Source organism: Myotis daubentonii, chromosome 3 (assembly GCF_963259705.1).
Source record: "Myotis daubentonii chromosome 3, mMyoDau2.1, whole genome shotgun sequence".
In the NCBI taxonomy this organism is placed as follows: domain Eukaryota; kingdom Metazoa; phylum Chordata; class Mammalia; order Chiroptera; family Vespertilionidae; genus Myotis; species Myotis daubentonii.
Genome location: NC_081842.1, coordinates 134,795,402 through 134,939,580, shown reverse-complemented (window position 1 = coordinate 134,939,580; position 144,179 = coordinate 134,795,402).

The following is a 144,179-nucleotide window of genomic DNA, read 5'->3' as shown; positions in this document are numbered from 1 at the left end:
CACCCCCCGCCCAAGCCTGATGCCTCTGACCCAGGCTTCAGGCCTGGGCAAGGGGACCATCATATCCCTCCAATCCCTGGCTCCGCCCCCCACCCAGGCCTGATGCCTCTGGCCCAGAGGAGTTGACCCTCATCACCCTCCGATCACCAATCACCGGATCGGCCCCTTGACCAGGCCTGAGGCCTCCGGCAGAGGTGTCAGGCCTGGGCAGGGGATCCCCAGCTCCCCGCGGTTGCAGGCTCTGCCCCTGCCCAGGCCTAACGTCTCTGGCCAAGGCATTAGGCCTGGGCAGGGAACCCCCAGCTCCCCACGATCTCCTGCTCTGCCCCTGCCCAGGCCTAACGCCTCTGGCCTAGGCGTCTGGCCTGGGCAGCGGGGACCCGCAGTGGCAGCGGGGGGCGCCGTGATCGCACGGGCTCCGCCCCTGCCCCTGCAGGACGCCTAGGGCTGAGGTGTCTGGCTCGGGCAGCGGGGACCCGCAGCTGCAGTGGCCCCACGATTGTGGGCTCCGCTTTAGGCCCAGGCAAGGGACCCCTAGCTCCCAGGACTGCCAGCTTTGACCGTGCCCAGCGCCCATCGCTGGCTCCACCCCTACTTCCTGCTATCACTGGCCAGGGCGGCAAAGGCGCCTGATTCTCTGATCATGGCTGGGGGGCAGGGCAAAGGCGACCCCAGGGCCGCCTTTGCCCTGCCCCCCAACTCTTAGCTCCCCCCTGGGTTTCCGATCACTCTCAGTGGCAGGGGGCTTCTTCCTGCTTTCCCTTTCGCCTCCCTGCATTGTGCCTACATGTGCAAATTAGCCGCCATCTTTGTTGGCAGTTAACTGCCATTTTAGTTGGCAGTTAATTTGCATATAGCCCTGATTAGCCAATGAAATGGGTAGCGCTGTACGCCAATTACCATTTTTCTCTTTTATTAGTGTAGATTGAACCGCTTTCTTACACCTTACACCAAACAGCTGTTGCCCTTAAAACCCCTTCTTAGCCTCCACTTTAGCTTCTGCCTTTGCAGTTCACCCAGATTAGGTTCTGATTGGTTGGTTTCTATGCTAGTTAGTGTCAAAACTCCACCTCCTAGGCAGCCATTGGCTTCTCGCAGTTCTCCCAGATTTGGTTCTGATTAGTCAGTTTCTATGCCAGTCGGCGTCAAAAGCTCTACCTCCTAGGCAGCCATTGGCTCTTCTGGGAAATCCAGCATGGCCCACTGACAGCTGTCTCTCTCTCCAGGCCTACCTGTGGGCCTGTTCCACAGCCTCTGCAGCAGCTGTTGATCAGGCCCTCCCCATCTCTCTCTCTGGGCCTCACCATCAGCTGCTGTGGCTGCTGGCAGATCAGGCCTTGCCTCTCTCTCTAGGCCTCTCTCTGGTCCTGATCCGCAGCCACCGCCGCCGCAGCAGCAGAGAGGTTGTTAGGCCTCTGGCCTGGGGCTAATGACCTCGCTGTGTCCGCCTCACTCCACGCCCCCCAACCCCGCCTCCCCACCGCCAGCTTTGCTGTGATAGGAGCCTGTGGGCTACAGGGGAGGGACTGAGAGGTGCTCCATGCACTTCCTGGTGACCAGTCATCTGTCTGGTCATTTAGGTTGTGATGGCCCTAGGCTATTATTAGTATAGATAGCTTTTTTTGAAGTATAACATACATAAAAAAGTAAATAGATAATAAATGCACAGTTCAATAAATTATCACCAAGCGAACTCATCTGTGTATCCATCACCTGGGTAAAAAATACAATATTAAAAGCATCTCAGAACCCTCCCTCAGTCTTTTCTTAATCTACTAACACTTTCAATATATTGTGTTAAACAAGTTGCCACTAAGTAAAAATTAAATCCCAAATAAAAACAAACAGCAACAAAAAGAATTCCTACTAGGTGTGATAAATTAGATTATTGGTCAGCAAACATTCACTCCCCCATCTCACATATGCATAAGACTATCCCAACCCATTAAAGTCCGGCTTGGTCATCGGACATTATCTGGCCAATAGAATGTGGACAGAAAGGTACCGTGCCAACTCTGAGCCTAGGCTTTAAAATAAAATACATACTTCTAACCCCTGGAGTAATGAGTACATGCCTACTGAGCCTTCATTCTGCACCCTTGAAGGAGACACATGGGACAGATCAGAATTGACCTGCAACAGAGTTGCCTCAGTTGACCTATACACATGCCAAGGAGAGAAATAACAGCTTTTTGTTATATGCCACTGAGATTTTGTTGGTAATGGAGCAAGGCTGACTATTATAATAATTACTAAGTAGGTCTCAATAAAGCCCAAGTGAAGAACTCCAGTGACTATTCTTTGCTTTCAACAAAATTGAAGAGTGAATCAGAATTGTAGGAAAATAGGTTATTAAAAGTAATTTCATCAGTGAGTGACTTTTTGGCATATGATATAGAAGTGGTTAAACAAATTGAGCACCATTGCTATAACAATTGCTACCTATTTATATAAACAAAGTTTCTCAAGGCTTACCTCAGGAAACATAAAATAGATGAGAATTTATGTAGGCCCTGTCTCATTCAAGCCACAAGCAGTATTTATCCATGGATAGACAAAAAGAACCCAACCTCATTCATATCATTAAGAGTTTTTTTTTTTCCAAATGATTAAAAATTTAATGGTTATTTATAGAAATGTGTAACATGGTTAAGTTGTTTGACCAATTATGTACTACTAATAATTTTAATAATATCTCTACCCAAGAGGCAATTAACACTTGGAGCCTTATGTTCACAGGTAATTACAAAATTAAACTTTAAATTACATGCACATTTTTATTATAGTAAATAATGGTGATTAGTATAGAGTTTCAAAAATAAACATATATTTAAAAAATGCTCTGGGGGAGGGGGTTTTAGAAGAACTAGAAATCCAAAGAAAAAAAGAATGAAGTACAATTTTCAATTGTTAAGTAAGCTTTGATTCACATATTTTTAAAAATGGATGGTAGTGGGTATCAAATAATTATGAGATTGGGATACCATTGGATAAGGTGTGATTTAAGTTTTATTTTATTTTTTTATTCCTTATAAGGACAAACAATTTAAACCACATCCAGGGCCTTAACTTACAGACACAAAACAAAGTAGGCATTTAAAGCATTAAGGTTTTGGTGGTTTTTTTTGTTGTTTTTTGGAGCTGGGAGTGGCTTTATTTTTGTTTCTTTTGTATTTGCATGTAGTTTGCTGAATTCTTTTTTTAAATTTAATTTAATTTTAATTTTCCCATCACCATTTATCCCCTTTATGAGCTCTTCTACCTCCAGCCCTCTCCCCCAATCACCATACTGCTGTCCATGTCCAGTTCTCTCTCCCTTTTTTATTCTTTTATGCTTAGTCCCTCCACATCTGCACCACCTCCCCGCCCCCACACCAGAGCTGTCTGCCTAATCTTTATGAGTCTGTCTCTATTTTGCTTGGTAGTTCAGTTTGTTCATTAAATTCCACATATGAGTGAAATCATATGGCACTTGTCTTTCTCTGACTGGCTTATTTCACTTAGCATAATGTTCTCCAAATCCATTTTCTTTCTTTTTTATGACAACATAGTATTCTATTGTGTAAATGTACTACAGTTTTGTATCCACTCATCTACTGATGGATACTTGGGCTGCTTCCAAATCTTGGCTATTGTAAATAATGCAACAATGAACATAGAGGTGCATATATTCTTTCAAAATAGTGTTTCAGGCACCGTCAGAATAGATATCATCAACAAATAAACAAACAAGTGTTGGCGAGAATGTGGAGGAAGCATAACATTGTGCACTGTTGGTAGGGATGCAGATTGGTGCAGCCACTGTGCAAAGCAGTATGGAGTTACCTCAGAAAATTAAAAATGGAACTGCCTTATGACCCAGCAATCCCACTTCTGAGAATTTATCTGAAGGAATCAAAACACTAATTTGAAAGAACATATAATGAACAACATAAACTGGTGAACAAAAATAGAACCGGAGACATAGAAGCATTGAACAGACTGTCCAACCTATGAGGGAAGGCAGGGAGTGAGGGGGTAAGAGATCAACCAAAGGACTTGTATGCATGCATATGAGCATAACCAATGGACACAGATAGTAGGGTGGTGAGGGCATGCACTGGGGGGTGGGAGGATCTGATATATATCATGGTGATTATAGATAATAGTAGTATATTATATATTTAAAAGTTCCAAAGTGAGTAGATTTGAAATGCTCTCACCACAAAAAGAAATGGTAATTATATGATGTGATGGAAGTATTAGCTAATCATTTTGCATATATAAATGTGTCAAATCAACACATTATATGCCTTACACTTACACAATGTTATATGTCAATTTTCAATAAAGCTGGTAACAAAGAGACAACTTTAGAAAAGCAAAATGATTTTTTATTCTATTATGGACTTAAAAAAACAAAAATATTTTAAAATAGTTTATTTCCTTTCTATCTTATCTTTCATATTTTCCATTGCTGAGTTTGTTTTATAATATTTGTAATCCATGAGTACAGTAGTAAATATATACAAATATTAAATAAGTAAATCGGGGTGCTTACTCAAACATTTTTAATTGACAAAATGCAGGGACAAAACATTAGAAGGCACTTCTCTATAAAACTTTAAGTTAGAATACTATGATGAAATTGTCAGCATGAAATATGTAAATAACCACATTTGGCTCAATATTTAGAATATGCACCAAGAACAACTTTGAAAAAGTTGATTATTACCTCCCCCCAAATTTGCCAAAACTAGGTGATTTTATCGATGTTATTTTAGTCTCTGAAATTATAGAATTCTTTTACAATTTAAAATATACCAGAGAATAAAGATGGAAATCTTCCCAGTTTATTTTAACCTTATACCAAAATCTGATAAAATTATCACAATGAAAAAACACTACACCTAAATTTTACTTATGATTGCAGAGGATAAACTACTCCTACATAAAATAACACCCCTCAGGATAAATCTAAGAAGGCAGCAGAGTAGATGGAAGCTATACTCACCTCCTCCCAGGACCAAACTGGAATTACAACTAAATTATAGAAAATCATCCTGAATAACCAATTGAAAACTAGGTGAAGAGCAGTCTTAGAAATAAGGATTTAGAGAAGAAGCCACGTTGAAACTGGTAGGAAGGAAACTGGAGTGTCTTGGTGTTGGGGGTCAATTCCCACACTTTCCTGTGAACCTGACTGGTGCTTCCTCATCATGGGAAATTGGCTAGATTTAGAACCAACTTCTGGGATTCTGGCAGACCCACCCTCCAGCTCTAGAGACCCTGCCCACCAGATTCCTAGTGTCTCTGCCCTGCTGAGGTCAAGGCAAAAATCCAGAACAAACAGAATTTTGTGGTGCTGGGTCAGGAGCCATGCCCCTACCTTTCACTAATCCTGCATAGCACTTGTCCCTCATGAGATATCCATTAGCTCTGTCCTCCTGACTCCAAGCAGGCCCACCCTGCTGAGCTTCATCTTCTCCTGGCAGAATCTGGGACAAACTGAACTGTGTGGCTCTATGGCAGAGGCCATTTTTTCCTTGCATGCCCAACTGTAGTAGAGCCCTCCCTCCACAAGGCCAAATCTTGGTCTGTTTGGGCCTGATAAACTCTGCTTGCTTCACCCTGATGACTCCTTGAGACCCTGCCCCAACACAAAGGTGTGTGGATACCCAGCGGGTGGCAGCTAGACTTGGTATATCGAGAGATATTTGATGAGTGGCCTTATACCCAATACCTGCATTGAGTTTGAATCTGTATCCATCTGGTGAACACCACTCAGCCCTACCTAGTGACTCACTGTCAACCTACCTCAGTGGTCAGCAAACTGCAGCTCATGAGCCATATGCGGCTCTTTATCCCCTTGAGTGTGGCTCTTCCACAAAATACCATGTGTGGGTGCGCATGTACAGTGCAATTGAAACTTCGTGGATCATGTGCAGAAGTCGGTTTTCGGAAAGGAGGTAGACAAAACAAGTATACAAGACGAGTGTGGATGGGAGAGTTGGAAGGGGTTGACCTCAGCGAATGTACCTCAATCAGATTGAGGACGTTTTTAGCAAAGGCCAGCTTAGGAGTACCCTAATTAAGTTAATAACAATGTACCTACCTATATAGTTTAAGTTTAAAAAATGTGGCTCTCAAAAGAAATTTCAATCGTTGCACTGTTGATATTTGACTCTGTTGACTAATGAGTTTGCTGACCACTGACCTACCTCCTACAACTCTAGTACCACCAGAGGCTCTTTCAGTGACTGAGCCTAATAGGCAACCAGCAGTGAAGGCAGGTGGAGGAAAATCTTGGGGTGTCTTGGGACTTTTGATGACTTGTTCCTGGGCCTGGTGCTGGTAAAGGCTGGCCTTGGTGCACAGCTTGGTTCTTCCCAAATGCACCTAGGCCTTGCAGAGGCAGCCACAAAATGTGGATTGCTTGAGGTTCAAAAGAGGTTGCCTAGAGCCAGTCACAGATAGTGCACCAGAGTCCTTTCAAGAGGCCCAGAAACAACACATTCAGTGGCCAGCTTCAGACAACATCAGAGCAAGATTCAATAACCTTCACAAGCGGCATATTCAAAGGGAAATCTTGGTAGGCACCAAATCCTCTGAGGTGAATTCCACTGTGTGTAGTCAGCATCTGCATAGCAGCTCACATACTGTGGTCAGGGTTGAGGCTTACAGTCAGCTAGTCTGAGGGTTGATCCCATGCATGAATGGTCCAATAGCAATCAAGACTAAATTACAAACCCACATAAGAAACATTTCTGGAACAAGGAATGACTGCAACACTGGACCTCACTAGACACCTACTCCATAAGGACACCCTGCCAAGACTGGGAGTTATAGCAGATCTATCTAATGCATGGAAACAAAAACAAAAAGGCAGCCAAAATGGGGAGAGAAAGAAACATGCTCCAAATGAAAAAACAGGAAAAATATTCAGAAAAATAGTTCAATGTAATGAGGCAAGCAATTTATCAGATACTAGAGGCCCAGTGCACAAAAATTTGTGCACTCAGGGGGCCCCTCAGCCTGACCTGTGCCCTCTCGCAGTCTGGGACCACTCGGGAGATGTCCACCTGCTGGCTTAGGCTCGCTCCCTGGGGGGTTGGGCCTAAGCTGGCAGTCAGACATCCCTCTGGCAGCCTGGGAGCCATCGGGGATTGTCCACTTGCCAGTCGAGAGCAGGCCTAAGCTGCAGTTGGACATCCTTAGCTCTGCTGAGGAGGCAGGAGTGGCTTCCACCACCACCGCTGTACTGGCAGCCATCAGCCTGACTTGTGGCTGAGCAGAACTCCCCCTGTGGGAGCGTACTGACCACCAGAGGGCATCTCCTGCATTGAGCATCTGCCCCCTGGTGGTCAGTGTGTGTCATAGTGACCAGTTACTCCCAGTTGTTCTGCTGTTAGAGTCAATTTGCATATTACCCTTTTACTATATAGGATAGAGGCCTGGTGCATGGGTAGGGTCCAGCTGGTTTGCCGTGAAGGGTGTCCTGGATCAGGGTAGGGGTCCCCGCTGGGGTACTTGGCCAGTCTGGGTGAGTGGCTGATGGCTGTTGGCAGGCTGGCCATAGCCCCTTCAGGGTGGGGGTCCCTGCTGGGGTGCCTGGCCAGCCTGGGTGAGGGGCTGATGGCTGTTTGCAGGCTGGCAACAGCCCCTTCAGGGTGGTAGTCTCCACTGGGGTGCCTGGCTAGCCTGGGTGAGGGGCTGAGGGCCATTTTCAGGCTGGCCACACCCCCTTCAGGGTGGGGGGTCCTGCTGGGGTGCCTGGCCAGTCTGGGTGAGGGGCTGATGGCTATTTGCTGGCTGGCCACAGCCCACAGCCACCCAAGCTCCCAGTGGAGGCAGGCTGGAAGCAGGTATTTGGGATTTGTTTATCTTCTATAATTGAAAATTTGTTGCCTTCAGCAGAGGCCCCAGCTGGCCAGGGCAGGCAGGAAGCTTGGCTTCTTCCATCACTGGGGCAACCAAGCCTCCTGCTTGCTCCAGCTCCCTGGCTTCCGTCCGCCATCTTGGTTGGGTTAATTTGCATATAGTCATTCTGATTGGCTTGTGGGCATGGCTTGCAGGCGTGGCTTGTGAGTGTAGCAGAGGTATGGTCAATGTGCATGTTTCTCTTTTATTAGATAAGATAGAATTCAAAGTAATGCTAATAAAGATGCTCAACAGCATGAGAAAGGATATAGAAACCACAAAAAAGGACCAATCAAAAATCAAGAATATCTAAAATGTAGAATACACTGAAAAGAATAAACAATAGGTTAGATGAAGCAGAGGATAAAATAAGTGATTTTAAAGACAAGGTAGAGAAAAACACCCAATCAAGAGTACCAAATCTATATATATACTAGTATTAGTATATAAAAGCCTAAGTGACTGTCCAACCATTCAACCTTTTGACCATTCGACTGGTAGCTCTGATGCACACTGACCATCAGGGCATCAGGCCAAAACCAGTACTCCAATATCCCCTGAGGGATCCCAGATTGTGAGAGGGTGCAGGCCAGGCCAAAGGACCCACGTAGTGCACGAATCCATGCACTAGGCCTCTAGAAATTAAATAAATATTAAAAAGTTAGGATAGTTTAAGGGAAATTTTGGACAACATGAAGTATACCAACAACCACATTATAGAGGTATCAGAAAAAGAAGAGAGAGAGAGCAAGGGATTGAGAGCTTATTTGAAGGAATAAAAACAGAAAACTTCCCAAACCTGATGAAGAAAAAAGAGACACAAGTCCAGGAAGCACAGAGGCCCAAACAAGATGAACTCAAAGAGGCCCACACCAAGACACATTATAATTAAAATGGTAAAGGCCCCCAGACCCCTTTCTGCCATCAGCCCCACAAATAATTGATATCATTATTGAATATAGATAATTCAGAAGATAACTACTTCATATAGGTTTTTCAAAGCATCATACTTGTTCTGCAGTTTGATCATTTGATCATATCTATCTATCAACTCTCTCTCTCTCTCTCTCTCTCTCTCTCTCTCTCTCTCTCATCTATCTATCTATTGTCTATTTATTTATCTAAACTAATGACAAACATGAGATTTTAAAAAGAAATTCTGGTACCATAATGGATTATAATAATTTACATCTATTTATTGAAAAAATACAGAGGTGCTAAGGTATGATACCTTTAAAATTTAGAATTAATTGAGAGATTGATTTACTAGTTACTAATTTGTGTTATTCCTCCTGCCAGCTTTACCGAAGTAAAATTGTAGAGTACTTAAAAATGTGCAATATAATGATTTAATATATGTATATATTGTGGAAGGATTCCCCCATCAAGTTAATTAACACATTGTCACCTCACATATTTACCTTTTTGTGTGAGGGCACTATTTCTTAAGCAATGTGTATAAAGTAATTAATAAATCCTGTATAATGATGTTTTAACTCATTATTCAAAAATGATGTACAGAAAATGCTGTTCCAACTAGCCAATCTGAAATAAAGAAAGCCAATTATCATATAGAAAACAACACATGAAAGAAGAGGAAATTGACAAAGTGATAGAGAGTGAGTGACAGAAAATGCACGACAGGAACATGCACAAAAAGAGCACCAGAGACAGAATGAAAGGAAGAGGAACAGGTGTGTGCCAACCAGACGAATCACCGTGCTGTGCAGGCATGGCCAAGAGAGGTGTGTCTGACAGTAGAGGGAGGGACAGGTCTAACTATGATTTATTCTGTGAAATATATGAGGAAAAAACCTCATACAAACTCTAAAGAGCAAATTTGAAAAAAGATAGGTCCTAATCTGGGGTAAATGGAAGCATGAAGATAATTCTTTACTTTTTCCTTTCATTGATATTAAAGTTATTCCTTCTTTAGATATTTACTATGTATCAATCATTGACCATCACTGGTCTGATGATGCTGATAATATCACTTTACCCTACGGAGTGTTGACATGTTTGAAGAAAAAGAATGCCAACCAAGTTATCTTTATTTAATTCAGTTAGTTCCAACCCATTCCATAAATGCGTATGGAGTCTAAGAAGTGCCAGGGTCCTTGGATTAGTTTCTGTGGATGCATAGAGCAGATCTCCCTGTTCATGTGATGATCACATACAAGAACCACAGTACTGTAAGATAGGAACTATAATGGAGATACCTAATCAATGGTATGATGACTCAGATGAGGGAAGTGAGAATGTTTTCCAAAAAGCCATTCTTGAATTGAGTGGTAAAATAATAAAAGGTCACATGTCACATATGGGAAATGGAAAAATTGGGAAAACAAAAAAAGTGGATGATCATAGCACACCCAGGGAATGTTCTGGTGTGGGAGAAATGAAAAACAAGCAATGTGGAGCTAGTCTCACTATGTCTGGAGTTGTTACCCAGGTGATTCCTACAGAAACTAAAGGGACCCTGAAGCCACTTAGATAGAAACAATGGAGACAGAGCATAATGCTTCCTTCTGAGAATTCTGGCTTCTTTTATCTTGTGGGAGGAGTGGCAAGAGAAAAAGCAAGGCTCTGCCATTCTCTACCCCAAACCTTCTAGGGCTTTTCTTTGCCTTCAGAACATAGTCAGCCTTCTGAATATGACATACAAGTCGCTTCAAAATATGATATTAGTGTAGTATCTACTTATTATTTTTCAGATTTATTATGAAAACTTCAGATTTCTGAAGTGATTGAAATTTGGAATGGCCAGGACAAAACCCACAGTCCATCTCTCTGGAGGGAAGAAGGGAATGGTTGAGTGCTCACAACTCACAACTCTCAACTCACTGAGACAGGATGAGAGCCCTTTGCTGGGATAGGTCTTTTGGAACACTGTGGTTGATGGTGACATTGAGAAAAGGTCAATTTGTATTAATTTGTGTGTTAGCTTGCAGGCCAAGAAACATTAAAGCCTTTGCAAGAAATAGGTCAAGAAAGAAAATAACTTAATAGAGAGCTGAAGAGAGAAGTGGTTACGTTAGCTCTGGCAGAAAGTTAAATGTGGTCGGAGGAGCAGTTAATAGGTGGCACTGTGACCGCAGAAGAGATGACAGCCCTTGATGAGGACATGGAAGTTAGAACAGCTGCTTCGTACTCAAGGGGGACAATCAGACACCTGCACTGAACTACAGATAAAATGTCCTTTGGGCATGAGTAATATGTAACATGAGTGTGTCTGTGTCTGTCTGTGTGCATGTGTTTGTGTATGTGGCATATGAAAGATTTCATTTCATTTTATAACAATAAGCAAAATACCCAAGATGCATTCTAACATCAATGACTTTTAATATGTCAACTTTAGGACCGCTGCATCATCATCAATAGCAACTCACAGGTGAGCTCATCCTTATCCCCTTAATCCCTGTTCCTTATGGGCTACCCCCTTTTCATCTCAGCAAATGGCTCTCCACAATCTACAGGGAAACTTAGACCAGAAACCCAGGAGAGTTATTCTAGGTCTCTCTTTTACACCTCCAAATTATTGTTAACTTTTCTATATATCTTTATCTACTACTTTTTATTAAAAAAATTTGATATGTCTTCTCCATTAAAGTATAAGCTCACTAGGAAAAAGCCTAATTTCCATTTTTATGTATCCAATGATTCGTGCATTATTTTAAACATAAAATATTGTTTTGTGAGCTTAAGTAATATTTATATACACTTAAATAGTTTATGATGTTCCAAATAATCTAAGTATTCAAGTATTCACATTATGTTTTTAATAAAGGCCAAGGGTTAAAATGTTAAAACTCAGAGATCAACAGAACTGACTGTGTATATAATGGCTTGTTCCCTAATGGCTGTGCGGAGTAAAGTTCTGTCAGACTCCTTTTGGTGCTATAACAAGCCTTCCCCTGCTGAGCGGCAGGCCAGTGTCCACGTTCCCTGGCAGGTAGCACCTCACAATGCCATTCTAGCTGCTGATGGTGCCCCCTCACATTGGGGTGTGTTCAGACCACCCATGTCCTTAACCACATTCATGCCAATAATTTCGCAGCAGTGTATATAAGAGGGTGAAAATTCGTGAATAACTTCTTAGATTTGCATGCAAAGAGAATTGTTTCTAGATTTATACACCAAGTTCATTGAGTTACATATAAGTAATCCTTAGGCTCAAGAATCTTCTATTCTAAAAATAGATGAGATGACACACCTAGAGCGAGATAAGAATGTAGACAAAGTGAGTACTTCTGACTTCATTCCAATGGAAACATTCCAAACTAAATTAAGAAACTCTTAACTCTATTCTCTAAGCTTTCATTTTTTGTTGTTGTTGCTGTTTGTTTATTTATCTGTTTTCAATGAAGGAAATAAAATCATTTATTTTTCCTTTTGATTAACTCCATTTTTCTTCCATTATTTTCTTTCTTCCATTGTTGTCATGGCAGGAGGAGGTTAAGGGTTATTTCTCAGAACAAATGATGGCGTGGTAATTTTCCATCTATTTTTGACTCTTTAAACTTTTGTTATCACTTGGAACCATCCTTTATTTAAAATTTCTTGTCTTTGTTCCATTGTTCATATTTCCCCTTTGAAACCAACTTATTTTGAGGACACAAAAGCACTAAATTTCATTCTGGAATCACTTTACTGTATTTAGTTTGAGTTGTTGAATATTCACTTGAAGTTTCTTAAGCCCAACTTCATGTGTTTAGTGTAGTTTATATACAGGATTCCTGAAACATGAAAGCAGCATTGCTCTCTCCCAGTGTAAAGTTTTGATGCTGTTTCTGTAGGGTGAACTGCACATGACTACTTTTGAAAGGTAAATGTTCAACAGGGTATTTGTTTGTTTGTTCATGATTGATTAACTTCTAATTAATCATTTAGACTAGAACCAGCTGCTTAGGACTATGAAAAAAATGATGTTTTCATTATTTTCTAATGCGTTCAATGTGGTTATTTCTCTTTTGATGAAGTTAAGTGTTTTCTAAATAGAATTTATAACATGTATTTACTATTTTATTTTCCCTGACTGCTTGGTTAGCTCAGTAGCAGCATACATGGAGACCCATTGAATAACCACGTATGGTGCTCTGAGTAGCAATGTGCAGAGACCCACAGGCGGCCTTCTCAGAAAGAGAGAAAATCATTTGGTTTCTACATTTGCTCAGCTTGCATTTCATTTATTTTGTAAAGAACCAACAATGACACATAAACTTCAGTTCTAATTTAATTTATGCTGCTGGTTGTTTAAAATGACACCGTTTCTGTTCTGTTAACCAGACGCTGTTCCAAAGGCTGGTCAGGTCCTTGTGAATTAGCCTCGAGTCATGTATGCCCAATGTCTGATGGTCAAGGCTGTGCATCCCTTGACAATGTGTGACATTGGGCCAGTTACCTAACCTCTCTAATCCTGTTTCCTCATCTGAAACACAGAGCTAGTCATAGTATCCACCTCTAGGAACTGTTGTGAAGACCAACTGAGATCCCCACTGTGAAGCTCTTAGCACACTAACCAACGCACTGAGTACATGTTAACTTTATCATGACGAGAAAATCAAGTCCTCTGCTGCTTCTCTATGGAAGGAATAGTCCAGGGGTCCTCAAACTATGGCCTGTGGGCCACATGCAAATACAAATACTGTATTTGTTCCCGTTTTGTTTTTTTACTTCAAAATAAGATATGTGCAGTGTGCATAGAAATTTGTTCATAGTTTTTTTTTAAACTATAGTCCGGCCCTCCAATGGTCTGAGGGACAGTGAACTGGCCCCCTGTTTAAAAAGTTTGAGGACCCCTGGAATAGATGGTTGAGAACCTTGTGTTAGGAACTGGTGTTACTATCAAAACCATATTGTCAGCCTGTTACAAAAAGACAAAGTCTGTAAGATTTCACTTGCACAAGGTATCTAAAGTAGTCAATTTCATAGATGCATAAAGTAGAATGGAGGTTGCCAGGGGCTGGGGAGGGGGAATGAGAACAGAGTTTCAATGGAAACAGAGCTTCAGATTTGCAAGATGAAAAAGTTCTGGAGATCATTTGCACAAAAAATGTGAATATATTTAACACCACTGAACTGTACACTTTAAAAAAATGGTTAAGATGGTAAACTTTGTGTTGTGTTTTGTTTTTTTTTTACCATAGTAAAAATAGAATATTAAAAAAAACATACTGTTTGTAAGCTCCATCAGTCATTGCTTAGCTATTATATCTGTGAAGTAGAACCCACAGTCTGCGGTAAACCTTGCTCTTATGTTATAGTCATTTATTTCTACATTGAAATGTGGAAGACATTTCAGATCACCCTTCTATTTAGAGTCAATGTTCCCCAAAATGTCACTTAAATAATTGATTTTGAGCACCCAAGAGAGGACCCCAAGAGAGATATCAAAGCAGCAGTTGTTTTTAATATAAACATGGCCTTTACATAGCAGGCTTCGAATAGGGCCAGGAGGACACAAGAAAACATAATTCAGAGGTTTTCCAGATCAACACATATAATAGCTCTGCCTTCAGCTGAATAAGGGTAGACTCAATTTTCTTTTTTTTTTTCTTTTTTTTTTAAATTAAATCTTTATTGTTCAGATTATTACATTTGTTCCTTTTTTTCCCCCCCATAACTCCCCTCCTCCCAGTTCCCGCCCCACCCTCCGCCCTCACTCCCCACCCACTGTCCTCATCCATAGGTGCACGATTTTTGTCCAGTCTCTTCCCACATCTCCCACACCCCTTTCCCCCCCAAGAATAGTCAGTCCATTCCCTTTCTATGTCCCTGATTCTATTATAATCAACAGTTCATTCTGTTCATCAGATTATTTATTCACTTGATTCTTAGATTCACTTGTTGATAGATGCATATTTGTTGTTCATAATTTGTATCTTTACCTTTTTCTTCCTCTTCCTCTTCTTAAAGGATACCTTTCAGCATTTCATATAATACTGGTTTGGTGGTGATGAACTCCTTTAGCTTTTCCTTATCTGTGAAGCTCTTTATCTGACCTTCAATTCTGAATGATAGCTTTGCTGGATAAAGTAATCTTGGTTGTAGGTTCTTGGTATTCATCACTTTGAATATTTCTTGCCACTCCCTTCTGGCCTGCAAAGTTTCTGTTGAGAAATCAGCTGACAGTCATATGGGTATTCCCTTGTAGGTAACTGAGTTTCTTTCCCTTGCTGTTTTTAAGATTCTCTCTTTATCTTTTGCTCTTGGCATTTTAATTATGATGTGTCTTGGTGTGGTCCTCTTTGGATTCCTTTTGTTTGGGGTTCTCCGAGCTTCTTGGACCTGTAAGTCCATTTCTTTCACCAGGTGGGGGAAGTTTTCTGTCATTATTTCTTCAAATAGGTTTTCAATATCTTGGTCTCTCTCATCTTCTGGCACCCCTATAATTCTGATGTTGGTACGCTTGAAGCTGTCCCAGAGGCTCCTTACACTATCCTCGCATTTTTGGATTCTTTTTTCATTTTGCTTTTCCGGTTGGATGTTTTTTGCTTCCTCGCATTTCAAATCATTGACTTGATTCTTGCGCTCCTCTGGTCTGCTGTCGGGCGTCTGTGTAATATTCGTTATTTCAGTCTGTGTGTGCTTAATTTCTAGTTGGTTCCCCAATATAAGATCGAGGGTCTTATTAGTTTTCGTGTAGATCTCATTAAGTTTATCGGCAGCTTCTAAACAGTTCTTGAGAGACCTTAAAAGTGTGGTTCTGAACTCTATTTCTTCCATTGACAATTTTTTCCTGTTTCTTTGTCTCCGCATTTTGTTATGCTTCCTTGGTGCACCCCCTAGTGGTCTTTGTTCACAGTCTTATAGATAAATCTTGATTGTTGTAGCTAATTCCAGGGAGGGTTTGACCTCCAGGCCAAGTGGCTATGAGAATCAGCTGGGTCAGCAGTGAGAGAACTTCTGTCCTCTAGGGAGGCGCCAATCTAGCCTTTGCCTGAGGCTATCCGGCAAATGCCTCTGTGCAGGGCTTGGGCGGGGCGGGGCGGGTCGCACAGGATCAACAGGGTGGGCCGGAGAGAGCAGTTATGGCGGCTCTCAGTCCTGTCCCAAGGGGCTCTGCCTCTCTGAGTCCCAGCACCCGCTGCAAAGCTGGGAGAGAAAGCTGCACTCGCTCTGACTGAAGCCAGACAGTCCCGCTTCTCCCGTTTGAGTCTGGGTCCCCAAAGACTCGCCCGGATCTGGTGCTCAGAGTCTGCGACTCCCTCCCGATTGAAAACAACAACCGCGCCCTCCGCCGCCAGCCCGCTCCGCGCACTCCGCACCTCAGAATTTGACTTCAGCACTGCGCCTCCTCTGAGTGTCCGTATGCATTTCTCTTTACTCCTAGTTGTAGGACTTCCACTCAGCCAGCGTTCCTGTGGTTCTGGGTGATGTCCCTTCCGTTTTTTGGTTTCACTTTTGAAGTAGTTGTTCAAAGCAGCAAACTCCGGCGTTAACCTATGCCGCCATCTTGGTTCTCCTCAGATTCAATTTTCTAATTGTAAATTCAAGGATGTGGAAAACCAATTCTTTAAGAAAATATGTCCTTAGAAAAAAGATGTCATACAAATCAATAGCATTAAGTCCAGGAGTTGCACTCTACCTATAGGTTCTATGGCGAGAAGCCTCGTGATACTCTAGAACAGTGCAGTGGCTAAGAAGGAGGTAAATTTTAGTCTATGGCCTACCATTCACTAGTAACCACTTTCAAAAAATTTTCTTTTAGGGATTTTTGCAATTACAAAGTCACAAAAATATCATAGAAATGGGGCCAAACGATCTCTCAAAGTGTCCCGGAGGTAATAATACTAGGCCCTGCCTCTCTTTCTGAGGATTTATCTGGTCTTCAGCCTCAAAATCTAGTTTCTTTATCATGCAGTTCTTTTAAATTTAAGGATCAAACCCTGGGAAATGACCATGTCTAGATATTTCCATCTTTTTTTTTTTAAAGATTTCAGAGAGGAAGGGAGAGACATAAAAACATTAATGATGAGAGAGAAGCATTAATCAGCTGCCTCCTGTACACCCCACCCTGGGGATTGAGCCCACAACCTGGGCATGTGCCCTGAGTGAGAATAGAACCATGACTTCCTGGTTCATAGGTTGATGTTCAACTACTGAGTTACACTGGCTGGGCTAGAAATTACTATCTTCTATGATCTTTCCTAAATTGGTCATTCAGCTTCTTTGAGATCAACTTATTTTAATCAAATTTAGAAATGACAGATGTATAAATAAGACTTCCAATTTAATAACTTATCTGGAATCCAGATCTCCACTTCTGATAGCCAAATCAAAATATTAATGAGAAGATTTCCTATGTACATGGAATTAGAAATAAAGAGAGTGAGATAATTTTAAGATGACCTCATATGAACCAGGGAAAAAAAAGATCATCTTTGTCTCCTAGAGGCTTGTATCTCTGTAAGGGACTTGAATCTCCGCTTCAGTTGGCAATATTAGATTAACACTAACAAATTCCTAATCTATATTATAATATCCTGCATTAAACTCTAGTCAGACCATCTTCTCTGCTAACACTTTTGCCCAGATGGGACTTATTGATAGAGCTCCATTTTCATAGTTAAAATCACATTCTTTCCCTGCCTTCTTTAGATGACTCTGATAGAGACGTTTTGGGTTTGGAGCTTACCCAAGCTCTGTCGTCACATATTTACTGGAAATCTCTTGGCTTATTTCTGCTGATCCCATCCAGGCCAATTGGTCTACTTTCATTTTTATAGGGGAACAAGTCCTTCATAGTACTCCCTTGAAGATTTTAAGACCTTTATGAAGTTGCTAAGACATTCCTCTAGAGCAGCGGTTCTCAACCTGTGGGTCACGACCCCTTTGGCAGTCTAACGACCCTTTCACAGGGGTCGCCTAAGACCATCCTACATATTAGATATTTACATTATGATTCATAACAGTAGCAACATTACAGTTATGAAGTGGCAACTAAAATAATTTTATGGTTGAGTCACAACATGAGGAACTGTATTTAAAGGACCAGAAGGTTGAAAACCACTGCTCTAGAGCAAGAACAGCAAGGAAATTGGCACAGTCATGAAATAAAAGGAGTGTTTTGCTGCCTATGGCATTTCTGGCATTGATCATAGCGCCTGAAGCACAGTAGGCATTCAGTAAGCCTGATGTGTCTTTTGTGCTGCTACCATATTCATAGAGTTCACAAAAATCCCTGTTTCCCATTAACGCAACTTTGTGAGTTATCACTAGACCATGGGTGACAGAGGAAAGAGAGGCAGACCCCGGTATATGGTAGGTGCTCAAGAAATTTTCATTGAATAGAATTACTATAATTGTCATGGGTTCAGTAATGTCTCTGTTGAACAAAAGAGGAGTCAACAGGAAATGCCATGGCAAGGTGATGTCAACTGAAATCACTTGAGTTCTAATCCTAATTCTGTCACTTTACTAGGTATGCAATCAAAGATAAGTCATTTATTCACTCTGAGTTGTCTCCATTGCTGCATTTCTAAAATGAAGACAATAGTACCTGATCTCATAAGGTAGTTGAGAAGAAAATGCAAATGCAAAGCACTTGTGATGGTACTCAGTAGGATGCAGAAACTCAGTAATTATAAGTTAGTGTTTTTGTTTTCTAGGGATATATTCCTAGAAGTGGTATTACTGGGTCAAATGGCAGTTCCATTTTTAATTTTTTGAGGAAACACCATACTGTTTTCCACAGTGGCTGCACCAGTCTGCATTCCTACCAGCAGTGCACGAAGGTTCCTTGTTCTCTGCATCCTTGCCAGCACTTATCATTTGTTGATTTGTTGATGATAGCCATTCTGAAAAGTGTGAGGTGGTACCTCATTGTTGTTTTGATGTGCATCTATCGGATGATTAGTGACTTTGAGCATGTTTTCATATGTCTCTTGGCTTTCTGAATGTCCTCTTTTGAAAAGTGTCTATTTAGGTCCTTTGCCCATTTTTTTATTGGATTGTTTATCTTCCTTTTGTTAAGTTGTATGAGTTCCCTGTAGATTTGGAGGTTAAACCTTTATTGGATAACATTGGCAAATATGTTTTCCCACGCAGTGGGCTTTCTTGTTCTTTAATATATTTTATTGATTTTTTACAGAGAGGAAGGGAGAGAGATAGAGAGTCAGAAACATCGATGAGAGAGAAACACTGATCAGCTGCCTCCTGCATATCTCCTACTGGGGATATGCCCGCAACCCAGGTACATGCCCTTGACCGGAATCGAACCTGGGACCTTTCAGTCCGCAGGCCAACGCTCTATCCACTGAGCCAAACCGGTTTCGGCCTTTCTTGTTCTTTTGTTATGGTTTCTTTTGCTGTGCAAAAGCTTTTTATTTTGGTGTAGTCCCATTTGTTTATTTTATCTTTAATTTCCATTGCCCTACGAGCTGTTATCTATCAGTAAAGATATTTCTACGACAAATGTCTGCTATTTTGGTGTTTATGGCTTCTTCTAAGATTTTTATGGTTTCCCATCTTAAGTCCTTTATCCATTTTGAGTTTATTTTTGTGTATGGTGTAAGTTGGTGGTCTAGTTTCATTTTTTGCAAGTATCTGTCCAATTTTCCCAACACCATTTATTGAAGAGACTGTCTTGACTCCACTGTATGCTCTTGCCTCCTTTGTCAAATATTAATTGAGCATAATGACTTGTGTCAATTTCTGGGTTCTCTGTTCTGTTCCACTGGTCTATATGTTTGTTCTTGTGCCAGTACCAGGCAGTTTTGAGAACAGTGGCTTTGAGGTATAGCTTGATATCTGGTATTGGGATCCCACCTACTTTATTCTTCTTTCTGAAGATTGCTGCTGCTATTTGGGGTCTTTTTTAAATTCCAGATGAATTTTTGAGAGTTTGTTCTAGGTCTTTGAGGTATGCCGTTGATATTTTAATGCAGATAGCATTGAATTTATAGATTGTTTTGGGTAGTATGGACATTTTAATGATGTTGATTCTACCAATCCATGAACATGGTATATTATTCCATTTGTTCATGTCTTCTTCTATCTCTTTTCTCAGGGTCCTCAAATTTTCTCAGTACAGGTCCTTTAAATCCTTGGTTAAATTTATTCCTAGATATCTTAATTTTTTTTGGTGTTGCAATGGTAAATGGGATTGCTTTTTTCTTATCTCTTTCTGTGAGTTCATTATTGGTGCATAGAAAAGCCATAGACTTCTGGATGTTAATTTTGTATCTTGCTACATTGCCGAATTCATTTATTAACCCTAGTAGTTTTTTGATGGAGCCTTTGGGATTTTCAACGTACAGTATCATGTAATCTGCGAAAAAAGGACAGTTTGACTTCTTCTTTTCCAATTTGGATGCCTTTTATTTCTTCTTCTTGTCTGATCACTATGGCTAGTACTTCCAGCACTATGTCAAACAGGAGTGGTGAGAGTGGGCATCCCTGTCTTGTTCCTGTTCTTAGGGGAAATGGTTTTAGTTTTAGCCCATTGAGTATAATGTTGGCTGTGGGTTTGTCATATATGGCTTTTATTATGTTGAGGTATGATCCTTCTATTCCCACTTTGCTGAGAGTTTTTATCAAGAAAGGGTGTTGGATTTTGTCAAATGCTTTTTCTTCATCAATGGATATGATTATGTGGTTTTTATCTCTCAGTTCATTTATGTGGTGTATCACATTTATTGATTTGTGGATATTGTGCCATCCTTGCATCCCCGGAATAAATCCCACTTAGTCATGGTGTATGATCTTTAGTCATGGTGTATGATCTTTCTAATGTAATGCTGGATTCGCTAGAATTTTGTTGAGAATTTTGGCATCTACATTCATGAGGGATATTGGCCTACAGTTCTCTTTCTTTGTATTGTCTTTATCTGGCTTTGGGATTAGGGTAATGCTGGCTTCATAGAAAGAGCTTGGAAGTGCTCCTTTTTCTTGAATTTTTTGGAATAGTCTGAGGAAGATAGGATTTATTTCTTCTTTGAATGTTTGATAAAACTTCTCTGTGAAGCTGTCTGGTTCAGGGCTTTTGTTTGTTGGAAGTTTTTTGATCACTTCTTTAATTTCCTCCATAGATATCGGCCTATTCCGATTTTTTGATTCTTCCTGGTTGAGTTTTGGAAGGTCATATTTTTCTAGGAACATGTCTATTTCTTCTAGGTTGACCAGTTTGTTGGAATAGAGTTGCTCATAGTATTTTTTAAAGATTCTTCATATTTCTCTGGGGTCTGTTGTTATTTTGACTCTTTTGTTTCTGATTTTGTTTATTTGGGTCCTCTCTGTTTGCTTTTTGGTGAGCCTGGCTAGAGGTTCATCAATCTTGTTTATCCTTTCAAAGAACCAGCTCTTGGTTTCATTGATCTTTTGTATTGTTTTTGGTTTCTATGTCATTTATTTACACTCTGATCTTTATTATTTTCTTCCTTCTGCTCACTCTGGGCTTTTCATGTTGCTCTCTTTCTATTTCTTCAAGTTGCAGAGTTAGAGGGTTTATTACTAGTTTTTCTAGGTAGGCCTGTAATGCTATGAACTTCCCTCTCAGGACTGCTTTCACTGTGTCACAAAGATTTTGGATTGTTGTGTTTTCATTGTCGTTTGTTTCCAGAATGTTTTTAATTTCTTCTTTGATCTCTTTGATAACCCAAATCATTGTTTAATAGTATGCTATTCAGCCTCCAAGTGTTTGAATTTTTGTGATTGTTTTTATTGTAGTTGATTTTTAATTTTATGCCATTGTGATCTGAGAAGATGCTTGATATGATTTCAATCTTCTTGAATTTAGAGAGACTTTACCTGTGTCCCAATATGTGGTCTATCTTTGAAAATGTCCCATGTGTGCTTGAGAATAATGTATATTCTGTAGTTTTGAGGTTGAATATTCTAAAGATGTCGATTAAGTTCATCTGATCTAGTGAGATGTTTAGGATTGCTGCTTCTTTGCTAATTTTTTGTCTAGAGCAGTGGTTCTCAACCTTTCTAATGCCATGACCCTTTAATACAGTTCCTCATGTTTGGTGACCCCCAACCATAAAATTATTTTTGTTGCTTCTTCATAACTGTAATTTTGCTGCTGTTATGAATCATAATGTAAATATCTGATATGCAGGATGTATTTTCATTGTTACAAATTGAACATAATTAAAGCATAGTGATTAATCACAAAACAATATGTAATTATATATGTGTTTTCTGATGGTCTTAGGTGACCCCTGTGAAAGGGTCGTTCAACCCCCAAAGGGTTGAGAACCAATGGTCTAGAGGATTTATCTAGTGTTCTCAATGGGGTATTAAAGTCTCCTACTATTATTGTATTGCTGTCAATCTCTCCCCTGATATCTTCTGGAAGCTTTTTTAATGTATTTGGGTGCTTCTGCAATGGGCGCATATATGTTTACCAGAGTAATATCCTCTTGCATTGCTGGCTTGGTAGTGATAAACTCCTTTAGCATTTTTAGTATTTTTTTTGTCTGCGAAGCTCCTGATTTCCCCTTCAATTTTGATTGATAGTCTTGCTGGATAGAGTATTCTTGGATTCAGTCCTTTGCTTTACATCACTTTGTATACTTCATTCCATCCCCTTCTAGCTTGGTGTGTTTCTGTTGAGAAATCATTTGATAATCTGATGGTGGATCCTTTGTAGGTAACTCTCTGTCTCTCTCTTGCAGCCTTTAAGATTCTCTCTGTCATTAACATTTGCCATTGTAATTACGATGTGTCTTGGTGTGGGTCTTTTTGGGTTCATCTTGCTTGGGACTCTCTACTTGTGTGACATTTTCTTCCCCATATCAGGGAAGTTTTCTGTCATTTTTTCTTCAAATAGATTCTCTAATCCTTGCTGCTTTTCTTGTCCTCTGGCACCCCTATTATACCTATGTTACTTCGTTTTGTGTTGTCCCAAAGCTCCCTTAGGCTCTCTTCCTGCTTTTTAATTTTTTTTCTCCAGTTGGTGTTCAGATTGGGCTTGTTTCTCTACCTTATCTTCTAACTCACCAATTTGGTCCTCCGCTTCTTCTAGTCTACTGTTGAAACCTTCCATAGCATTTTTGATTGTAGCTATATCACTTTTGATTTCTTCCTGATTTTTGCATAAGTTGTAAATTTTCTCTTCCATCTGGTTTATGAACTGTATGACCATTATTCTGAATTCTTTTTGTCATATTGCATGCCTCAGTTTCAGTTATTTAGTTTCTTGGCAATTTCTCTTTTTCTTTCCTCTGGGGATTGTTTCGTTGTCTCCCCATTCTGTCACCAGAAGGTCCAAACGCCGAGTTGCGGGGGCCTGAGCTGTGTGCAGTGGGAGCATCGCGCCACCCAAGTGTCACTGAAGAGCTCCAACACCGAGACCTGAGACGTGTGGCTGCTGTGGGTTGGTGGGAGCCACGCGCATGCTGAGAATCGGAGTCACCAGCGCTCAGTGTAGCCTTGTGCGTGCACCTAGAATCAGGAACCCTGCATGCGCCATGCTGAAAAAAAGTCCTTCCTGGCATATGCTGAAAATCAGAGTCCTCTAGCAAGTGCCAAGAGTCAGAGACCCCATGTGCTCACGCTGAGAATCGAGTATTGGAGTCTCTGCTGCTTGGTGCAGCCTCACACCATGAATAAGAGTCCCTTTGTGTGCTTGCGCTGAGAACTGGAGTCACAGAGATCCTATGCACGCAAGATGAGAAACAGAGTCCTCCCCGTGTGAGAGCCGAGAGTCAAGTCACTGGTGCTCAGTTCTGCCTCTTGCATGGAGAATCAGGGTCTCTGGTCTGCTTCAGGAGGCTGGGTTGCACAGCTGCCCTGTGTTGGTGAGAGGCCCACTCTTGTGCCAGGGGAAACAGACACCTTTGTGCACGTGCCCAGAGTCAAAGTTAAGTCACACAACCGCCCTGTATTGGCAGGAAGCCTGCTCGTGTGGAGTGGGTCTGGCAGGTCCTATGCCACCGAAGTGGGCCGGTGGGGAGGGGGATGGACTCCGTGACTCACAGTAATCTGCAGCCGGGATGTCTGGAGTCTTGGTGTCTGTGGGTCTGCAGGTCTTTGTCCCAAGTGGTTATAGAGTCCTGGCTTGCGTCTGAAACTAGATTGGGTGGTGGTGAGCTAGGGTCCTAGTCATAAGCAGTCCTGTAGTTCAAGATGGCGTGGTCTTTGTGCCCGCGCTGGCCGCCCTGGAGTGTTCGCGGTGGCAGCGGGGTTTTGTAGTTCAAGACTGCCCAGCCTGGCAGCCCTCCCCCTGCAAGACCCGCAGGATCTAACTGTCCCTAGCTCGCTCACACACACACACACCCCACACATCTACACACTCCTCTATCGCTCCCTCACTGTCTCACACATTCTCCCTCCCTGCCTTCTTGTTGGTGCCATCTTCTCTCTCTATTTCTGACTTTTTTCAACTTCTGCTTTTAAAGGGCTCCTGTGACTAGGTCAGTACTACCTGGATAATCTTCCTTTGTAAAGTCAATTGTGCCATAAAAAATAACTCATCACAGCAGTAAAATCCATCATTTTCACAATTCCAGGAATTACATGGAATGCACACATTGGGGAGGGACTGAGAAATTTGGGGAACCATTTTAGAATTCTGTCTGCCACAGCACCCCATGTGATGTGATTTGTTTCATCCATAGGATACTTTCAGCTGTTGTTTATTTATTAGCCTGGTCTGCATTATACTAAATGATTATGTTAGTGTATGTGTATGTATTATTGTTATACACATTATATATATACTAGAGGCCCAGTGCATGAATTCATGCACTGGTGGGGTCCAGTTGGCCTGCCCTGATGGGAGCCGATTGGGGGCAGGGCCGGCTAGAGTGAGGGGGTGCAGTTGTTCCGGTCATTCCAGTCATTCTGCCATTTGGTTGCTGGGCTTTTATTATATAGGATATAAAATCAGTAGGTCAGTAGTAACTCACTTTGGCATTTTGAATTTGTGTTTCACCCCTGAATCCCAGCTGTCACAGAATGTATCTGCTCCTTTTTCTGGGGTGGTGGAGGTGATCTAGGCCAGGGCATTAGCCAAATAAGCCAAAGTCAGGGCCTGGGTTTTGAGAGCTGGAAATGGAGAAGGACATACAGCATAAGGCAGCCAGGAGTTAAAGAGATGAATCCAACCAGGAAACCAGACTCCAAGTGCCAATTTCAAAATTACAGAAAAGGACCAAATTTGAGATACAAACAAAGGGCAGGAGCTTGGTGGCATGGGAAGAAAAATAGTTTAGAAGCTAAACACAGACAGGGCCATAGATGATTACTTCAAATGTCACTGAGGTGTCTATCTGGGGGAGTCAGAGTGGCAACATATGTGCCCTTTGTCTTCTCTTGGAATAAAAGGTCACCTGTGGAACATTCAATGAATACATTAGCAAAGAAACATTTGAAGTTACCAAGGGACAAGTTCCACAACATTTACTTCTGTCTGCTCTGGCCCTGTGAAGGCAGCCATCCCTTTGTAGTGCCACAGGGAGCATGTCAAGGTACAGACGGCCCATTTCTGCATGCTGTTACTGCCCTTCACCACAGCTGAACTAGCCAAAACCCTATGTAAAAACAGCCTTTCTTCTGCACTCAGTTTCATCTGCTATGATCTACTCTGGCAAGTCTCTCCTCTCTTTCATCATCATTTCCCTTTCTTCTGTTATTCCTCTTGTCTAGTAAAAGCCTTCTCTTGGCCTCCCCTCCTATGTACACCTCCATTTGTTTGTTCCCCTTTGCAGCAAAACTCTCTGAGTTATTTTTAGTCACTGTCTTCTACTCCTCTCCTCCATTTCCTTCTCTAACTCATCCAACCCACACTTCCTCTGAAATTCCTCTTGTCAAGGTCACCAAGAGTCTCCACATTGATAAATATAATGGGCAGTTCTTGGACCCCATTTGTCTTGATGTCTGAGCAGTATTTGACACTGTGGTTCATTGCATCTTCATATACTTCCCCCTCCAGGACGCCACACTCTTGTTTCTAATCTCTACACTCCTGATTGTTCCCTTTTCTTTTCCATTGCTGGTTCCCTCTCTTCTCCAGACCTCTTCTTGTTAGGGTGACCCAGAGCTCAGCCCTTGGCTGTGTTCTCTAGTCATACTCACACCCTTGTTGATCTCATCGGGCTTCATGGCTTCACTCTCTACATGCTGATGGCTCCCACAGGCATATTTCCAGAGATTTGTTATGACAAATGCCTACGTGACATCACTACTTGGATGTCTAATAAAGACTTTGAAATCAACATGTCCAAGAATGAACTGATCTTTGCCATAAAACCTGCTTTCCCTCAGTCTTCCCTATTTTAGTTGATGATATATTTCATTTCTTCTTTCACTCCTCACATCTGGTTGTTCAGAAAATATTTTTGGCTCTTTCAAAATGACCAAAATCCAAAACACTGACAACACCAAATGCTGGCAAGGATGTGAAGCAACAGGAACTGTCATTTATTGCTGGTGGGAATGCAAAATGGTACAGCCATTTTGAAAGACAGTTTGGCAGTTTCTTATAAAACTAAATAAATTACTACCATATGATCCAGCAATCATGTTCCTTGGTATTTACATAAGGGGGTTGAAAACTTATGTCTACACAATAGCCTGAATATGGGAATTTTTAGCAGTTTTATTCATAATTGTCTAAACTTCATAGTAACCAAGGTGTCTTTCAGTAGGTGAATGGGTAAACTGTGATTTAGCCAGACAATGGAATATTATTCAATGTGAAAAAAATGAGATATTAAGCCATTAAAAGATATGGTGGAATAGTAACTGCTTATTACCAAGTAAAAGAAGCCAATCTGAAAAGGCTACATACTGTATGATTCCAACTATATGACATTCTGAAAAAGGCAAAATTTTGAAAAAAGTAAAATGTTCAGTGGTGCCAGGATTATAGGGAGGAAATAATAAATATGTGGAACATAGAAGACTTTTAGGGCAGTGAAACTATTTTGTATGATACTATAGTGGTAGATATATGTCATTATACATTTGTACAAACTGACAGAATGTACAACAATCAGAGTGAACCCTAATGTAAACTATGAACTTTGGGTGATAATGATGTATAAATGTAGTTTCATCGTTTATAAAAAATGTATCTCTGGTAGGGGATGGTGATACTGGATGGGAGAGGTTTTGTGCATATGGGGCAGCACTGGATATGTGGGAAATCTCTCAGCTTTCTGGTCAATTTTGTTATGAACTTAAAACTCTTCTTAAAGAAACACTCCATTAAATAAATATGGTATATTAAAAAAAAATGTTTCCTGGGATTCGACAAGATGGCGGCAATATAGGCAGACGCTTCCCAGGTCTTGTCCCGGAGCAGATGGAGTAAGCAGCTGAAACTAATAACACCCACCCGGAATTGGCAAAATTACTCAGCTAGTGAGCCGGTTTGCAGCCGGGAAGGGCAGAGCTCCCCTGGAAAGCAGATCCAAGCAACAGCAGCCTCCTGATCACCACACCTTCTGAGGATCAGCAGCTGTACGTGAAGCCTCCCCCCACCAGCCAGAAGAGCCACCAAAGCTGTGAACAGCACCCACCAGAGGAGCTGCTGCCAACTGAGGAGCAGCTGCTACCACAACTGCCAGAGGAGCAACCACAGCCCAAGGAGCCACTGCCACCCAGGGAGCAGCCACTGAACAACTCAATGTCTAGATATGTCAGTGAGATCAAACATGGGTAGACACAGAAACCCCCAAAGGAAAGAAAAGGAGGCCTCACCAGAAAAGCAGCTAAGTGAAACCGAGGCATGCAGCATGACAGAAAAAGAATTCAGAATAAGGGTCCTAGAGTGCATAAACCGGATGGAGGAAAAAATAAACAACATATACAAGAAGCAAGAAGAAACAGATGAAAAAATCAACTACTTATGCAAGAAGCAAGAAGAAACAGATGAAAAAGTCAACAACTTAAGTAAGACCCAAGAAGAAATGAAAAGTGATATAGCTGCAATAAAAAACACCATTGAAAGTATCAACAGTAGACTAGGAGAAGCGGAGGACAGAATTAGTGAATTAGAAGACAAGGAAGCAAAACACACCCAAACTGTACTGCACTTGGAGAAAAAAATTAAAAGACAGGAGGAGAGCCTAAGGGAGCTTTGGGACAACATGAAACGAAACAACATACGAATAATAGGGTTGCCAGAACAACAGAAAGAGGAACAAGGATTAGAAAACCTATTCGAAGAAATAATATCAGAAAACTTCCCTGAGGTGGGGAAGAAAAAAGTCACACAAGCACAGAGAGTCCCAAACAAGGCAAACCCGAAAAGACCCACACCAAGACACATCATAATTACCATGGCAAATGTTCAGGACAAAGAGAGAATCTTACAGGCTGCAAGAGAGAGACAGAAAGTTACATACAAGGGATCTCCCATTACATTATCAAATGATTTCTCAACAGAAACACATCAGGCCAGAAAAGAATGGATGGAAATTTACAAAGTGATGCAAAGCAAAGGACTGAATCCAAGAATACTCTATCCAGCCAGGCTATCATTCAAAATTGAAGGGGAAATAAGAAGCTTAACAGACAAAAAAAGGCTAAGGGAGTTTATCACCATCAAGCCAGCAATGCAAGAAATGCTAAACGGACTGGTGTAAAAAGAAGAAAAAAAGCTCAGAAAGAAAACAGCCACACACACAAAAAGAAATGGCTACAAACAAATACCTTTCAATAATAATTTTAAACATAAACGGACTAAATGCTCCAACCAAAAGACATCGAGTGGCTGAATGGATAAAAAAACATGACCCATACATTTGCTGTCTACAAGAGACCCACATCATTAGAAAGGACTCACACAGACTGAAAGTGAAGGGATGGAAAAATATCTTTCAGGCAAATGGAAAGGAAAAGAAAGCTGGGGTAGCAATACTTATATCAGACAAAATAGACTTCAAAGTGAAGGCCATAACAAGAGATAAGGAAGGCCACTTCATAATACTAAAGGGATAAATACAACAAGAAGATATAACCCTGGTAAATATATATGCACCCAATGCAGGAGCACACCCAAATACATAAAAAAAACTCCTGGAAGATATCAAAGGAGAGATTGACAACAATACAATCATAGTAGGGGACTTTAATACACCACTGACATCACTGGATAAATCCTCTAGACAAACACTCAGCAAAGAAATAGCAATTCGAAATGACTCACTAGATCAGATGGACTTAATTGACATCTTCAGAACGCTTCACCCCAAAGCCACGGAATATACATTCTACTCAAGTGCTCATAAGACACATTCAAAAATAGACCACATATTGGGTCACAAACAAAGTCTCCCCAAATTCAAGAAGATTGAAATCATACCAAGCATCATCTCAGACCACAATAGCATAATATTAGAAATAAACTACAATAAAAACAACCCAAAATACTCAAACACTTGGAAGCTGAATAGCATGTTATTAAATATTGATTGCGTTACCAATGAGATCAAAGAAGAAATTAAAAACATCCTGGAAACTAATGACAATGAAAACACAACAATCCAAAACCTATGGGACACATTGAAAGCAGTCTTGAGAGGGAAGTTTATAGCTCTACAGGCCTATCTCAAAAAACAAGAAAAAAATGGTAGTAAATCATCTAACTCTACAACTCAAAGAATTAGAAAGAGAGCAACAAGAAAACCTCAAAGTGAGCAGAAGGAAGGAGATAATAAAGATTAGAGCAGAAATAAATGACATAGAGACCCAAAAAACAATACAGAAAATCAAAGAAACCAAGAGCTGGTTCTTTGAAAGGATAAACAAGATTGACAAACCTCTAGCCAGGCTCACCAAGAAGCAAAGAGAGAGGACCCAAATAAACAAAATCAGAAACGATAGAGGCGAAATAACAACAGACCCCACAGAAATACAAATGATTGTTAAAAAATACTATGGACAGCTCTACTCCAACAAACTAGACAACCTGGAGGAAATGGACAAATTCCTAGAAAAATACAACATTCCAACACTCAATCAGGAAGAATCTAAAAATCTCAATAGGCCAATAACTATGGAAGAAATTGAAACAGTAATCAAAAAGCTTCCAGCAAACAAAAGCCCAGAACCAGACGGCTTCACAGGGGAGTTTTACCAAACATTCAAGGAAGAACTAAAACCTATCCTCCTCAGACTACTACAAAAAATTCAAGAGGAAGGAACACTTCCAAGCTCATTCTATGAAGCCAGCATCACCCTAATACCAAAACCAGGTAAAGACAACACAATGAAAGAGAATTATAGGCCAATATCCCTCATGAACATAGATGCCAAAATCCTCAACAAAATCTTAGCAAATCGGATCCAGCAGTACATCAGAAAGATCATACACCATGACCAAGTAGCATTTATCCCAGGGATGCAAGGATGGTACAATATCCGCAAATCAATAGACGTGATACATCACATAAACAAACTGAAAGAAAAAAACCACATGGTCATATCAATTGATGCAGAAAAAGCATTTGACAAAATCCAACACCCATTTTTGATAAAAACTCTCAGCAAGGTGGGAATTGAAGGATCATACCTCAACATAATAAAAGCCATATATGACAAACCCACAGCCAACATCATACTCAATGGACAAATCTAACACCACTTCCCCTAAGAACAGGAGCAAGACAGGGATGCCCACTCTCACCACTCCTGTTTGACATAGTACTGGAAGTATTAGCCATTGCAATTAGACAAGAAGAAGAAATAAAAGGCATCCAAATTGGAAAAGAGGAAGTAAAACTGTCCTTATTTGCAGACGACATGATATTATACATACAAAACCCTAGAGACTCCATCAAAAAACTACTAGACTTAATACATGAATTTGGCAATGTAGCAGGATACAAAATTAACCCCAAGAAATCTGAGGCATTTCTACACACCAATTGTGAACTTTCAGAAAGAGAAACTAAAAAAAAAAAATCCCATTTACCATCGCACCAAAAAATTAAGCTACCTAGGAATAAACTTAACTAAAGAGGTAAAAGAGGTAAAAGAGGTAAACTTACACCATACACAAAAATAAACTCAAAATGGATAAAGGACTTAAATATACGATGGGAAACCATACAAATACTGGAAGAATCCAAAGGCAACAAAATCTCAGACATATGCCGAAGGAATTTCTTCACCGATACAGCTCCTAGGGCACTTGAAACTAAAGAGAAAATGAACAAATGGGACTACATCAAAATAAAAAGCTTCTGCAAAGCAAAAGAAACCATCAACAAAACAACAAGAAAACCCACTGCGTGGGCAAACATATTTGCCAATGTCATATCTGATAAGGGCCTAATCTCCAAAATTTATAGGGAACTCATACAACTTAACAAAAGGAAGATAAACAATCCAATCAAAAAATGGGCAAAGGATCTAAATAGACACCTTTCAAAAGAGGGCATTCAGAAAGCCAAGAGACATATGAAAACATGCTCAAAGTCACTAATCATCCGAGAGATGCAAATCAAAACAGCAATGACGTACCATCTCACACCTGTCAGACTGGCTATTATCAACAAATCAACAAACGACAAGTGCTGGAGAGGATGTGGAGAAAAAGGAACACTCGTGCACTGCTGGTGGGAATGCAGACTGGTGCAGCCACTATGGAAGACAGTATGGAGTTTCCTCAAAAAACTAAAAATGGAACTCCCATTTGACCCTGTGATCCCTCTTCTAGGAATATATCCCAAGAAACCAGAAACACCAATTAGAAAGGATATATGCACCCCTATGTTCATAGCAGCACAATTCACCATAGCTAAGATCTGGAAACAGCCTAAGTGCCCATCAGTAGATGAATGGATTAGAAAACTGTGGTACATCTACACGATGGAATACTATGCTGCTGTAAAAAAGAAGGAACTCTTACCATTTGCAATGGCATGGATGGAACAGGAGAGCATTATGCTAAGTGAAATAAGCCAGTCAATGAAGGAAAAAATACCACATGACCTCACTCATTCATGGATAATAAAGACCATTATAAACTTAGGAACAATAATAGATATAGAGGCAGAGCTGCCTCAACAGATTGTCAAACTGCAGCGGGAAGGCCGGAAAGGGTTGGGGGGCAAGAGGGAGTGGGGTAAGAGATCAACCGAAGGACTTGTATGCATGCATATAAGCATAACCAATGGACATAAGACACTGGGGGGTAGGGGAGGTCGGGGGATTGTCAAGGGCGGGGAGAAAAAAAAGGACACATGTGTAATACCATTTGTAATACTTTAAGCAATAAAACTTAAAAAAAATAAAAACAAAAACAAAAACAAAACAAAACAAAAAACCAAAAAAAATGTTTCCTGACATTGCCAAGTGTTCCCTTGTGGGGCACGCATTCCCTTAGTGGAGAATCACTGATTTAGTTATAGACAAGTTGGTAGAGTGATTACAAATTGTGAGGGGGTGTTGAAGGAGACAAGCTCTGGATGTGACTGAAAGTGAAAGGGAGCCAATTTATGTAGGATGGTCAAAGAGAGCTTCTCCGAGGAGAGAACATATAAGCTGAGACTTGAATTCTAGACTAAGTTAGCAATAGAAAGGTCTAGAGAGAAGACAGTCCAGGCGAATGGAAGAACACTTGCAAGGGCTTTGAGACAGGAGAGAGGTTCATATAACTTAGGTGTGAAAGAGGACAGAGTGTAAAATAGTAACAAACAGGGTGGCAGGAGACACGGCCAGAGAGGTATCAGGCTGGGCTTTCACTCACTGTAGAGAACTAGGAATTGAAGCCGAGAGTTATAGCAAGCCCCAGACAGTTTTAAGTAAAATAATGTTTTACTTTAAAAAATGAGGAATATTCAAAGTGATGAATACCAAGAACCTACAACCAAGATTACTTTATCCAGCTTCATTCTCTTGGGGGGTAAAAGGTAGAAAATAAGTAAACTGGAAAGATAAAATGATTGGAAGTTGTGGTAAGTGCTGTAAGGGAACTGAAAAAGAGGCTGAAATGGGTGTGTTTATACAGAGTGGTCAGGGAGGATGTCTTTAATACATTAGAAGAAATCTAGAAAACAGGAAGAGGTTGTCCATGTGAAGGGTTGAGGACACATTCCAGGCAGCAGAATTAGAAAGTCTCCAAGGGAGGAAACAGCTTGTCCCACTGATGGGCCTTGTGGAAATTAAAAACAACCAAAAGAGAATAAGCAAAGACCATTTAGTCATGGGAATCAGCTGCCGTCACTATGTTTCGGCAGGTCCTCAAAGGCTATCAGTTATTAAGAAATCCTGACCCTTTTGATCTGATTATTGAGGGACTATTGCCTGGTTTCCTGGATCAGTTGTTAGATATAGTGGTCTGCTTTATACAAGTATGACTTATATATAGCAGATTGGCTTCCTAGGCTGGTTACTGTACATAATGGGGTGGTTTCCTGGGCTGGTTGCTGCAGGCTGTGGGTCAGAGTTCTATTTTTACATATGGTCTGGCCATTGTCCATACATATATTTAGTCTCTCAATTCAAAAGCACACAAGTATATTGGGGCTCTAAAGTGTCAGGGAGAGGGGCCCCTGATAAGATTGGAAAGGTGGCAGGGCTCAGATCACACAGAGCCTTGTGAACCATGAGTATGGGACTGGTTTCCTTCTGATGGAATGAAGAAGTATTGAAGTAGAGAAGTGAGATGGTTAAATGTATGTTTTGAAAGGAACAATTTTGCTGCTGTATGCTTAATAGATTTGAGAGGGGAACTTCAGAGACCAGTCAGGAAGCTGCTGTAAGAATCCAGGCATAAGATAATGGTGGCTTATTCTAAAGTGAGAGTACCTCTAAGGCATAAGTAATTTGTGGCCAGGAATCATTTCTGAGCTGAAGTTATTGTTTGGATATAACTTATCTATTTGTCTGTCTCCTATAGGGAGTGTTTGAGCTAAACAAAGATTGAAGATTAGATTGACTTGATAGTTATATATTTTATTGTAAATTAATGAGTTGGAATTGTTATGTAGACATAAACCTGTCATGGGCTTATTCAGCATGAGTCAGTTGTTAATTACCATGGGTACATTGGTAAAATTATTTCCAGGCCCAATAAGTGAGGAGCAGACATGGCAGCAACATTGAGTTCCTAATACATCTGGGTAGCCATCTGACTTCCCTAAAGGGCCCTGCATTTATCCTTGTATCATCAATTCTATTTTTAAATCGCACAAATAATAGCTATTCCAATTAATCTTTATTTTAGTAAGTATTTACATCTTTTAAAATATTTCTGGACCTAGTTATGCTGGTTTATTTATCTATTCATTTATTGAACACCTACTGTATGCCAGACAGTAAGCTATGAACTGGGAATATAGAGATGAACAAGATAGATATAGTTCCTGTGCTCTTTGAATTTATATGGTAGGAGGGATATATATACATTAAACAGACATACACTCAAATAAATACATAATTGCACATTCCTGTAAACACCATGAAGAAAAAGATCAGAGACCTATGGTTTCTTCTAGGATTTTTATGGTTTCAAGACTTAAATTTAATTTTTTAATCAATTTTAAATTTTTTCTTGTGTATGGTGTAAGTTGGTGGTCTAGTTTCATTTTTTTGCAAGTATCTGTCCAATTTTCCCAACACCATTTATTGAAGAGACCCTTTTGACTCCATTGTATGCTCTTGCCTCCTTTGTCAAATATTAATTTAGCGCAATGGGTTGGGTTGATTTCTGGGTTCTCTGTTCTATTCCACTAATCTATATACCTAATTTTGTACCAGTACCAGGCTGTTTTGATTATGATGGCTTTGTAGTATAACTTGAAATCTACTATTGTGATTCCTCCAACTTTTTTTTCTTCTTAAAATTGCTTCAGCTATTCAGGGTCTTTTTTGATTCCATATAAGTTTTTGGAGCATTTGTTCTAGGTCTGTGAAATATGCCATTGCTATTTTAATAGGGATTGCATTGAATCTGTAGATTGCTTTGGGTAATATGGACATTTTAATGATGTTGATTCTACCAACCCATGAACACGGTATATTCTTCTACTTGTTTATGTCTTCTTCTATCTCTTTTTTCAAGGTCCTGTAGTTTTATGAGTACAGGTCTTTTGCCTCATTGGGTAAGTTTATTCCTAAGTATTTTAGTTTTTTGTTGCAATGGTAAATGAGATTGTTTGTTTAGTTTCTCTTTCTGAGAATTCATTATTTTTGTATAAAAAAGCTATAGATTTTGGGATGTTGATTTTGTTTCCTACTACATTGCCAAATTCATTTATTTAGTGTTTTTGGTGGAGTCTTTAGGGTTTTCTATGTACAATATGGTGTCCTCTGTGAATAATGAGAGTTTTACTCCTCTGCCGGGAGCCGGTCCATCCTTGCTGTTTCAAGGGACCTGGCATATATGGCATACGGCTCTTAATATGTTTGCTCACCTTCTTGGCGCTGTGTTTTAACCAAAGTCACCTCTCCGAGAAAGGTTGAATCCCCAGGTAGGGATTTTCCCCTGAAGTTAGGGAGGGAATAAAACCCCTCAACTAAGTGCCAGGCGGGTAATTAATCCCTTTAACTACGAACAATCATGCTTAAACTACATAATCTTTTCTCCCTGGAATGGAGATAAGAAACGCCCTAACCTTTGTAATAGAGATTGATAGGATTGAATCAACTGGTATAAATACAGTTGTAACAAGACAGAAACACTCAGAACTTAGAACAGAATCAAGAAGACAGAGCCTACACGGAGCCTAGAGACAGAAGAACTTCGCTGGAGAGAGCATGCCGGAGGATCCTGGAGAGGGACTGGCCTCGGAGCCTAGAGACAGGGCCTAGCGGGAGAACATGGCAAGGGATCCTGGACTGAACCTGACTACAGAGATTGGCAGGAGAACCTGACTGGAACCTGGACACTGAACCTGACTGGAGAGCCTGGACAGAACCTGGCTGGAGAACCTAGCGAGGGAACATGGCTACAGAACCTCGCTGGAGATCCGAAGCAGAACCTCTCTGGAGATCCGGGCTAGAGATCCTGGCTAGGTTGCTGATCAACTGAACACTGTCCCCGTGTCATTCCTTCTTCGCCGACTCCGTCCACACCTTTGGGGACCCCTGGACCCGCTGGGGTTGGACCCCGGCACTCCTCCTTTCCAACTTGAATGCCTTTTATTTTTTTCTTCTTGTCTGATCGCTGTGGCTAGGACTTCCAGTCTTATGTTAAATAGGAGTGGTGAAAGTGGACATCCCTATCTTGTTCCTATTCATAGGGGAAATGCTTTTAGTTTTTGCCCATTGAGTATGATGTTGGCTGTAGATTTGTCATATATAGCCTTTTTCATGTTAAGATATGCTCCCTCTATTCCCACTTTGCTGAGAGTTTTTATCAAAAATGCGTGTTGGATTTTGTCAAATGCTTTTTCAGCATTTATCGATATGATTATGTGATTTTTGTCTTTCAATTGGTTCATCCCTGGAATAAATTTCACTTGCTCATAGTATATGATCTTTTTAATATATATCTGGAGGCGATTTGCTAATATTGTTGAGGATTTTAGCATCCATGCTCATCAGGGATATTGGCTTGTAATTCTCTTTTTTTGTGTGTGTGTATCGTCTTCATCTGGTTTTGGAATTACGATAATGCTGGCCTCATAAAAAGAGTTGGGAAGTGTTCCTTTTTCTTGGATTTTCTGAAATAGTTTGAGGAATATAGGTGTTAGTTCTTCTTTGAATGTTTGGAAACTCCCCTGTAAAGCTGTCTGGATCTGCACTTTAGTTTGGTGGGAGTTTTTTGATTACTGCTTCTATTTTATCAGTTGTTATTGGCCTATACAAGTTTTCTGATTCAGTTTTTGGATATTATATTTTTTCTAGGAATTTGTTTATTTCATCAACATTGTCCAGCTTGTTGGCATATAGTTGTTGATAGTATTTTCTTATAATCCTTTGTATTTCTATGGTGTCAGTGGTTATTTCTCTACTTTCATTTCTGATTTTATTTATTTGGGTTTTCTGTCTTTGTTTCTTGATGATTCTGTCTAATGGTTTATTAATTTTGTTTGTCCTTTAAAAGAACCAGCTCTTGGTTTCATTGATTATTTTTTATTGTTTCTTTAGTCTCTATGCTATTTATTTCTGCTCTAACTTTTATTATTTCCTTCCTTCTACTTACTCTGGGCTTTTCTTGTTGTGCTCTTTCTATTTCTATAAGTTGTATGGTTAAATAGTTTATTGCTGGTTTTTCTTGTTTTTTGAGGTATGCCTGTAGTGCTATGAACTTCCCTTTCAGGACTGCTTTTGCTATGTCCTAGAGATTTGGGTTGTTGTGTGTTCATTTTCATTTGTTTCCAGAAAGTTTTTATTTCTTTCTTGATCTCGTTGGTAACCCATTTTTTGTTTAATAACATGCTATTTAGCTTCCATGTGTTTGAATGTTTTGGGGTGTTTTTACTGTAGTTGATTTCTAATTTTATTCCACTGTGATCGGAGAAGATGCCTGATATGATTTCAATCTTCTTGAACTTGTAGAGACTTGTTTTGTGTCCTAACATGTGGTCTATCTTTGTGAATGATCCATGTGCACTTGAGAAGAATGTATATTCTGCTGCATTGGGGTGAAAGGTTCTATAAATGCCAATTAAATCCATCTGATCCAGTGTGTCCTTTAGAGTTTCTGTTGCCTTGTTAAGTTTTTATCTGGAAGATCTATCCAGTGAAGTTAGAGGGGTGTTAAAGTCCCCTACTGTGACTGTATTGGTGTCGATCTCTCCATTAAAGTCCTCTAGAAGTTGTTTGTTTGTTTGTTTTTTATATTTAGATGCTCCTATATTGGGTGCATATATGTTTACCAAGGTTATATCCTCCTGTTGGATCGATCCCTTTAGTATTATATAGTGACTTTTGTTGTCTCTTGTGATGGCCTTCATTTTAAAGTCTATTTTGTTGGATATGAGTATTGTTACTCCAGCTTTTTTTTTTCTTTTCCATTTGCATGGAAAAATTTTTTCCATCCTTTCAGTCTCATCCTGTATGTGTCTTTTGTTCTGAGATGTGTCTCTTGTAGACAGCATATAGTTGGGTCATGTTTTTGTATCCATTCAGCTACCCTATGCCTTTTGATTGGAGCATTTAATCCATTTACATTCAGGATTATTATTGAGAAGGACTTATTTATATCCATTTTAATTCTGTATGGCTAGGTTTTTCTCTCTGTTTCTCCTTCTCATTACAGCAGTCCCTTTAGCATTTCTTGAAATGCTGGCTTGGTGGTGATGTTCTCCTTTAGCCATTTTTTTTGTCTGGGCAGCTCTTTATTTGACCATCTATTTTGAATGCTAGCTTTGCTGGATATAGTAATCTTGGTCTCAGATCCTCGCTTTCCATTACCTTGAGTACTTCATGTCATTCCCTTCTGGCCTGCAGAGTTTCTGATGAGAAATCAGGTGTCAGCCTTATGGGAGCTCCTTTGTAGGTGACAGTTTTCTTTTCTCTTACTGCCTTTAAGGTTCTCTCTTTGTCTTCAATTTTTGGCATTTTGATTATAATGTGTCTGGGTGTGGGCCTGTTTAGGTTCTTGCTTGGGGTTCTTTGTGTCTCCTGAACTTGTGTGACTTTTTCCTTTATGAGGTTAGGGAAGTTTTCTGCCATTATTTCTTCAAACACCTTCTTTATTCATTTCTCCCTTTCTGCCTCTTCTGGCACACTTGCTATTCTAATATTGTTATGTTTCACGTTGTCCCATAGCTCCCTTAAGCTGTCCTCCCACTTTTAAGTAGTTTTTTTTTTCTTTTTATTTCTCTAATTGAGTGATAGTTTCAACCCTGTCTTCTAATTCAGCAGTTGCCAACCTTTCAGACCTCACGGACCACCGGTTGGTGACCACTGTTTTAATTCACTGATTCAATCCTCAGCTTTCCCTAATCTGCTGTGTATTCCTTCCAATGTGTTCTTTATTTGGGTTATGTCACTCTTTATCTCAGACTGCTCTTTTTTCATAGTTACTTTATCTTTTTTCATGCTGTTGAGCATTTTTACCATCTGTTTCAGATAAATTTCTTATCTTTGCTGCATTTATCTCTTCTACTGGAGAAGTCCCGTGGGCAAACTATGGCCTGCGGGCCGGATCCAACCCGTTTGAAATGAATAAAACTAAAAAAAAAAAAAGACCGTACCCTTTTATGTAATGATGTTTACTTTGAATTTATATTAGTTCACACAAACACTCCATCCATGCTTTTGTTCCGGCCCTCCGGTCTAGTTTAAGAACCCATTGTGGCCCTTGAGTCAAAAAGTTTGCCCATCCCTGCCCTAGTTCTTTCATTTGGGGGTTTTTTCTTTGTCTCCTCATTTTGGCTGTCTGTTTGGGTTTGTGACTTTGTATTAGGTAGATCATCTATACCTCTGAAACTCTAGTGCAGGACAGTGTTAAGGGCTGATTCTGACTAACTGAATCAGGCACAGACTCTAAGCCTCCAGAGACCGCCTCTGCCTACAGACTGATAGGGTTCTGACTTGAATTGCTCCCCAGGTGTGGCTACAGTTTTTTTCAACAGGGTGGGGCAGTTGCTTCTGCCTGGAGACTAATTGTTATTTTTAGTCTCTCAAGTGTTTAATCTCTTAAGGCAATATGTTTTTCAATAGGGTGGGTCAACTGTCTTGCCCCCAGGCAAGGCAAAGGTCTATGTGGGAAAGATGTCCTCTACTATGAGAGGGAATGACAGCCCAGGAAATTTGGGGTGTCTGCCTTCTGAGTTCTAACCCCAGAGTCCCTAGTTCTGGCTTCTGCTCAAACAGCTCCAGTCTACTTCACTTTCCCTCTGTTGGAGCACAAGGTCGGAGGCTCCATAGCGAATTTTGTGGGTTGGCCCTTTAAAAGGGTGCCTGAATTTTCAGCTGTCACTCCCTAGCAGACAGAACCCTGCTGATTTTCACAGGCAAAGTTATATGAATACCCTTCTCAGTTTTGATGCTCTCTGCTGGGGGACCCAGCTTTGGGATTAGATCCCAGAGTTCTCAGTGGCAACCCCCAACAGCTGAGATATCTCCCTGGGACTTCAGTTGCTGTCTGTGGGTGTCAGGCCAGCCCTTTCACTCCTCCTACCAGTCTCTATGTGGTCTCCACTTTCGGTCTTCAGGTATCAGGGTTTGATCCTGCAAGTTTTCCATTGCTTATTCAGGAAGTTTTTCTGTATTTTAGTGGTGATTCCAGTTTGTTCCTGGGAGCATGTCTATGCAGCATCCCGTTACTCTGCAACCATTTTTAATCTTCAGCAGAATTATTTATAATACTCCAAACTGTTCTGGATGCTGCAACCTGGGCTGCAGGACCTGAGAGGTGCCCACACCCAAGGCTGGAGGGTTAAATGGGGTCATGCTGAGTGAACACTGTGAGCAGAGTGGAGTCTGGAAGGCACGGAGGCTCCATTCCTGGCCTGCTGGAGCTCAATAAGCCTCAAACACACCACTGCACAGCAGAGACACTGCCTCCCAGACCTCCTCCTACTCACAGCCAGTGGGCTAAAGCCTGTGAGTCCATGAAGAGACTGAAGAGATCAAAATGACCCCTAAATCATCTTTTATATACATTTATATGTTATCAGCCTGTCCCAATCTTTTAGCTTGTTTATGGTATCTTCTGTCATATAAAATGTTTTAATTTTATGAAATTAAATCTTTCAATTCTTCCTTTTATGGCATATAGATTTTTTATCCTGTTTAAAAGGTCTTTCCCAATCTGAGATTGTAAAAACTCCTCTCCTGTATTTATCTTAATATATTTATAGATTTAAAAATATTTAGCTCTTATAACATTAGGAATCTATTTTTTTGTTCATACAGTTGATTAGAGACTTAATTTTTATTTCTAAAACATGTGAGCATTTAAATATTTATGCAATTAATAATGAACTTAATTTTCCCCCTAAATACATTCTAATAATCTCAAAGCTATTTATTGACCAGTTAACCTTTGCTTCAGTAGATTAAAATACTGTCAATAGCCTACACTAAATTCTCATAGATAAATGGCTCTGGTCCTTTATCACATTCCACACATCTCTTCTTATGCTTTTATCACATCACTTGAATCACTAGAGTTTTAAAGTTTATTTTTGTTAGAGTAAATTATTAAAATTTCTGTAGAGATTCTTGCATATTTTACCTTCTAGAGTAACTTTAAAATGAGCTTATGAATTCCCATAAGATTCTGTTGGAATTTTTTTTATTGGAAATACATATAATTTACAGAGTAATTTGAAATATGTTCATTCTTTATTACTCATTTTGTCATTATACTATCATTATAACTAGAGATAATTGGTTCCAATTTCTGAAAAAAATAATAATTATTGTCTTAATATTTAGTGATTAAGGATTACATAAAATAACCAAAAATGTGTGTTGTATTTTTTGAAATAAATGTTATTATCACCTAAAATATGTAAACTGTTATAACTATATTGTTTTCTAGCTTTTTAAATTGGAATAATTTTAGACTTACAAAAAAGTTGCAGAGTCCCTGTATACCTTCACCCAGCTTCTACAAACATCTTGCATAACCACAGTACAAAGACTGAAAGGAGGAAAACAACACTGATATAACACAGTGTTCTGCTTCACAAACTCCCTCAAATTTCACTAGTTTTTCCATTTGTGTCTGTTTTGGTCCAGGATTCAATCCTGAAACTAACATGAGATTTAATTGTCATATCTCCTTAACGTCTTTTAATCTGTGACGGTTTCTTACTTTCTTTTTCATGAACTTGACACTTTTTTTGCCTGAGTCTACACACATTTTATAATAATTTTTTATTGTTGAAAGTATTGCATATGTCCCCTTTTCCCCTCCATTGTCCCCGTCTTACCCCCCCTCCCCCACCCTGCCCTAGGCCTTCAGCACTCTATTGTCTATGTCCATGGGTTATACATATATGCATACAAGGTCTTTGGTTGATTACCTCCCACCCACCCACACACCCTCCCCCACCTTCTCTCTGAGATTCTGCACTCTGTTCCATGCTTCCATGTCTCTGGATCCACTGATGAACTTGACACTTTTGAAGGGTACTGGCCAGTCATTTTTAAAATACCCCTCAATTTACATTTATCTGATATTTTCTCGGGATTAGTTGGGATTGTGCATTTTTGGTGAGAATGCAGAGATGATGTTGTACCCTTCTCAGTGTCTCATATTAGGTGGTAAAGTATGTCCCTATATTTTATTATAGATGGCATTAACATTGACCACTTGGTTATGGTAGTTTTTCTTGATTTCTCCACTATGAAATTAGAATTTTTTTCTTTTTAATTCATAATTATTTTGTTGGGAGATACTTTAAGAATATAAAAATATTCAGCTTAGTTTCTCATCATGGTTTTGACCACTAATTTTAGCATTCTTCCATGATTCTTGTTGTTTACCTAAAATGGTCATTTTCTATTTACCTCGTTTCATTCTTAAGTATTTATTAACTGGAATTCTATTGTAAAAAAAGAGTAGTTTCTTCTTACTTACTGATTGAATGCTATAAGTATAGACTTGTGGATATTTATTTTATTTTATTTTATGGGTTATAATCTGATATTTTGTCACTCAAATTATTCCAGCTTTAGCCATTGGGAGCATTTCTAAATTGGCTCCTGTGTCCTTCTGACATGGCCCCATCATTTTTCAAACATGCCTTTACTTTGTTGCACTCAAATATGTTCTGAGCTTGTCTTGTATGTTCCCTGTCACAGTCCTGGAAACAATCCTTCCTTTAAGAAGCCTTGGTTCTTTTTATTAGAAAATAGTACTTAGAATCAATATCTGGGTTCTAGGTGGGCTAGTTACTACTGGGTTGTCATTATTTCTAGGTCCTCTCATCAGACAGAGCTAGGGAATATATGTGTGTATACTAACCATGCATATACACATATCTTTATCTCTTTGTTCGTCTGTTTATATATTAAAAACCATGAGTTTATGCAAACATCTATAGTTTCAATCCAACAGCACAGTGTTTATTCTATTCTCTCTCTCTCTCTCTTTCTCTCTCTCTCTCTTTCCTTACAACATTTTCTCCTCTAAAATTGAAAAACCTAGCTCCCATTATCCACAATATGTATTTTTTTTTCAATGCTTGTATAGACATAAGCAATACTGTGGACTTTCACAGTTAGAAAGACTCTTGGATATTATTTGGTATAATTCCTTCATTTTACAAATGAGAAAATCCAGGCCAATAGTGATTAAATTGCCAAAAAGAAGAAGTAAAGTACTAGAAAAAATAATGATAAATGTCAGGATTTTAAATTTTAATATTGTGTATACTTCACAGGAGGATTTAGAAAGGACAGGAAATATAATGTCAGGGAACTGCAAAGAAGCATTAATTCACCCCCATCCCCACTATTGCTATAAAATGAGACCATTCTGGCTAAAAAAGTCAGGCATTTGGTTAGCATGGCTTATGTATATAATATGGCCAAAGGCCAAAATAATTTAACACACTACTCATGTGGTGTTAAGACAACCTCTGGAAAATGGAAGAACTGAGTATTCTGTTACCATGTCTAATTTGTATAATTATGGATACAGCAAAATCCTCAGAGGTCATTAAAGTTTATAGATCATGTTACATGAAGTAAATATAAAGGCAGAATTTTATTTCTTTTTTTTCCTTATAAATATCATTAACATCTTGTCTTTTGTAACTATATATTAGTCACAGAGATTTAAATTTCTAAAGATGAGAAGAGCAGAATATTAAGTCTCCTGGAAAATCACTTATTTTGTGAGCATGAAAATTGACAATTATATACTGCTAATGTGACAACTCACTCATTAAATTCTTCGTGTTTTGTCTACTCTCTGCGATGAAAAGTTTGGATCTCTGGTTTAATGATGCCCCAGAATTTTGATTTTTTTTGAGTGACCCAGTGCTAGACTGGATTAAAGGAGGTGTTTGCCCCCCACTGTCAAGATGGCAATGGGAAAGATGGGAATTGAAAAATGGAGCTCTCTCTCTTTTTTTTTTTTTGTAAAACAATGTCACATGTGATAGTCAGGGTCTAAGGTTGTTTGGTAATACAACATATGTATGTTGTGGGTTAAAAGCTAAATTCCACATATATTGTTAATTCTCTAGGAAACAATTTCCAAACAATCAACCTGGAACACAAATCATAGGTTGGTGACACTGTTGGTGACTCATAGGTTGAGTTCTTGAGTCCCCATTAGGATAGAATCCTGAGAATTATAATTTGTGAATTCTTAAATCTTTATTCAGACCCTCAGTAGATTTCATCCATGCCTTGGCTTGAACAAGCTGTAGGAAATGGCAAATTGGATCATTGCCTTGGCCTTTGATGAGCTTGCAAAGCTGGTGAGTAAGCCCTGATTCTCCTTGGGTGTGAAGAGCATAGGAGCACAAGTGAAGTTAAAGACTTCATACATCTACAATCATCTTACAAATTGTCCTGGTCATCTTCAAAAGGACTACTTCTTCCCAGTTTCAGACTTCCATAGTTCTGAAAATTATCTTCTGAATTTCTCTTCTTCTAAGTATACTTGATACATATTTTGACTTTATGTCATTGGTAATTGAATATTTAAATGGAGATGAGTATATAGAGTGATTATAACCAAGAGCACACTCTGGGGATATGAATTAGTCATAAGTCTTTATCCTAATTCAAGATATTTATGAACATTAAATTGAAGATGTGGAAACAGTCATTTGCCTTGTTTGATTTAAGGAATTGGACATTATTTTTTTTGTTTATCTTTATTGTTGAAAGAATTACAGAGGTCTCCTTTGGTGTTTTGTTGTTGTTGTTTTCCCCATTGATCCCTCTCCACCCCACACCCACCCCTCCCAAGGCTTCACCTCTCTATGGTCTGTGTCCATGGGCTATGCATATCTACTGGTATCCTATCTAATAAAAGAGAAACATGGTAATTGGCGTACGACCGATACCCTTTTCATTGGCTAATCAGCGAGATATGCAAATTAACTGTCAGCCAAGATGGCAGCCGGCAGCCAGGCAGCTTGAAACTAACATGAGGCTTGGTTGCCTCAGTGACGGAGGAAACCAACGTTCCCCGACTGCCTGCCGCTGCCTCTGAGCTTGCAGTTTAAGAAACTCTGTAACAAATATGCCCAACTTCAGCCAGCAGATTCGCAACATTGTAAGCAAAGGCCAGAAACCTACTTTCAGCCGGAGGCCTAAGAGCTGGAGCCAAGCCTCAAGCTAAAGCTGGCCCAGAATTAAAAAAAAAAAAAAAAAAAAAAAAGGAAAAAAGGAGCGTTTGGGAGTTCAGTCACCCCCAGCCTGAAAACAGCCCTCAGCCCCTCACCCAGACTGGCCAGGCACCCCAGTGGGGACCCCCACCCTGATCCAGGACACCCTTCAGGGCAAACCAGCCAGCACCCACCCGTGCACCAGGCCTCAATCCTATATAGTAAAAGGGTAATATGCCTCCCGGCACCGGGATCAGCGTGACGGGGGCAGCACCCAAACCCCCTGATCGCCCTGCGGCTCTGTGTGTGACAGGGGGCGGGGCCCCAACCTCCCTATCCACCCTGCTCTGTGCCTGATAGGGGGGAGCTCCCCCCCCCCCCCACGGGCCCTGCTCTGTGTGTGACGGGGTAGAGCCATAACCTCCCCTCCCCATCAGCCCTGCCCTGAGTGTGAGAGTGGCGGCGCCCCAACCCCCTGATCCTCCCTGCTCTGTGGGTGATAGAGGGCAGCACCCCAACCCCCCTGATGGGCCCTGCTCTGTGTGTGACAGGGGGTTGCTCCACAACCTCCCCATCGACCCTGCCTTGAGTGTGACAGGGGGCGGCGCCCCAACTCCCCAATCAGCCCTGCTCTGAGCCCGACCAGGGGCTGCACCTAGGGATTGGGCCTGCCCTCTGCCACCCGGGAGCAGGCCTAAGCCAGCAGGTCGTTATCTCCTGAGGGGTCCCAGACTGCTAGAGGGCACAGGCCGGGCTGAGGGACCCCCCCTCCCCCCCCGAGTGCACAAATTTTTGTGCACCGGGCCTCTAGTATATATATAAAATCCTAATATGCAAATAGACTGAATGGTGGAACAACCGAACAACCAAACAACCAGTTGCTACGATGTGTGCTGACCACCAGGGGGTGTGCACAGAACATGGAGGGTATTGGCAGCAGGCAGCAGAGCACAGAATATGGTGGGCATTGGCCGCAGCAGGATGGTGGAGAAAATGAGCAGGGGTGCCAGACCAAGGTGGGGAGCTGGTCGCTGTCATGGGGAGAGCCTCTGGTGGTTACTGAAAATTCTTTGTTCCTGCATGCTGCAGTCCCTCCCAGTGCTTGCACTTGCTGCCAGCGTTAGCCCCACTCGCACCCGCTGCCAGTGCCTAGCGCCGGTCCCGATCACTTGGTGCTGTGGGCCCCCAATCACTCCTTAGGGCTTCTCCACCTCCCCCTGCTCCTGAGTGGTGATCAGGGCAGCAGCGGCTGCATGTACCCGCTGATGGTGCTGGCCTTGCTCCCATCCACTACTGGCACCAGCCCCAATCACTCTGTGCAGTCAGCACATGGGAGCAATGGCAGTGGCGGAAGTGGGGCTGCCAGCAGACAGGGGACTGGGGACCACGGTGAGAGGGGCTGGGAAGGGGCATGGAGGATGAGCCGTGACCTGCCTCTGTGCCCATGGAAGCCTTGAGACCCACAGTTCCTTTCAAGGTGCACAAATTCGTGCACTGGGCCCCTAGTATGAATATAAGTTCCCCTGTTAATCTCGCCTTCTAACCCCAGCCCCACTCCTGTCTTCCCTCTGAAATTCCTCAGTTTGTTCCATGGTTCTATGTCTCTGGATCTATTTTGTTCATCACTTTATTTTGTTCATTAGATTCCACATATGAGTGAGATCATGTGATACTTATCTTTTTCTGACTTGCTTATTTCTCTTAGCATAATACTTTCCAGTTCCATCCATACTGTTACAAATAATAAGAGTTCTTTCAAAAAAAACAAAAATAAGAGGAAGAAGAAAAAAGATGGACATTATTTTTAATTGTCCAATTAAAAACAAGATTTATAAATTTTCCATCTTACTAAACATAGAAGGGTTTATTGCTTAAATAATTATGAAATCAAAATTCTTACCACTGAATAAGTAGTAGCTTTATTAAAGAGAAATTTTATATTGTAGAAGATATTAAATCTTTTTTAGAAACTATAATAATTTTTTATGTTTGGAATTTTACTGAGCCCCTTTCATATTTTTCAAGGGCAAAAATATTTCTCAGAGGATGTCTTTTCTTCCTTTCAATCCAATAAAGTCAAAATGTTTATAACAAAGATATAAGCTTCAGACAAAAAAAAAACAACCCAAAAAACAGAGACAGTTATTTTGAGGAATAAACCAAGAAAAGTATATTCAAACACATATGCCTGTACAGTATTTGCAATAATAATATAATGAACAGCAGCAAGTTTTCTTCCAAACAGATTGCATTTTATGTGTTTTTCTCTTTTCATATCTGTCAACATGAGAATGTTTCTCTTTAAATTTACAGGGATCCTGACTGCTCAAATTGTTCCCATAACTACCATAAACATCAATGGGACTCAGGGTGAGAGAAGAATAGTCCCCAGAGTACATCTATGTGACATTCTAAAACTGGTCCTATGAATGTTATTGCATTACTAATCTCATTTTTGAAAAGTTTCATATCTGAAACAAAAAATCAACTTATAGTAAAAACATTTGTAAAAGCAGAGGTCTCCTTTGGTGTTTTGTTGATAGTAAGTATAAACTCTTAAAAGAGCTGGAGCTGATATACAACATTAATTGAAAATATTCAGGAGGAAAATATGGATACTATTTCAAATCTTACCAAAAAAATGATTTTGATCTAAGAATTAGAATTTGGAGGATGAGAAGTAAAGTGAATGTTCTACTTCCCCCCCGCCATATGCTCTTGTTTAGAATGATTCTTAGACAATTATTTATCGTCAATAGATCTAAGTGACTAAACCTTTATATTTTTACAAATGCCAAGATTCTAGCATGTTTTAAATAAAATCTAAGTCACTATTATAATCATTTCCATATTTTAAAATGGAGCTTTTTACAAATACGAATAAATATACAGGGTTAAAACGACTTATGAGAAGTCTCTCCTAACTGCAAATATATCTTTGAGGGTTCAAGAGATTTTTTAAATGAGCATTTTTATGTGTGTTTATTTTAATGATAGCCTAAAAAGTGACTATATAACATTTGTATGACTTTTTTATACTAGTAAGCAAACATCCTATATTAACCTAATGCTTCTATTTATATACTAGAGACCCGATGCATGAAATTCATGCAAGAATAGGCCTTCCTTTCCCCAACTGCCGGCACTGGCTTCCCTCTAGCACCTGGGACCCGGGCTTCCCTTGCAGCCCTGGCTTCGTCTGGAAGGATGTCTGGAAGGACAGGGCATCTGGTCTAATTACCATATTATGCTTTTATTATTATAGATGGGATCACATTAAAGCCAAGAAGTTCTGCTCTGATGGCTAAGAACAACTGAACAGAAGCAGCAGATAAATCCAGAGCAGGTGAAATCCAAGTCGTACATGGGAAGGTTTCTTGAGAGGTGGGCTAGGACTGAGTCATCACCGATCCGTATGTGTACAGGCTTGTGAAACTCAAAAGAGTTTCTGGTGCAAGATGATGAACAGAGCACACCTGAGAGAGCCCATTAAAGTAGCAGTATTAGAATTTAGATAAAACACAACCTTCAATAATAAAGAGAACAAAGGGGTAACATTGAAGTTAAGAGATTTCAACAAAATATGGAAAATTGTATGAAGAGTGTTGACTGATGATGGAAAGCAAAAGAAGCTACAGCCTAAAACACATGCAGATTTAGGTATGAAGAAGGCAAGAAACAAGATATAAGGCTGAAAGTTTGAGACCGCCCTGGTTTTAGGCTGAAAGTCCCACATCCCAGGAAATCCCTCTGGGACAGTTGTCACCTTAGCTGAAAGCAAGGGCATTGTGTAAAAGTTCGTATATAGATTGACCTACTTCCCCATTTCTTCCTTCCACAATCATCCTATATAATATAAGGCTAATATGCAAATCGACCGAACTGCGGAACGACCGGTCACTATGATGTGCACTGAGCACCAGAGGGCAGACGCTCAATGCAGGAGCTGCCGCCTGGTAGTCCGTGTGCTCCCATAGGGGGAGTGCGGCTCAGCCAGAAGCCAGGCTCATGGCTGGCAAGTGCAGCAGCGGTGGCGGGAGCCTCTCCCACCTCCGTGGCAGCACTCAGGATGTCCAACTGCTGGCTAGGCCTGTTCCCCAAGGGTTCCCAGACTGCGAGAGGGTACAGGCTGGGCTGAGGGACTCCCCCCACCCCAGTGCACAAATTTCGTGCACTGGGCTTCTAGTGCATTTATAAAGAGAGAAAAGAAATGCAATAAACTGGCTGAACTCTTAGTATTGGATGTTTTGATAATTTTAATTGGTTTTATGCCCTTTGGTAGTTTATAATTTCTTTAAGATGTAATTATAAAATATAAACTATTAAATTATACTGTACTTAAGTATCTAGTAATCTTGAAGCATAATGTCATTTACATAAAGTAGTAATTTTATTGTAACTGATAGAATACTAACTTATATTCAGGAATATGTAATCTTTATGGTGTGTTATGCAGGTAGCATAGTCTTGTACCATAAATTTAAATATCTATATGGATAAAACTCTTAATATATTTTATATATCACAGTACCTGATACATAGTAGATCTTATTAATTATTTATTAATTTGAGTGAAGTTGTAGGCAATCATGCAGAAATCTTCAACAGTGGAATTTTGGTATCAATGAACTAATCATTTACTCCCTTACAACCCTAAACAAAATCACTTGGAAAACATTTACATTAGAATAGACACATTTTCCAGTAAGATTTTTATTTTTTGTGTTTTTCTTGTCTGTAGATATACAGTGGGGCCTTGACTTACGAGTGTCCCGACTAACAAGTTTTTCAAGATACGAGCCGTCTCTTGGCCAATTTTTTGCTTTGAGTTGTGAGCTAAAATTCGGGTTATGAGCCAGCTTCAGATACCCCACCGCTAGTTAGCGCAGCGAACGTCACAGTGAACGCCACAACCTCAGCCCAGCATCACTTGTCTCACTCGTTCACAATTGATTTGACATACAAGTAATTTGAGTTACAAGCTCCGTCATGGAATGAATTAAACTCGTAAGTCAAGGCCCCACTGTATTTTTAAAGGATAAAGCCTGATGATCAACCTAAAATAGAAGTTTATTTTTATTATCTTCAATAGTGATCCAAAGAGGGTGGAGGTTTTAAAAATATTCACCTGCATATTTTTTGCAGTGTGAGTAATATTTGTTGGATGTATTATAGCCAAATAAAACACAAAATGTAATAACTCAGAAATATGAAATACAGGTTTAAAAAATGACTGTATCAATAAATGTAACAGATAAGTGGTTAATATTCTTAATGGCACAGAAAAGACTTTGAACATCAATAAAAATTTACCAAATCCCCAAAATTAGACAAAACTGAGCATTGTCCATAAAGACACTAAGTGCTGTTTAATATTATAAATAATCAAAGAAAGGTAAATTAAATTACAAAGCCATTGTTATCTGTTAAATAGGAAAAAATAAGATATTGATAATCCTTAATATTTTGAAGCAAGACCTCTCATTCACAGGCACACCTTTTTTGGAAAGCAACTTTACAATATGAATTAAAAGTCATAAGAAATGTTCAGATCTTTTCCCTCAACATTTCATCTTTAGCAATTTGCCTTAAACTGTTAATTGGAGATATGTACAAGCATGTTCATGCGAAGATGAAAGATTAGAACCAACATAACTTCCAATACAGGGATGGTTATTTATTTGATAAGGCAATTTTGTGCAGCTCTTGCAAGCCATGTTTTGAAGACAAATTACTGATCTGATACACCATTTGCTCTCCAGTATTATATAGAAAAAATAAAATATAGGTAAGTCCAAATACAATAAGGTCTCAATTTTGTTAAATATAGAATGGGACAAAAGTAGGTTTACAGTTGTTTATATGGAAAATAATAATTAATAAATAATAATGCAGGAATAAACTCTGTGCTTCACTACTTTAAACCTACTTTTGCACCACCCTGTATATTTAAAGAAAGAGACAGATAGATAGATAGATAGATAGACAGATAGGGTAAGGAACTGGGAGGATATATACCAAGATGTAATCAGTTCTTAATTATAAGAAATAGGATTAAAATTATTTAACTTTTCTTCTTTTCATTTTTCTATATCCCCAAACATTTCATCAGTAGACCTTTATTTTTAAAAAATCAAGCAAAAGTTATTTACCAAAGATAATTTATAAAATATCTATTTGCTTTATTTTAAAATTTAGCAAAGATTATTTATAAAAGCAAATAATTTGTACTATTGATAAACCTATAAAGCAACAGAGATTAGTTTATACTGTTACTGAAGCTCGGGAGGAAGAAGTAAATTAGCAGTATTTTATGGGTATAAATCTAGAAATGTGTAAAAATTTGTTCCAATAAAGTTTATTTTTTTTTCACCTAGCAATTCAATTCATTGGTCTTTATCTTAAGGGCATTAAACATGCACTGAAAGATTTATATACATGAATGTTAATTGCAAACATTTCAAACAATTTAACACTAACAGTAAATGAATGGTTAAATAAAAAATAATAGATTCATTTGTTGGTCATTAATTAGAAATCATATTGTCAAAAATTATTCAATGACACAAAAATAATTACAGAATTATATTAAGTTAAAAAGGTAGACTACAAAATAGAAGTAGGAAAATATTTTTATTTTTTTATTTTTATTTTTCTTTAATATATTTTATTGATTTTTTTACAGAGAGGAAGGAGAGGGATAGAGAGTTAGAAACATCGATGAGAGAGAAACATCGATCAGCTGCCTCCTGCACTCCTCCCACCGGGGATGTGCCCGCAACCAAGGTACATGCCCTTAACCGGAATCGAACCCAGGACCCCTCAGTCCACAGGCCGACGCTCTATCCACTAAGCCAAACCGGCCAGGGCGGAAAATATTTTTAAATAAATTTTTAAATACTGGAAGAAAATACTTCAGAATATATTTAGTAGTGCTTTCTGGATAGTGAAATTATAGGTAATTTACAAAAATCTTATTATAATTTTTGTCTTTAAAAGCACACATATAAACATAAAAGCAAAACCAAAATCTTTTAACCACTTTAAATGATATCTCTGAATTCCTTAGCATGTCACCTAGGCCTAATGCTAATCTAGACTCTGAGTAATCTCCAGACACACTCCCCACCATCACCCAATGGTACTTTGTGCTACAACCAAGCTGATGAATTTGCAGTTCTCTGAGCCAGTTGGGTTCTCCTGTTGCAGGCCTTTGTGTTAAGTTGTTTTGCTTCCAAGAATAATTGCCAATCTTTTTCAACCCATTCTAGTTACTGATTAAATAAACACACCAAATATTAGATTATGTATCACCTTCTAGGGAAACTTTCCAGATCCTTTCAGATAGTTAACATGCCCTTTCACTCTACTACAATATTACAGTCTATGTTATTCTCTTAGAGCACTTATCATATTGTTTTTTAGATTATTTTTTTGTCGGATTCTTTTGCTAGTTTTTGAAGCCTTGAAAAAGTAGGGTGAGGGTCTTCTGTGTATCCTATAGAAGCTTGTAGGTATGTAGGTACTCAATTATAGGAATTCAAATAGTTTTGAATTAAAGGTACACAGTTTAAATTCCTAAATGCATAATCACCCATCAAACCAATTACTAGCAAAGCCAAGTCACAGGGATTCATTATTCTACTAGAATTTTTTGCAATATGAATTACTTTACCAGCCTATGCCATATTTATTAGTGTCACAGCGTTCTTTATCTGTACCAGCTTATTGAAGCAGATGGGCTACTAGTAAACAGAGTGCAAGTAAAAAGAAACGACTTTTCCTCCCTCCTGCTTCTACAAAGCCTGCTCAGCGGACCCTTGTCTTCTTGCGCCTGGGAAAAGTACTGACATGTCCTAGAGCTTTCACCTTCTCTCTCAGATAATAACAAGGCATCTTTCAGAAGGTAGGAAGTCCAGCCAGCGTGATGTCAAAATGCCAAGTTCTCAACCTACTGGAAACTTTTCCTTCCTCCTAATTCAGGTCTGATTACTCAACCGATTTGAAACCTCTTCCCGAGATGGGGTCTAATTTAGTCAGAGACCTGCGGTGCGGAGGAAGGGTGATGTCAGTTTCCTTTCATTTTCTTTTTTGTCTTCTCTCTCCGTGCTGCTGTTTGGGGGCCCTCAAGGGTCAGCGCTGGAGAGGGAGGCGCGTGAAAGTTGTCCTTGCTGAGGACTGTTAGGGTCTGTGATCCTGGTTCCCAGGGCTCATAGGTTCCAAGTGCTGGTTCTTTCTCTTAGGGGCTGTTCTTGGGATTTATTGCAGACCCTCTTCCAACTTCCCCATCTATCTCAGGGGTTTACTCTCCAGTCCCTAGCCTGGTGATGGCTTCTCTAACTGGCTATTTGTGTCCAGCTTCTGCTCTCAGCTTCTGCATCTGGCGATTCGCCTCCAGCCTCTTACTTGCTAAGATTATTTCCCTTGGCAAGACATGCTCTTAGGCAAACTCATTTTAGAGCTAACCTATGGCTTAACCTTCTGCAAGTGACATCTGTCTATGGGACACACACACACACACACACACACACACACACACACACACACACTTCTCTCCTTACACAAACGCTTCCTATGGCAGTCCTTTATGCTCTGACCGCCCAGTGCTTCTTTCTTTAGCCATAACCTCTTTCCTTTAGATCAGTGGTTCTCAACCTTCTGGCCCTTTAAATACAGTTCCTCATGTTGTGACCAACCATAAAATTATTTTCGTTGCTACTTCATAACTGTAATGTTGCTACTGTTATGAATCGTAATGTAAATATCTGATATGCAGGATGGTCTTAGGCGACCCCTGTGAAAGGGTCGTTCGACCGTCAAAGGGGTCGCGACCCACAGGTTGAGAACTGCTGCTTTAGATACTTCAGGGTGCGAGTCAAATGTTATTCTCTTATTTTACAAACTCATGCTCTTCATGCAGTTCTCTCTAAGGTCCTTTACTTGGCTTGAGATAAAGGGACGCTTCCTCTCCTTCCCTGTTTGAAACACATCGACAACTCTCTCCAAAGAAATCCTCACTATTGGCCTCTTCAACCATGGAATACATTCTTGGCCTCCCCCAATGGCCTGGAGGTGGTTGATGGGCGAATGCTAGAAGAACCAGTTTCACAACCCCTTAATATGCCTGCACATGTGATCTAGCACCTTATTTTAGTACATGAATGTTGGCAACTAGTGGATTACTCTCTGCCTTTGGGGTCTTTGTCTAAACTCTAGATAGGAAAAGTTACATTTAGCATCCTGCTACATAGACATGTCTTCCCAATTACATGTTGGTATTTTTAGTGACAGCTACCCTTATGAATAATTACTCAATCAGGAGTGCTATGAAAGCAGAAGTGACAAATACATATTATAGCTAAAACCCACATAACCAATGTGGGCAGCAAGGAAAAATAATTAGTGAATTTTAACATTCTGCCTTTGTCTATATCTCTATTGTTCAGGATGATTGTGAAAGTAAAGCCCTTTGTCATGGTTGTGGTTGAGAATATATGAGCATTTCCTGATTGTTATTTGTGAAAGCATGTGGAAATAAATAAATTCACTTTATCAAAGGAAAAATCAGAACAGAAACTCATGGAAAATAGTTTATTTTTGAAATGATGGGGAGAATAATAATGCAGTAGAGATGGTAATGCTTATCATATGTTACATGGGCTTCTCCACCTTTTCCAACCTTTCTTTGCAATTGGGTTGTGGGAACGTGACTAATTTTGGTGAATGGGTGAGATGCAGTTAAGAGTTGTCCATGCTCTTTCTTCTCTTGTGAGGGTCCATCATGAGGCGGCAGCATCTCAAGATGGCAAAATGCCCATTCTCCATGATACCTGAATGAGTCTGTGGAGCAGAGCCCCCTATCAATAAGCACTGGCAGTGTAGGATGAACAAGAAATAAATCTTTCTTGTGCTAAGCTAGTAAGATATGGGCTTTATTTGTAACCATGGATATCATATCCTATAGAAATTAGTTAAAATTGACCTGTGTGTCTTCCTTGTGTTTATACCTGACTCTTCCCTCTTTTCCCTTACTCTTGACAATGCATTGGTTTATCTCTTTCTCATTTATGGTTTTTGCTCTCTCAGACTTTAATCATCAAGTCCTGTCAAATTTCTCTTGAACCATTCTCGGTTATCTAACTTTACCCCACCTCCCTGCCACGCTGTTTACCACTTCTTTTTTTTTTAATGCCTAGACTGCTGTGATAATTCCTCACCCATCCATCGCCTCATTTATCTTGTGTGCTGTACCTCAATGCTTTATTTGCTCAGAACCCATTTGCTCCAAAAACTACTGCTCATGAATGTCATCTGAACTCGTAGGCTGACAGTTAAGGTCCTTTGCATTAGTTTTGGCCAGTCTTTGCCATTACAGGTCTTATTTCTGTAAATATCCCTGCTGCCTCAAAGCAGACTGATTCTCCACCCTTTTATGCCTTTGCTCATATCAGGTGCTCTCTGGTCAGTCTGCCCAAATCCTGACCACCCTTTGAGCCCAGCTCCGGGGATCACCCTCCTGGAGGCCACCCTGTCCTAGGCCCGAGTGACCTTCAATCTGCTGAACTCCTGCAATGTACTTCCAAAAGCACTTGTTTTTCCCCTCATTTTAGATTTTTAAAACCTGTCAAGGAAATTATGGTTTTTGTCTTTAATCCATTCAAACTCTAAGGAATAATCATTTCATCAATGTTGTGATTTTACTATCGGCCTCAAGAAATAAAGTATCTAAATAAAATCTAATTTTTTTCATCTTAAACATCAATCAATGATTTGGAAAAGGTAGGAGCCTGCACAATAATATGGAGTTGTAAATGCTCACTACAAAGTTCTATCTATTAATTATGAGCATAGTTTTTCTTTAGTTGCTCTATTAGATAACTTAAGTTTCAATCTTGTCAAGGGAGTTCATGAATTGACCTAAGTAAAGCTGAGGCCTATGAGCTTATTTAAAATTAATTTGTATCACCCTGGCCAGTGTGGCTCAGTTGGTTGGGCAATGTCCCATGCCGGTTCCATTCCAGGCTGGGGCATGTGCCTGGATTGTGGGCTGTATCTCTGGTGGAGGGCATACAGGAGGCAGCTGATTGATGTTTCACTCTCACATTAATGTTTCTCTCTCTGTCCCTGTCCCTTTTTCTCTCTCTAGAAAAATCAATAAAAATATTAAAAACAATTCATTCGTATCAATATACTAAGTGAGACATGTTCTTTAAGTAAGCAGATGTAACAGGTTGAATTATGTATCCACAAAAGATTTGTTGAAATCCCAACACTCAGTACCTCAGAATGTGACTGTATTTGGAAATAGAATTGTTGTAGATGTAATTAGTTAAGATACAGTTATGTTGGAGTAGCGTGCCCCTTTAATCCAGTATGAGTGGTTTCCTTATAAGACAGAGACATACAGGGTAATGTGAAAATAGAGGCAGAGATTGAAGTAATGCATCTATAAGCCAAGGAATGCTGAAGGTTGTTAGCAAGAATCCACACCTAGGAGAGAAGCATGGAACAGATCATCACTCAGAACTCTTGAAGGAACCAACCCTACCAAAAACTTGATTGTGGCTTCTGCTGTCCAGAACATGAGAGAATAAATACATGTTGTTTTAAGCCACCCAGTTTGTGGTATTCTGTTAAGATAGCTCTAGAAAGCTCATATACCAAATAGTCTACTACATAACTACATTTAATAGTAAATACTATATCACAGAAGGCAGCAAACTATGACCAATACACCAAATCCTACTCATTATCTGTTTTTTTATAAATAAAAGATTATTAAAACACACTCATACACATTATCATACACATTGTCATGGCTGCTTGTGTACTCCAATGGCAGAGCTGAGTAGTTGTGAAGAGATCATTTGGTCTGCAAAGCCTAAAATATTTACTGTCTGGCCCTTTACAGAAAAAAAAATTGCCAATTCTTGCTATATCCTACTAACCCTTTAATTAAAAGACTGAACATGTGTAACAGTATAATTGTAGATTTTTATTTAGCTCTCTGAAATCCATTTTCATTATTTATGTTAGTCAGAATAGGCTATGGTACAGTAAAAACATCTCCAAAATCTCACTGATTTACATGGTAAATGTTTATCTTTCATTCATATAATGTCCACTATGATCTGGAGAGTCTGCTCAATGCAGTGATTGCAGTATAGGCTAGTTCAATCTCAACTTTTATTATCTCATACTCTTCTGTCAAACTTTCAGATTTAGAAAGACTGGGGAATTGCTCATGGTCTCTTTACAACTCTGGCTAAAAGTGACACACTTCATTTCTTCTCATGTCCTTTATGTGATCCTGTTTAACTGGAAAAAGTGGGAGAATAAGTAGAATATTTATAATAGAATGGAGATAGTAGACTATCTCCATTATACTAGTACTTTAATAGTATTAGTCTCATAAAATTATCACTTTAGTGACTCCTGGAACCAAAATATATACATCAAAAGAGAAATTATGTGTTTAGGTTTTTCCACATAGGTGTGTAGATTTTTTGCTGGACACAAGCAAGTAGATTAAAGAAAAGGAAATCACACACACACACACACACACACACACACACACACACACACACACACACACACTATCTTTGTAATTGCAGCATTATTTCCTAGCTGGAAGAGAACCAAGGAGTGAACTAACGGTTCAGTGGGGTGTTGATCCATCTATCCTTTACTTTATAGAGGGAGTCAAGAAAAGAGGTCAATGGGTGCTTGGGAGGAAAAGAACCTTAGGCAGGGTTTACAGCCTATGGTGTCCAGATACCACGGCTGGTGTGCTTTTCTCCATGTGGTGGCAGGGCCTGTTTGGATATTCTGAGGATGAGGCAATTCCTCAGCCCCCTGCTTTACTGCCCCGGGGCATTCTCAAGTCCTTCCTGCCCTGTCCCAGTCAACACCTCAACCACATTGGCAACACGTCCGGTGTTCTTTCTCGGTGCCAGCATGGCAGATGTGAAAGGAAAGTGTGGTTCCTCATGAAGTATTTTTCCCACTCTCACTAACATTCCTTTGCAGTGTAGCCCAAGGGAATGGATGAGCTGCTCTGCAAGCTTTGCCTTGTTTTTGTATGCTCACTGAGGCTGCTTATTTCCTTCCACTCACCTTGGTGACATCGCGGTCTTGACACTCATCTGAAACGTGAATGTTGCTGATTGACTGCTTCCAGATAAGCTTATGTAGTTACGTAAAATGTTAGTGAGTCAAGGTTTTGTTTTGTTTTGTTTTGAGGATGTTCAAATCAGTTCAATTAAAAATGTATATTCCAATTTTCCTCATAAAACCTCAAACGTGTGGTGATTACTTGAACTGTTAAACTACATAAATATACTGATCCAGACAAAGTATAAATAAAGCCAAGAAAAGAGTATTCTAGAAAAAAGAAGTAGAACTTCATCACACACAAAAATATCCTGTGTGATGATAACACATAAATATGTATTAAATTTATAGATATGCATTGTGAATTTGTCTCACAGAAAGAGAGCTTTTAAAATATAAAATCAAGTTCTGTAGCAAGTATTGCAATACAGATTTATTTGAGTAACTGAACTCAACAGATTTTTAAAATTTATAGACATTTGTGAAGCCAAAAAAATTAAGTGGATTTCAGCAGTAGATGAAATTAGGTCCCCTTAAATGAATTTGACTAATAACATATGCATTGTTATAAAAAAAACCCACTTCCCAACTCAGATATTAACTGATGTCAGTGCTGGAATGTATAGGATCAAAATAGTTTGTAAAGTTTGTCCACATACGTAATGTCATCTATTTGCATTGACCCCCTGTAATAATCTCATGAGCTTGGTATTAAGATCCTCGTTTTGCAGGTTAAGAAACTGAGGCTTAGTAAGGTTAGTAACCTCTCCCTAGGATCCCAGGACAGTAAGTGATCTTGGAGCTCAGGCCTCTGCTTCCACGTAGATGTTCAAGAGACTAAAAAAATAGGAAACAACATGACTGACAGCTCTTAATTAGCTACCCGTGCTCTTAGTTCATTAAATTGTTTAGTTATTTTCATTTGAGTGTTCATAAATGGCTCTATTTATTCAGGAAAGACCCTACAGTACTGTTTGCTGAAAAGTTCTCATACATAATGCCCATGCTTACTCTAGGGATCAGTCCACGTGACTGCTCCAGGTATTTTGATCTTTCTTAAGTGAAGGAGTGGGGTAGGTTTTTGGTTTACTTTAGGTACATTTTATTTGTAAGGTTTACAATACCAAACACAATGAAAGAAATAATGTGATCATTTCTAAATGAAAAAGGCAAAGGAAGTTTTATTTTGGAAAAGATTAACTTTTATTTTGTCATAAGATTATTTGATGTTTCCAATTTTCTACAAGTACCCAGTGTATGTAAAAACAAAAAGTGGAATCAGTATTAATTATCTCAAGAAAAACATCTATAGTAGTCACCTTTATCCACAGGGACAGAGTCCAAGACCTCCAGTAGATGCCTGAAACAGCAAATAGTGCTGAACCCTATCTATAATGTGTTTTCCCCATACATGTGTAAAAGCTAATAATGTATATGAAGCCACTTTAAAATGGGGTCAGAGCTGCTTTCCCAGAGAAAATGCCTTACACATCTTATTCCTCAAACCTTTGGAATGTTAAAACAGGGCAAATTGACCTCTGAACTAGGCCTAAAGCAACATCTCAAAAAACTATTTGTGAAGATAACAAGAAAGCAGATTACTATGATTTCAGGACTGATGACTATCTGACTGAAAATCAAAAAAATTCTTTAGTATTAGCATCACTATGTTACCTTAGTTGCACTTATAGAAATTCTTTCCTTTTATTGATGTAATTGTTCCCCTTCCCATTCTCATATATACCCCTTGTCTTCATCTCCTATTTGGAACCATATTTCTGCCTACATCAGTGCTTCCTGAATAGATATTCTTTTGGATATCAAATAAGTGCTTGTTGCCTCTTTCTTGGCCTTTTATTTTTAGGTTAACACATAATTTTTCACTTAAAGGAGCACTTTATGGCTTTTCTTTGGTATACTCCAATTGCCGCCATCATTACTTTTATACTTTGTGGCCGTTATTAAGTAAAATAAAGATTACTTGAACACAAACACCATGATACCATGACAATTGATCTAATGATAGAGATGGCAGCATGGAGACACTTAACAAAGGGGTGATTCACGTCCTGGGAGGGACAGTGTGAGGCAGAGCGAGATTTCATCATGCTACTCAGAACAGTGTGCAATTTAAAACTTATGTATTGTTTATTTCTGGAACTTCCCATTTAATATTTTTGGACCGCAGGTGACCCAGGGTAACTAAAACCGTGGAAAGCAAAACTATGGGTAAATAGCAATTACTGTAATTATGATTGGAAAATTCCTGAATTGTAATAAAATAAAAAAATACATCTTAGTTGCTAAAATGATTAAAATCCAGGGCCCAACGTGTCTGAATCAACCTATAATCCTTATTTCTGATGTACCTTGGCAATTTTTTTCTTTTACCTTCAGTATCAGGAAGCTGAGTGTAATGTACAGCCCAATTTGCATTAGCTATATCTTAATGCTTTCTATTTATTTTGCAATATTTCTCCTAATACTTTGAATTTCATATTGATGTGGTATATGTTTTTTATGGTTATGGACATTAATATTTAATTTTTAATTTTATTTTGCAATTATAGTTGACATTCAGTATTATTTTATATTAGTTTCAGGTATATTTTTTAATTATAATTTGCCTAAATTCCATTATGGAAGTGAACACAATTTGTTTAACATTTCAGTGTAGATCTGCAGATACAAAGATAAGTAAAACATAGCCTCTGCTCTCAATCAAATTATGAACTCACAAATAGAGAAATAAGTAAATATGCAAACTTAAAGCAAAGTAGGTGAATTTATTAAAAATACACTTGACATAAAGCACAAGTGGGCAACTCAGCTAATCTGAGTGTCCTGCCTAGTGGGGGGTTCAAAGGTTTTATGTTTTTCCCCTTATAGGTTTCAAGGTTTCCCTGCTGGACAGACCACATTTCAAGATCCCCTTTTTATACTGTTGCAGCTTTTCCCAGAATTTATGAGAATATCTGGCAGTTTTATCTTGTCAAATCCCAAGATTGCAGACTTCTTTGTTGAGTGGGTGAGATAAACTCCCCTACGCCTCCCCCCTCCTTCTGCCCTAGTAGCTATCTATTCTGCTGAGCAAAAACAGAATAGTTAGATACTCAATAGATATTTGTTGAGTAAATGAATAAGTCAAAGCCTGGCTAGAAAAATAATAAGTCTAATATATAAATAAATAATTAAAAATAAATACAATTTTAGGAAAAACACTATTAAATGTTAGAACTCTGGGAAAAGCCATAACTAACTCTGGAGTGATCTCAAGAGAGACAGAACATGTAGTTCTCATGTCCTGCCTGTCCCGCAGGGTCTACAGGGCTGAGCAGTTGTGGAGTGCAGACTACTTCATGGCATACAGCCTCACCTGCCTTGAGCATGTGATGTGAAATCTAGAGAAAGCTCTCTGAACAACCCAAAGATTTCACCCTCAGGTCACATTCAACTACATTACTATATCAGACATTGGCACACATTCCTTCATCTGCTATTTCATGAAAACCTACCATGTGAAAGATCCAATAAGATGGGGGGCGGGGGGGGGAGATAAAAAAGGATAAAAAGTAATTCAGGCTGAAGTGATGGTTCTAACCAACTGGGTTACTGTTGTTGCATACTTTTACAAAAACTAGTCATTTCTTAGAAATATGTGAAGCATGCTAAGAATTGATTTGGGGAAAAAGTATTTATGGGAGATGACTCAGAACGCTTACAAATTAGCTACTGCTGAAAGCACAGGAAAGGTTATTTACTAAATAGGTGGGATAGTCAAAAATATCCTACATCTTCTAAAAACAAACAATGGAGTTCCTCCTTAGCTGTAAGACAGTGAAAAAGGAATTATACATTAGGTATTCCACAGTTGTGCAGCTCATCTTCTGAAAGATCTCCTGTACAAAGTACATAGCTTTGTCTTTTCCTATCTTATCTGGAGAATGGGCAATGTTAAGGCAAAGAAAGCAAGGAGCTTTGCAAAGTTACTGCAAATTGGGCTAAGTTGAGTTCCGCCATCCTTTGCTTGTTGTTAAAACTGTCCATGGTACAAAGAGTGCTCTTTATGACACTAATTTCAACTTGTAAATGTGTTGCAAAACTTGGCTAAGTCTTGTTAGAGCAGTACAATCATATTTGTGCAATAAAAATAAATGAGGATTGAAAGTATTCAGGCAACCCAAAATCATCCTAATAAATCAGATTTTACCCAGTTCTCATCTCTCCCAAATTCCTAAGGCCTTTGCTGAAATGAAATTCTGTAGTTTATCTTAACCATCAGTATGTGAACGGCCTATGTTCACAGTGCATTCAGATACCTGGAACCTGGTTCAACTCTTCTTTGAAGAAACTTGCAATTTAGGATGATTGAAAAGATGAGAGGGTTAGGATTTAACCTCTGGCTATCCCTTAACCTATTTTGCATCAAAGTTTCACTGATCCTAATTTGAGGCACTAAAAGCTAAGAATATATTAATATTAAATGAATCACTGTTCAAAAAAAGAAAATATTAATAAAGGCTGTGAACACCTCAGTGTTACTTCTGGATGAGTTTTTTATAATGTGCCCAGAACTGGGTGATGGTAAGTAACCAGGCCAGAGCCTTCTTCCTCTGCCGCCTGCTTCCTGAGCACCCAGGTTGGAAGAAGAGGCAGACATGGTCTCTTTCACTCTGTAGGTGAGAAGGCATTAGATCTTCTGATTTTCCACATCACAGCTTATTTTCATGATCTTTCTAGGTCTTGTTTATGTGAACGCTTTTAAAATTCTCTGTTTATATTTTCTTTTTTAAAAAATATTTTTTTATTGATTTCAGAGCGGAAGGGAGAGGGAGAGAGAGATGGAAACATCAATGATGAGAGAGAATCATTGATCAGCTGCCTCCTGCACACCCCCTACTGGGGAATGAGCCTGGAACCCAGGCATATGCCCCTGACTGGAATCAAACCTGTGACCCACAGGCCAACGCTCTATCCACTGAGCCCAGCTGGCTAGGGCTCTGTTTATATTTTCTGATCATCTTCACCAGAGCTGCCTTTTGGGTATTTATTAAGTGTGCATTGGGTCTCACTATACCAAAGCTTAGGGCTGGCTCTCAGCAAATTTGTGGGTGGAAAATGTTGATAGTTCAGCACTCTTGGGCCCTCACTTCTGGGACCTCCTTCTTCTTCCCATAATATCTTCTGCTCTTCATTCCCCTTTTTTTCTTGTCTTCTCCATCAGCCGCCATTTAGAACTTAAGGCTCTGTGGCACCCAGTCACCTTTCCTTGCCCGGGCTCCTGAGTATCTGGGCTTCCTATTCAGCTCTGACCTCACCTTTAGGTTGGGTGCTGCCCCAGCCAGGGGCTCTCCTGTATCTCCAGGCACATGCTGCGGGCATTGTGCTCCTGTGTGGAGGTGATGCACTCCACGCTCTGCTTTCTTTACTTGGCAACCTGCACCTTCCCTGCCTCCTGCAAACTGTCTGTGAAGGATAATGGAGAGAGCCTGTCAGAGAGAAGGACACGGTCCTCTCAGCCCTGTGCTTGGATTCCTTAGGTATGGATTGGGGCCAGGAACCTCTATCTTTTTTTTAAAAAAAAATATTTTATTGGTTTTTACAGAAAGGAAGGGAGAGGGATGGAGAGTTAGAAACATCGATGAGAGAGAAACATCGATCAGCTGCCTCCTGCACACCCCCTACTGGGGATATGCCCGCAACCAAGGTACATGCCCTTGACCGGAATCGAACCCGGGACCCTTCAGTCCAGAGGCCGACGCTCTATCCACTGACCCAAACCGGTTAGGGCAAGAACCTCTATCTTTAAAACGTGTCTCAGGGAATTCTTATGCAACCAGAAATCGGCAATGTATTTCGCATGGCTGTTTTTGCTTCCAGGAGAACTCACATAAGACGAGTTTCAGACAGGCAGGCAGACACGGTAGGAACCCTTTGGAGGTACTTGCTTAAGCTGCTAAAGCTTTGAGGGGGCCCAGGACCCAGAGCAGGCCTTTTCCAAGAATAAAAGTTGTGGCCTGAAGGCCTCCCACCCCTCCTCTGCTTTGTTTGCCTAAAGGGACCTACAGAGGATGTTTGAGATAAGGCGGGTGGAAACTAGCCCAGGTGCAACCAGCTGATAGCCAATCAAGAGGCTTCTATATGGAAAACTCCCTCTGAGTCACGGAACACATTTTTTTAAAACATTGTTTTGAAAATGTTTTTTAGGGGAGAATGTTTCCAGTTGACAGTAACGTGCCTATCCATTTGTATAGTTCAGCCATCCTCAAAGTTTTTGGACTCAGGAAAATTATACTATTAAAAATGATGACCCCAAAGAGCTTTTTAAGGTATAAGTTGTATCTATCAATATTTACTATATTATAAATTAAAACATAAATATTTTAATATTTAATTATTAATTTATTTACAATAACAATACTAAACCATAACATCAGCATAAGTACAATATTTTATGAAAAATAACTATTTTCCAAAATGCAAACAATGAAGGACAATAGCATTTTTTTTACAGTTTTATAAATCTCTTCAGTGTCTCACTGTAGAGTAGAGAGAGAGCTATATTCTCTCTCTATCATATCTGCCTCTGCACTCAGTCGAATGAGTTGGTTGCAATATCACAAGTCATTTAGTCTTTGGGAAATATCGCCATACACACATGGGACAGTGAAATTTACAAAGGTGAATGACCTCTTGGTATTATTATCAAAACAATTTTGACCTTGTGGGCCCCCTAAAGGTCATGTGGGTCCTTGACACAGACTTAAAGAACCACTGCATAGTTCATCCATCGCCTTTCATCTGGTTTTTTGGTTCTAACACGGACAGGATTTTATGTAGAAATATATGAGGATATTTTCTTTGTAAACAAAACTTATCAATAGGAGTTCATAATAGTGCTTTTATGAACACTCAATAAGAAACATGTTAACACTGCATATGAACAGCCTACTTTTGCAAATGTTTGTATATTAAATAATCGTCATAAATTGAATATAGTCTCATTTATTCTTTCAAGGTAACATTTTACTCAAAAACCTGCACCTTCTGGGAATAAAAAGAAGGAATCTAGGAATTGGTACAAGTGGTAGTAGAATGTGTGATACACTCACTACCTGGGGACACGGTTCACTTTGGGAAATGGGAAGTTTTGATTAATCGTTGGGGATGGTGTGTCATGGAGCAGCAGCTGGATTTAGCTTGTCATATAAATGTCATATATGGATGGACATTTTTTATGGAGTGTGCACTGTGGACTAAGTATAAGAAGGCAAAAGAAGTCTGTCATCAACCTTGTGGCTAATATACGGACTATATGAGGTGTGTGTGCGCGTGTGGATATTTGTGTGTGTGTGTGTGTTTGTGCGCGCTTGTGTATGTTGGGGGTGGTTATACAGTGATGCACTGTATTGTGACAAATACACAGATAAGATGTTCCAATGTGGGACATACAGTTTGCATCTCTGTATAATTTGCTGTTCACAAGTATGTCTTCCTCACTGTAGCCCACTCATCAATGTCTGGAAAGGATTAAAGAACCTGAATTCCAGGTTCCTACACCGAAAGTGTGGCGTGTACAGGATGACATAGTCCTGAAGCAACATAAAGAGAGTCAGTGAGTTTTGTGAAGTGGGAGGTTATTTTTTCAATCAGAACAAATATTTTGCAGAGTAAACATTGTAGACTAATGAACCTCCTTAAATTCCAACATGTCATGGCTTTGTACAGTTGCAAATTTGAAATAGCAACATAGGCTCCTGTAGGAAACCCAGTATAATACTTAAAGTGTGCCCAGTGAGAACACTTCAATTGCATGAAAAATATCTGCAATTATTTCATCATCCCAGATGCCAAAAAATGACTATTTAGTCCAGAGGAGTGTAGAAGTGGACCAGAAGAGAGAGAGAGAGAGAGAGAGAGAGAGAGAGAGAGAGAGAGAGAGAGAGAGAAAGGGAATCCCAGAAGGCAATGGGGAGCCAAAATGACAACAGAAAATAGGAATGCAGTAAGACCCCAGCTAGAGACTTACTTGTTTAGGTAAGGATTTTGCCAATGCATAGCACAATATTTTTTTAAAATTTAACAATTTGTACTAAATGTGGGTTATCAATCCTTACTCGGTTCTCTTCAGCTTATCTAGCACCTACGTTGTGTGCCATGTAATGCATTAGACATGGGGGACAAAGGTACATCAGATGTCATCCCTGCCCTCAGGTAGTGCAGCCCAGTTCCTAGGGAAGACGGTGATGCGGTCCTGTGTGATGCAGCAGAGGGAAGCCCAGGGAGGTGAGAAAGTCAGGAGTCACCTGGTTCAGCTTGGGAGTTAGTCTGGCAAACAAATGGGGAGGGTGAGGGGAGGGTGGCCAGATAGAGAGACAGTGGGTACAGTCAGCTTTCACTGCCAGCAAATCAATGCTTCTGGCGCCTGAGGCTGGAAGCAGTAGAAGGAATGGAGGGTATAAAGAGCTGAATCTGCAGGACCACTGTGACATGGCCGTGGGGGCGGTTGAAACCTGTGGAACTGGGGATGCTAGCTTGTGTGCCCAGGTGAATACTGATGATATGACAGGGAGAGGCAGGGCAAGAGGAGACACAGTGGAGTGTGCTCATTATTTTGGTGTTTTTCTTAAGATTTGTGATAAAATGATTCCTTCGGGAATAAGCAGGTAGCTTATTCCTCACATAAAGGTTACCTGAAAACAGATCTGAGAATCAAATGTGATAAAGTCAAATCCCAGGCACCAATGTTAATAGGGAAGTATCTTTCCCAGACAGTTAAAAATTTAAAAAATCTTTTTTTTCCTTTTTATATCTTTTTTTTTTATTATTGCTTAAAGTATTACAAAGGGTATTACATATGTATCCATTTTATCCCCCCGCCCTAGACAGTCCCCTAGCCTCCCCTATCACCCAGTGTCTTATGTCCATTGGTTATGCTTATATGCATGCATACAAGTCCTTTAGTTGATCTCTTACCCCCCTACCTCCTGCCCCCCAACCCTCCCCGGCCTTCCCGCTGCAGTTTGACAATCTGTTTGAGGCAGCTCTGCCTCTGTATCTATTATTGTTCAAAAGTTTATAATGGTCTCTATTGTCCATGAATGAGTGAGATCATGTGGTATTTTTCCTTTATTGACTGGCTTATTTCACTTAGCATAATGCTCTCCAGTTCCATCCATGACATTGCAAATGGTAAGAGTTCCTTCCTTTTTACAGCAGCATAGTATTCCATCGTGTAGATGTACCACAGTTTTCTAATCCATTCATCTACTGATGGGCACTTAGGCTGTTTCCAGATCTTAGCTATGGTGAATTGTGCTGCTATGAACATAGGGGTGCATATATCCTTTCTGATTGGTGTTTCTGGTTTCTTGGGATATATTCCTAGAAGTGGGATCACAGGGTCAAATGGGAGTTCCATTTTCAGTTTTTTAAGGAAACTCCATACTGTCTTCCATAGTGGCTGCACCAGTCTGCATTCCCACCAGCAGTGCACAAGTGTTCCTTTTTCTCCACATCCTCTCCAGCACTTGTCGTTTGTTGATTTGTTGATGATAGCCAGTCTGACAGGTGTGAGATGGTACCTCATTGCTGTTTTGATTTGCATCTCTCGGATGATTAATGACTTTGAGCATGTTTTCATATGTCTCTTGGCTTTCTGGATGTCCTCTTTTGAAAGGTGTCTATTTAGGTCCTTTGCCCATTTTTTGATTGGATTGTTTATCTTTCTTTTGTTAAGTTGTATGAGTTCCCTATAAATTTTGGAGATTAGGCCCTTATCAGATATGTCATTGGCAAATATGTTTTCCCACACAGTGGGTTTTCTCGTTGTTTTGTTGATGGTTTCTTTTGCTGTGCAGAAGCTTTTTATTTTGATGTAGTCCCATTTGTTCATTTTTTCTTTAGTTTCAAGTGCCCTAGGAGCTGTATCAGTGAAGAAATTGCTTCGGCATATGTCTGAGATTTTGTTGCCTTTGGATTCTTCTAGAATTTTTATGGTTTCCCGTCGTACATTTAAGTCCTTTATCCATTTTGAGTTTATTTTTGTGTATGGTGTATGTTGGTGGTCTAGTCTCATTTTCTTGCATATATCTGTCCAATTTTCCCAGCACCATTTATTGAAGAGACTATCTTGGCTCCATTGTATGTTCTTGCCTCCTTAGTCAAATATTAATTGAAAAATTTAAAAAATCTTTAATGCTACTTACCTCTGAGACACAATGTCTGCTGATAGGTATTCAGGATGTAATTTTTTTTCCTCCTTCACAACTGAATGCTGTCACTCAACGTTAAATCCAGTGAATAAAGAGTCATTATGGTTAGCAGGCTTAGCAACCTTCACCTTCATCTCTATTTATTAAATGTATGAGAATTAATGTATGTATGACTATCATATTTTAAGATGTATCTATTATTCTTGTATTCATTTGCAGTAAGGAGACCACTTCATTGTTTCCCCTCTAAACATTGCCTTGCTCAGGTATTCTTCTTAAAAAAAGAAACTATATATCATATAGATAGACAGATAGATGTAACATACCCTATGTACCTCATCTCATTTCCCTCCTTTATCTCCAGAGAGAACCACTATTCTTAATTTCATGCCTTTGTTTCCCTTGTACACATGGGTTAGAGTTTCTCCAGGGAAGGTACCTAGGAGTGATATTGCTGGGCCTTGGGACTCAGTTTTTTCAAATTACCTCTATGCAGTTGATCTAGTTATACTCCACCAGGGGTGTGTGAGAGTCCTCTTGAACTAAGAATGGTCAGGCATTAACATTTGACCAGTCTGATGGCCATGAAAGTGTTTAGATTAGTCAACTGTTCTTTCCTGCTGGTTCGAGCAGCTTTCATCCATTAAATGAGGTTTTCTTGCATCTGAAAAGCAAAATAAAACACAACAACAAAAAAACAGGCTAGTATATTTTTAAGACTGATACACACTTTTACTGTTAATGCAATGTTCTTTGCAGTGCTCAAATGCCATCTAATGCATTTTTTAATGACCAATTATTAAAACAACATATCTTTGTGGGTTCAAATAGTTACCTTCCAATTAGGCTTTTGCATACTTTCAAAGGATGGGGAAATGCCCAAACCGGTTTGGCTCACTGGATAGAGCGTTGGCCTGCGGACTGAAAAGTCCCGGGTTCGATTCTGGTCAAGGGCAGGTACCTGGGTTGCGGGCACATCCCCAGTAGGAGATGTGCAGGAGGCAGCTGATCGATGTTTCTCTCTCATTGATGTTTCTAACTCTCTATCTTTCTCCCTTCCTCTCTGTAAAAAATCAATAAAATATATTTAAAAAAAAGATGGGGAAATGTATTTTGCAGCCCCTGCTTTTAGCTCAATATATGTATGAGTCTTTCTATAAAGCATGATTTACTGCAGCTATCTTAAGTTAGAATATATTGTACAAAATTGGTATATAGAAAGTTGAATAACTATCTTCAATAAGAGTTTTGAAAATAATATGGCCTCAAACCACAAGTGGCTACTGAATAATAACCAAACAAACTTGGGGCAGCTGCACTCACCGAAAGAACAAGTACATCAGCAGCAGAGCAAGTAGAGGGATGACATTTCTCAAAGAAGATGGGGCTATTTTCAGAAACTTTGAGTTGTAAAAAAATCTTTATGTCAGACCATAAGGAAAAGGGCCCCTGATGAGGCAATATTTATTATTTACCTTCTTCTAGCTGAATTGTATATAAGAATAATAATTTATAAGCAGTTGTATATTCAGTTCCAAGAAAAAAATAACATTTCAAGAATTAAACATACACACAATAAAGATACCTGCACAGTTACCTGCACAATAAATGAGCTGATTTAAAGCAAAGGGAAAAAGTGAAAACTTTACAATAGTATAAATATCTACTGGGCATTTAATCAATTGCCTTTTCAAAAAGAAAGGCGGAATGAAAGATTAAACAGTAATATAATTCTATTGTTAAATATTTTAATAAAAGAGAACCTAATGATTCTTAATTATAATTATAATGTGTACAATAAAAAGCCAGAACATTCTGGACTAGTTATAGCAGTTATGTGGTCTTCATCACCAGCGCTACCACTATCACTACACAATTCACACATATGCCAACACACCACCATCACTATATGCACACACACACACACACACACACACACACTTACACCCCAATGTAATATATCTAGTATTTCAGAGGGGAAAAGCAGGCAAATGGCAGCACAATTGTCACATTATAAGACTAGAATAGCAAGAATGATGAGCTAGTTTATTCAATCATCATTATACATCCATTAATACATTACACACTTACTTAAGACCATGTTTTTTACTGCCAATGAAAGAAAGAAATATTTATAGTTGCTCCAAACATATAAGTATTAGTTCACTTCAGGCTAAATGTTACTGGTTTGATATTTTCATATTTCCAAGGCAGGCAATAACTAGTGTTTTGAAACAAAAACTATATATTAAAACATCAGTGAGTTGTGATGCAACAAAGACTAGATGGTTTAAAATTTATGAGCAAGGAAAAACCATTCAAAATTTGACAATCTACATCCATTTTCCCTCCACCCCATTTGAATAGTTGCTAATTATAGTCAGGGCTAAGAATCAATGACTTCAGGCCATTATTTTAACACTGCTAAATAAATTTCATTTCTTGGTGATTCATCCATATTGCGCTCTGTTTATCTTGTTCTATATTCTTCTTTCTCTCCCAATGCTTGTTTGCATCATCCATCTTAAATTACTTTTATTTTCTTTTATAATAATTAGATTTTCATATAATGTTATGGGCTTTAACAGGAATACATTCCGAGAAATGTGTTGTTAGGCAATTTTGTTGTTGTGCAAATATCAGAGAGTGCACTTTCACAGACCTGGATGGTACAGACTCCTTAGGCTACACGGGGTAGCTTAGTGCTCCTAGGCTTAAAGCCTGTACAGATTGTTACTGTATAGAACAACAGAGATGAAATCAAGTACATGAGAAAATGATGCAATCAAGAGACATGGTAAACATGAGGTGATGTATGAGGCTGTTGCTGGTGTGACACGGCATACTGTTTCACAGCAAAATTTAAAAAATATAAATAGAGTTCACTGTAAAATAACAATAAAACATGTAGTATAGTAAATACATAAACCAGTTAGATAGTCATCTATTACCATCATGCATTATGTCCTGTAGATAATTGTATGAGCTATACTTTTATACAACTGGCAGCATAGTAGGTTTGTTTACACCAGCATCACCCCAAATGTGTGTGTAACTAGAGGCCTGGTGCAAGAAATTTGTGCACTTGGGGGGTGGGGTCCCTCAGCCCTGTTTGCGCCCTCTTGCAATCTGGGATCCCTCGGCGGATGACTGACTGATGGCTTAGTCAGACATCCTTAGTGCTGCTGTGGAGTCAGGAGAGGCTCCCTCCACCACTGCTGTGCTTGCCAGCCATGAACCTGGCTTCTGGCTGAGCAGCACTCCCCCTATGGGAGCGCACTGACCACCAGGGGCCAGCTCCTGTGCTGAGCATCTGCCCCCTGGTGCTCAGTGCACATCATAGTGACCGGTCATTCCACCACTTGGTCGATTTGCATATTAGCCTTTTATTATATAGGATATGTTGCATTACAACATCATGATGGCTATGATGTCAGTAGGTAATAGGATGTTTTCAGTTCCATTATAATCTTACTAGAGGCCTGGTGCATGGAATCGTGCACCAGTGGGGTCCCTTGGCCTGGGCCTGCGGGATCAGGCTGAAACCGGCTCTCCAACATCCGCTGAGGGGTCCCGATTTGCAAAAGGGTGCAGGCCAGGCTGAGGGAGCCCACTGGTGCACAATCGGACGAGGAGGGACCATGAGAAGGCTCCAGGGCATGTCCGGCCTATCTCGCCCAGTCCCGGTAAGTGAGACCCCAGCAGCAAGCTAACCTACCAGTAAGAGTGCCTGCTCCCTGGTGGTCAGTGTGTGTCATAGTGATTGGTCGAACAGTTGAACAGTCCGATATTTAGCATATTAGGCTTTTATTACATAGGATGGGACCACCATTGTATATGCGGTTCATCATTGACCAAAAAGTTGCTATGCAGAGCATGACTGTTTATACATTTTCTTTTATATATTTTTATTGATTTCAGAGAGGAAAGGATAGAGAGAGAGAGAGAGAAAGCTCAATGATGAGAATCATTGATCTTCTGCTTCCTGCACACCCCCTGCTGGGGATTGAGCCCACAACCTGAGCATGTGACCTTGACCAGAATTGAACCTGGGACCTTTCAGTCTGCAGACTGACACCTTATCCACTGAGCCAAAAGGGCTAGGGTCATTTTAGTTTCTATCATCTTGCATTTTAAGTCAATTTCCAGTCCTAATAGGAAGAGAATTAAGATTTTCAAGGTCAGAACTTTACCTGCTATACTAATGTGAAACCTATGTAATAATGACCTCAAGTACCTTCTTCTTTAAAAATTCTCACCAGAGGATATGTTTATTGATTTCTATAGAGAGAGGAAGGAAGAGAGGGAGAGAGAAACATCGATGTGAGATGGTAACATCAATCAGTTGCCTGGGTATGTGTCCTGACCAGGAATCAGGTAGCACTTGGTAATATATACATACACATATGTATTTATATATGCACATTTCTTTGCAAATCTTCAGACTAGAGCAAACATGAAATGTCTCTATAAGAGTTCATTATGTAAAAGAAAATATTATTCCTTATTTCTCTCTTCAAACTTCATGAAATGTAGAAAATAAAGTTATCCAAGTTGTCCCTAAAATAAAACAATATGATGTTTCTAAAACAGTGCTAATCTGAAAAACTTATACAAACTTTATTTAACATTTATTTTTACGTGAAATTAAAGAGCTAAAAACCAATCCTCCAGAAGAGAAAAAAAGGGACTAAAAAATAAAAGGCAAAGATATAGAGCTACAAAAATACCCAATTGTGTATTTGAGAGACTTCCATGAAAACCAGATGCAACCAGGGAAATAAACAGAGAAGGCTTTAGAAAAGATGTAAACATCCCAGCAGATTTAAACTGACCACGATACTCAGGAAGCTTAGACTTGAGCACCTCCCACTTGCGGGGGTCTCTGTGAGTTGTAGGAGCTGGCGGGTACTCCAATGGCCTAAACGGACTTCTGAAGAAAGGGACTCAGGCCTTCAAGGCTCTAGTAATTTGCTCTGATTTCTCTTCTCATTGTAATAAATCTTCACATTTGTTCTTAATTCTGTATTCATAATTTTGTGTTCTTTGCCTTAAAGTGCTCTCCAAATACTGCTGCCAGATGAATTAGTCTGCTAGGGCTGCCATAACAAATACCACAGACTGGGTGGCTTAAACAACAACAATTTATTTTCTGGACACTGAAGTCTGAGATCAAGGTGCTGGCAGCTGAAGTTTCTTCTGAGGCCTCTCTCCTTGGCTTGTAGATGGCCATCTTCTCCCTGTGTCTTCACATGGTCTTCCCCGTGTGTGTCTGTGTCCTCATCTCCTCTTCTTATAAGGACACCAGTCATATTGGATTAGGGCCCATACCAATGACCTCATTTTAACTTAATTACCTCTTTAAAAACCCCGACCTCCAAATAAGGTCACATTGTGAGGTGCTGGGAGTTAGAACATACGAATTTTGGGAGGACACAATGCAGACCATAATACTAGATTTAGCAAATAAAAAATCAGGGCTTCCAGGTAAATGTGAATTTGAGAATTTCAGGTAAATAGCGAATCATTTTATTATATATTTATCCCATTCAATATTGAGGATATATTTATAAAATAAATATAAAAAAGTTATGAAAATTTTTTTATGAAATCCTCATTTAACGGAGAGCACTATGCTTTACCTGGCAACCCTACCCCCAAATTATATAAGCTCCAGGCAGAGAGAAATATGTAATGAGGGAGAGAGAGTCAATGAGGAAAACAGAAGGATCATTAGAACAATTTCATTTTAGAATTGAAAGAAACTTTAAGGAGCCTTCAGTGACATTCCCTCACCTAGAGCTCCGTACCCCTGAGACCCAGGGTTACACGGGAGCTCGGAGCCCTGAGGGTTCATTCTCGCCCCGGGCTAGGCCCTTCCTGTGTTGAGAGGGAGCTTCCAGAAGCAAGCTGAGTCACCAGGGGTGGGTTTGGCTCGCCCTGTCTGCTCTCTCACACTGACACAGCAGAGCACCAGCGCCCTTGGGCTCTCTGGCTGTACACCTCAGCTGGCATGCACCCCGAGACCTCTCCAGGCCCTCAGCAAACCCACTGTACTTGAAAGAGGCTGTGGGTGGCTGGTTCCAGGTAGCTGTCTCCGTCCCAGCAGCTCTTTAATTACAGAGCTCTGAGAACCCAATGGAAGCTATGGATCTTCTAGCCCCCAAAGCATACAAATACACCAAGACAAGTTTTGCATCTAATTTCAGGGGACTCACAGAGCTCCTGAAGCCCTTTATGGGAGCTTACACCATGCTGGTGCCCCAGTACATACAGGGACGTTGCTGCTGCACCAGCACGCGCTTGGACACACGCCTAACAGTGAGGTGCATGTGTCCTGAGGAACCCAGGAAACAGCCCAGGATGGGGTGTGTCTGGAGCTGCTAAGTTGCATTTTTAATAAAGGACGATTCTTAAAAAACCAGAGAAGTTCTCCAGTAACGACTTCAGGCATCCAGAGGGGTTGACTGGGAAGAGCTCTGCGTTTGGAGAAATGTCCCCGGTGCCTCGGAAAGCAGCGATCCCCACACTGCCTGTGACAGCCAGCGTTCAGTGAGTGCGCTCAGTGTCAGGGCAGCATGCAAAGCACTTTGACAACACGTCTGCAAGACAGCTTCTGTTAGTGTCCTCTTTCTTCGGGTGACAATGTGGAGGCTGAACGGTAAATAACTTGCTGGGAGTCCAGCAGGAGTTAGCAGCCACCTCACTGTCTGCCTTCATGAGCAATCTCGCCGCCCTAGCCCTCGGAAGGTTAGGTCCAGCTGTCTGGGTTTGGAGACAGCAGTCTGCTGCGAAGTCTGCTCTGCCCTCTAGGCAAACATCTGGTGAGGGGCGAAAACTCCAGTGGCTGCTTTAAGGCTTTAGTTCTCGGAGCATTTGGGAGGGGGTCAAGTGAAGTTTCAAAGCCTGGTTAACAGGAGAGTTTGGGTCTACTTCTTAAAGGTTTGTGGAATTTACACAGCTTCTCTCCATATTTTCTTTAAGGAAGATGTGGGGTTACTTACTGTCTCAGTGACAAAATGAATGAACAGGCCATTTCAGAGCCTACCTAAAAAAAAAATTCGCATGTATCCTGCTTTTTGGCCCAGTGACCTGGATCAGCTGTGTAGGTGACAGAAAATACTAAATGAACTGTCCCTTGTCTTGATGATCGAAACAAGAATGTGACCCAACAGGAAGGCATTCCCAGTCCAGCCGCACTGAGCTAACCTGTCTCTCCTCTCTCCCCCTCCCAGCCACCAGCCTTATACAAAAGACCTCTCTGAGAGTAGCCCTCATTCCTGTCTTGTGTAAGCACCAGAAAGTCCAAACTCTACTTGGCTTCCTTATTATCTTTTTAAACTGGTTTTAAACCCCGCCCTGTCCTTCGGGGAATTCTCTGGTTAAAACCCTCTGCTCATGATCGTTCCAGTGTACACTTGGTGAATTTAAGCCTATTGTGAATTTAATGAGGTCTAATGAGCTTTGCTTAGGGAAAAACCTTTCTTGGGTCACAGAACCACATTCATTGCTGTCACCAGCCAGCTTTTAATTACATGCTTTTGATTACCAGGGCAACGAAGGGAGAAGCTGGGCCCTCTGGGTGACCTCATCTTCACCAAAAGAAAAACAAGGGAAATAACAAGCAGTCCATCTTAGATGGAGCGTTGCTCGTATTTACTTTGACAGCAAGTTTGTAGAATGGTTTTATCTTGCTAATGCTGCTGGATGGTAACTTGTTTCCTGATTGGCTCCTATCTTTTTAGACTTTGAACTACATGAGAAAGGAGACTATGTTCTTTTCTTTGCAGTTCTTTGCTTTGACAACACGTACATGAACACATAAAATGTTGGCATAGATTGTTAAATGTTTCAGGAAATAGATGGGCAGCTTGGAAATGTTAAGGCAGCGGTTCTCAATCTGTGGGTCGCGACCCCTTTGGCGGTTGAACCACCCTTTCACAGGGATCGCCTAAGACCATCCTGCATATCAGATACTTACATTACGATTCATAACAGTGGCAACATTATAGTTATGAAGTAGCAACGAAAATAATTTTATGGTTGGGGGTCACAACATGAGGAACTGTATTTAAAGGGCCAGAAGGTTGAGAACCACTGAGTGAAGGGATCAGGTGTAGGGAGAAGCACATTTACTCTCCAAGGAAGCAAGAATTTGCCTCGGAACACTGACATCAGAGCGGCCCACTGGAAAGACCAAATTTTGCCAACAGAAGCAATAGTGATCTCTGACTTCAGAGGAAAGGTAAAAAGGCCCAGTTTTTCAGAAGGTATGTGATGGGGGTAAGCAACAATGCACAGGTATAGCAGACCTGCCAGTGCCCCACCCACAATCCTGTGCCGCTGCCACCTCAGTGCACACCAGCCCGACACCCATAGGCCAGGGAACCTGCATTTCTTTCTCGAAGGTGTTCTCTGGCTAGGGAAGTCTGCTGTGCCCACCTACAGAATCAGACCAGAAGTGCCAGGAAATTAACAGGCCCTGAGAGCAACTCTCAGCCACTGACCGACCAGCATTGGCATGTGTATCAGATAGCTCTGCTTCCTAAGTAAATGCCCAACCACTTTGTAAGACAACAAGGTTTTGATTATTTTTCATGATTCTCTAGGTGAGCAATGCAGGCAGGACTCAGCTGGGGAGTCTTCTGTTCTTTAGGACCTCGGTCACTCACTCAATTGCCTGCAGCTGGCAGCTAGAAGGCTGCGAGACCCACGGAGACCTCTGTCACATGCCTGGCCCCGGATACTCCTCTGCATGGCCTCTTTCTCTCCACACGTGTCTCACCATTTAGTACATGAGCCTAGGTCAGGGGTGGGCAACCCCTAGCATGCATGCCAAACATGGTACTCCAGTAACTTTTGCTGGCACAAAAACCCCTCTCTTATAATCTTCCATTTACAATTTTTTTCTTAATATCGACTTTTTTATTTTTCAGATAAATTCAGTGTAGGTGCATCTTAGATAAATAAATAATTTTACATAACAAGTTATCTTCAAGACCATAGACATGGATTAATGAGAGAGGGGAAGAGCAATTTCTATGCCTCTGCCTTCACTCTCCCTGCCTTCCTAGATCCAACCAGTGTTTTGGTTTCATCCACATATGCTTGTGAATCTTTGTTCTTAGTGATGAATTCTGTTAAGACTCATAATAGGAGTAGCCTGATGGATGAAAGTAGTAGCTCGTGCATATCTCTGAAGGTCACGAAATATAAACCTGATGTAAAATCTCTGTCATCAGTGATGCAGCAGCAAAAGTCCCACTGATAATATCAAACGGAGTCATAAAGTTTTCTGTTGGACTATCAGTGTACTTGTGTACATTAAAAAATAAATATATTTTTCATCATCATATGCTGTGTTTTTGTCGCTCGAATGAATTTTATTATTTCTTCAAGGTTCTTCATATATGTACGCCTTAAGAGATATTAAGTAGGCGTAACATGTTCTCAAAAAATTAGGGTTGGCACGCAGAAGAATTTTGAGTCAGAGATTTTGCTGGTTTTGGCATGCACTCACAAAAAGGTTGCCCACCCCTGGCCTAGGTTCTTTTTACAGGAGAGAGGTTGACGTCCTCAGAGAGTGTGACAGTAGAGGCTCCTGGGTTTCTTACTGGCCCACACATTGCCCAGCCTCATTTCTGCCTTCATCTGCTGGTAAAAGCAAGTCGCTGGCCAGCCTTGGCCCGAGGAGAGGAGAAATAGATGTTGTCTTTTGTTGTGAGGAAGGGCATGGCGGTGCCCACAGGACTCGGAGGCCTGTTCCGCAGGCACAGGCATGAGCTCCCTCACCGGCAGTGTCAGTCCTCAGCTCGGCCCACTCAGAAGTGAGTCCACAGCACCAACAGCAGGGAGATCTCGCCGACTCCTCCCTTTTCTATCTCATATCCTCACTCTCTCGACCGTGTTTCCTGTAATCACCTCCCAAATAAACCACTTGAGCTCTCTGCCTTTCCTCAGGGCCCACTTCTGGAAAAACTCAAACCTAGACATGAGGGTCTGAGGGAAGTGAAGGCATGAATATAAAGTACTCATATTTTCTGTCCCATTTTCCAGGTGAAAGCTGTGAATGGGAATAGGGGTCAGAGAAGAGACAGAACATTTTGTTCTTTTTCCCCAGTTTTACAGTTCTCAGGACAAACTCAGCAGGGAAGTGTGAGAAATTTAAGAGCGGGGATATTACCTGGGCCTCCTTTTCTGCCCTTGACAGCATCCCTGGAAGCTATGATGTTGGCTGCATCCTGCCCACGATTGGCTTTGGAGGTGGCACTGAGAGTCACTGCGCTGAGGGGCTGTGGGGATTGATTGCAAATCCTGCTTTCACCCTCCATCCTTGTCTTTCTGTCCAGAGTGCAATGACTAATAGCTTAGTTGTGTGGTGCTAATGATAGGGGCTTGTTTTGTTGTTTTAATTTCTAAATTGGGAAAATTAAATAAAACTCAATTGTACTATGATTAAGAGATTGTTGTATTTTTCATACTTTAACAAACTTTTGCATAAGAAATAAACCTCAATCCTGAGAAAGCTCATTCCAAACAAATTGAGATGCTAGTTCTCAGAGGCTTTGTTTAGTACCCACTTTGTTTTTAAGGCCAAGAGCCAGGTCTCATAGTAGGCACTCAATAAATATTTAAGTAAACAAATCTTTATTTGGAGAAGTGGTGACTATTGATAACGATATTTGTAGCTCTCTTAGCCCTCGCCCCTGCTACAGATAACATAGCAGGGAATAAAGGTGGTCTAGATAAAAATAATGACTTTCTGGAGGGCAAAAGTGTACAAAAATTAGATATCTACATTATTGAGATACAAGAAATAAGCTTAAATATTTAATGTAATAAAATTTGGAGGTAAAAAATTCAAAAAGAAAGGAAGAGAGATTTTAAAAAAATTATACATAGCTAATCCTGTGTAATAAAAGCATAATATACAAATTGTCCCCTTGACTGAGAGCTCATCCGGGAGTTCAACCAGAGGGCAGGGCCAGCTGGGGGAAGGGAAGGAGGCCCCAGCTGATAGTGGCAGGAGGCCCGAGGAAGGAAGGGAGTACCTGGCCAGCAGCTGGCAGCTGCTAGGGACCCTATAAGTGCACGAATTCATGCATTGGGCCTCTAGTACAAATCTAAAAGAAAAATTAAGAAACACTATTGCTGAATAGAGTCATATTTTCTTTAAATTTAACCAGAGAGAATTCCCCTCTGTAAATTTAATTCATTGGGCTTTTTATAGGAGAAGGGTAATTGTCATTTCAAAGTTGCAAAGCAAGAAAAACTAGAAGTAATACAGGAAGAGAAAGTGACCATAATCTTTAAAAGATCATGATGATATGTATTTCTATCAAGTAGTTCAAACTCAAGACAAAACTGTAAAGTAGATTATCACATTTTGGAGGCCCTTTTTCTACCTAATTCTTTCTCTCAATTCCTCCTTGAGTATTTGGTCTTTGCCTGGGTCCCACTTGTTCTACTATGACTCATTAAATGTTATTGAACATTTACTTTGTACCAGGCATTGGGCCAAGTGCTGCTGGGAGTATAGGAGTGAGCAAAACAGAAGTGATCTAACCCTCAAGGAACTTATTAACTTGAGGGGAAGGTAGACAATAAATAATCACAACTATAGTAATATTCAAAATAAATAGCTACAATCTGTGATAAACATTGCACCTGGTTATGAGTTGCTAAAGTATTTGTATATTTTCATTTTATGTATTATGTATTTATTTATTTAACGGATTTTTAGAGAGAGAGGAAGGGTGAGGGACAATCATTCATGTGAGAGCAAAACATTGATCAGCTGCCTCCTGCACACCCCCTCCTGGGGATTGAGCCTGAAACTTGGGCATGGGCCCTGGCTAAGAATCAAAACAGCAACCTTTTGATGCACAGGATAAAGCCCAACCAACTGAGACACACACTTTCAGGACTATTTATTTATTTTTAACATTTGAAAACACTTGCATTAAATATGTACTAAATTAAAAATTATGTTTTCTATATTAAAATCATGTGAATTTTAAAGAACAGTTTTGCTGCCCTGTTATTATAGTTTCTGGACAGGCCTAGCCAGGTAGCACCCAAAAGATGGGCCATTATTATCCAACTCCATCAAAAAGTCTTTATTATATCCCAGTCCTTGGATATTCTTTTTATTTTTTTTAATGGATATTCTATGTTTGATAACGGAATCTATGATAAGTCATTACTGGCTGGTAAAGAACTATCTTGTCTAGAGATGCAATGACATCAATACAAAGAAATGAATATTTAAAGAAATTTCAGGTTCCAGCTGAGAACTGGCTGGGGATTATTTTTGGGAGAACTGCTTGACACCTCGAAACGACATCATTCAAATCGATACAGACTGAGCTTCTCTGTAAAACACTTATCCTCTGATACAAAACATTCCTTCAGTGCTTCCAGTGGGCATTTGGTGATATCTTTGTGGTCTGAAAAGAGATAACATGGGCTTCCCAACGGATTATCTTCTGCGATTTTTCCAAGGGTGATCTCCCTCCGCAGTAGTTTCTACACGATGAACCTGCCAACGCTTCTTAAGGGAAGAATGACTTCTGACAGAGTTCGGCTGCAGACTTTGGCAGTAACCACAGACTAGAGACACATTTCACATTTATTCCTTGGAAATCCCGAGGCAAAAATATTCTTCTTCCTTCCTTTGGGCTCTGTGAAATATACTATTTGACTTCCTCTCCAGCAAGCTGTCTGCCTCACTTTTAAATTCACCTCTCACATTCATTTCCTCCAGAAAGCTTTTCCTAGGCCAAAATAAGCTCTCCCAAATTGTGTTAAATCGTGCTCAGTGCTCCAACATTGCAGTTCTCAGATGTCATGTGTTACTCCCCCCCCCCCCCCCCCGCCAGAAATGGTCTTCATCTCTCCAATGTGATCGGCTTGCAAGTTCTTTTGTGATTGTTTATTTAATTTCAGTCATAAGTTCAAACTTATGACTATTGTTTCTAATGGTGCTGAGCACATATTGCTACTCTCAATAAATTGTAAATTAATGTTCTTGTTATCATACATGACTATTATGCAACTCACCCATCATCATCATTATCATCATCTCTGAACGAAGGTGTAATCATAAGAACCCTTTCAAATTCCTCAGCCTCATTATACTCACGAATAGTTTCCTATCATATTCTTTTCTTTTTGAATAGCTCACTGTTTTTGTAAAATTGCTGAATGTTTGTTATAAAAATTTGAGCCACATGGACAAGGACACTAAAGTAAAAATCACTCTAGATTCTGACACTAAGAAAACTAATATTAAAATTTCACGAGGCCTTGACAGGGTAGCTCAGTTGGTTAAAGTGTCGTCCCAATACACCAAGTTTTTGGGCTCAATCTCTGGTCAGGGAACATACAAGACTCAATCAATAAATGCATAAATAAGTAGAACAACAAGTCAATGTTTCTCTCTCAGAAAAAAGAAAAACCACCGATAAAAAAAAATTTCAATAAACATTCTTCCAGATAGTTCTCTACTTTATATAGACATGTAGATATGTGCATATAGTTTTACGTAATTATAGCATAACTATTTATACTGTTTTATACTTTTTTATTTATTTATACATTTATAGATAGCCATTTTTAGTGTTTTCATTATATTACACAGGTCTTATACACAACCTTTTGCTGTAAATGTTTACACTGTTTCACAATTTTTACTAATCTGAAGAATGCTATAGTGAAAACTCTATGCATATAAGGTTTTGCACTTATGGTATTATTATCCATTTGGGGTAAATGCTTAGAAGTGGAAATTACAATGTCAGAGGGTATACATAATACTACATCTTGGTCCATATTTTTATACACATTGACAATTGATTGTAATCAATTTACACCAACAGTAAGAATATGAGAATTTTCTACCTTGTCTTTTCTCATAACATCATTGCTGAGTCAGAGAATATTTGCAGGGGTGGAGGGCTAATTACTGAGCTGAGTGAACAATAAATTAGTAGCAGTTTTTACACATTGTTTTTCTTGTCAGCAGTATGAAGGTTATCACCTTCATTCTCTTGTCACTACTCTGCTCCTTTGTTTTCATCGTCTGAATGAGATGATTTCCCTGAATTATCACACGCAAGGATTTGATGACAGTCAATTTGTATGAGCACCTGAACCCATTATACAGCATAATTCATACGTGATATGAAGTGACAGTTGCTAGCAGATTGCATTGACATCCCTTTAGAGAAGACAATTGCTCAACAGGAATCATTCTGAATCAATTAATCAAGCCACAGCTCAGCTGTAAGGCTGTGACATTCTGACACCAGGAAAAAGGAGCCACTGTGCATTCTGTACCGTATCTTTGCTCACGTAGTTTTCCATTGCTGAGCTCATTAAGGCCATTTGGTCCTTGACAGGAGTCTTATCCAACACCCTTGGCTTCCCACAGTGGATTCAGGAAAAGCTGGCTCTCTTCTTCTGATTTTTGTCTGCGAGAGTGGGTGTAGTGAAATAAAAAATATATGTATTTCTGTGATATGAATATAATTGAATGAGTCTGTAGTAATTCATGAAAAATATAAAATTGATTTCTGGTTATTATGACTGTGGGGAATTAGGATATATTGATTAGCTACAAAATCTGCCTTATGCATCTCAGAAATATGAGATTTGGTATATACCAGTAGGAGAAAAGGAATATAGGAGCAAAGAGAGATATTATACAGATGATGGTAAGGATTACAGTAGACATAGACCTGAATCTCCAATTCAATGGATTTTTCTTTTTTTTCCTCTCTTATGTTATTTTTAGATCTAATGTTTTCTAAATAATTGGCTTTGCTTCTACAATCTTGAAAATAATCTCTATGGACTTTCTCTAACCAACCCATACCCATGAACCATCCATAGGCCAATACTAATGTCTGGATCCCACCCTCAGAGGTTCTGAATTCACTATTTTAGAATGTGGCCTACGCAACAGCACTTTAAAAAGCTGACTTGAAGTCAAAATTAAGAACAATTGATTTAGATAAAGAAAGACATTCAATATGAATGATAAAATACCAAGTGTTTTTGAAATGCCTTTAGTTTTCTCTATATTCCATTCAATCCTACTAGTTAAAATCCATTACTGTAATTACTTACATAACTTTTATATTTAAAAGCAGCTACATTACCCATAAATTAAGAGAAAAGACTTTTCACAGTAATAGAAAACTATTACATAGGTAATTTTCCTGTTGCCACTGGTGACAGAATAAATCTAGGGTAGGAGTTCTCAAACTTTACTATTCATATGAGTCACCTGGGGAATTTATTAAAACTGAGATTACCAAGGGGAGCTCCTAGAGATTAGGATTTCAAGGCTGGAAGGAAGCCCAGTAGTCACTTTTGTAACATGTACCCAGTGATTTTGATGTTAAGGGATGCTGATTCACACTTTGCAAACACTGAACTGGAGGGTCTAGACCTGGGGCAGCTGGGATGGTTCCCACTTGGCAGACTTTCTGAAGACTTTGTAAGAGCAATTGGGAAATGTAAAAAGGACTTCAGCATGCTTTCTTTTGTTTTCAGCAAATAGGCTTTTGGTAGCCTTCAAATAACTGCCTGAGGCTCACTGTTAAGGAGGGTTGCATAGAGAGGGGGAAATATCATATGCTGCTCAAATATTGAAAAGGTAGAGGATTATAAGAACAAAGGAAATAATGCAAATAAATATAGTATGTGTAGACTGATTAGGAGAGACATAGAGAAACAGAAAACAAACTTTTTTGTTTTATTTGCCAATGGCAAGCAGAAAAGCAAAATTAAACATCACTCAGGATATTTTCAGGTAGTACACGTTTCACAAAACATCTATTCAAAACTGGCTTAAGTAAAAAATAAATGTAGTATTTACTCAATTAGCTGGAAGGCTGATGGGCAAGGGTAGCTTTAGGCATTATTTGCTTCAGGCTTTAAGAATGTCACTTTGCTTCCTCTCATGGCTCTCTGTCCTTTAAGTTAGCCCTAATCCAAGCTGCCAGTGTTGCTCTCAGTAGATCCAGGCTTTTTCCAGATGGTTGAAGCAGCTACAAGTGTTAAATCCTCATACCATTAAATCTAGTGGAAGAGAAAGGCAGTTTGGCTTTCTATCTTTCCCAGTAGACTTGCCGAAGTGTATTATTGACTGTGTAATATGAACCAATCACGATGGCCCATGAGATCCCGTCGCTGGAGCTGGGAGATGACTCAGTTCCATCTGGAAGCTCATGGACTGGCGGAGGGAGGGGAGTGATTTTCCAGAAGAAAGCCTGTTTAGCAAAGAGTGTGCAATGCATGTGCTCCACTCAGTGACAGAAAACCTTGACTGTCCACGGATGTTCGGTGTACTTTAGAGCACATTAAAACATCTCTGAGAATTTAAAGAGCAAACACTACCACAAGACTTTTTTTACACAAGCGTGAGGACTGATGCAAAGGATTATGGGCTGACAACTCATCACTGTAACTTGGCTTTGACCTCCCCAAGCAAATGTGGGATTAATTTAAATCTAACAAGAGATATAACTTACAATAACTAAAGGTTTCCTGTTCCTCAAACACCAGAAAATATAAATTGGCAGTTCTGTTGACATTTTGAATCATGAAATGTGCACAGAATAGTGAGAAGTGGTTATTTTGTCAAAGAAGAGAGGTTTATAGAATTCCTGCATATTCCCTGTTCCCTCAACCTTCCTGCATCCAAACTGTTTCCAGAAGACAATTCAAAACAATGCATCTTTCTAATTCATCTTCAATAAATCACTTTAAAAAGTGGCTAAAGCCCAAATCAGCACTTTATAGAACTCTTCATCCACTTATCTGTCATTTCTGGCCTTCTAGCTTCAACTTGTCTGCATTGTTTTTCTTTAGTTTTAAAATTTTTCTTTTGCTGAAGAACTCTACAGTTAGGAGCTAGTTGTTGAATTCTATTACTTATTCTAAAGATGATTTAGAAAGTATTACAGAATATATAATTGTTTATGCCTACCAATTCATTAAAACACAATAAGATAAGAAGAAATGAAATGACCTAGTGTGGGGAAGCATGGGACTTGGTTGGAAAGTCTGTAAGGAGGATTCTTTGAAAGGTTGTGGGCCTCTTAAGGGGGACTTGCTGAAGGCAGCAGCCCCTGCCTTAACTTTTCCAAACAAGTGTGAACCCCTGGGTGTTTTGCTGGAATCTCTGTGTTTAGTCTTTAGATATGACCTTTTAGAAGCATGTACTTTCTCAAGGATACTTACCCTGCTGATTGTATCTAAAGGTTAATTTTAGTTCAAGCTGTTGTTACAGTGAAAACTTAAGGAGGCAGGCAATTGGGGCTGTTTTGGTGCCTCCTGCCAAGCAGCTCCTTAACCTCTCTTTCACAGAAACATATGTCAGAGTAATCCATTGCTCAGGGTCTGCTGGTCAGTTCTGGCAACCTAGTAAAATAAAAATAAGAAAGTAGAATACAGTACAATCTAAAAAACAAACTCACAGATACAGAGAACAGATTGGCAATTACCAAAGGAAAAGGAGGTTACTGAGAAGGCAAAATGGGTGAATGTGATCAAGTGTACAATGATGGATAGTAACTAGATTTACAGTAGTGATCACTGAATATTGTATGCAAATATCAAATTATAATGTTGTACACCTGAAATATATATAATGTTGCATTGCCAATTTTACCACAATTTAAAAAATATCAAAGGGGAGGTCAGTCTCCAATGGGAGAGGGGGAGCACAAAGATTGGCAGTATTTAGAAGACCATGGATATAACTCTGAACTTTCTAGCAGCCAACACAAAAGGAGGAGATATGATTATTTACATGAATCCTAAAATACTTAAAAGGTCAAAACACAGATTTTCCTAGTATTATGTCCCCAAATTTCCTCCCTTGGGTCCTCAGCAAGAGAAACCTATGTGACAACGCAATGGACAGGGTCCTAGGTTAGATCAAGAAAGTATGTCTAGCCCTAGCTGGTTTAGCTCAGGGGATAGAGCATTGGCCTGCGGACTGAAGGGTCCCAGGTTCAATTCCAGTCAAGGGCACATGCCCCAGTTGTGGGTTCGATCCCCAATAAGGAGGTGTACAGGAGGCAGCCGATCAATGATTCTCTCTCATCATTGATGTTTCTCTCTCTCTTCCTTTCTGAAATCAATAAAAAAATATAAAATTTCATAGATTTGTTTCTCACATTTCACATACAAACAGGTTGATATCATAATCTCAAAATAAGAGAAATTCTTCTATTAAAAGAAATTCAATTATGCTAAATGAGAAAGGCAAGAAGAATTGAGTTCACCCTTCTGATGATCTGGTTTAATTCTGAAGAATGTATAGGTTGCTTACAGACAGGATAGACTGCATATACATCAGGCAACTCTCAGTATTATTTATCTTCTTCAACCCAATAACATTGAGTAACAGTGACTTTCAGGTTAGCTATATTTTATACTCCTTATAAAAGTCCTGGAATATCTTGGTATCTATACTTTAAAAGATAGCCTAGTTGAAGATTCTACAATTAACATTTACTATACCTGTTTTACATATTTACCCTTTAGCCATCCCTCTGTGTATCAATCAATTCATTTCTGTATGTATTTTAAGATAAACTATAGACAACAATGGGATCCCCCTAAGTACTTTAGCAGGTATAACATTAATTAGAATTCAATATTGGTGCAGTTTCTTCTTTTGATATAAAAATTACAATTAATCAAGTGCATAAATTCTAATTACTGAGTTTTAAAAAATTATAAACTTTATGAACTTTCAGAAGTCTATTGGAAAGCTTGCTACCTTCAGTCTACTTCTGTGAGCCAGAATACTCCTAGAAAAATATTTTGGGAGTTAAATTTCTTTCTACTGACATGAAGTTTTTGACAAACTTTAAATAAAAGTTTTATGCAATTCATGGATTTTAAATTTATTTTACAAATATTATTCTATTTAGATGTCTAGCAAATTATATAAGTTACTTTGAAGAGATTTTCAAATATTGTTTGGTTATATGTACAGATATAGCTAAAGTGTTTAAACTTTCAAATATTTTATATTGCACTTATAAATTTAACAAGTTTAATTTTGTTTTAAAGTATATGTATTTCAATTGATCCAACAACAACTAAAAATATTTTTACCTCTTATACATCATAAAAATTTTAATACTAAACTGAATTTAATATGATTTTAGCTTAAAATCAGAAGTCTATCTGAGTTACTTAAATATGCATTTTAAATTGGAGTTGCAGGGTTGTCATTATATTAGGTCAAATTATCTTAAACATTCTGTCAATATGACTAAATATGATAGAATATTTCTCAATCTGGAAATATTAATACTATAATTTTGATTGTTTAAACATTTCTATACTTCCTCCAAGCATAAGAAATCCATATACTCTAAAGAAGACAAATACCATCCTACTTAACTGAAATTATTTTGGCTAAAAATTCTGACCAGATGTTCACTACAAAACTACCCATCAAGGGCGGTTGTGGATTCGATCCCTGGCCCAGTCTGGGTGTGGGCAGGAGGCAACCAATTGATGTTTCTTTCTCTCTTTCCCCCTCCCTCCTTCCAATCGACGCTCCTTAAAAAAGCAATGGGGAAAAAATTACCCTTGGATGAGGATTAACAAAAAATAAAAACAAAAAATGAAACAACAAAAAAACCCTTGCATACAAATGTTCATAAAAGTTTTATTCATAATAACCAAAAATGAAAAAAAATCTAAATGCCCATCAACTGATGAAGGTATAAGTACAATGTGATATAGCCATACAATTAAATATTATTTGGCAAAAAATGAAACAAAACAAAACAAAACTGAAGCAATGCTATATGTTACAAGATGGACCAACCTTCAAACATTATGCTAACTGAAAAAAGCTAGTTACAAAAGATAGCATGCTATATGATTTCATTTATATGAAATGTCTTGAATAGGCAAATCTATAGAGATAGAAAATAGATTAATGGTTGCCTAGATCTGGGTGAGTTGGGAGGAAATGAGGAGTGACTGCTAATAGTACAGGATTTCTTTTTGGGATGATGAAAATTTTCTAAAATTGACTGTGGTAATTATTGTACAGTTTTGTGAACATACTAGAAATCAGTAAATTTTATACTTATGCTGAATGAATTATATGGTATGTAAGTTTTATCTCAATAAAGTTGTGAAAAAAAACACTTAAAAAATCTCATTCCCCTTGACCAGTCATTTGACCAGGTATTACTAATTGAGATATTAAGAAGTTTCTCATGAAGGATTTTATTTTCAAATAAAAACATAAATCTTCTTAGAAAAAAGCCCTTTGTCTCTATTTTTTCTTCCTGCCTTAAATTTTTAGGTGATGTCATCTTGTGATCATGAGGCAAGAAACTTGAGGTTGAAAGCCAACCCACTAAGGACAGTGTGGAAAGAACCAGACCTCTGATGGCTTTAATGAGCAGCTGAGCCAAAGCTGATAGTCATCTCCATCATACATTTCATCATATGAAACCACTGTTAGGCTAGGCTTTCTATTAGTTGAAGACAAATACATTCTGAACTGATAAGAGAGTAAAGGTAAAAAGGTTTATGTACAAAAGTGCACTTAAGAACATAATTTCTTGAATACTTCCTATCTACACTAATAAAAGAGAAACATGCAAATTGGTGTCACTCTGCTATGCCCACCAGCCAATCAGAGTGAGTATGCAAATTAATCCAACAAAGATGGAGGTTAATCTGCAAACACAGGCATGGAGCGAAGACTGAAGACAACCTAGAGGGAAGCCAAGTGCTGCAGAAGGGAGCGAAGCAGCAGAGAAGGAAGGGAGCCGAGGCAGTGGAGACGGGAGAGAGCGAAGCAGCAGGAATCCATATTCTTGCAGGAATAAGCCCAAGGAAACCCTATTCTTGCAGGAGTCTTCCTGCAATTGGCCTCTAATCCCATATAATAAAAGAGGGACTTTCAAGTGTGTATATTTTGCTTTATTTAATCTTTAAAGCAATATTATGAGGTAGTTATAATTATCTTCCATTCAAGATAAAGAAGCTAAGGTCAATTGGAATAAATAACTTGTAGAAAATCACAGTAAAGAGTGGAGAGGAATTTGAACACCAGTTTTCTCACTCTAATGACATATTATTGTAGGCTATTACTTTTTACTATTGTCATGGTTTTGTTTTGTGCATACAACAATACCTCATCATTGCCATGTTCACCTTTCAATATTTACCAGTTTTTATCAGGGCTTCCCTCCCCACCCTTTTCTTTCCTTCTTCTTTCTTTGATTGATTGATTTATTCTAATAATTATCCTTTTAATTAAAAATATACATAGCTGCACATTTTTCTAGATATACACATTTATATATTAAGTATAGATAATTTTAGATATAGTTACATATCTATTATATAGTATGTGCTACATATAATGCATGCTATTCAATTACACCACACTAACTTTTAAAAGTTAGTTATTGTTATCCTTGTAGGGAATTAAACTAATTAACTTTCAGAAATTTGGGGATAGAAATGATCTTGGATTATTCCTGGATAGGTGCTTGATGGGAGTACAAAAAGTCAGTTAGGAAATTGAGTGAAGTAATAAACTCTAAAATAATAAAAATGATTTATTAAACTTATTGTAAAGTTTCATTTCTGTATCTTTGTAATTAAAAGTATAAAATAATCTCCTGTATATCTACAAACTCTGGGCAGATAAAAGACAAAGGTAAAAAAAAATATTAAGAATAACTTCTGGTTGCCTGAGCAGAGCAATTGGCAAAAAATTTCACCACATTATTATTGCACTTAAAATGTCCATGTTCCTGGTCAGCATTCCCACTAAAATGGCTAAGCATAAGACCAGGAGTGAATGAGAAGAAGGAAGTCTACAGTATCACCCCTTCCTCCTGGATCTCCTTACTGCATCATGTGAAGGTAATTCGCCTGTATCTGCCTGTTTCTGGTCAGCACTCTTTTAGTTTTGCTTCCATTTTCTCTTTACATCTTCCACCTATCAGCCATACCTCTCAGAACTCTGTACCTGATAATTCCATGAAGTAGTCAAAGAGAGATTTCCCATTTTACAAACATAAGTTACTACTATGAAAAATCAGAGATCAGGAGGAGAACCAAGATGGCGGCATAGGTAAACACTGGAGAATGCTGCCTCGCACAACCACTTCAAAAATACAACTAAAAGACGGAACGGACATCACCCAGAACCACAGGAAAGCTGGCTGAGGGGAAATTCTTCAACTAGAAGGAAAGAGAACAGCATACCGAGACTCAGAGGAGGCGCAGTGCGGAAAATACAAAGGTGCAGAGGTGCGCACGGAGCGGGCTGGTGGCTGAGGGTGCGGTTGTTGTTTTCAGTCTGGAGGGAGGCTCAGGCCCTGAGCTCCAGTTCCAGGCGAGTCTCTAGGGACTGTCTGGCTTCGGTCGAAACATGAGGGCAGCTTTCTCTCCGAGGTTTGCAGCGGTTGCTGGGACTCTGAGAGGCAGAGCCTCTGGGGACTGGACTGAGAGCAGCCATAACTGCTCCCTCCGCCTGCCCTGTTTGATCCCAAGCGACCCACGACCCACTCCGCCCAAGCCCTGCACAGAGCCATTTGCTGGATAGCCTCAGGCAAAGGCTAGATTAGCACCTCCCCAGAGGACAGAAGTTTTCCCACTGCAGACACAGCTGACTCTCACAGTCAGTTGGCCTGGAGGTCAAATCCCCCCAGTATTAACTACAACAATCAAGGCTTAACTACAACAAGACTGTGCACAAAGACCACTAGGGGGTGCACCAAGAAAGCATACAAAAAATGCGGAGACAAAGAAACAGGACAAAATTGTCAATGGAAGATATAGAATTCAGAACCACACTTTTAAGGTCTCTCAAGAGCTGTCTAGAAGCCGCCAATAAACTTAATGAGATCTACAAGAAATCTAATGAGACCCTCGATGAACCAACTAGAAGAACCAACTAGAAATTAAACATACACTGACTGAAATAAAGAATACTATACAGACTCCCAACAGCAGACCAGAGGAGCGCAAGAATCAAGTCAAAGATTTGAAATGCGAAGAAGCAAAAAACGCCCAACCGGAAAAGCAAAATGAAAAAAGAATCTGAATATACGAAGATAGTGTAAGAAGCCTCTGGGACAGCTTCAAGCGTACCAACATCAGAATTATAGGGGTGCCAGAAGATGAGAGAGAGCAAGATATTGAAAACCTATTTGAAGAAATAATGACAGAAAACTTCCCCTACCTGGTGAAAGAAATAGACTTACAACTCCAGGAAGTGCAGAGAACCCCAAAAAAAGGAATCCAAAGAGGACCACACCAAGACACATCATAATTAAAATGCCAAGAGCAAAAGACAAAGAGAGAATCTTAAAAGCAGCAAGAGAAAGAAACTCAGTTACCTACAAGGGAATACCCATACGACTGTCAGCTGATTTCTCAACAGAAACTTTGCAGGCCAGAATGGAGTGGCAAGAAATATTCAAAGTGATGAATGCCAAGAACCTACAACCAAGATTACTTTATCCAGCAAAGCTATCATTCAGAATTGAAGGTCAGATAAAGAGCTTCACAGATAAGGAAAAGCTAAAGGAGTTCATCACCACCAAACCAGTATTATATGAAATGCTGAAAGGCATCCTTTAAGAAGAGGAAGAAGAAGAAAAAGGTAAAGATACAAATTATGAACAACAAATATGCAAGTGAATCTAAGAATCAAGTGAATAAATAATCTGATGAACAGAATGAACTGTTGATTATAATAGAATCGGGGACATAGAAAGGGAATGGACTGACTATTCTTGGAGAGGGGAAAGGGGTGTGGGAGATGCGGGAAGAGACTGGACAAAAATCGTGCACCTATGGATGAGGACAGTGGGTGGGGAGTGAGGGCGGAGTGTGGGGTGGGAACTGGAAGGAAGGGAGTTATGGGGGGAAAAAAGAGGAACAAATGTAATAATCTGAACAATAAAGATTTAATAAAAATAAATAAATAAATAAAAAGAACTCTGTACCTGATTCTACTTTCCCAGGTGGTTGACTACCATCTGCATTGGTCCCTTAAAGTGATCTATGATGGCTAGCTTGATTCCTGTCTCATCATCTGAACTTCACATCATCCTCAATTTCTTCCTTACTCTATTTTTCTCTCACCTTGGATCACTAACCAAGTCCTTTTTATTTCCCTTGAGATTTTCTCTTTCACCCATGGATTATTTAAATGTGGGTTGTTTAGCTTCTGGGCCTTATATTTTTCTGTTATTCAGATTTGGTTGCTTTCCTTGTCATGGTAGAGTAAATCCTGATTATATGTATTAGTTGTCTCCTAATGAGGAGGGATCCCTGTCTTAGAGTTAAGAGGATACCTGAACTTCTGACAGTTGACACTGGATAGATGAGCTTGACAGCGGTTTATTAGTCCTATATACTCACAGATGAGGGAGGAGGACACTACACACCATAGAGGGCCACAGGGGGGTTGCCCTAGGAAACAGAGTGAACAACCAGGGGCTGTGGAAGGCAAGCTCTGTAGTAGCAAGACAGTGGGGTGCCCCTGGTTCCCACAGGATGACAAGTTTGGTTTGTTTGAATAATTTCATGCTGGCAGGGAACTGAAACCTGCTACTCCAGGACATGCAGAAGCTGCTGTTGTTCCTGTTGGTGAGGAGGTTTGTTTGGCCAGGAGAGCTTATCCACACTGCAGGGGGAGGGGAACTACTGGTTAGGCCAGATGAAGCCTTCTCAATTTCACTAGATGTCAGGGCAGCACATAAGAGTGGGCCTTAATTTAGGTCTGATACCACATTTTGATTATTTTATATTTGAGTTTTGTTTTATGGCCTATCTTGGTCTGTGTTCCATGCTTTTATTATAAATATCCCTTTCTGAATCTGATAATATTCTTTACTCTGTAGTCTACTTTATCTGACATTAATATAGCCACACCTGCTTTTTTAAATTAATTTTTAGATTATATATATATATATATATATATATATATATATATATATATATATATATATATATTTCCGTCCTTTTATGTTCAACATTACTTATAACATTACATTTGAAGGGACTTTCTTTTAGAGAGCATATTGTTGGTTCAAAGTTTTTAATCCATTCTGCCCAACTCTGTGTTTTAATTGTTGCATTTAGACCATTTACATTTAATGTCATTATTGATTTGTTAGGGTTTCTTAATTTTTTATTCTCCCTGTTTTTCATTACTTTTTCCTATTTCCCTGTGGATTATTTGAACATATTTTAGAATTCACATTTGTTTATTTATAGTGTTTATGAGTGTATCTCTTTGCAAAGATATTTTAGTGATTGCTCAAGGTATAACATTATATACCTGTAACTTATAAGTCTACTGGCATCACCATTTTACCAGTTTGAATGAAGTGTAGAAACCTTTCCTTCCTTTATATCCCTTTATATTCCCCCATCCTATCTAATAAAGAGGTAATATGCAAATTGACCATCACTCCAACACAAGATGGCCGCCCCATGTGGTCAAAGATGGCTGCCCCCATGTTGACACAAGATAGCCGGCAGGGGAGGGCAGTTGGGGGGGACCAGGCCTGCAGGGGAGGGCAGTTGGGGGTGACTGAGATTGCTGGGGAGGGCAGTTGGGGGGGACTGGGCCTGCAGGGGAGGGCAGTTAGGGATGACCAGACCTGAAGGGGAGGGCAGTTAGGGATGACCAGGCCTGCAGGGGAGGGCAGTTAGTGGCAAACAGGCCAGCAGGGGAGGGCAGTTGGGGGCGACCAGGCCTGCAGGGGAGGGCAGTTAGGGATGACCAGGCCTGCAGGGGAGGGCAGTTAGCGGCAACCAGGCCAGCAGGGTAGGGCAGTTGGGGGGGACCAGGCCTGTAGGGGAGGGCAGTTGGGGGGAATCAGGCTGACAGGGGAGGACAGGGGTGACCAAGCCAGCAGGGGAGGGCAGTTAGGGGCAATTGGGCTGGCAGGGGAGCAGTTAGGTGTCAATCAGGCTGGCAGGGGAGTGGTTAGGGGATGATCAGGCAGGCAGGCAGGCAAGCAGTTGAGAGCCAGCAGTCCTAGATTGTGAGAGGGGTCCCAGATTGGAGAGGATGCAGGCTGGGCTGAGGGACAAACACTCCCACGCACAAATTTCATGTACCGGGCCTCTAGTCTAAATATATAAAACCCTATTATACAAATAGACCAAACTGTGGAACAATCAAACAAGCAGTCACTATGATTTGCGCTGACCATTAGGGGGTGCATGTAGAACATATCAGGTGTCGGCAGCAGGTGGCAGAGTGTGGAACATGGTGGGCATCGGCTGCGGTGGTATGGTGGAGTAGGTGAATTGAGATGCCAGACGAAGGTGGGGCACTGGTCGCTGTCATTGGGGCGAGCCTCTGGAAAATTCTTTGCTCCCATATGCTGCGGTCCTGCTGGGCACTCTCACCTGCTACCAGCATCCACCCCACTTGCACCTATTGATGGCGCCATCCCCCATCGCACCCACAGCTGGTGCCAGAGCTGCTGCTTGCACCCACTGCCGACACCCGGTGCTAGTCCCAATTCCTCAGCATCGTCAGCAGGTGCAAGTGGCGGCTGCCGGCCCTGTTCGCCCCTGAGGGTTTCTCCACCTCCCCCTGCTCCTGAGGGGTGATTGGGGCAGCAGCTGCCACTCACACCCACTGATGGTGCCAGTCCTGTTTGCACCTGCTGCTGGTGCCAGCCCCAATCATTCTGCGCCATCAGTGTGCGGTAGCGGTGGCAACCCACCCTGTGCCCACTGCAGCCCCGTCGCCCACAGTTCTTTTCAAGGTGCATGAATTCGTGCACTGGACCCCGAGTTTATAATATAAGTGTCTTAAATATTTCCTCTACATGCATTTAGAATCATATCAAAAGTGTCATAATTTTTGTTTCAATCCTCAAACATCATTACTGCTTTCCTTATGACCTCCACTGACAGCATGGTGAAAGGTGGACTTAGAGAAGAAAAGTCTATTTTATTTTTCTGTATTTTCACTTACTGTATCCTTTTTTCCTGATGTTTCAGGATTCCTTCTTTAATTGTTTGTTCCGTTTAGAGAGTTCCTTTTAGCCATTCTTTTTTTTTTCTTTTATTAGTTAAGGTATTACAAATGTGTCCTCATCCCCCCCATTAACCCCCAACCTCCCCCCCACACACACAAACTCATGTTCCCATCCCCCTGTTATCCATGTCCATTGGTTTGGCTTATATACATGTATACAAGTCCTTCGGTTGATCTCTTCCCCTTACCCCCGCCTTCCCCTACTTTCCTTCTGGGGATTGATAGCCTGATTGCTGTTTCTCAGTCTTTGGATCTGTCCCTTTTCATCAGTCTATGTTGTTCTCTATAATCCACAAATGAGTGAGATCATGTGGTATTTCTCTTTCTCTGACTGGCTTATTTCACTTAGCATAATGCTCTCCAGCCATTCTTTTAAGAGAGGTCTGCTGGTGGCAAATCTCTTAGTTTTTCTACAACAGAGAATGTTTTAATTTACTCTTTATTCCTTAAAGATATTTTCACTAGAGATAGAATTCTGGGTAGACAGTTCTCTACTTTCAGCACTTGAAAAGGTAAAAATTCCATCTGGCCTCTTGGTGATGATGAGAACTCCACTATCACTCAAATTGTTCTTTCTCTGTAGGTAAGCAGTTGTTTCCTCTTTCTACTTTTAACATTTTTTTCTTTGTCTGTAGCTTTCAGAAGTTTGACTGTGTGTTCTGGTGTGATTTCGTTGGGCTTGTATTGTTTAGGCTTTATTCAGCTTCTTGAATTTGTAGAGTTATGTCTTTATCCTCCCTTTCCAGGACTCCAATGAAACAAATTCTAGATCTGTAATAGCCCCACAAATCCTCAAGGCTTTAATTTTTTTCCTCACTCTATTTTCACTCTGTTGCTGATATTGGGTAACTTATTTTCTATTTCAAGTTCACTAATTCTTTCTTTTGTTCCCTCCATTCTCTTGTTGAGCCCATTCATTAAATTTTAAATTTCGATTACTGTATTTTCAATTCTAAAACTTCTCTCTGGCTTTACCTTATATCTCCTATTTCTTTCCTAAGACTTTATTTTTTTATATTTTACAATTTTTTATGATGGCTAATTTAAAGTGTTTGTCAAATAATTTGAACATCTTTGTTATTACAGTGTTGGCATCTTATTTTTTATTTGGTATAAGTTCATATTGGTCATATGTTAAATGATTTTAAATTGAAATTGTACATTTTGAATATTATGATATTTGAGATCTTATTTAAACCTTGTAATTTAGCTGGATTTTTCTCACAGCACTTTGGGAGAAGAAGGAGGTGGCTTGGTGCTACAGATGGGTGTAAAAGTCCAGGCTCTCCATCATCTCTGTTGACACCCAATGGAGGGAACTCCTCATTATTGCTGGGCGAGTGGGAGTTCTGACTTCCCCTAGACCTCCACACATACCTTTTTGGTTACTGTCTGGAAGGGGTAGGAGTTATTTATTATTGCTTCCTTTGCAACCTCCACTGACAGCATGGTGAAAGGTGGCCTCATCAGCTCCAATATGCCTCCTCTGACACCATGACATCAGGAAGAAGAAGGAGTGTTTTGTTACTACCGGATGGGTGTGGAAATCCAGGCTCTGCATATGGTCTATAGTGACATCCTAAGAGAGATACTCATTCCTGCTCATTGGGCATGAAAGTCCTGGCTCCCTATTCAAGCTTCTCTGCCACCACCCTTGTAGTGATTTTGGAGCATTTTAATACAGATTGACAAAGATGGAAGTCTAGGGTCTCAACCTAGCCTTTGCTGTGTGGATGGGATTGTGGCCACAGTATTTCTTTTTTCACCCTGTGGTGTTGGGCTTTTTTTTATAGTGCTGTTTGATTTTTTTCCCCCTAAAAGTTTTCTGCCTTGCTAGATTGCCCCATTTCTGGTCTTTTGGCTCAAGAGATCAGGCTTTCTGTAGGGGTTTTTAAAAAATATATTTGTGTTGACATTTCTTGTTGCTGACTTATATAGCATCCAGTTTAAAATACAGTCAAACCTTGGTTTTTGAACTTCTCCCATCTTGAACAATTTGTTCACAGAAAAGTGTCTTAGTTGTTGAACAAAACTTTGGTTCTCCACCCGACAACCCTTTCATGCTGATACCTGTATGATCAGCCATATGTCTCACAAGTGACAAAGGAGAGAATGAGAGTATGAGTCAGTTTGCCACTAAACCTCACATTGTTAACATCTCAGGAAATTGGGCTGTGAATATTTTTCTCTTTTTGTTGTTGTTGTTTGCTTTTGCTGCTGCTTATTATTACCAAATACATACATTGAATCACCATGGATCCTAGGAAGGCTCATGATAGCAACAAAGTGAAAAGAAGAGTTGTGAGAACAACAATAGAGCTTTAAAAAGAAATGATTGCAAAGTATGTAGAGTTATTTCTATATCGGATCTGGCTACTGAGTATGGCATGGTGAAATCTACAATTAGCATAATTTTAAAACAGAGAGGCCATCAAGAGTGCTGATATTGCTAAGGGTGCTGCTAAGGTTACATTTCATTTTCTTTTTGTTATATTTTCATTTACATTTCATGTCCTTTTTGTTTTAAAAATGTTTATTTATAGATTAAACACTACACTAGACATGTACTGTATATAAGAAAAGTTAAAACAGGGAACCATTTGGAAGTCTGGAAAGGGTTAATTCAATTTACATTATTTCTATGGGAAAAATTATTCAGTTTTCGAACAAATCGCTTCTCAAACAGCCTTCTGGAACAAATTAAGTTGGAGAACTGAGGTTCCACTGTGTATGGGCCAAAAGAAAACCTAGGGAACATAACCACATTGTTATGCTTTAGGTCCTGAGGTTCCTAGCTGGTCTGTCTTCCTTTTTCTTGCCACATTTTAGAGTCTTCTTATTTTTGTTTCACATATAATATTCAGGTGTTTTAGTTGTATTTGGTGGGAGGAATAAGGAAAAGTATGTCTACTCTATCTTTCTGTAAGTGGAAATACACTCATCAAATTCTTTTACTAATTATAGAAATTACTTGATTTTCATGAGTATTGGGTTCTCATGTAAGAATTCCCGAATTCTTAAATACATAATAATTACAACATACTATAAAATATCTTATATTTTCAATATATTTTATAGTATATATTATATATCAAAATATTATAACACATAGTATATATTAGTATTTATTACATCCTATCTAATAAAGAGGGAATATGCTAATTGACCCTCATATTGTCACAAAGATGGCGGCTCCCACAGCCACAAGATGGTGGTGCCCAGTCCCTTCAGCCCTGCTGGGGCCTTGCCACGTTCCTGCCTCCAGAGTCCCCCAGTCCCCTCAGTCCCCCATCTGCCCAGGGCCAGCCCGAGGCACAGGCAAGCCTCAGATGGCGGCTGCCCAGCTGACACCTGAGGTGCAGGCAAGCCTCAGATGGCAGCTGCTCAGCTGTCCAGGGCTTCCCGAGGCTCAGGTAACCAGGGCAGGCTGAGGCTTGCGCTGCTGGCAGTGGCAGCATCAGAGGTGTGATGGGGTCACTGCCTTCCCCTGATTGCCGGGTCGCCTCCTGCCCTTGAGGGCTCCTGGACTGTGAGAGGGGGCAGGCCGGGCTGAGGGACCCCTGCCCTCCAGCGCATGAATTTTCATTCACCGGGCCTCTAGTTCTATATAATAAAAGGCTAATATGCAAATTGACCAAACGGTGGAACTACCAGTCGCTATAATGCGTACTGACCACCAGGGTGAAGACGCTCAATGCAGGAGGTACCCCTGGTGGCTAGTGCACTCCGACAGGGTGAGTGCCGCTCAGCCAAAAGTCCTGAGCTGAGATCACAGCTGATGAGCACAGTGGCGGTGGCAGGAGCCTCTCCCACCTCTGCAGCAGTGCTAAGGATATCTCACTGTCAGCTTAAGTCCATGGGGAGCGGGCCTAAGCTATCATTTGGACATCCCCTGAGGGCTCCTAGACTGTGAGAGGGTGCAGACTGGGCTGAGGAACTATCTCCCTCCCCCAAGTTCATGAATATCATGCATCAGGCCTCTAGTATATATATAAAATACTAATGATACAAAATATACTATTTTTGAAGCCATGAAAGGTACTGTGGTCTCCTGCCATGAAGAACATAATGTCTAACAACCCCAGCTGCTGCCCTCTGGACCTACCATTGCTCCCTGTGGCTGGTGACTGAGCACAGTGGGGATACTAATGCAGGCCCATTCTTGAGATACTTGGGACTCCTCTGATCAGAGATTCCCCATCAGTCTGACTGGATTGTTCTTTGAACTTGGCTGCATTGCAAGGAATCTGCTTTTCTTCCCTCCTCTCCACAAGTGTTATACCTGCATTGTGGTCTGAAGGATCTGCTTGCTAACCCTGGTTCTCTCCCCCTTCTTTCTTCACAGGCATTTTCCTCATGTACAGCTAATCTCACTCTTTTTTGAAGGACCCAAGCAAATACAATCATCAGGTATTTTAAGTATCTAGATTTAAATTATAAATATAACTATAAATATGTGACATATAACTATAAATATGTGACATAATACGATATACTACATAAAACTATGTATATAAATGTGTTATGCAGAAAAATTTGATAATTACCAAATATTATTTATTTGACAATTCTGGAGGTAGATGGTAGGGATAACATGGCTCACCAATGGCCAACTAATTATCACTTTCATACCAACCCACAGTATTCACACCCCTGCCAAACATTACAAATTCTCATGTCATCAACCTTCACAGTTAATTTTGAAAGAACAAAGGCCTACACAGCATTGCCCAATAGAACTTTCTGCAAATGTAGACACATCCTATTTCTTCACTGTCCAATAAGGTAGCCACTAGCTAAATGTGGCCATTGAACGCTTGAAATATGGCTAGCGTGACTATAGAGTTTTTAAGGTTATTTAATTTTAATTAATTTAAATTTAAGTAGCCATAGAGGCTACCTATTGAACAGTGTAGGCTGTAGTAGTTCACAAATCCTTACCCCGCCTTCATCCCAATGATCACTGACTGAGGTCAGGCCTTCATCTTCACCTGCCTGGCTATTACATACAGTAACTTTCTAAATCTTTGCCATGTATCCCCCTTTAGCCTCTAAGTTGCCATTAGGGTGTTTATTCTAAAATCCAAAATCATGTCATTCCCTGCTGAAAAGACAGTCCAGAGGGTGGGACTATGACTTATTTGCTCACTCTATATACCCTGCAGCTGTTAGGCCTGATAAATGTCCACTGGAAGAAAAATGAACATATTTTAACAGCAGGGCATTCCGGAGATAGCTTGCCTTACTGCCCTATTCTGGGGGATTTAGGGCCATGTGCAAGATAATGAAGGAATATTTTGGGGAGGTGACCTAAACAGGCGTCTACTTCCTACCCCCATGCCCAAATGCATAAAGTTTATGTGACTTACTACATTCTGGTGGGCAGGTCCTCTTCCCAGGCATCTACACCAGTGTATTACCAGCACAGTGGTCGGGGGAAGAAACACTTTTCTGGACCTCTCCCAAAGTGACCTTCTGTGAAACGCTGCCATGGGCAAAGGCTAAGGAAATAAGATTCTCAAGAAGGAAAAATCACCCTTGCAAAACATAAGATGCCATTTTTTTAAAAAAATATATTTGATTGATTTTTTACAGAGAGGAAGGGAGAGAGAGATAGAGAGTTAGAAACATCGATGAGAGAGAAACATCGATTAGCTGCCTCCTGCACATCTCCTACCGGGGATGTGCCCGCAACCCAGGCACATGCCCTCGACCGGAATCGAACCCGGGACCTTTCAGTCTGCAGGCCGACGCTCTATCCACTGAGCCAAACCGGTCTCGGCGAAGATGACATTTTTAACCCTCTGAATCATTTCAGTCATCAACCCATCGTTTTCCTTTTTGCTTTTTTTCACAAGGCAAACCGTGACTTGAAAGACTGCTGACAATAGCGAAGCTTATTTCATTTAAATGTGATCTTTGCCATAAAAGTTATTTTGAGTATTAGCAGTATTTCTGTGTCTCGGGACACGCACACAACCTTTAGTATGTTTGAATACAGATGGTGCTCAGGTGAATGCATGCATTTTTCTCTCCTCCTCCCCTCCAGCATCCTCCTGTTCTCATCCCACAGGTAGGTCTTCCCAGCAGACAACACTCCTCCCTCCAGTCGCAGTCTTCTCTATGAGGTTGCACTTGGTTTCTCAGCTCAGTGAACTCTCCCTGTGTCAAGGAGGAAGACTTAATTGCAGGGTTTCACATTTTCAAAGAAAATGTTTAGACGGGAAGGGATCAGCCATATTAGAGAAATGTGGCGTGCTTAGGAATGAGTGGCACAAACGCCCTGTCTTTCGCTGGCAGGGAACTCAGGAAGAAAATCTTTGGCTGTTATTAACATAATCCGTATTTGATTGCTTTTCCCCCAACAAGTGTTTGATTCACTTGGAATCCAGTTTTTAAGAGTGATGCATGGTCAAATAAATTTGCTATTGCATATGTGGTCCATGTGCATGATAATCCCTTAATTTACTTGCTATAAAGTTACACACAGCAATAACATTTTATTATTTTGTAACTTGCCATTGTGATTCTGTTTTAAATCCTTTGCTTTGCTTTATTATTACTGACAAAGTGGTACTGTTTAGTTCAGCTCCAGCATGAAAGGTGATATTATTATTATGTTTTTTTATGCTTGTCCTTTCCTTGACCGGAGGCTAAGGAAGTCCCTTGTCTAATAAACCAACTACAAACTACAGGAAGTAAGATGCCACCTGCAATGGTCGTTTATTGGGAACACTAATATACAGCGGGAGGAAACAGCGCTGTCTGCAATTATACGTCAAGCTCTCATTGTCCATTGTGGTACATCTACACTCAACCAATAAACCCCACTTTCATCCATACAGGTCATCAGGGCAGTGTTTGCGAGTTTGGATCTAAAAGGCCTGCATTTACTACTATTTTTCTTCTTCACCAGGTCTCATGACTATTAAAGATGCAAATGCATGTCACTAGCTTTATGCTTTAGTTCAGAGAGCAGAATTCCCCAACTTGCTCTCCCTCTATCCTTTAACTTTTCTTCTGACCGCATAGCAGAAGCTCACGGTATCTCCCTCCTTCGAAAAGGCCCAGTGGAAACTCCTTTCCCTCTGTGAGAAAGCAGATGTGCTTACTGGCAGGCCGAAGCACAGAAGGCAGCCAGGTATACGTTTGTTTCCAATGTGAGTGTCTTTACTTGACACATTCTGAGGAGAGCAAACTGCTGCTGTCTGGCAGATTAACAATTTCCTTGTCATGAGACAATGACGTAAAAGGTGTGTAATATGGACATATTCGTAAAATCTCTGCATATTTGAAAACAGCCAGACACAATAAGTACATACTGTCTGAATCCTTTTGTGCAGAGTCCAAAACAGGCAGCAGAAGTCAGAAGTCGGGTACTGGTCACTCCTGAGGGGCTGGCTGGGAGAGGGAAGGAGGGGCCTTGGAGGATGAGAGCTCCCGTTTCTCGATCTGAACTATGTTAGCACGAGTGTGGTCGCTTCGCGAAGGTGCATTGAGCTGTCCCCTGACGATGTGGGCACTTTCTGTGCTTATGACACACTTCCACTAGAGATTGACACTCACACTGAAAACACTCCATACAGATTCATCCATACAGGTCATCAGGGCAGCGTTTGCGGGTTTGGATCTAAAAGGCCTGCATTTACTGCTGTTTTTCTTCTTCACCAGGTCTCATGACTATTAAAGACGCAAATGCAATACTAACTAGTCACATTTTTTCCGCCTGAGGACATAAGCTGATTGCTTACTTTCTGGTATCTACACATTAATAAAATGTGGTGATTTTCTAAAAAGGACTCTAAGGCTCAGATACTCTGAGAATAAATGCCAGGGCCTCTGCCAACCAAGAACCATTTATAAAACGACTCCCAGCCACCCCCAACCCAACTGCTACCAAACTGTTGAGCTGAAGGGGAAAACCCACGCAAACTGCAAACCCAGGGCAGGAAGTCAGAAAGCAGGCGTAATGATATTTACTCAAAGTCGGATTCACATCCTACTTAACTCCATGGGAACTCTCAACAGTTGGTCTTGACAATTCCAGCAATTCTGAGGCTCATTAACCTACTTGCAGGTGCTCTGCTTTCTGAGCTGCCTATGTTCAAAGAAAAACACTTTCAAAATTCCCTGACGCAGCCTGCCTCCTCAGTTCAGAGACAATCGTGACATTCGTCAGGGCTCTTAGAAAGGAAATGAAAGCTTTGGTGATTCTGAAGTGGCCAGTTGTAAGATTAGTAATCCAATCAAACATTTAGTGTGAAACCCACTGTAATTGGAGTTAGACACTGGTAGGTAAGTCGTCTTGAATGGCTGGGCAAATCTTCCTAGGCTGCTATTTATGAAATCAGGCTGTGCTAAAACCCCAAGTACCTAAACCATTTAGGAAAGACGAGAGAACCAGAGCATTTCCTCATGTCCTTCCTTTATTTCTTAGGACATATGTCTGTATTTTTCTGCTGAATCGCAAAGTGGGATTCCTGAGCTAAATTGTTCTGCCCAATCAGGCTAAGCCCAGGGGAGCAGGGCAACTCTCGTTCAGTGGATTCTATTATGGGTTGCCTTTAAGAATCACATTATTTCTAAAATGCAAGGACTGCAAAATATTTTGCAGGGTGCACTCCTTTTTGAGACATTTTAGGATTTGCAGATTTCCCTTAACTCTTTTCCTCTGTAAAGGAAGCCTTGAATTCCCCCTTCATACTGGGGTCTCTGCTATATGATACGTTTGTTATAACAAGGCCTTTCCCAGGATTTGCAGGAATGAGCCCCTTGAACAGGGGCCAAGACCAGCTTGCCTTACACTGATTTCTATGTTGCCCAGAGAAGGGCTGGAGACAGTCTCTTGGATATTAATCACTGTTCTTCTCTAGTTTCCAAATATGTCCTTTTTGAGAATTGCCTTACAAATAACCTCTCTCTCTCTCTGCAATATTTAAGAGGTAACTGTTTTGATATCTTAAAATCTAAAGCTTACCCTGAAAGTGTATGGGTAAAAGCTTAGAGTATCCAGAACAAATGATTGGACCATATTTTTGTGGGCTTGGATGGAGAGTGGTCAACCATACTCTATTTTCTTGAGGGAGACATATTATATTTCTTAGCCGACTAAGGACTGGGGCACAGATCTGCTGATTCCTATTCCAAAGATGCTGCCACCAGCTCAGACCCCACCTTACAAACCTTCCCTGTACTGGTCTTCTGAAAGCTCAAGTAAATGATCTACAAATCCTGAGCAGTCAGGTACAGGGTTAACTGTAGCCACAGGTATAAAGGTAGCATTGTGTAGAATTGGTGTTTTTTCTGACAACACCCTGCAAAGATTCTTTGTTGGATTAACAGACACATTGAAAAGCTAGGTGGCTAATTCTTGGTCTCTTAGTGCTGCTTTATTCATGTCAACACTGATCCTACATCCTGTAAAAGCAGCTTTAAATATACTTAGTAGCACTGATTAAAGCAAAAGAAGTTGGAGAAATGTTTACTTCACCAAGAGAGATAGCTTTTGCTTTGTTTTAGGGCAGTGGTTCTCAACCTTCTGGCCCTTTAAATACAGTTCCTCATGTTGTGACCCAACCATAAAATTATTTTCGTTGCTACTGTTATGAATCATAATGTAAATATCTGATATGCAGGATGATCTTAGGCGACCCTTGTGAAAGGGTCGTTCGACCGCCAAAGGGGTCGCGACACACAGGTTGAGAACCGCTGTTTTAAGGGCAGCCTGGAATAGATTTCATCCGTTTTGCATCTTAAGGAGTATAATTTGACTTTGATGGTACAGGTGTAACTTTCATTAAGAAGATGGACCATTCATAAAGTCCAGGGTCTGTGCTGAGGAAAAATAACTGTATATATCGGGGACTGCCTCATCTAGAAAGATGAAAAGGAAGTGATGTATGTGATGCTGTGATTGAGGACTGTACCGAGGATATAGAGATGCCCACTTAAGTATGGAAACACATGGTGGCTGAATGAATCAGCTATTCCCAATCTACCTGAACTAACTGCCTCATATGTGGCATGAACAGGAACTCTTGGGTGTTTGTAATACAGACTGGTTATTATCTACCCATTGAATCCACTGATTATCATTGCCTGTAGATGAAACAACTTTTGTCTGAAGCTAAAATAAAACCTTTCAGCCCATCTCAGCATAAACACCAGAGTCCTTATAAAGACCTACAAAATGGAATATAATCTGGCCCCAGGGACCTTTCCCATCACACTTCTTGCTCATTCTGCCCTGGCAATCAAAACCCCCTCAGAACTTTAAACACTCCAGGCATGCCCCAATCTTGGTTCCTCATTGTCCCAGCTGTTCCCTCTGCATGGAACATCTAACAACTCCATACTTGTCCAGCTCACTTTTTCCTTTCATTCATTGTTCAAACATAATCTCCATGAGGTCTGCTCTGCCCATCCACTTAAATTACAGAATCTCCTTTAGCACTTCTGCTTCCCCCACTTAGTGAATATGGGAGTGATTGCAATCATCTCTGTAACCTGCTTGAATTTTTCTCCAGAGCTCATTCCATATTCTACAAAAATTATAATCCTTACTTAGTTCCTATGTTGACCTGAAATTAGCCACTTTTCCCCAGGAGAATTTAAGCTGTCAAAGAGCAGGGATTTCTTTGTTTTGTCCACTGATGAATCTGCAGAACCTTGAATGGTGCCCAGCACAGAGCAGGTACTCAGTATTTATTTGTTGAATGAATGAACAAACAGTTGAATCTGTTGGCGCATTGGTGAAGAACTAGGTACAAGAAAACTAAGCAATAAAAAGTGAGTTGCTCACTACCACCTTTAGAAAAAACCCAGAAAGTTGTCTGGGACAAAAAATATAATCTTGGCTGATAAAAGAACAATGTTTACATAACCAAAATAATATAAAAGTTGAATATTGATTAAATAAACCAGTTTGTTACATATTTCTTTTTTTAAATTTTTTTTAACGATTAAGTTATTATATATGTGTCCTTATCCCCACATTACCCCCTATCCCCCCCAACTAATGCCCTCACCCCCCTGTTGTCTGTGTCCATTGGTTAGGTCTATAGGCTTATTTATAAGTCCTTTGGTTGATATCTCCCCTTTACCCCCACCCTTCCCTACCTTCCCTCTGAGGTTTGATGGTCTGATCCACTGGTTCTCAACCTGTGGGCCCCGACCCCGTTGGGGGTGGAACGACCCTTTCACAGGGGTCACCTAAGACCATTGGAAAACACATATATAATTACATATTGTTTTTTGTGATTAATCACTATGCTTTAATTATGTTCAATTTGTAACAATGAAAATACATCCTGCATATCAGATATTTACATTACGATTCATAACAGTAGCAAAATTACAGTTATGAAGTAGCAATGAAAATAATTTTATGGTTGGGGATCACCACAACATGAGGAACTGTATTAAAGGGTTGCAGCATGAGGAACTGTATTAAAGGGTTGTGGCATTCTCTGATCGATGCTCCTCTGTCTCTGGATCTGCTTTTGTTCATCAGTTTATGTTGTTCATTATATTTCATAAATGAGTGCGATCATGTGGTATTTATCTTTTTCTGATTGGTTTATTTAACTTAGCATAATGCTCTCCAGCTCCATCCATGCTGTTGCAAATGGTAAGAACTCCTTTTTTACCGCAGCGTAGTATTCCATTGTGTAGATGTACCACAGTTTTTTAATCCACTCATCTGCTGATGGGCACTTAGGCTATTTCCAAATCTTAGCTATGGTGAATTGTGCTGCTATGAACATAGGAGTGCATATATTCTTTCTGATTGGTGTTTCTAGTTTCTTGGGATATATTCCTAGAAGTGGGATCACTGGGTCAAATGGGAGTTCCATTTTTAGTTTTTTGAGGAAACTCCTTACTGTTCTCCACAGTGGCTCCACCAGCAGTGCACGAGGGTTCCTTTTTCTCCACATCCTCGCCAGCACTTGTTGTTTGTTGATTTGTTGATGATAGCCATTCTGACAGTTGTGAGATGGTACTGCTGTTACATATTTCTTGGGAAGATGAAGAGAGAGGTGGGAACGGTACTAATGATGTGACCTATTATAATAGAAAATAATAAATAATATATAAAATTGATAAATGGAGAAACTTCAGACAAAGTATGTTATTTAGAAATATGAATGTAAATAACAGATGAAACAAAAAGGTTGAAAGTCTGGGAGTATGGGGGAATAGTGGGATTAGAGAATGATGTTTTTCATTATAAAACATATTACTGTTTGAGTGTATATATTACATTGATAAAATAAAATTTCATTAAGAAAAGAAATACTGCCTGACTGGTGTGGCTCTGTGGTTGAGCACTGACCTATGAACCAGGAGGTTATGATGTGATTCCTGGTCAGGGCACATGCCCTGGTTGTTGGCTCTATCGCCTCTCCCTTCCTCCCTGAAATCAATAAAATATATTAAAAAAAAGAAAAAGAAAAAAAGGAAATATTTCCCATAAGCACCACCTTTTCTTCACATTTCTCTTCAACTGCTTTTTAAATTTTCTCTTTGAAGAATACTTTTAGCTAATTCTTTCTACTTAGTCTATGAAATATAAAAGTAAATATGAAGTATTAAAATCACTAGCTTAGTAAAAAATTTTAATTGTGTTAAGTACATTTCAGAGAGAATGGTTAAAGATTTCAGTGTTGCCCAGCTGGTGTGGCTAAGTGGTTGAGGATCAACCTATGAACCAGGAGGTCAGGGTTTGATTCCTGGTCAAGGCGCATGCCTGGGTTTCAGACTTGATCGCCAGTGTGGGTTGTGCAGGAGGCAGTTGATCAATGATTCTCTCTCATCATTGATGTTTCTATCACTCATTCCTTCCTCTCTGAAATCAATAAAAATATATTTTAAAAAAATATTTTTAGTGTTGCCTTGATGTTTAGATTTTTAAAAATAAAACACTTATGGGGGAAATGTTCAATTTGCTATTATCTGCAGACATGCATTTTACCACCCAAAACAAGAGGAAGTACATTGAAGAAAAACTAATATATGAGTTCAGAAAATTTATGGATTGTTTTTTGGCTAGATGTTACATTTTGGCCAGTCAATGACTCATTTTGAATACAGTTCTATACCTCATGAGTAAACTCATGACAGACATTAGCAACAATAAAAAAGTCACTAAACATACAAATATACTAGGTGTACCAGTTAATAATGCATATTTTTTCCAAAAGATGGTGTTACACATATGTTGATATATATGCGATTTGATATGTTTGCTATTTTGTTGTATTGACAACAAGCTTCAAAACTTCATATGTCAAATTTTCTGAAGGTGTTAACATCATAGATATTTTTACACTTAAAAATGTCGAATTTTGTGCCAAAAAAGAGCATTTGCGGGAAATTTTAATTCATTACTTTATTTTGAAGAAAAGTGCTGCTGAAAGTTATCACATACTTCGGGAAGCTATGGTGAACATGCTCCATCTCAAGATACTTGTGAACGCTGGTTTAAATGCTTTAAAAGTGATGATTTCGATGTGAAAGACAAAGAATGTCCAGGTCAAATTGAACCACACTTTGATCGTAAAACAACCAGAGTGGGCCAAAGGACACAGCAAAATAATTTTGCTTCATGATAACGCACCATCACACACTTCAAAACAAGTTAAAGACAAGTTAAAAAGACCTTGCCAGGGAAGTATTAACCCACCCGCTGTGTTCACCAGACCTTGCTCCTTCAGATTAGCACTTGTTCCGATCGATGGCACACGCACTTTCTGAGCAGCACTTCGAAACATACAAAGGAGTGGAAAATTGGGTCTCTGAATGGTTTGCCTCAAAACAAGAAAAGTTCTATTGGGACGGTATCCACAAATTACCTGAAAGATGGGAGAAATGTGTAGCTAGGGAAGGACATTACTTTGAATAAAGCACTTTTGATGCTTCTCATGAAATTATTGTGTTTTCTTTGATTACAAAGTCTGCATTATTAACCGGTACACCTGGTATTATTATAGATGACTACTTTCTCAGTGCTTGACTCACAGTTGCCATTAAACAGACAAATCTGACATGGAATGGGCGGTGCACATTGAAAATGAGTTGCTGAGCCCACCGTAACGGTTTTAGTTATACTTTTGTATGGATGGTTCCTACTTAACATTACTGTGTTAAGTGATTGGACAGGATAGACGAGGAGTGGTCCAGACTGGGACTTCACACATACAAGATGCATTCACTCTAATCAGATGAGTAAGTCTATCAAGAATCAGAAAGATAAAGGCAGTTTATACAAGCTAAGGGAGACATATCCTGGGTCCAAAGGCCAGTATGATAGGGATGAAGGACTCCGGCAAAGCCCCTGGGATACAAGGAGTCAGGAACCTGGCAGGTGATATGTGAGAGCAAAGGGAAGCAGTAGCAAGCCAATGTATGCCCGAACCGAAGCCTCCTGGTATCTCCAGGTATCTTCCCATGGTCTTGGTGGTACAGAAGATGGATCTGCTCTGTGAAGGTAAAAGGACCACCTGACCAGTGTGGGAGAGTGAGAGAGCCAGGAAGACGTGCTTTTGGAAACCGGATAGTCAGGACCATCTTCCACGGTAAATATGGGGGAGCTATAGACACAAGGGGAAGTTAAGCTGCTTTTTAAAGTTGTAAACTTTTTCAATCTATTTTCCCACCCAAGACAAGTAGGATGTAGTCATAGAGAAATAAGATGAACCCCAGCCCTAAAATAGCAATTCTTGAGACAATTCTCTTGTTCTCCATTAGACCCACAAATTCAGTTCTGGAAAATAGACCAGGCAGTTCTACCTCCTATTAATATAAATCCTCTTTCTATTGTCTGTCTTCAACCCTAAGTGTATGATGGTACCCCATTAGAGTACAGGCCAAATTTCATTGTAGCAAATCCTCAAAGAATGTCCTGGAATTGGCTGCATCAAATATTGCTTGAACTAAGAGGGCTATTGGCTAAAGATCCAGATTCTTATGATGATGGCATCCATTTAATGTTCTTTGATCTGTGATAATATTAGTGATTAGGCAGAGAAAACCTTATAGATGATTTTTTTATGCTATCATTTATTGAACCTGGCTAGATTTAACTTTTTTTTTTTCTGAACCCAGGTCTGAATTTTGGCTTTGGGTCAGATTTTCTTGCCAGTTTCTCAGGCACTGACTCCATGCTATGGTGTTTGGATTGCAAATATTGCAAGGGAATGCTTAAACACAAACAAAATGTCTCACAAATTAAATGTCATAGTGCAGTTTGCTTCCTGAAACTCAGAAAGAGGAGCCAGAGGCCCGGGCTCCATGCCCAGCTCTTCCACCGACATTCAAGGTGACCTTGGTGGGGGAGGGTGAATGATTTAACTGTTTCCTGTTTCCTGCCCGATGACACTTGGGAGCACTGCAAACACATCCCTGAGGTTTTTAGGTTCTTCGCAGAATTTTGACGGGTGATGGTATGGAGTTACATGACGCTCTTTTCCCTTTCCTCTGTCCACTTGTTTCTATGATGCCCTCTGGGGGGGTGGGTATTAACAAGGGGTGCTAGATATTAGGCAGTTCTGATATTAATGCTATCAACGACAGCATCATCTCCCAGAAGAAAAAGCAATGAGTCAACATATGCAATGTTTATTCTTGTATGTATCATTTTCAACCAATTTGCAAGAAAATCTGTTTCTCCTGTAAAATAAGCCAAGCATTACCACGGCACATAAGAAGTGACAGTTTTCCATCTCCTGTAGTGAACTGAGTAAGAACTTGAACTAGAGTTAGACTGACTGGATAACCTCACTTTGGCAAGTTCCTTAACTGATCTGTGCCTCAGTTTCCTCTTAGGTAAAACTGTACCTATTGTACAAGCTTGTGGTGAGGACAAATTAACTCATACATTTACAGTGCTTGGAACCATGCCTGGCACTTTGTAAGCATTTGATAAATGCTAACCACTATTGTTGTCAGTCTCCTTGTTATTAATATGATTAGTCCTAGGATAGAGCACATGCTGTTAAATTTGCAAAACAAAGAGAAATTGGTTGTCCAAAGTAAGAATGTCAGTTACAAAAAAGGGATGTGTTGCTTTGAATCTCAAGAAGGTGGGAAGAGGCAATAAATCATGGTCAGTCAACAGAGAAGGGGTCAGGTCATGGTTAAATGCTCTCCAAGAATCATCTGGACAACATTAAGCACTTTATGATATTACCAAATTTTGTACTCAAAGCAGCAGTGTCTCTTGCTATGCTGAAACCAAAAAACTCAGCTTTGACCAGGAGAAAAGGTTAAATTCGGATTAGGGATGCAGCCTAACCAGGTGGTTGCCTTCAATGCGGTGCATAGGCTCACAGCAGCTGTATCCAGCCAGTAACCAAATGTGTGCTGCGCTCCAATTAGATCAGGAATGTTTGCAGCCACTTTCCTCCTCAATACGGCCATTTCCCCCCTTTATTAGAACTAACCAGTACACCCAGGGCTCAGCCAGATTCAGTGTTCAGATTGGCGAGAGCTCAACCCATAACCCTAAAAGTGCCTTTTCATGACTGACACTCTTCATGCCTCCAGGAAATGCTTCTCGACAGTTCTGCCCAATGTCCTTGAAAGAGGAGGTGAGTGTATCTGAACGCTGTGGACATTTTTGGGTTGTGTCCCTCCTGTCAACAGAGACAAACACTGCTTCACAGTGGAGGGAGAATTTAAGTGGTAGAATCATTTGAGGGAGAGAAAAGACAAATTAATGAACTTAATCAAGCTCTTCTTTCTTGTACAACAAAGCGTGATTTCCCAGGGTCGCCCAGCATCCATTTTCTTGCTTCTATTCTGGCTCGAGTCTGTGGTTCTGGAGGCACCCAGGAATTAGCAAAGTCTTTTCGAGAGTTGTAAATAGTGGCTAAGAGCCATTTTGCTATGTTAAACAATTCATATTACTTAAAATGTATGTGTAATATGAGATGTAGCCTGAGTGCTATCAATTCTTTATGTTGGCAACTAGATGGATATTAATAGGGTAATGAATAGTTTTCTAACAATACTTAATAAAATTTAAAATTGTTATTTAAACATTTGATGCAGATTAATTATAATTTTTATTTAAATAATTATACATTTTGGTTTCATAAATCATAATTTCTATTTTCCTTGTAGTATGACAGATAATTTTAAATAATTTAGAAGATGAGTAACTTAAAAATATAAAAATCATTAAAAATTTTAATGTAAACATTTATTTCAATTTTAGGTAAAAATACATTAATATTTTCACACATTACAAACAATTACATTTTTAATCCTTTGGTTTATTTTTGAATTTAGAACAAATTATATAAAAATCTTTATTATAGCAATGTTACTAGTGTTTTTGCTGAAATGAAAGCAAGAAAAAGAAAATACATAGAATGCATACATAATAATGCATGAACTGTGTATTTTATTGCTCAGCTAAACATTATCAACCTACTTATAGGATATTAAGACATCCACAATTATATGAATTTATTTTCTTTGATTTTTTGATATTTTAGATAATAATTTTTAACCATTTAAGAACTATAGCTTTGTACATTTTTTAAATGTCATTCTAAATGTAGATTTGTTAAGATAGGAGGCTAGCCAGTCAATTCTCTTCATTTGTGGTAGTTGTATTCTATAAAGTCCCTTAGAACACAGAATTGGCTAATACTGAACTATTGTAATAGATCAATAGGTTCTTGTAAGCCTCTGGTTATAATATTTTTGTCAACCAATCAATGCATAACCTTATTTTATGTGTGTTTTTGTTTAGAGATACCCTGTTTAAAATATATCCTATATAATAAATAGGTAATATGCAAATTGACTGTCATGCCCTCGAACAAGATGGCTGCCCCATGTGGTCAAAGGTGGCCACCCCCATGTGGTCACAAGATGGCCACCGCAAGATGGCTGGCAGGGGAGGGCAGTTGTGGGTGATCAGGCCAGCAGGGGAGGGCAGTTAGGGGTGACCAGGCCTGCAGGGGAGGGCAGTTGGGGATGACTGGACTGGCAGGGGAGGGCAGTTGGGGGAAACTGGGCCTGCAGGGGAAGGCAGTTGGGGGTGACCGGGCCAGCAGGGGAGGACAATTGGGGGTGACCAGGCCTGCAGGGGAGGGCAGTTGGGGGGGCCAGGACTGCAAGGAAGGGCAGTTGGGGGCAACTGGGCCTGCAGGGGAGGGCAGTTGGGGGCGACCGGACTGGCAGGAGAGGGCAGTTGAGAACAACTGGGCCTGCAAAGAAGGGCAGTTGGGGGTGAGCAGGCCTGCATGGGAGGGCAGTTGGGGGCAATCGGGCTGGCAGGGGAGCAGTTAGGTGTCAATCAGGCTGGCAGGGGAGTGGTTAGGGGTGATCGGGCTCTCAGGCAGAAGTGGTTAGTGGCCATCAGGCAGGCAGGCAGGTGAGCGGTTGGGAGCCAGCAGTCCCGGATTGTGAGAGGGATGTTTGACTCCCTGTGGGATCGGGCCTACACCGGCAGTTAGACATCCCCTGAGGGGTCTCAGATTGGAGAGGGTGCAGGCTGGGCTGAGGGACAACCCTCCCTCAGTGCATGAATTTCATGCACAGGGCCTCTAGTATTTACATAATTGATTCATTAACATTGAATTTATGGCCAGTAACACCATAACCCATGCCTGAAAGAAGCTCATCTAACACACATTTAAGGCACTTAGAAATCCTAGGCAGCACTTAAGGACTATATTTGGAAGCCATTTTAAATAGTGAGACTTCCAACAAAAAGCATAACGAGGTGGAAAATGTGGCATTAGATAGACCATAAAAAGACACTTGTTTGCAGTATGAGAGCTGAAACAAGATGCAGAGCATCACTTTGTTCAGCTTCAGCTGGGAATGCACATGCAACACACCTGGTTTCCTCTGTGTGTGTGTTCACCGATGACTGCAAAAGCACTACAAGCGTTGATTTTGGGTTACAAATTAATTTTAGCAAGTAGGAAAATTAGCAAATACAGACTTTGCAAATAATGAGGATCAGAGGTACACATTTTATATAACAGTTTGCTAACTTGATTTATAATTTTAAATATTTAGTTATACTGTACATCAACTTCTGTTTATACTTTTTGGCCACATAAATGTGAAGAATGGGACTGAATTAACAGGAACTTCCTAGATAAGAGAGTTATAAATAAAATATGGGGGGAAATGGGCTCAGTGTGTGGGTAAGTGTGGGAGAGTACGTGCTGAGATCTTGGTAAATCCCTTTACATATCACTCGTATATGATAACAAGTGGCTAAATATCAGAATTTGGCAACTGGGACACAACATTTGTTGCTAAAGTACATATTTTGGTATGTTTGATACATTTAATTAAATATCACAAGAGAAATCATTCATTTTAGAATAGAGTTTTTAAAAAACTTGTTTTTGTTAACATTTGTTTAAATGCTAACCCAAATCTGCTGCAGCCAGTACTCTAAAGAAGTTTTAAAAGAACCCAAAATTCACTTTCCTGTTTTTCCAACTGCATCATAGTTTTCTTTTATTTTTATTTCTTTTCAAAAAATATATTTTTATTTATTTCAGAGAGGAAGGGAGAGGGAGAGAGAGATAGAAACATCAATGATGAGAGAGAATAATTGATTGGCTGTCTCCTGTGTGCCTCCTACTGGGGATTGAGCCCACAATCTGGGCATGTGCTCTGACCAGGAATTGAACCATGACATCCTGGTTCATAGGTCAATGCTCAACCACTGAGCAACACTGGCTGGGCCATAGTTTCAATATTTAATAAATGTGTCTCTTGGCACCAGTCAAAGAAGAAAGTGTTTTATAATCAAGCAAGGAGACATGTATTAGTTGTTGATTTTATACTAGTAATTGTAAATATTTTTGTGCCAGTGGTTTAAAAGAAATGATTCATAGATGCGTAGAATGGACACAAGAAATTAGGTAAAGATAACCAGAACCAAGTAACTCTTTCGAAATGGCCTTCAAAACTGGCCCCAGAGAACTTTAATGTCTCAGATGACAGCAGTGAAGAAAGGAATTTGTAAATCAGCTAGCTGGTTAGAGGATGTCATAACCATGGTAACCATGGATGAAAGTGTGTGTGTGTGTGTGTAAGAGTGTGAAAGAGAACGAGAAAGAAGATGGATGGATATAGAACTAATAGATGGTGTGCACAAGTCAACTGGACAGATGTTTAAGAAAAATGTTATCTGTAGTCCCATTTGTATATTTATGCTTTTGTTGCCTGTGCTTTTGATGTCATATACAAGAAATCTTTCATACATAAAAGGAAACAATTAATACAGTGAAAAGTCAGCCTATGAAATATGAAATAGGAGAAAATATTTGTAAATCTTCAAATATCTGATAAGGAGTTAACATCCAGAACATATAAAGAACTCCTACAACTCAATAACAAAGTAACCTGATATAAAAATGGGCAAACTATTTTAATATACATACTCCAAAGAACATATTCACATGGCCAACAAGCATATAAAAAGATGTTCAACATGAATAATTATTAGAGAAATGCAAATCAAAACCCAATAATATCACCTCACACTCAATGGGAAGGATATATAAACTAACAACCCAGAAAATAACAAGTGTTGGATGTAGAGACTTTAGAACCCTTATGCACTATGCACTATGGTGGGAATGCAAAATTATGCAACCACTGTGGAAAACAATATGTAAGTTCCTCAAAAATTAAACATAGAATTACCATATCACCTAGGAATCCCACTTCTAGGTATATACCTAAAACTGAAAACAGGATCTTGAAGAGATATTTCACACCATTTTCTTTGCAGTATTAGTCACAGTACCCAAGAGGTGAAAATGACTTGAATGTTCATTGTTGGATAAATGGATAAAGAAGATGTGATCATATATATATATGGCGTAATATGCTAATTAGACAGGACAGCCAAACGACCTTCAGGACATCCTTTCAGATGTCCTTCCGGACAACCTTCCGGACAAAGCCGCAGCTGTGAGGGCTGAGGCAAGTCACCACGGCTTCGAGGGCCTAGCCCCTTGCATGAATTTCATGCATCAGGCTATATATATATATATATATATATATATATATATATATATTCCACAATGCAATACTATTCAGCCTTAAAAAACAAGAAAATCCTACCATATATCCTCCTTGAGGATATTATGCTAAGTAAAATAAGCCAGTTACAAAAAGACAAATACTGATTTCATTTATATGAGGAACCATAATCATCAAACTCATAGAAACAGAAAGTAGAATGATGGTTGCCAGGGCTAGGGGGAGGGGAAAATGGACAGTTGTTCAATGGAAATACAGTTTCAGTTTTGCAAAATAGAAAAGTTCTGGAGATTTGTTGCACATATACTTACTATACACTGAATACTTAAAAATGATAAAATGTTCCTAGCTGGTTTGGCTCAGTGGATAGAGCATTGGCCTAAAGGCTGAAGGGTCCCAGTTGATTCTGGTCAAGGGCACAAGCCCAGGTTGTGGGCTCGATCCCCAGTAGGGGGCATGCAGGAAGCAGCCAGTCAATGATTCTCTTTCATCATTGATGTTTCTAACTCTCTCTACCTCTCCCTTCCTCTCTGAAATCAATAATATATATATATATATATATTTAAAAAGGTAAAATAATAAATCTTATGTTACTTGATATTTACTACAATTAAAATAAAAATATTATATAAAAATTACAAGCCACCTGTAAAAGACTAGGTGGTATTGGTCTACTTTCCAACTTGGTCTTTATGAAACAAAATAAATCCACAGAAATCTCTGACCCTTAGAAAATTTTTCCTTATGTGAAGGAAGAAGCAATTTGAGTCAATATAGTGAACTGAGTTGTTGTTTACTGGGTGTGCTCAAAACAGGCTGAAAGATCCATTAGTAGGAAACTTGTGAAAAGGGCTTTAGTCTTGAATGTATGATGAAAATATACTGTCTTCAAGATCAACACCATCATTATCTATAACTAGGGGCCTGGTGCACGAAATTCGTGCACTGGGTGTGTGTGTGGGGGGGAGTGTCCCTCAGCCCAGCCTGCCCCCTCTCACATATTGGGAGCCCTCAGGCGTTGACCCCCATCACCCTCCAATCACAGGATCGGCCCCTTGCCCAGGCCTGACGCCTCTGGCCTAGGCGTCCGGCCCGGGCAGCGGGGACCTGCAGTGGCAGCGGCCCCATGATCGTGGTCTTCGCTTTAGGCCCAGGCAAGGGACCCCTAGCTCCTGGGACTGCCAGCTTCAACCGTGCCCAGCTCCCATCGCTGGCTCCACCCCTACTTCCTGCTTTCACTGGCCAGGGCGGAAAGGGCACCTGATTCTCCGATCATGGCTGGGGGGCAGGGCAAAGGCAGCCCCAGGGCCGCCTTTGCCCTGCCCCACAGCTCTTAGCTCCCCCCTGGGTTTCCAATCACTGTCAGTGGCAGGGGGCTTCTTCCTGCTTTCCCTTTTGCCTCCCTGCATTGTGCCTACATATGCAAATTAACCGCCATCTTGTTGGCTACCCTGATTAGCCAATGAAAAGGGTAGCTCGTACGCCAATTACCATTTTTCTCTTTTATTAGTGTTGATGATTCTGTCTTTAAGTTTTTTTTCTTCACTTTGGTGTAGTATTCAGAATTTGTCTTAATGCTAACTTACTTTTCATCACAGCAAAGCAATGCCAATTTATTTTTAAGTAATTTAAAATTACTATGTAATATCTCAATCTGCAATGAATTACTGTACCAGTGTAATACAGTGTTTTTCAGAGAAAATCTCTAAGTATTGAGTCAGGTCCTTGTTATCTAGGAAAATTTTAAAGTAATATCAGTAATTGGAATTTTGTCTTCATTGAAAATAGTGGCATTAGGATAACCTAAAGGAACTATCACATTTGGAACATATTTCATGAAGCTACTTTTTATGGGACAGGAAAATACAATCATAATGAAAGAATTAGGAAAATTTCATTTGACTGGCTATGCTTAGGAATCTAATGGCTCATGTGGGTCATGGTTAGTTCTCCTTACTAATTGTCCTCATCTTGGTGGTATTAGTTATCCATTGCTGTCTCTCAAATTAGTTTAAAATTTAGATGTTTAAAAATAACACTATTTTGTATCCTGCTACTTTGCCTAATTCATTTATTAGATTTAGTAGTGCTTTTTATGACATCTTTAGGGTTTTCTATGTATAATATCATGTCAACTGTGAATAATGACAGCTTTACTTTTTCCTTCCCAATTTGGATGCCTTCTATTTCTTCTTCTTGTCTGATTGTTTTGAGTAGCACTTGCAGTACTATGTTAAATCAGTAGTGTTTTTATGCACCAATAATGAACTATCAGAAAGAGAAACTAGGAAAACAATTCAATTTACTATTGCAACAACAAAATAAGATACTAGAATTAAATTTAACTATGGAGATAAAAGACCTGTAGTCATAAAACTGTAGGACATTGAAGAAACAAATAAAGGAAGATACAAACAGGTGGGAGCATATACCATATTAATGGATTAAAAGAATTAACCTCTTTAAAATGTCCATACTACTTAAAGCAATCAATGCAATTCCTATTAAAATAACAATGGCACACTTCACAGATATAGAACAAATGTTCCAAAAATTTATATGGAACCCAAAGAGAGCCCAAATAGCCTTGGAAATTTCGAGAAAGTTGGAGGTATCACAATACCAAATATCAAACTATACTACAAGACCATTGTAATAAAAAAACCTGGTGCTGGCATACGAACAGGCATATAGCTCAGTGGAACAGAACAGAGAGCCCAGAAATTAATGCATACATCTATGGTCAATTAATATCTGACAAAGGAAGCAAGAGAATACAATAGAGCAAAGACAGTCTCTTCAATAAATAGTGTTGGGAAAATTGGACAGGTACATGCAAAAAATGGAACTAGACCACCAACTTACACCGTACACAAGAATAAACTCAAAATGGGTAAAAGACTTAAATGCAAGTTGTGAAAACATAAAAATCCTACAAGAAAACATGGCAGTAAAATCTCAGATATCTCTCATAGCAATATTTTTGTTGATATATCTCCTAGGACAAGAGAAATAAAGGGAAAAATAAACAAATGGGATCTACATCAAACTAAAAAGCTTCTGCACAGCAAAAGATACCAACATTAAAATGAAAAGGGAACCCACTGAATGGGAGAACATATTTGCCAATGATACATCTGATAAAGGGTTAATATCCAAAATATATAAAGAACTCATACAATACAACAAAAGGAATGCAAACAATCCAATTAAAAAATGGGCAAGGGACTTAAATAGACACTTCTCCAAAGAGGACATACAGATGGCTAAGAGACATCCTATATAATAAAAGCCCAGAGACCATAACGGCAGAATGACCAGAACAACCGTTTGACCAGTCACTGTGAGATGCACTAACCACCTCTGAGTCCCTTTCCCCGGCCAACAGGCTCTGATCGCCAATGGTGAATGGAGACCAGAGAGATGCAAATAAAAACTACAATGAGGTATCACCTCACATCTGCCAGAAAGACTACCATGAGTAAATCAACAAATAACAAGTGCTGGCAAGCATGTGGAGAGAAAGGAAGCCTAGTACACTGCTGGTAGGAATGCAGACTAGTGAAAAACAGTGCGGAATTTCCTCAAAAAATGAAACTGCCATTTGACCAATGATTCCACTTCTAAGAATATATAATAATAAAAACATAATATGCAAACTGACCAAACGGCTGAACAGCAGAACGACTGTCCAGACGACCTTCCAGATGACCTTCCAGACGAAGCTGCAGCTGCGAGGGCCAAGGTAGCCATTGGGGCTGCAAGGGCCAAAGCAGCCGGGGCTGCAAAGGCCTATACTTGTATGAATTTCATGCATCAGGCCTCTAGTATATCCTAAGAATTCTGAAAAACCAATTAGAAAGAATATATGCACCCCTATGCTCATAGCAGAGTTATTTACAATAGCTAAGATCTGGAAACAGCCCAAGTGCCCATACTATATAATAAAAGGCTAATATGCAAATCAACCAAACTATGGAATGAATGGTCACTATGATGTGCACTGACCACCAGGGGATAGATGCTCATTGCAGGAGCTTCCCCCTGGTGGTCAGTGCACTCCCCCTGTGGGAGCGCCACTGAACCAGAAGCCTGGCTCACAGCTGGCGAGAGCAGCAGCCATGGTGGGAACCTCTCCTGCCTTTGCGGCAGAGCTAAGGATTTGTGACTGCTGGCTTAGAGCCTAAGCCGGCAGTGGGACATCCCCCGAGGGCTCCTGTGAGAGGGTGCAGGCCAGGCTGAGTGAATAACCCCCAAGTGCATGAATTTCGTGCACGGAGCCTCTAGTCAGATGAATGGATAAAAAAGCTGTGGTACATTTAAACCATGGAATACTATGTAGCTGTAAAAAAGAAGGATCTATTACCCTTTGAGACAGTATGGAGGGATCTGGAGATTATTATGCTAAGTGAAATAAACCAGTCAGAAAAGGACAAGTATCACATGATTTCACTTATATGTGGAAAATAATTAACAAAATAAATGGATGAGCAAAATAGATCCAGACACATGGAAGCATGGAACAAGTTGATGAATCTCAGAGTGGGTGGGAAGAGATTACCAAAGTACATATGCATATATGCATTGCCCATGGACACAGACAATGGTGTGGGGAAGGCCTGAGGTGGGTTGTGAGCCAGGTGGAGGGGGGCAAGGAGGAAAAAATGGGGAGACATCTGTAATAATCTTAACAATAAGTTTTAAAAAATAAAAACAGTTTTTTCTCAAATGGTTAGAACCATTGGTTAGAATATTGGCCTGCAGACTGAAGTGATGTGGGTTTGATTCCTGTCAAGGGCACATACCTTAGTTCAGGCTCAATTCCCAGCAACCAGTCGATGTGTCTCTCCTACATCAATGTTTCTCTCTTTCTGTCTTTCCCTCTTCCTTCCACTCTCTCTTAAAATCAATGGAAAAAGTATCCTCAGGTGAAGATTAACAACAGCAACAACATAATTTAAAAAAACCCACCAAAACAAAAAACAATTAAAAAAAAAGATAAAGGGGGTCTATATGAAGTTTTCTGGTTCTTTGCTTCTTGAATTATCTATTGTTGGCAGTATCTATTTCTATTATGAAAATTTAAGACATTTGTGTAAATACACTTTCTTGCTTAAATGCACTATTTCAAGACTGTCTTTGATTAGTCATGTTATCTTTTATTGCCAAAGTTTATAACATTTAATTCAATTAGTAACCTTTAAGTATGTCTTATATGTTTTGTTTTTAGATATTTATTCTAAAAGAGTATTTAACTATTATGATTATATAAATGTTATTCATAAAGGGATTCATAAAAGAGTAATATGATCCTGTGTTACTAAGCTCTGATGCTCTGAAGAAAATGTCCAATCAACTATTTGATTTTTCAAAAATTTGTTTCCAGCCATGTTCACCTCTTCTAGGTCACACTTCATTGTCATTCTTTCTTGTATCTCATGTTATTCCCTTTGAAAATCCTTTTATTTCTGAAGTAACCCTCAGGTAATATTTTCATATAGAATTGTTGAGTAGCATGTTTTGTGTCCTTGCATATCAGAATGTTTTTATTTTTCCCTGGTGCTTTACTGATTATTTGGCTGGGTATAGAATTCAAGGACCAAAGTCAATTTACAGGACTTCGAAGGCTTTGTCATCTTGCTACTGTTACTAATGGAAAGTTTGATACCAATTTGATTTTCATCCCTTGGCATGTAGCCAGTCTTTTCTCCTCTCTTCGGAAATTTTTTTTTTTTTTTTTTTTTTTGTTAGTCACACTTTTTTTTTTTTTTATTGCTTAAAGTATTACAAAGGGTATTACATATGTATCCATTTTATCCCCCCGCCCTAGACAGTCCCCTAGCCTCCCCTATCACCCAGTGTCTTATGTCCATTGGTTATGCTTATATGCATGCATACAAGTCCTTTAGTTGATCTCTTACCCCACTACCTCCTGCCCCCCAACCCTCCCCGGCCTTCCCGCTGCAGTTTGACAATCTGTTTGAGGCAGCTCTGCCTCTGTATCTATTATTGTTCAAAAGTTTATAATGGTCTCTATTGTCCATGAATGAGTGAGATCATGTGGTATTTTTCCTTTATTGACTGGCTTATTTCACTTAGCATAATGCTCTCCAGTTCCATCCATGAAGTTGCAAATGGTAAGAGTTCCTTCCTTTTTACAGCAGCATAGTATTCCATCGTGTAGATGTACCACAGTTTTCTAATCCATTCATCTACTGATGGGCACTTAGGCTGTTTCCAGATCTTAGCTATGGTGAATTGTGCTGCTATGAACATAGGGGTGCATATATCCTTTCTGATTGGTGTTTCTGGTTTCTTGGGATATATTCCTAGAAGTGGGATCACAGGGTCAAATGGGAGTTCCATTTTCAGTTTTTTAAGGAAACTCCATACTGTCTTCCATAGTGGCTGCACCAGTCTGCATTCCCACCAGCAGTGCACAAGTGTTCCTTTTTCTCCACAACCTCTCCAGCACTTGTCGTTTGTTGATTTGTTGATGATAGCCAGTCTGACAGGTGTGAGATGGTACCTCATTGCTGTTTTGATTTGCATCTCTCGGATGATTAGTGACTTTGAGCATGTTTTCATATGTCTCTTGGCTTTCTGAATGTCCTCTTTTGGAAGGTGTCTATTTAGGTCCTTTGCCCATTTTTTGATTGGATTGTTTATCTTCCTTTTGTTAAGTTGTATGAGTTCCCTATAAATTTTGGAGATTAGGCCCTTATCAGATATGTCATTGGCAAATATGTTTTCCCACACAGTGGGTTTTCTCGTTGTTTTGTTGATGGTTTCTTTTGCTGTGCAGAAGCTTTTTATTTTGATGTAGTCCCATTTGTTCATTTTTTCTTTAGTTTCAAGTGCCCTAGGAGCTGTATCAGTGAAGAAATTGCTTCGGCATATGTCTGAAATTTTCTTGCCTTTGGATTCTTCTAGAATTTTTATGGTATCCTGTCGTACATTTAAGTCCTTTATCCATTTTGAGTTTATTTTTGTATATGGTGTAAGTTGGTGGTCTAGTTTCATTTTCTTGCATATATCTGTCCAATTTTCCCAACACCATTTATTGAAGAGACTATCTTGGCTCCATTGTATGTTCTTGCCTCCTTTGTCAAATATTAATTGAGCATATTGGTTCGGGCCGATTTCTGGGCTCTCTATTCTATTCCATTGATCTATATGCCTATTCTTGTGCCAGTACCAGGCAGTTTTGAGAACAGTGGCTTTGTAATACAACTTGATATCTGGTATTGAGATCCCACCTACTTTGTTCTTTTTCAGGATTGCTGCAGCTATTCGGGGTCTTCTTTTATTCCAGATGAATTTTTGGAAAGTTGGTTCTAGATCTCTGAAGTATGCTGTTGGTATTTTAATGGGAAGTGCGTTGAATTTATAGATTGCTTTGGGTAGTATGGACATTTTAATGATGTTGATTCTACCAATCCATGAACACGGTATGTTCTTCCATCTGTTTATGTCTTCCTCTATGTCTTTTTTCAACGTTCTGTAGTTTTCTGAGTAGAGGTCTTTTACCTCTTTAGTTAAGTTTATTCCTAGGTAGCTTAATTTTTTTGGTGCAATGGTAAACGGGATTGTTTTTATAATCTCTCTTTCTGAAAGTTCACTATTGGTGTATAGAAATGCCTCAGATTTCTTGGGGTTAATTTTGTATCCTGCTACATTGCCAAATTCATGTATTAAGTCTAGTAGCTTTTTGATGGAATCTCTAGGGTTTTGTATGTATAATATCATGTCATCTGCAAATAAGGACAGTTTTACTTCCTCTTTTCCAATTTGGATGCCTTTTATTTCTTCTTCTTGCCGAATTGCAATGGCTAACACTTCCAGTACTATGTTGAACAGGAGTGGTGAGAGGGGGCATCCCTGTCTTGTTCCTGTTCTTAGGGGAAATGGTGTTAGTTTTTGTCCATTGAGTATGATGTTGGCTGTGGGCCTGTCATATATGGCTTTTATTATGTTGAGGTATGATCCTTCTACTCCCACCTTGCTGAGAGTTTTTATCAAAAATGGGTGTTGAATTTTGTCAAATGCTTTTTCTGCATCAATTGATATGACCATGTGGTTTTTTTCTTTCAATTTGTTTATGTGATGTATCACGTTTATTGATTTGCGGATATTGTACCATCCTTGCATCCCTGGGATAAATCCTACTTGGTCATGGTGTATGATCTTTCTGATGTACTGCTGGATCCGATTTGCTAAGATTTTGTTGAGGATTTTGGCATCTATGTTCATGAGGGATATTGGCCTGTAATTCTCTTTCATTGTGTTGTCTTTACCTGGTTTTGGTATTAGGGTGATGCTGGCTTCATAGAATGAGCTTGGAAGTGTTCCTTCCTCTTGAATTTTTTGTAGTAGTCTGAGGAGGATAGGTTTTAGTTCTTCCTTGAATGTTTGGTAAAACTCCCCTGTGAAGCCGTCTGGTCCTGGGCTTTTGTTTGATGGAAGCTTTTTGATGACTGCTTCAATTTCTTCCATAGTTATTGGCCTGTTGAGGTTTTTAGATTCTTCCTGATTGAGTTTTGGAATGCTGTATTTTTCTAGGAATTTGTCCATTTCCTCCAGGTTGTCTAGTTTGTTGGAGTAGAGCTGTCCATAGTATTTTTTAACAATCATTTGTATTTCTGTGGGGTCTGTTGTTATTTCGCCTCTATCGTTTCTGATTTTATTTATTTGGGTCCTCTCTCTCTGCTTCTTGGTGAGTCTGGCTAGAGGTTTATCAATCTTGTTTATCCTTTCAAAGAACCAGCTCTTGGTTTCATTGATTTTCTGTATTGTTTTTTTGGTCTCTATGTCATTTATTTCTGCTCTAATCTTTATTATCTCCTTCCTTCTGCTCACTCTGGGGTTTTCTTGTTGCTCTCTTTCTAATTCTTTGAGTTGTAGAGTTAGATGATTTACTACCATTTTTTCTTGTTTTTTGAGATAGACCTGTAGAGCTATAAACTTCCCTCTCAGGACTGCTTTCAATGTGTCCCATAGGTTTTGGATTGTTGTGTTTTCATTGTCATTAGTTTCCAGGATGTTTTTAATTTCTTCTTTGATCTCATTGGTAACCCAATCAATATTTAATAGCATGCTATTCAGCTTCCAGGTGTTTGAGTATTTTGGGTTGTTTTTATTGTAGTTTATTTCTAATATTATGCCATCGTGGTCTGCGAAGACGCTTTTTATGATTTCAATCTTCTTGAATTTGGGGATACTTTGCTTGTGACCCAGTATGTGGTCTATTTTTGAATATGTCCCATGAGCACCTGAGAAGAACGTATATTCTCTGGCTTTGGGGTGAAGTGTTCTGAAGATGTCTATTAAGTCCATCTGATCTAGTGAGTCATTTAGGATTGCTATATCTTTGCTGGTTGTTTGTCTATAGGACTTATCCAGTGCTGTCAATGGTGTATTAAAGTCCCCTACTATGATTGTATTGTTGTCGATCTCTCCTTTGATATTTTCCAGGAGTTTTTTTATGAATTTGGGTGCTCCTACATTGGGTGCATATATGTTTACCAGGGTTATATCTTCTTGTTGTATTGATCCCTTTAGTATTATGAAGTGGCCTTCCTTATCTCTTGTTAAGGCCTTCACTTTGAGGTCTATTTTGTCCGATATAAGTATTGCTACCCCAGCTTTCTTTTCCTTTCCATTTGCCTGAAAGATATTTTTCCATCCTTTCACTTTCAGTCTGTGTGAGTCCCTTCTAATGAGGTGGGTTTCTTGTAGACAGCAGATGTATGGGTCATGTTTTTTTATCCATTCAGCCACTCGATGTCTTTTGGTTGGAGCATTTAGTCCGTTTACGTTTAAAGTTATTATTGAAAGGTACTTGTTTGTAGCCATTTCTTTTTTTGTGTGGCTGTTTTCTTTCTGAGCTTTTTATTTCTTATTTTTATATCAGTCCCTTTAGCATTCCTTGCAATGCTGGCTTGGTGGTGACAAACTCCCTTAGCCTTTTTTTGTCTGTGAAGCTTCTTATTTCCCCTTCAAGTTTGAATGATAGCCTTGCTGGATAGAGTATTCTTGGATTCAGTCCTTTGCTTTGCATCACTTTGTAAATTTCAGTCCATTCTTTTCTTGCCTGATGTGTTTCTGTTGAGAAGTCATTTGACAATCTAATGGGAGATCCCTTGTATGTAACTTTCCGTCTCTCTCTTGCAGCCTGTAAGATTCTCTCTTTGTCCTGAACATTTGCCATGGTGATTATGATGTGTCTTGGTGTGGGTCTTTTCGGGTTCACCTTGTTTGGGACTCTCTGGGCTTGTGTGACTTTTTTCTTCCCCACCTCAGGAAAGTTTTCCGATATTATTTCTTCGAGTAGGTTTTCTAATCCTTGTTCATCCTTCTGTTGTTCTGGTACTCCTATTATTCGTATGTTGTTTCGTTTCATGTTGTCCCAAAGCTCCCTTAGGCTCTCCTCCTGTCTTTTAATTTTTTTCTCCAATTGCAGTACATTTTGGGTGTGTTTTGCTTCCTTGTCTTCTAATTCACTTATTCGGTCCTCCGCTTCTCCTAGTCTACTGTTGATACTTTCAATGGAGTTTTTCATTGCAGCTATATCACTCTTCATTTCCTCTTGGGTCTTACTTAGGTTGTTGATTTTTTCATCTGTTTCTTCTAGCTTCTTCCATATGTTATCGATTTTTTCATCTGTTTCTTCTAGCTTCTTCCATATGTTATCGATTTTTTCATCTGTTTCTTCTTGCTTCTTGAAGAGGTTGTCGATTTTTTCCTCCATCCGGTTTATGCACTCTAGGATCCTTATTCTGAATTCTTTATCTGTCATGTTGCATGCCTCTGTATTACTTAGCTGCTTTTCTGGAGAGTCCTCCTTCTCTTTCCTTTGGGGGTTTCTTTGTCTACCCATGTTTGATCTCACTGACATATCTAGACGTTGAGTTGTTCAGTGGTTGCTCCCTTGGTGGCAGTGACTCCTTGGTCTGTGGTTGCTCTTCGGGCGGTTGCGGTAGCAGCTGCTCTTCAGTTGTCAGCAGTTCCTCTGGTGGGTGCTGTTCACAGCTGTGGTGGCTCTTCTGGCTGGTGGGGCGAGGTTTCACGTACAGCTGCTGTTCCTCAGCAGAGGATGTGGTGCTCAGGAGGTTGCTGTTGCTTGGATCTGCTGCGTTGATTTAAAGGCACAAAATACAACACAACAAGGCACCACGTACCAGGCACTATACACAAATATATTTACGATATTAATAACCCCAATTAAAGGTGACCACCTGAATTAAGAGAATTAGGGGATAAGGAAGAAGGAAGAGAAAAAGATAAAAGAGAGAAAGGAAAAGAAAAGTAGGGACCAAAAAAAAGGGAGTGCAAAAATGAAATTGGGAAAAAGGAAGGGGGAAAATAAAAGCGAGAAAAGAAAAGAAAGAAAAAAAAAAAAGAGCGAAAAGAGAGAATGAAGTGGAAGAGGGGAAGAGACTTTTTATATGAGGAGAATACTCCTAAAGAACAGCCATTAATCCCAACAAATTCCAGCAACAGCTCCCTGGATATGAATGCAAACTAGAAACAACCAATAATATAACGATGAAAATAGAATGGTGAACACTAATCCCAAAATAAAATAAAGAAAAAATAAAATGGCACTTTAAAAAATGGTAAAATGGTAGCAGTAATAATACTGGTTAAAAATAAGAAGGTAGTAATTAAAAGGGTAAAATCAGGTGATGGAAAAAGAAGAAAAAAAAAAAAGAACAGAAAAAAAAATTTAAAAAAAAATTGGTTTCTTAGTTAAAAAGTGAAAAAAGAAAAAAAAAAATTGCAGTAGTGAATGTCCTTCGTTTCTTCTATTCTTCAGTGTGGCTCGCCTTAGACCTTCCAGGTATTCAGGAGAGTGTTGAGATTCCCTGCGATATACTGTTCCTCTGTGTTGTAAACCACAGTCCTTATTTTAAAGCATGCCGCATTTATTTCCCAGACTGCCTTATTTTGTGTTTAGCAAAGAGTCAGTTTGTGGGTCAGCCTCTGGGTGGCAGTGTTCTGGGGTTGGTCTCTGAGGCTATAGGGCCTCTCTGTCCAGTGGAAGTTCACTGCCCAGAGCTGACTGCGTAATAGTTAGTTACCAGCGCTATGTTGTTGCTGGGATTGAAAATCCCCCTATAGGCCAGACCCTGTTAACTCCCAGGGACTGATCAGGTTATCTTAATCCTTGATCTTGTTCAGGGTGGAATCTGGGTGTGGCTGTGATCCTTGCCTGGGGGCCAGGGGGAGGAGACTCACTCTCAGGAGCGGGTGGCTGCCCCAGTCCTGGCCTCAGGGGTGTCTCAGCACTCAATTCACTACCACCTCTCCCGGCTCCCCCTCTTTCCCCAGTCTCTCCCCAGATTCCACTCCTCAGCACACTCTCCCTCTCTTCAGCACAGGTGAGTGTCTGTATCCGAAATGTCCCATGAACAGGATTCAGTGAAAACAAACAAACAAATGCCGGCCGCGGAAACGGGGAAGGCTTGGTTTCTGTAAGCTTCTTCTCTTACCGGGACTGCATGGTCAGGTCAGCTCTTCAGGCTGCCCCCTTTAGGCTCAGTCCTCCGTGATCACAGAACCCAGCTCTCAATTTCCCTGGCGGCGCTAGGAATCCCGCGGTTCTCCTTTCCCCTGTCAGGGGCTGTGCCTGTCCCAAGGGACGCGGCTGTCTGCCACGCGGTCTCCCTCCGACTCTCTGGGCTCAGAGGTCAGGCAAACTTTCCTGCCCAAATCCCTGGTTTTTTTTTACCTTTCCAGGGGAGTTCTGCTCTTCCCGGCTGCAAACCCTCTCACCAGCTGAGCAATTTCGCCAATTCGGTGTGAGTGTTACTAGCTTCAGCTTCCATTTGCTCCGGGACACGACCTGGGACACGTCTGCCTATATCGCCGCCATCTTGGTTCTCCCCTCTTCGGAAATTTTTAGGCTTTTTAATTTATTTTTTGAAATTATGACATTTCATCAATTTGGATCCAGGGTTGTTATTGTTGTTTTTGTGTGTATTTTTTCATCCACCTACTTAATCCTCAGTAGATAGTTTTAAAAAAATTGTTATTGTTGAAAGTATTATATATGCCCCCCCTTCCCCCCCCATTGATCCTCCCTAGGCCCCCCCCCCAGGCCTTCAGCACCCTATTGTCTGTGTCCATGGGTTATGCATATATGTATATGAGGTTTTTGGTTGATTACCTCCCATCCAGCCACCCTCCTCTGCATTCCCTCTGAGATTCTGCACTCTGTTCCATGCTTCCATGTCTCTGGGTCCATTCCATTCATCAGTTTATTTTGTTACTTAGATTCCACATATGAGTACTTGTCTTTCTCTGACTGACTTATTTCACTTAGCATGATACTCTCCAGTCCCTCCATGCTGACTCAAAGGTAAGTGTTTTTTTTCACGGGTGCATAGTATTCCATGGTATAAATGTGCCACAGCATTTTTATCCACTCATCTCTTAGTAGATGGTTTTAATATGAAGATTTCTAATTTTTTCAATCACAACTCTGTAAAGTGTGATTACTATTCCCAATTTACAAATACGGAGAGATAAACCAGTCTGTCCGAGGTCACTGCCAGATTTCTCCACTGTGCTTATAGTGACCTGAAATATACCCATGGGTTGTGATTACGATTACTCTTGGTACAAAGCAGAAAATGCTTTGATTAAAAAAAAAAGTCAGATAGTTGTTGCCTTAACATTTCGGTGTTCATGACAGTAAATTAAAAAGCTCATATCTGCAAGCTCAATCTACTATAAAAAAAAATACTTGAATAGTTACTTTCCCATGGGCTCCCTCCCTTATTATAACTCAAGCAAATCACTTCTTTGGTAGGGCCCTAAAGGTAAGAAGGAAGTAGAAGTTGTAAAAGATGCAATAGTAGAATTTGAGCTTCAACATCAAATCTTCCCTGGTGGTGGGAGGAAAAGGTAGGGTGAAATACATATTGCATATACAAGAATTCACAGTTGATTTCTTAAAAATAAATTCAAATAATAAGCAGATAGAGGCAAGACCATGTGCTCTTAGCATGTGACAGATCAACAAGATTTATGAGCATGATATTTTATGCCAGGGAGTTCCCTAAGGTCATGCTGCAAATCAGTGGTAGAGTCAATAATAACTATTTTTTAAAGACATCAAATTCCTTTCCCATCATATCAACTGAAGACATATTTCTTTGTCGTTTTTCTCCATAGGCAGTCAGGAAATTTGGCGTGATTAACAAGGAAAGCACCAAGTTCCCTTTAACATACTGGGCTTTTTAAGCCATAAATAATACAAGACAGTCTCCCACTCCAACTGGTGGTCAGCTCCCTGACTAGACACTCACAGAAAGAGGGGGTGGTGTATACTCAGGGCCAGAGGATCATAATTCCACAGCCCACAGTAGCTGTTCTGGTGTGTTGTGGACAGCATTCTCTATTGGATGGATAAAATCTGCCATGATACATGACTGGGATACTCTACACCAGGTCTCCCAGCCTCAGCACTATTAAAATTTTGGGTCAGATTATTCTTTGCTGTGGAGGGCTGTCCTGGGCATTGTAAGATGTTTTACAATAACCCCTGGCCTTTCACCCATTAGAAGCCTGTTTGAGAACCTCAAATGTCTTTCAGACATTGCCAAATGTGCCCTAGTTGAGGAACACTGATGTACATAGATTCAATAGAAAAAGGTGTTCTTTTGTTTTGTAAATAACTCAGGAAAATACATAACAGGTTTTCAAAAATACATCCTGCTTTTCACACTGGAGTCTTTGAAGATCATGTGTTAAAACATAAACATTTCAGGCTCTAGAAAGAGGCTAAGAATTTTTATATAAATATAGCGGACACTCAGGACCATTAGATTGCAATACTGAAATACACAAAGTAAATGCTGTGTGTGGCATGAGAAATAATTTTCTGAGTAGATTATTAATCTCAGCTTTGTGTTACTAATAACACAAAGAAAGTAATTAATTTCTCGGTTCATGCTTTTATGCTACGTAATGTCTAAACATGATAGAAAAAAATATATTCTTGCTTTGAAAATAGAACAACTATTTGTAAAGATGATTCAGTCAGCAGGATGCTCTGGTTTGCGCTCCCTAAATTCTATTTTTGCTGAGAGGAGTGGCGGCCTTAAAAAAGACACACTGAACGTAGAATATGTTCAACCACTTTTGCTGCACATTTTTGCTTGGATAAATTTGCTTAATGGTCATAACTTATGCCCTGAAAGATAATCTTGAGCCAAATATTTGGAAGGTGAATGAAGGAATTACTCAGCCTAACTCAGAGGCTGAAATAGAACAATTTCCAGAAAGGCATTTGAATTTTTTCACTGTTGCCTAATACTGACATTTCTTACTTCTGTTTACTGTATTGACAATGGAATGTGGCCTAAGATGCCTATAAAAGGAATTTTCTGCTACTTTGGCATTGACCCAATCTATCTTTCCTAAGTGGGAGGTGGGGTGAGGATGGGGTGTGTGTGTGGGGGGGGGGGGGATGGGAGGCACAGTGAGGAAGAATAATAAAGTGTAAAAACAGTATCTATTCTAGTGAAAGGGAATCTTTAAGTGAGTATGACTTATTTCTAAGCTCACGGTGTTATTCGCCATTAAGCTTTTAATGAGCATTAGCTCCTTAGACATATATAAATAAGTGTGAATACACACACATCCTATTTAATAATAGACAAACACGGTAATTGACTGTATCTTCGCTATGCTTCCCATTGGCTAATCAGCGTGATATGCAAATTAACCACCAACAAAGATGGCGGCTAATTTGCATACTGCAGGCAGGGTGGGACAGCGCAACTGCCAGCGAAAGCCGCCATCCCAGGCCGCAGGCTGGCCCCAGAAGCCCCAGAAGCGACCCAGAAGCCAGTGATCAGGGGGAGATGGGGATCCCCTGCCCAGACCTGACACCTCTGGCGGAGGCATCAGGCCTAGGCAACGGGCCGATCCTGCTATCGGAGGGTGATGGGGGTTGACGCCTCTGGCAGTGGCATCAGGCCTGGGCGGGGGATGGAGCCATCAATCAGAAGGGCCTGGGGGGTCCCCTGACCAGGCCTAATGCCTGGGCCAGAGGCATCAGGCCTGGGGCTGGGGGGCGGAGCGGGGGGGGGCAAGCTGGCGATTGGTGTGAACTACAGAGGAAACACCTTTTCTGACCGCTCATTAGTTAAGCTCCCTGTATGCCACTGGTAATGTTCTTAGTAACTTGGGTAATAAGAATCCAAAAAGGTGATCTAGGGTTTTTCACCACACTCCTGGCAAAAAAAACAAAGGTCCACTGCTGGAGAGCTAAGAAATGTCATATCCTGCCCTAGCCGGTTTGGCTCAGTGCATAATGCCTTGGCCTGCTGATGGCAGGGTCTGAGTTCAATTCTGACCAAGGGCATGTACCTAGGTTGTAGGCTCCTCCCTGGCCGGGGCCCAGGTCAGGGCTCATGCAGGAGGCAACCAATCAAAGTGTTCCTCTCACTTTGATGTTTCTCTCTGCCTTTCCATTTCTCTTCCACATTATCTAAAAATCAATGGAAACATATCCTCAGGTGAGGATAAAAAATATAATAAAGAAATTATTATTATATGAAAGACACATCGTGAAAATGCCTAAAGAAAGTTGTCATTTTTTCATGGTGAAGGGACTGCAGTCCGTGTTGATGAAAAAACCTTGCTGGCTGTGGTGACTGGCAGTGGCTGCAGCAGCGGGATGATGGGGCTGGTGCCTTCCCCTGATCAGCCCAGTCACCTCCCACAAAGGGAGGCCAGACTGCGGCTTAGGCTCTATCCCCAAGGGGAGCAGGGAGCGAGCCTACGCCATCACCAGGACATCCCCTGAGGGCTCCCAGTATGTGAGAGGGGGCAGGCTGGGCTGAGGGACACCCCCCCCAGTGCACGAATTTTGTGCATTGGGCCTCTAGTCTAATCTAATAAAAGAGAAACATGCAAATTGACCGTACCTTCACTACACCCTAAGCCATGCCCACCAGCCAATCAGAGCAACTATATGCAAATTAATCCAACCAAGATGGCAGCCAGCAGCCACGGAGCTGGAGCAAACAGGAGGCTTGGTTGCCTCGGTGATGGAGGAAGCCAAGCTTCCAGCCTGCCCTGGCCGGCAGTGGCCTCCGCTAAAGGCAACGAAGTTTCAATTATAGAAGATAAATAAATCCCAGATACCTGCTTCCAGCCAGCCTCCACTGGGAGCTTGGGTGGCTGGGGGCTGTGGCCAGCCTGCAAACAGCCATCAGCCACTCACCCAGGCTGACCAGGCACCCCAGCAGGACCCCCCTCCCTGAAGAGGGTGTTGCCAACCTGAAAATGGCCCTCACCCCCTCACCCAGGCTGGCCAGGCACCCCAGTGGGATCCCCACCCTGATCAGGGACACCCTTCAGGGCAAACCAGCCAGCCCCCACCCATGCACTAGGCATATAATAAAAGGATAATATGCAAATTGACCCTAACAGCAGAATGACTGGGAATGACTGGTCACTATGACACACACTGACCACCAGGGTAGGGACGCTCTATATCCCTTGGTGGTCAGTGCGCTCCCACAGGGGGAGCTCTGCTCAGCCACAAATCAGGCTGACGGCAACACAGCCTCTCCCACCTCCTCAGCAGCACTAAGGATGTCCGACTGCAGCTTAGGCCTGCTTCCCACTGGCAAGTGGACATCCCCCGAGGGCTCCTGGGCTGCCAGAGGGATGTCTGACTGCCAGTTTAGGCCCGTTTCCCCCTGGGGAGTGGGCCTAAGCCAGCAGGTGGACATCCCCCGAGGGGTCCCAGACTGCAAGAGGGCACAAGCCAGGCTGAGGGACCCCCCCCAAGTGCACAAATTTTTGTGCACCGGGCCTCTAGTATATTATATATGTTAAATATGTGTGTATATACAGACACATTTATATGTACATCTTTGGTCTCTTTAACAACATCTAGTCTTGAAAAACTACCATTACAGGACTCCATGGAAGATGAATGTTGTTTAATTTGTGAGGAGGTGGGATATGAATAAAGCTGTTCTATTTATTACTTAGTGTTCCATAATGCCACCTGCTAAATCAGCTAGTCAATCACTCATCAATCAGCTGGTCTGCAGGAGGATAAGGCTCCTGAGCTTCCTGAAGGAACTCGTGCCCAAAGCTTTAGTTGGAAAAGAACTCAAACTCACCACCCACCAGAAGCATGACTACAAGTCTGTTCTTTAGCCATCATTTCTGATATTTACAGACTCTTAGTTAGAGGAGGGGAAAATGAGGAATATGTATATTCCCCCAAGAGAGTGGAGAAAAAAACTAAAAGCACCTTTCTAATAGCTGGACAAAGATGAGAATCAAAATAAGGAAGAAAACCAGCACAGAATGAAAGGGGGGTGCCTCACAGAGGAAGTTCAAGGCTTTGATAAAACCCAACAAATCCGTTTTCAGGCCTCTGCCTGGCTTAACCTATTAGAAAGAGAAAGGGTGTGCTTTCCTTTCTCCTGGCTCAGAAAACAGAAAATTCAAAAGAAAACTTGAAATGAAGAAGCAGCAAAGTTATGTTGTTTCCTTCATAATAGATACAGTAGCTTCAATTCAAGCTTCATGAAGGAAACCCAAAAGGTTCCTAAAATTTCCTAAGTAACACTTCCTTGAGATGCTATTGCACCAAGGAAAGCAAATAAGGGAAATTGGGTGTTCTTCATTGGTCTTTCAAACTGAATAGTTTGAGAACCCTTCGAGCTATCCTGTGCAAGCTGGGGAAGGGAGAGAAGCTCATCTCCTGGCAGGAGGTAGTGGGGGTGGTGTAGGAGGGGGCTTTATGCTCATCTTTTAACCTAGCTCCATCTCCTCCACCCCCACTGTGCACTACTGCAGCGAAATAGAAGGAACCAATTCTTTCTGCAAACCCCAACTAAGGTGCATGTGTTTACATACCTCTAAATTCTGAGTGTGACATACTATAAATACAGAAAGAGTGGATGTCAAATGTTTTTTTCAACCACATGTGCTATGCAAAGTGGAGTTATTAATATCAGGAATAATAACCCATCTAAAGACCTCGCAATCAAAAGTTTAAATCTGCCTCTGCTGTTAGTGGGAAACATTTCTGAAAGACCCAAAGGTGCAGTGCATGTTTCTGTGTGCTCAGATCTTTGGGATTGTGTTCATTCATGCAGTCACTCGACCATGTAATCCATTATCCGTGTCTGTAAATAACTTTAAAAAAATCTTCAGGCCAACAGAATTCTCTCTGGCCCTCCATATTTTTCACCACTTTCACCTCTTCTCAACCTACCACTTTTCTTGATACTGTTAGATTAATAGTAGATTTCATCTTGTACTAAGAAAAACCGAATGCTCAGTTCCTCTCTTAAAAAAACACACACCAACTTTGTAAAAACAAACAAATATTTCAAGAGAAGCTGAGTATAGTCTATGATGTATCAGTTTTTGCCATGATTTAACCCCTCCCAAAACTTAGTGGCTTAAAGCAACAATCATTTATTAGCTAACAATTCTGACACAGCAGTTTGGACTGGACTTAGCAGAGAGGTCTTGATGGGTCTTCCCTGGGCTCATTCATTCACCTCTGTCAGTTGGCAGGTGGTCTAGGAACTGCTTGGTCTAGGATGGCCTACCTCACATGTTTGCCTATTGGTGCTGTCTGCTGGGGAGAGAAGGCTCAAGTGTCTCCAACAAGCTAGCCTAGGATTATGGAAGTTTCAGGATTCCCAGGGGCAGCAAGAGAAAGCCTGAAATGCAAGTACTTTTCAAGCCTTTTCTTTAGTCAAAGGAAGTCCTATAGCCAAGCCCAGATTCAAGGGGTTGAGAAAAAACACCTGATGCTATGAGTCATATTGCAAAGGAGTGTGCATAGAGGAATGGGAGAAGTTTAGACCACTTTTTGCAATTTACCATATATGACTACTGATATATTTTTTTTAAATGGAGGTTACAAGACACATTAGAAGTACATTCAGACCAATCTCCCAACAAAAGATTAAATCAACAGTCATCATAAGTGGTTTTCCAGTCATTGCTGTGATGATTATAAATCCCTTGCTTATAATGAAATGTGATTGTATCCATGTAACTTCTATCTATTGATCTCAACTCTACCTGTGAGACCAGATATACAGACCAAACAAGAGCTCACTTCCATGGGACAGCCCTTCTGTTATAGTACGACTGCCTTGGTCCTTGGACCATCCCTTCTACATAGTGATTATTAATCCTAGATCCTGCCACTCTTTTTCATTAGATACGGTTGCAATACCTAAAATATTTCACTCTCCTCTACCTCTGTCCCAGCTTGAAAGACTGATACCAACCTGAGCCAAAAGCAATGTTCCAGGTATGATCCACCAGCATGTAGAAAAGAGGACTATTCTTTCCTTCATTCTATATTCTTCCCTTCCTCTAAGGAAGCCTTAGATTGCTCTGGTAACTCAATTTGTATGGGCAGCTACAAGTTTCCCAACACATAGGTGTTATCATGGAAGAAGATACAGATTCTTATATTCTTATTACATTTTTAAAAATAATATTGATTCCATTTTTCCTTACTGCGAGCCCTCTTGGGATTCTTATATTGGCTAGCAAAGTATTTTAATGACACAAATGTTATCCATGAATTTGATCAATGTGCTTTCTAGATCTTCATTCATGTGTTGGATAAACTGTTGAATAGGACAGGGCTCCAGGGTAGGCCACTAGGAAACTACCTTTGTTTCCAACAAAATGGCACCAAAACAACTGCTCTAATGGCACCATCATCTTGATTTTATGTGTAGATCAGTTGAGACTTTGTAAAATTCATCACTAAAATCCAGTAAATATGGTGTCTATCTCATTCTTCTTATTCACTAGACTAGTTAACTCGCCCCACAAGAAGTGAAATTAGTGTGATTCCTGATGAACTAAATCTTTACAAAACATTCCCAATTATAATTATTTCTGAGTTCAACGTTAATCTAACCAGTCTATATGAAAAACCATTGATACTTACCTCCTTTGATTTTCTGTTTTTATTTTGTTTTTCTGTGCTTCACAGTTTATTCCCCAAAGGACACAAAGTAGGTTCAGATGACTCTTAAGTAAGCTCTCTCTCCATCTCCTGGGACATTATTCCCTGAGGCCAGCAGACCTGCTTATTGCTCATTAGGAAGCTGTATGTGCCCTTGCTTAGCTCAAATATCAAAACCCTCATACAAATTCATGCCTCCATTCACTGTGCATCTATTAAACATATACTGTGTCTTAGGCACTTGAGCCTTTAGCTGGAGAGCCATTTGTGAATGAACATCCCCAGAAATAAAGCCAAAGAATTGCTTTTCATGCCATGATTTGGAATTTAGAATTTTTTAATTCAGAGTGGGAAGGTGATGACTAGTTTCAAGTCATCATCAAATCTGTAGGTTAAATAGATCTCTTTTGAAGCAGTTTAGAAGATGGTGTAAGGGTGCAAATTAGGAGATGTCTGCAGAAAACTAAGAGACATAAATGAAGAGCTGAATTAAGACAGTGGCAGTGGAGGGAAAAAATGGGATTCATTTAGCAATGGAATGCATTTAGGAATGGAAAGATCTTGGCAATTGATTGAATGGGATGGGAGTAAGAAACAAGATTCTAGGATAACTGTCCTTAGACAGTTTCTGGCTCAATTAATTGAATAAATGGTTGGACATTGACTGAGAAAGTGAGTAAGTTATTGGTTTTATGTTTCTATTCCCAAGGTTATGCATATTTTATTAAATTTGAATTTGGGGGAGAATTTGCTAGGTAGTTTCAATCATTTTCTGTCTCTTTTTTTTCTGACTACTTGGTGCCTCTTGTAATTACATAATCAGGTGAAATATTCTAGAATATCATAATACTCTTGAAGTAGTATTTGCTCCCTTTAATATCTCATGTAGTTGATATATCTTAATATTTTTCTTAGACATTTTGAAATCTGTCTTTTACTTGATTATGCTCTACCTTCCACACCCTGGTTACCAAGAATTCACTTTCTCCTAAAGTTACCATCATGTTCACTTAACCAGTAAATTTATCTAAATCTAAAATTGATCTAGCTTACCTCCTCCCTTATCTTCCAGGACATGAAATGATCAACAACCAGTCTACCATTTCTCAGATGCTCTGCCTTTTTGCTGAATGAGATTTAGAGCTGGTGTCTTGATGCTTAAAGTCCATCATCACTCCCTTATGTCTCTTGCTTTTATCAATTTTATGATTTATTTCAAAAACACATTATCCATTCCCTACACTTGACCAACTATTTATTCAATTAATTGAGACAGAAACTAAGGACAGTTATCCTAACACTTATGTATCTGGGGGAGACGCTGGATCAGACTTACAGAATTTCTGGACTAGAAAGGACTGAAGAGTTTGCCTAATGCCCCCTTAATATGTAAAAAGCCCAATTCCAGGGAGGTTATGTGATTTCTGTAAGATCACATATTGGGTTACTTAGGGGCAGAGCCAGGCTAGAACATATATTTCCTAATGTTTAGCCAAAATTTATATTGTTTTTCCCTTGGCAGAGAGTCAGTCTCTAGGATTTAAGTAAAAACTCAGGGTATTCCACTTCCAGCACTGAAGGAGCCCATGCTAAAAATATAATGTGGGATAGGTAAACACCGGAGTTTGCTGCCTCAAACAACCACTTCAAAAATACAACTAAAAGATGGACAGACATCATCCAGAACCACAGGAAGGCTGGCTGAGTGGAAGTCCTACAACTAGGAGGAAAGAGAAAAGAATACCGAGACTCAGAGGAGGCGCAGTGCTGAAGTAAAATACTAAGATGCGGAGTGCATGGGAATCAGGCTGGCGGCTGAGGGCGTGGTTGTCGTTTTCAATCGGGAGGGAGTCTCAGGCTCTGAGCTCCAGTTCCGGGCGAGTCTCTAGGGACCCAGACTCATATGGGAGAAGCAGGACTGTCTGGCATCTCTCAGAACCCTAGGGCAGCTTTCTCTCCAAGGGGCTTGCAGCGATTACTGGGACACTGAGAAGCAGAGCCTCTGAGGGCAAGATGGAGAGCAGCCATAATTGCTAACCCCTCCCTGTTGATCCCGTGGGACCCACCCCACCCAAGCCCTGCAGGGAGACTTTTGCTGGATAGCCTCAGGCAAAGGCTAGATTAGCACCTCCCTAGAGATCCAGGAGCCAGGAAGCCCAGAGGTCAGAGTGGGACCATCCAGTTTGCAGCTCCGTGGAACCATAAAAGACACACTCAGGGGGCAGACTCAGTGAGCACCAAAGCCCCATTGAAGCAAGTCTAGCCCCAGAGAGATGTCTCCAGCACAGAAGTTCTCCCAGTGCAGACACAGCTGATTCTCACAGCCAATTGGCCTGGAGGTCAATTCCTCACAGTGATAACTACAACAATCAAGGCTTAACTACAACAAGACTGTGCACTAAGCCCACAAGGGGGTGCACCAAGAGTGTCTACCTCAGGTAATTGGGACACTTAGCACAGAAAGGCACTCTATTGACACAGCGAAGCATAAAAAATCCCGAGACAAAGAAACAGGACACAAACGAAAGAATTGGAGGAAAGCAAACTGTTGTATATAGAGTTCAAAACCACACTTTTAAGGTCTTTAAAGAACTGTCTAGAAGCCGCTGATAAATTTAATAAGGCCCTCGAAAAGACTGGTGAGACCACTGATAAATGTAGTGATATCCTCAAGAAGACTGGTGAAACCCTCGATGTTGTGATAAAGAACCAACTAGAAATTAAGCATACACTGACTGAAATAAAGAATATTATACAGACTCCCAACAGCAGACCAGAAGGTTGCAAGAATCAAGTCAAAGATTTGAAATACGAAGAAGCAAAAAACACCCAACCGGAAAAGCAAAATGAAAAAAGAATCCAAAAATATGAAGATAGTGTAAGGAGCCTCTGGGACAGCTTCAAGTGTACCAACATCCGAATTATAAGGGTGCCAGAAGAAGAGAGAGAGTAAGATATTGAAAACCTATTTGAAGAAATAATGACAGAAAACTTCCCCTACCTAGTGAAAGAAATAGACTTCCAAGTCCAGGAAGCACAGAGAACCCCAAACAAAAGGAATCCAAAGAGGACCACACCAAGACACATCATAATTAAAATGCCAAGAACAAAAGACAAAGAGAGAATCCTAAAAGCAGCAAGAGAAAGAAAATCAGTTACCTACAAGGGAGTACCCATATGACTGTTAGCTGATTTCTCAACAGAAACTTTGCAGGCCAGAATGGAGTGGCAAGAAATATTCAAAGTGATGAATACCAAGAACCTACAACCAAGACTACTTTATCCAGCAAAGCTATCATTCAGAACTGAAGGCCAGATAAAGAGCTTCAAAGATAAGAAAAAGCTAAAGGAGTTCATCACTACCAAACCAGTATTATATGAAATGCTGAAAGGCATCCTTTAAGAAGAGGAAGAAGAAAAAGGTAAAGATACAAATTATGAACAACAAATACACATCTATCAACAAGTGAATCTAAAAATCAAGTGTATAAATAATCTGATGAACAGTATGAACTGGTGATTGTAATAGAATCAGGGACATAGAAAGGGAATGGACTCACTATTCTTGGGCGGGGAAAGGGGTGTGGGGGTGAGGGAAGAGATTGGACAATAATCATGCACCTATGGATGAGGACAGTGGGTGGGGAGTGAGGGAGGAGGGTGGGGTGGGAACTGGGTGGAGGGGAGTTATGGTGGGAAAAAAGAGTAACTAATGTAATAATCTGAACAATAAAGATTTAATTAAAAAAATAAAAATATAATGTGGAAGTCTATAATTGTGCGATGCTGTAGAGTTGTCCTTACATAGTAATATGTAGACCCTTGGTTACTAATATAGCTTCAGCTACAGCCTTCAGTCTAAAGAACCCACAACTCTAGGCATCTTTGACCCCATACTTACCTTACTCCTCAGGGGTTGCACTGCTCATTGGAGAGACCCCTGTGAATACCCATGGCAGCGTCAAGAGCTGTGGCCACTCACTGCATCACTGATCATGTTTCATTTTCTACTGCTTTACTTGGTTCAGTAGTAAATCTACAAGAAAGTGGCATTTAACCAAGTCTAGTTGTTATTCTTGCTCATTTCTAAACTTGAACCTTCCCTTTGAGAACTGGTCTCTTTCAGGTGAATTCCAGAAAATCCCTTTTTATAGCTTCTCTCTTGAAACAGGGCACCAACTATATCTACCAAAAAAGAAAAATAATAAAAAAATAAATTTAAAAAATATCTCCAACAAAGAGAAGGGTGGTAGCTCTGAGAGCAGTCACATAGAGTCTGTGTGTGGCAAGGCTCCAAGTAGAAGCCATTGAACCTTGAGCAGATGGGGTGACTCATAAGATCATCCATGTGTCATGCTCTGGCCTGTCACAGGTTACACTATGAGTCCACCAGATGAGTTATCACCCCTAATTGGATTGCAATGGCTTCCAACAACTGTTCTTGAAGAGAAATAATCCTATCTAGAAGATACAAGCCCACCTGCCTAAAGATGTTGTAACTGCCTCCGAGGGGAGAGCTAAGAGTTGGTCATGGTGATCTTTTCCCCTGGAGGACCAAGAAGTAATATGAGGGTCCAGCATCAGAGTGTGGTTCCATACAAGTTGTCCTCAGTTGAAGATCTTTCCCTCTGGGACATTATTTTTGTGGGACAAGGAAACGTGACAAATGTAATGGCATTTCCATATGTTCTCTGCAGAACAGACAGCAGACACTGAGTTTCCATCCTTTTAATTTCACTCCCTTAGGAGAACTGAAATAAAATATAATTGGCACTATAATGTGAAGAATTATCCATGTTTGGGTTGGGAGGGAAGAATGTGGAACCTCCACCACTTTTCCCCAACCCTTACCTCAGTCGTTAACAGGATGTTCTTGGTATAAGAGTGATTTGGTATTAGAGCCAGTAATCTGAAAGTGAGAGTGTAAGTTGGAATCTAGGATCCTCACATCTTATTTTCTGCTCTCCTGTTGGCTTGTTGCCTCATCAAAGTTTCTTTGACAACTATAGTCACAGGCATGGTGTCAGATGCTGGGAGTCACCTGCCTCATTGATAAAAGGTTGTAATACAATATTTTTTTCCTTTTAAAGTGAATACATAATTTTTTATATTGAAGAGAGAGAAATGTTTATATTACTAATCCTTCTGCCTCATAATAGTGTTTTTATTTCTTTTAAAATACATATTATATCAATACCATACACATTGGTAACTTATTTCTTCAAGCTTGCTTTAATCTCTAAAGAGCAATGAACAACCATAGGCTACCCCAGGTCTATGCACATAGTCTGAACTCAAGAAAGTACTGTATTCCTTTGTTCTTTCTCGGTAGAACTAGGTCCTGCCAATGAAGTTCTTAGGGCCAAGAGGACAATGCACCCACATATCACATAAATGTAAGATGAAAATGGATTTAAAATATCCACAAAAATGTGAGGTAGAAGGATAATTTTCCATCTCATCATTAATTTGAGTTTTAGTCCTTCTGACCATGGGTTCTGTGGCATATTTTAGATTCTACCAAGATAATATTTCAGGTTCCTAGGGAAATGAACTTGAACTCAAGTAACTAGACTATCTTTGTTCACCTTGCATTTGAAGTTCTCAGAAAATAAGTTAATTAGATTATCTCAGAGTCAAATATTTCTATTGGCTAGTTGATGTGAACCACCTACCTATAAAGTGGCAGATATTTCTCAAGCCTAGTAATCTTGGCCAGGACAATAGTTCTCATCTAATTCCAATTAGCTGTGTCCAGAGTAAACATGATAACTGATTATACTTCCAAAACGAAGCATCCTGTGTAAGTCAGAAAAACTGAGACAGAACAAAGGATTAAGGGCCATTTCTTCTTAGAAGGAGATCATTGCGGGTACATAAAATGTTATGAATTCTTCCATAATGCATCCATTATTCATGTAGCCCATGTGACCACACCAATCTACTCAAGTTCAGCCACTATTGCAATCACCTAAGCTTAAAAAAATAAAAATTTAATAAAAAAGAAAATAACCTAAGCATAGACTCTAGAGTAATTTCTATTATTGCAAAGTCTGCTTATGCTACACAATTTGAAAAGGAGGTCATCAAAGGACTGACCTATTAGAGCACCCCTCTGAAGTTCATCAGAGCAAGTTTCAGATGGCCCTGTGATTTCCCAGATGAAAGGGATGACAGAAGTGCAAATTATTGGCATTAAATGGGAAAGAAGAACATTGGAAGTTGAAGTGTACTTTGGGGAAATTAAAACTAAGAACAAAGGAAAGGAAATTTAATTCAGTTCTGTTCCTTAAAAGGTTGGATTCTGATTTTGATCTTGAAAAAATTTTTTTGAAGAAAAGCTGTTTCTAACTCTGTCCATCTTCTAACCTATTATAATATCCTTCTTCTGTTGTATAATTTTGTGGAGAGGAGGGAGTCAGTGATAAAGTGATCAATAGACTTAGTATTTAAAAATAATAGCTGATTCATAGAAAATGATGGCAGTTGTAGAAACCTGTCACAAATATCTAGGTCAGTGCAAAGAGTCAAAATATAAGTTGCAGAATTCCAACAAAAATAACAGCAACAAATTTATCATTATTATTCTTTTGCTATTTATCTCTCATAAAGATGTAATGTTTCATTTCAGTTAGAAAATATAAAATGTGTAGGCATCAGAAGGAACAGTATTGTCATAATTGAATTCTTTCAAGAATTAATGTGTGGCTTTCTGTTGTTTCCCCTTCTTTTCAGTC